The sequence below is a fragment of the Molothrus ater genome, chromosome 1, assembly GCF_012460135.2.
Source record: "Molothrus ater isolate BHLD 08-10-18 breed brown headed cowbird chromosome 1, BPBGC_Mater_1.1, whole genome shotgun sequence".
NCBI classification, from domain to species: Eukaryota; Metazoa; Chordata; class Aves; order Passeriformes; family Icteridae; genus Molothrus; species Molothrus ater.
The window spans coordinates 74,862,882-75,007,060 of NC_050478.2; the positions used below are offsets into that span (position 1 = coordinate 74,862,882).

General features: G+C 34.6%; 1 protein-coding gene across 2 annotated transcripts; it reads left to right on the forward strand.

The window, feature by feature from the left end:
* Window positions 1-4,372: 4,372 nt before the first annotated feature.
* On the forward strand, window positions 4,373-97,647 carry CDH10 (cadherin 10). Of its 2 annotated transcripts, none has more exons than XM_036398137.2 (12): window positions 4,373-4,438; window positions 42,903-43,282; window positions 64,100-64,394; window positions 74,175-74,294; window positions 74,895-75,062; window positions 80,073-80,260; window positions 83,140-83,393; window positions 84,963-85,099; window positions 87,391-87,512; window positions 93,427-93,535; window positions 95,437-95,688; window positions 96,575-97,647. In XM_036398137.2, the coding sequence occupies exons 2-12, from the start codon at window positions 43,052-43,054 to the stop codon at window positions 97,066-97,068; spliced, it is 2,370 nt and encodes a 789-aa protein (XP_036254030.1). In that variant the 5' UTR covers window positions 4,373-4,438; window positions 42,903-43,051; the 3' UTR covers window positions 97,069-97,647. The 2 variants fall into 2 exon arrangements, with proteins under 2 accessions (XP_036254030.1, XP_036254021.1); XM_036398128.2 differs by lacking the exon at window positions 4,373-4,438 and adding an exon at window positions 4,653-4,855.
* The last annotated feature ends 46,532 nt before the right edge of the window (window positions 97,648-144,179 follow it).

The following is a 144,179-nucleotide window of genomic DNA, read 5'->3' on the forward strand; positions in this document are numbered from 1 at the left end:
GTGCATAATGATCATTGCATTTTCCTAGATTATTGTCTTAAAGGCACATATTCACTTTTTAAAAAAATTCTGCTTCATTGTGATTATTCAATGTAGTGTATGACTTTGTTTGAGGCACACTTTTCAAATCCTGCTTTTTTACATAATTCTTAAGGACTTCTGTAGTTCCTAGCATTAATATTTTCCAAACATTAGCTTGTCCTCTTATTAAGTGTCTGACTAGGGGCCATGATATTTAACCTTTTCCAAAACAATAGAATTTACGACATAGAGAGAAACCATGATCAGAAGTACTGGCAGACTCAGTGAAAACACACGGACTTCACTCTCACAATTTTTGCTGTTACTTCAGCACATGAAACTGAGTGTTCAGCACTTCTTTATATCACACCTAGCACTTCAGTCAGAAACTTGGAAAGAATCAGATATAACAGGAAAGCAACCGTTAAAGATATCTGGTTCAAGTAATATGTTCAGCATCACACAGGTGTAAGTGGCAGAGGATTAGATATGGTCTCATTCAAAGAAGAATGTTTTTATTGTGAAAACTTCTATTTTCCCCTCCATTCAGTTCCATTCCCTAAAAATTTTCTGTCTACCATAAAAGACAATTTTTTCTAGATAACTGTTGCCAGACTGTAACTTACCCATAAACCAGTCCATCTTGTGCAGCAAGGAAGTGTACTTTCTAGATTGTGTGAAGAGAGATGGAAAATAACTAGGATATATGTGTCATAAATTGATTTCTTTTCATATATGTACTACAATATTTTAGTTTAGTTTTCTGTATTTATAACAAACAATTCTGGCTTTTGTTAACTTTGGGGCACTTGACTTTTATTGTTAGGTTTCTGTATAAAATATTACAGAGATAAAAAATGTTTCAAATGTGGAATAAAACCATGGAGAAATAGGATCATTAAGTTCCATACAGGTCACTGCTAGGTTTGGAGTCTTTACAAGCACCACAGTGATCAATACTTCAAGGGCTCATGAGGCTACTAATGTACTGTCATGCTCCATGTGGGCCAACACTGAGTGGAGAGAATTCCAGTGGGTAGGACAGACATTTGCCAGCAGCAATGCTTAGGAGAATGGGGTCCAATTGCAGATATTTCTTTCTCATCTTTCTTATACCTTTTCATCTTCCTAAAATGCAAAAAATGTTGGCCTATGGTATCTCTGCCACTATTGTAACCAGAAATGAAAATAAAGGAAAGCATCTCCACGGTAGTGTGGTAGTAGATACATAATTTCAGATGATAAAACTGTGTACCTTGAAGATGGCAAAAAGCAACCCCACAGTCTCTGGTAAGATCTTTATCTGTCTGGCTTTTCATTTGTGTGCTTCTTCTTTTTTTTTCCACCTCAGGTTTCCTTGCTCAGTTTCCATGAATTTATTTCTTTGCCCCTATTCTGCCACTACTTCTTCCTTCTTGCTTCTTTATCAGATATACGTTGTTTTTCTTTCCCTTTGCTGTCCAAGAAGAATGAGTCCTCCAGCCTCCACTCCTGCTTCTACCACCCTTTATATTCATGCTCCTTGACCTAATCTGTCCCCATTGTTAAGCTTCTGTGACTCAAAGGCCAGCTGTACCCTGTGGAGTTTCACATTCTGCCTTCAAAACATGAAGGTTGTTTCACTTCTGTGAGAAAATTTCAGCTGTATAATTTTTTCTGTTTCTCTGAAATTTCAGTGTCATTTTGGCCGAAATGTTTTTATATGATTTCTGCCCAAGGCAGACCATCAGCGTAGAAAATTTAATCCTAAATAATTTGTTTGGTAAATTTATAAGTAACTAAAAATGGACTTTTCTAATGGGAAGTATTAGGCAGTGTTAAAAATAGGTTATGATGCCACCTTGTTTTAAAATTACTGTCATGTGTATGAATAAGTATATGGTTGAATAAATGTTTTTCCTTAGATGACCATATGCTATCAGTATTCATAGACACTGAATTTTAAGCAGCTGACCATACCAACAGAAACAGTAGTTTGTGAAAAAGTATGGCTTTTCCAGAGTTAAACCTCAACTCTCAAAGTCAGTCCAGTTTAAGGGTACAAGTGTGACTTGCAGTAACTACGCCTGAATAAATTAATTATCTCTCTAGGATAAGACAGATTCACTTCAGCTGAATAAAACCGTAGAAGAAATGTTCCAAAATACTTCTCAGAAAAGGAAATAAGCACACAGTCAGGGTCCCTGACCTTCTTTTTCCTGAATTATTCCATTTATTTTCTTGATTTCAAAATTTGGCATAGATCTCTGTGTGTATGTGTGTGTACATGTGTAGAATAGATTTTTGTGCATTTACACAAATTTTCATTTATTACCAACTTCATGGTTGCAAATGAGAAAAATGATAAATAGAGATGAAGTTTTTACCTTAATATTCGACACTTAATATTCTGTTCATCATCCAAAAAGCAGTCCAGCTTTAAAAAGCTATTTTGTATCCATGTATATACATTTGCTCATATTTGTGTCTCCTCATCATAATTTAATTTGTTAGCATTACTAAATTGGAAGTGCAACTTTTATTCTAACATAATCCTTATCATTCTGCTGTGGGATCAAAGCCTAAATCTAATATGTTAGGAGACAGAAGCGCTGTTGGTACAGTCCGAAAAGGAAGTTCCATGAACTTTACCTTCAGATTGATATGAGAGGATTTGCTTAAAATAAAATAATCTTGTGCTTCCAGTTCAGCACAAATAAATATGTAAACTTGGAAAACAGCACAGGTACCTCAATAATATTGCCAGTTCCACATGGATTAATGGGAACTGTGAATGTATCGTTACATAGTGTGGTAGAGACTAGGAAACTTGAGTTAGTCCTTTGACAGGAAAGGAGAAGATGAAGATCTAAGAATGAAAGTCTTTGGAAACCAGGAGAGGCACATGGCAGTTCTGATTTTTATATTGATTAAAGCGTGGGAAAGAGAGATAAAAAGAATATTTTTTTTCCTACAGAGGTTTTATACATGGCACTGTGTATTTATGAGCCCAAGTACAATGAAAGCCAATAAATTTAATTGGTTTCCTTGAAAGATTAAAAATCTGTCAGGGTAGATGAATTTTTCAAAACAAAATAATTTCATATATGGCAGTAAAAAGAGATTCCCTCTGCCCCCACAACTTGGCATTTTGCTGCTTTACTTGTTTCTGTCTCCAGACGATATCTTCACATGCTAGTATAGTATGTTACTGAAACGCTGACTTGCTCATCTGCCAAAAGGTTGTGCTTAGGTGATGGGTCATTTCTGCTCCTACTGATGATTACAAATAAGGGAAAGCAACAGCAGGTGGTTACATCAGGAAATGATGGTAAGTTGTGGTAAGGATCTTGCCTTTTATTCTTTTATTTAACTGTCTTTTCTCCTGAAAGCAGCTAAAGACAAGCGGAACCGTTGAAACTGAGTGGCCTAACAACACCCAGTGAGCTACAAATTTCTGTATTAGATTTCCTAATAGTGAAATAGTTTTTATTGTTACTTTCTTCCTCACTCCCAAACACATTTTTTAACTCATTTTTAACTGCTTTAAGAGAATTTGGCTTTTCCTTTTTTTGTTTTTGAAGACTTTTTTTGCAACCAGAGAAAGCCTCTTATGACACTTCTTAAATAGAGCAATACTGACATCCATTGGTTTAATCTTATGTGACTATTTGTTAAATCTCTTCTAACTAATGTACACATAACTCTCTACAGTATCACAATGAAAGGATTGAATTTGAAATGATCCAAGGAGGATTGTGCTAAGTCCAATTTGCTGTATTAGAAACATGAAACCAACACAGATTACTCGATGCAAAGAAACACATTCCGAAATGTGAAGTCCAAATACGATGACTAAAATAAAAGCAGACATCACAAGTACCAACTGGGGAAAAATATTAATGGGGAATTAGTAGTGATGCTGATTTTTTTTTTTTAGAACCTCTAGAAATGTGAAAAAACCCTAATTTTATATGAACTTGTCTTGTTTTGTATTAATCATAAGGCAAAATAGCAAGGTGTGAGGAAAAATTACTAATCTAATAGAAAAAAGCAGTTCAGTGAAGAAAATAATTACTCTCTGGTTTCATCTCAGCCCTCAAAGGTTTTCCTTTAACTTGGTGGCATGCTGTTTTTTAAAATAGATATATCTTTTATAAACACTGCTGTAAGACCACTGTTGATATAATGAAGTGGTTACATTTAATGAAGAAAAACACACCACAAAAAGTGGAGGTGTTTTCAGTATTCATTATTACGACGAGCTAAGCAGATGAGGCTTAGGCTTCAAAACCAGAGAACCATTCTGGCAGCGAAGGGAGGGCGACAGGCTTTCACAAAAAAAGCTTTCCGCTTGCTGTACCCTCCCACCGCATTCACTTGCAAATCACTGTGTGCTCGGAAAGCCTGCACTTCCCCGGGCTCCAACCTTCCCAGGGTAAGTGCTGCGGCTCCAGCAGCAGCGCCTCTCTCCCGCTCCCCTCCGAGGAGGGAGAGAGAGCTGTGTGTGTGTCGGTGTGTCTGTGTGTCCGTGCACGCTGCGCGTGTGTGTGTCTGCGGTGGTGCGTCTTCGGTTTGGGGTTTTTTTGTGTTTTTTTTTTTTTTTTGTCTTTTTTTTTTTTTTTTGGTCGTAAATCAGAAGCTCTGAATGAAAGCCAGTCGGAGGGAGAGCTCCCCCCTTAGCTTTGGTTCCGGACTGTCCAGAGTTAAGTGATGCTGGGAGAAAAAGCTTGAGTTAGATCCAAGTAGAATCAGTCTTAAAAAATAACAGGAGAAAACTGACCAAGAAAAGGACTCTAATAGCTCGTTTTTCAGTTTGGTTGGGGTGGACACCACTTTCTCAGCAGAATAAAAGGTAGGAACCTTTCTCATTTTCTTTCTGTTGATATTATTACAGTTATTATATTAGAGCAGTGTGTTGTTTAATGCGATTCCTATATTTCTTCTACTGTATGCAACTTTCTGCATTTTATAAATATGCGTCAGGAGTAATGAGACAAGGGATAGGAAATAACTGCTGTGCATTCTCTCTTCAAAGTATACTGATTTCATCATATGCATTCAGGATTGAAACACTAAGCATTTTATATTTTTTCTTCTCCTAGTAAGCAGGCTGTCTTTTGAGCAGCAGTTTCCATCTATAGTCAGTTCTTGAAAATTCAGAATGGGGGGAGCAAGTCTAATTGAATTGAAAAAAGGACAATGTTTCATAGTGTAACAGTCTGAAACATACACATATGTGCCCTCACTTTCTGTATACCTGTGCAAGTCTGTTGCAGCTTTCATTGTTAATCATTCTGCCCTGGATTGAATTTCAGAATAATTACCTATACTCACAGAAAATGCTTCTTATGAAGGAAATCCCTGTGGAGAGGGATAGCAAAGTGGATACAAGCAATATTTCAAATATCTGTACAGAGCTATATGCACACAGATAGGGATAAAATTGCCTGGTTTGACATTTCAGTAAAGGGGAAGTGGAGGGAGAAGGAAAAAACAGGGGTTAGAAGGGAAAAGGTGGAGGGAGGAAAAATTCAGTCTGCACCTGTGTGAGCATTTATTGTCAATGCTGCAATAAAATCCATATTTGATGTGGTGTTAAATTAATTCAGCACAATACAAATCTAAATCCATGCACTACTAACTATTGATGGCATTGTCAGCTGCACAAGAAATTTTCAATAGGCTCATACTGTACATGATACTAGTTGCAGCTGTAAAAATCTAACAGCCCTTCAGCTTAGGAGAATGCATCTACACGTGCAATCAGTGACAAATAGCAGCCAGCATTTTGAAACGGACCTATCATCTCTGTTGCTTCCACACAAATGGAGCTGTTGCCTATAATCTTCGTCTTTCATTTCAGTAAAAGCCTCTGTATTACCCCAACAGCACTCCTGCTGCTTTGAAGGTATTTTTTAATTATACAACTTGTTGTGCATGTATGTGTGGATGCATATGTGAGTATCTGTGCAGTGTGAGGAAGCAGGTCTGTAAAAAATAGTGTGGGGCTTATTTTCTTTTCCTTTTTTTTCTTCTTCTTTTAAAGGTAGTAGGCTTTAAATTTACATGGTGATGTTACTGGAGGGGAAAGGCAGAGAGTGGGAGACTGGAACACACTTCTGAATCTCTAATTCCTTTTCACATATGGCATTTACTAGGAATATTACGAGTCTGGTACTAAGATTTATTGAGATTTTCACAGCTACACAAACTTTTATATTAATTGCTTACCTTCTGAATGAAATAGCAGTCTATGCTCTTTTAGAGGATAAAAAGAAAGAAGGAACTTAGAGAACTAAGGAAAGCAAGAAGGAAACAGGTTATCTTCCTCAAGAGTTGAAAACCAGCTATTTAGAGTCAATATGGGTTTATGGCAAGAGAAGAATACTTCTTGGATTATCAACTCTTAATCTAGTTTGGGCCTGAGGGCTCATATTTTTTTATATACTTTGTTATATAAAAGTTTGTATAAATAGGTAATAATTTTTGCAGCAGTTTGTGTTAATTTTAATTTAGATTTATGTCTGTGGGTTTTTTAAGATTTTTTTTTGTGATGTCAAGACAATGATGTGCACTTAAAAGAGGAACACTGAAATGTCTGAAGAGTAATGATTATAATGCATGTATTTAAACTGAAAATTGATCCTGATTATTTGATTTTCTTGTTACTTTGAGTAGCATTGGAAAATATGTCTTGGCTACTTGCCTTGCCAACCATTTATAATACTTGAGCAGTTTGTGGAAAGAAAATAGCAAAATACAACTTAAAAAGACTGTATATAGAATCTTATATATTCCTAGATTATCTTTTCGGCTTTGCATTAGAATAAATGAGTATAGATACACTAAAACTTCACACTTGCATGTTCTCAATAGACAAAGGGTCTGTGAAGAATGATGAAATACTGAAATGTGCTCACAGTAGACACTGTGTCTACTGTTCTTTTCTGTGCTTAGCAGTAGTTAAAAATGCAGAAAAATAATGTTATAGATGAGGGAAAATGAGCATAGAATTAATTAAATGTAGAGAGAGATTAAAAAAAAATACACATCTAGACATACAAAGCAGTATACAAATTTCAGCTAAGTGATGTAAGTTTTTTTCCTTGCTGAATAATTAAATGTAAAAGTCAGAAAAGGTTAATTTGAAGATAATATCTGCCTCTGATTCTGAGAGAGTAATTTCCTCATCTCAACGTGATTTCCCAAGGAAAGAAATGAATGCAATAGAGCCTGTCTCATCTGGATAATTCTGTGCAAGTGAATTTTTTATTTTTTTTTTTTAGGTCTGCTAACCATACTTACAGTCTGATTGAAAAGGAGTATAATTTTGTACCACTAGGTTGCAGCACTGGTACAGGGGGTCAAAGTAAGATTGAACTATTGTTGAATAGTAGTAATGGGGTGAATATGGGGTTATGGTAATATTATTTTTAATTTATTCATTATTATCACCTGAAATCATGTTTGTGAACACCAAGGTGTTTTAACTGGATGTCATAAAATGTCCTTCATAGATTTGAAAAAAACCTGCTGTACTGCTAATTCTTTGACATTATTATTAATTTTGTGACTGACAGAAAGAGAAGAAAACCACTGATTATTTGGGCAGAATATAAGGGTCTAAGGAACATTTTGTGAGTGACTTCAGCGAACCACATGAATATTACCACTGAGTTTACTATGGGCTTTTTACTAGCATTCTATTTGATACATTGGTTTTTGTAGAGGAGGAAAAAACTGAAATTAGAAAAGTAAAAGCCATCTTCTCATGAGAAGTTTAAATATGCCTGAGTAAAACATTATGAAGGGTGACTTCACTGCACATAAGGATGCCACATCATAGCACAATTTCATTTGCTCTACAGTATGCTCAATAGTATGTAATAATAGTATGTAACTGTCAATGAAAGCTCATAGAAACTAAAGGTGCAGTTCACTGAAAGATTAGGTGATTAAAAAGCACACATGCTGCACATCCTGCACTTTCATACCTGCTAATGTGAACACCTGCCTTTTGAGAAAAAAACCATAATTCCTCTATTGTCTAACTTCTGGAAAACCTTAAAAGCAAAAAGAAATAAAAGAAGCAGCAATGGTATTCTGAGCTCTAAATGTTCTCCAAATCTCTCTTTAGGCCAAGAGGAACTCCTATATCTAAAATTGCTTGTGTTTTGCTCCCTGGATTTACATGTCTTCAGCTTTGAATCATTGGCATGGTGACTTCCCTAACATGCCTATTTCTCTGGGTTTATGACTCTACAAGAGAGCAATAGAAAAAAAAATTGTCGTCTCTGGGAACTGTGTATATTGTAGTGACCAGACTGCATTACTGAACACAGAAAAAAACCAAAAAAAACCAAAAAGGTATCAGCTGAACCTGAACACTTTTTTTCTTTTCATCTGGAGGGAGGCCAGAGTACCACCCAACCAAAGGCTATTGAGCTTATATATTCTCTCTACTGGCCTATCAGTCTATTTTTTCATATGTGGGCAATCTGGCAAAAAAATTGCCAGTTGAAGTCTTATACACATTTCTTTTTACATGCAGTCTTCCTAATTATTTAATGTCAGAGACAATTACCTCAGATGTGTATGTGTGATTACAGTAGAGGTAAAACAAGGACAACCTTTATCTTAAACAGGGCTTGCATTCTGAAGCAGAATACTGTAAAATTTCTTTCTTAATTTAATTCAGCCTTTTATTACTTGACTTTTTCTGCAAGTCCCACTGCTGTTTCTTGTTTTTATTAACTTCGATAAAATAGATCATGTTTATCATGTTTTTGTTAAAGGAGTGTGTCCATCAGGAGGCATAAAGCTCTAGTAGAATCTCAGAGGTACTTCCTAGCTTGTCACAGGACATCTGCTCTGGGATACAAACTCTAGTCTGCTATCTGGAAGTGTGTACCTTGTACCAACAGGCTGCATCAGGGAAATACAAAGATTTAGGAAGTTAATTGGATATAATGAAAAGCAACATGGGAGGTGTCCTTTTTAATATTATGTATGTCATTCTTCACATGATGTTTTTATTTGTAACTTATTATGGCATCTCTTAATTTTAACTAAAGTGAGTGTTGAACTATATTTAAAACAGTAGGGAATCATGTAATCAAAAGTTCATGGTGTGTGTTTACAGTAAAGGTAATGATTCAAAAAATGACTTGAAATAGATGTTTCCAGAATTCTGTTGCTTCAAAAAAAAAAAAAAGCTACAACTGTATTCTTCTATTTTCTTAGAAAACAAAAACCTCTCTTCAAATATTTTCTCATGAAGAACTGTATATGGTATGATATATATGAATGTATGTACATGTATTTACTGTTAATATTCCATCACCTACCACATTACAGGTTGCATTTATTGTATCACCCTAGGGCAATATTTTGCATTACAACATAAAGAACATGATATGCCACCACTTATCCAGACCAGAACATGATCTTTAAAGATGGCTGCAATACTCATGAACTCTGCAGTGCAGCAATACCCAGATTTTATGAACATGAAGAATGTATACCAATGTAATTTGCAGCATTATTGGCAAGACTCAAAATGCCATCTGTTTAATACATGCAAAAATTATCTTACCAGTTGCCATACTCTTCTAACAGGAAGCACAAATAAAACAGAGATATACCTGTGTCTAGAAAACTTAGAAGCTGTGCATTCTGTCATTAGTTCCACTAAGTATCACAGCCTTAATCAAGAGAGTTTCAAACATTTCATATCTTACACAAAAGACAAAATACATGGAGTAAATCTATGATTTTAAATGAGAGTGAGAAAATATACAAGAAGCCAAAGTAGGTGTAATTATTTGGAGTTAATACTGACAATAGAGGGAGGGTGATTAGGTTTATTCTGATTCTAAGTATTCCAAGAAAAATTATCCCATAAATGTATCAATTATTTTCTCTTTGAAGTAGTGAGTTGTCATTTCCCTGATGCCGTTTCCATGGTGTATGGAACTGGGAACCATAAATGAACATCCATTTTATCTCTGTGTCACCAGAAAATTAGTTAAAAGTAGACATTTAGATTAGATATTAGGAATAAATTCTTTACTTGTAGAGTAGTGGGGCGCTGGAACAGGATGTCCAGGGAAGCTGTAGCTATCCTATCCACACTAGTAGGTGGCATCATAACTCATGGTAGGAGGGCCTTGGAACTACGTGATGTTGAAGATCTTTCAGGTCCCTTCTAACCCCACCCTTCCTATGACACTATGATAAAATGTCATTGATTCTATAAACCATTAAAATTATAGGTAATACATCTACTAAAAGTTTACATGGGCTAATTAGATTGATAAATTTCATTCTTAAACTTACATTGGGTGTATATTTGCTTGTTTGTTTTTTAAATGTTGAGATTATTCAGAAGACGATCTGGACTTTCCATTTTTAGAAATAATTGCAAAACGAAACCCAAGAAAAACAGAAAGCACAGAAAGAAAAAAGACCCAGCTGAATAAGTTTAACACAAAAAATCACTAAACATGACAAATTGAAGCAAGAGAATGACAATATTTCAGTTCTTACTTCCTTTCCATTTGTAAAAATAAATTTTAGTAACAAATTATGCAAATAATCTTTTACAAAAAGTTTACCTCATGCTATAAATCATATTTTCATTAAGAGTACAGATACCTTCTAATTTTTGGGGTTTTTTATTTAATATGGGACACGGTTTTTACATGTTGATACCACTTCATGCTATATTATTTTTTCATGCATTAGAGGTTTGATTCTGTGGCATAAGCTATGCAGAGCTGCTACCCTGCTCTCCTGACTTTCTGCTAAAAAATAGAAGCACTGTTAAAAATAATAGTCTTGTATTAAGCAGTAAGTAATGGTGTAGACCTCAATTCATGAATGTGTTAATGGGGTACACATAATTACTTTGTAGCCAAATCAAAAAATTTCCTTGCTTCTGAGACTACAGAAGTTAGACATTTCATTATGGCACAAAATATATTTTAATATCTACTTAAGCATATTACATCTAAGTTCCCTAAATATACTTCTGCTTTCCACTTCTCTTGGCCAAGTTTTAAATATTATAGTCTTAAAAAAAATAGTCTTCTAAATCTTCTCTTAGGGATAGTTTCCACAGTCTTTTGGCAGAAATTTCTAGTGTCAATAAAAGAGTGGGATCTCACTATCGTGAGAACCATTTTAGGAAGTGTGATTTTTCTTCCCCCTCTGTTGGACAAAGATTATTTTCTGATATTAGCATGCTAAGATGTGCTCTTTCCCTTGAGTGAGACTGTGGTCCTCATGGTGAAGATAGCACTAAAGCTGGAATCTTGATTAAAATGGGTGAACAGAGTCCCAGGCATGTTAGGTACATTTGGTTTTCTTCGTGACTTAGGGGCATTTTATTAAGTTTCTGATTAAGAAGTTAAAAGCAATTGTGCTATGTGTTACTGGAACTACTTTGTTTTCTAGTAGTCACAACAGAATGGAATTTGAACAGATAGAGATACATCTAGAGATTTTCCTCTCTAATAGCACTGTTTTATAAAATTGCTGATACTATTCCTTCAAATTTCCCTTCTTCAGTGGTTTCAAACCAAATAGTATCCTGATTAGTCTAATTAATCTCTTAAGGAAGAAATGTATTATTTTTTGTTTGTTTATTAGTTTATACTATTTAGAGTCTTTAATCATTCTGATCATCAGAATAAACTGATCTCTTCTCTTAAATTTAAGCACATATGTGGAATACTTGTACAGGATGGAAATTAGGACAAAATCATACATTTATTCTTTCCATCCTTGATTAACAAAGCATCTGAATCACTCTGAAACACATGCTATTAGTGAATATATCCTGACTGTGGTTGGTTTTCTCCAGTTTTTTATTTGAAGCCAAAATAATGAGAAGTAGGAAAGGAAAGAAAATAACTAAGACATAGTGCATTATATTATTAATCCCATTAAAGTTTTGATGAACATAAGTCTTCTAGAGAATTTATAATGTGACTAAAAAAAGGTCACTAGGCTTGAGATATTCTAAACTGGATGCCTAAAATATTATGACGAAGGAGAAACCAATTATTTGAGCTATGAAATCAGAAGTTGCTTTTTTTTTCTTAAATACCAGTATAAATACATTTCACTGCTTTCAGGGATTTAAATGGCATTTGCTATATATAGTGCTTTAGAACAGAACTTACAAATGAGCTTTTAAGTTTTTACTTCTAGCAACAACCACTTAGCTGGAGTTACAAACCAGTGGTAAAGCTCAAAGTAGTTCAGCCTTCTAAATTACAGGACCAGACGCCCTGTGTTAACAGAGCAGTGAGTTCTTGTTAAAGTTCAGGTTATGTACATGCAGGAGAGAAAATACCTGGCCATTTCCCTTCTCCATGGCTGCAGCCGTCAAGATCCAGCCAGAAAGTGCTCATGCGTGTGGGTCTGAGGTTGTTTTGCCACTTGGACAGGCTGTGAAAGTCAAGGCTAATGGGATAAAAGCAGCCTAGGTGGATCAGTCCCACAGCTGTCAGTTACATGGTTCCTGCTGAATCTCTGGAAAAGCACCCAGGTGGTTTTGCCTTAGAGCCTTAGAGGTATCCATGACTATTGGGTCACTTTAGTGGTGTGACTGGTTCCTTGTTACTCTGAGTATGCTGGTTGGAGTCCATTTCTACTTCTAGTATATTAAAATCCTTCTTTTCCCAGAAAAAAAAAAAAAAATAGAAGAACACTACAAAAAACATCTTGATGCCCTGGTACTAAAAGATTAATTCCAGGACAAGTTTAGAAGCTATTTAGTTATCATAACAGTAGATTCAAACTGGGATATTAGTTATGAGGAAGATAAAAGGAAAAAAAAAATGATGTCATAATGGCATGATGACAGCAAAAAAAAGTATACTTTAAAGCATTCTTTCTAATTCTATCTAAGTAAACAGAAATCATCTCAATGATTCTAATGTTTAATCAAGTGCTGACTTCTCAAGGGTAATCCATTAGTTCTTTAAAATATATGAGCTAAAATGAAGTGATGTGCAGAAAAAAATGTTTGAAGGTGGCTTAATATGTTTCTGTAAAATCAGAAATATTGGTGATGAAGATCAGGACAATACTGACACAAACATATTTCTTTTACAATATTAAAATTTTTCTTTAAAGGAAAAAAAGCTACAGTGACTTGAAATTAGCAGTGGAATTTGTAGTTCTTTTTTCTGAGATGCTTGCTTTCTTTCTCGTTGGAGGTTATGAACTGCTTTTTAATAGTAGTTTTGCTGGAATTTTAATAGACACATGTGTTACATGAAATAATTGCCAGTGAAGTGATTATGGCTTGAATTTTTTGTCCTACATGGGACTATGGGGTCTGGTTTTGGTTTGGTTTTATGCAGTTAGCCCTCTCCAAGCTGTTCATGTCACATAGTAATGCCCTTCATACAGGATGAGGTGTTGCTGTGGGAATAGAAAAGCATTCATTTGACAATATGGTATCTTACAAGTTAGAAACAGTTTCTTCACTTTTCATGTTATATATCACACAACTTTTTAAAGAGCTCAAAAAATTTGAGATAAGCTTTTTTTTAATTGCATTTGGGAGGTGTAATTGAGCAGAGTAAAGGAACAATTCATAATGCATAAATGAAGTTTCATAAATTTTCTTTGAGGGAAATTATACATTGTTGATGGGTTTGGAGTTACGTTTTTTGTGTCTGTTCAGTTTTTATTAATATATTAGATATGGCTTTGCTTCCCTGTCCTATAGGGGAAATATATAATTCTAAATGTCCAAAGCTAGTTCTTTGCAATTTGTAGGAAACTTAAGCTTTAGTATAACAATTTTTTTCTCCTTTAACTCTGTGGCAAGTCTCTACATTTTGGTAGTTTGTCAAAGTAAGCAGAATGATATTCATAACTTGCTAACCAAATTGAAAGTCAAATATTGAAGACATTTCTTGTGCAATTCCCTGAAAAGTGTTCCTTTTTTCAGATAGGAGCCTTAGGAATGCAGATATTTTTAATCTTTTGGTGCCATCTCGTGGCAAGAACATAATTATATATAACAAAGAGGTAGTCTTTTCAGCACGTATTTTCTAAGCTTGGGAAAAATGTACCTTGCTTTGGTGATATATATTTATGTATGAATTTTAATAGTGACTGTAAAATAACAAACTAATTCATGCATAGGACAAAGCTATCTTTGGTTTTCGGTTTTCTTCCTTTTTAAGAGCCTGTAAGTATCGATTTGAGAAATCTCACAAAAATTGACTGTCATTAGCACATAGAAATAGATTTTTAGTCTGCTGCATTAGATCTCTGTAGCATACTTAACTGGTTCAAGGCAATTGTCAATATATTTTTATTCTAGCAGTGCATTACATCTCTGTAGAACACTTTAATACTTAGCTAGCTCAAGGCAATATTCACTTCAGCATCCTGTAATGTTTAACAGAAAGCCACGGTCTGTGATAGCATTCTTGTGTTTCATTTTATTTTCTGGTTTTGGCTTGGGAGAATTCATTCAACCTGCATCCAAAAAAAGGAGCAAGAACAGCACAAGAATGCTACATATTTTTCTGGTATTTTCATTGGGATTCAGAAAAATCAGTAGTTTTGGTTCTGTCCTAAATAAATACTAGCTTAATACAGAGAGGCTTTAAAGATAATGCTTGTAGGTATCTGCAATCAGTAAAGATCACATTCTTGCTCAGTTTCTGAAGGAATTTTCTATACAATAGTCCATATTTGCTTACATATCTCTAACTTCCAGTCTGATGAAAGTTTCGATGCAAATATACTATTCTCTTTAAAGAGCTGGAAAGAGAATCGAGATGTCTGTCGTGCTTTTACTTATGGTGGGGAGTTCTCATTCTTTCAAAAGTAACGATGTTTTTATTCTTAAAAAAAAGAAAAGAAATTATATCTTGTTCAAGTAACATCCAAATATGCTGTAGTTATTGAAAATAGATGTCAGATTATTACTTTGTGAGTTATTATAATATCCTCCCAGCTGAAGAAGAAAATACTATCAATCAAAATTAGTACAAATGAGAACACTGTTTTAAGATCCCACCTGTTCTTTTCGTGTCAGATGATTCCATTACTTTCTGTAAACATTAGCATTACTGTCTATGTACTGTATACTTCCTGTATTTTTACAGAAAATAATATTAGAAGGATAAAAAATCAAGCTTTTCTAGCAATTATATGGTAAATATTAAAATGTTAGTCACTAGAATATGATTTTTAATAATCAGTCACTAGCTGAGGTACCACTGTGATAAGTTCAGTGTACTACGATAAGTCAGTCAACAGGTGAAGAAGCATTCATTTTTGTTGGTTAGAGTTTGTGTGATTTCTCTGATTAGGGTTAGCTAGGTATAAAACTCCCTTGCCTATCAGCTAGAATGAAGACAAGAATCATAATATTAATGTAATAAGATACAGAATTTCAACAGTTTTTACAGGTATGTGATAATGTGATTATTTCCTCCTCATCCAGTAAAATTCCCTTAACAGTTAAGTATTGAATATTCTCTCTCTTTCTATATCTGCCTCCTGTAATAGACTACAAAATTAAAGTGGTGACTTAAGAGAGAATTGCAATTGCTGATTCCAGTGAGTTGATGAGATGTATATTCCCTTACAAGAACAAATCTAAATGTCATAGTTTTGATGGAAACACAGACAGAAAAGTGTGAAGCTTAAGGCCTCATAAACTAAATCTTAAAAAGGTACAAACTAAATCTTAAAAAGGTTTATAGAAAGATATTTACCAATATATTTTCTTCCTAACTTCTTATTCTGGATTAATACACATTTGTTTATGCATGTCAGTGTAAATGTCTTTCTGTTACTTTTAATACAAACATTACAGAATATTTTAAAGATTATTAAAGAGGAGGAAAGTAGAATTCTGTTATATGTTTTGGACAGGTATTTTTTACTTTTAGTTTAAGGCATTTTTAATATGTACTTTCTTCTAAAAGCTTCAGCAAAGGCAGGCAATATGCTTCACCTGAAACATGGAATGAGATGGGCAAAAGAGCAAGCACAGGTACAGAAAGATGATGCAGCCTGCCAAAAGTCACCGAAGAGCAAGTCTCCAAAGAGATGAGATTAAGAAAATTTGCAGACAGTGTTATGTGGATAAGAGGGAAGTAAAATCAGTTTAAGGGATAAAAAGAATATGTAGATAGGAAAATGCATTAGAAAGATGAAATAATTCGATCTATGAATGTCTTCTTTGAACTTAGGGAGGGAAGAGGAAACATGGTCAATTTAAGTGATTCTTCCTATTTGTAGAGCTTCTGGAGGTGAAAAGTTAATGATTTTGTGATTGTCGTCGGAAAAGCTTAGAAATATGTATAGCACAATTTCAGAATACGTTTTTGGAAAAATGCTAGAATCTCTTCATTTTTTGCTGTAAAATTCCTTGTATTCCCTTTCTTCAAATGGCACCTGTTGAACAGTAGATTTTGTTCTTTCAATCCCAGTGTGCATAATTTAGTTAGAATTTTAGGTAAGTAAATACATTATTTATGATGGAAACTGTTGGATCCTATATATAAAGGGGAGACTGAAAAGCATCTGTCACTGAACTTGTCTAGATGATCAAAGGGAAAAAATGCTTTTTAAAACTGTTTCTGGGGTTAGTCTGTCAGATAAGGTTGATTGCTGAGCTGTGGAACTTGTGTATTTAGTGTGTTCTCCTGACTGTCAAAATTATTTATATCTAGAGTGACGACCAGTTAGTCTAAGCAACACATACCTAAGCTGTGGCAGTGAAAGAAAAGAAATCATCCTGCTGTACAACCGCAGTAGTAAATAACTGACATGTTTCAGGGCCCACAAGCCTTCAGAAATTTTAAACAAGACATAAAGGTCACAAAAACACAGACTCCTGACAATCATGGGTGCTGTTATTACATGCACAATGTAGCTGTGCCATCTTTTCAGACTCCTGCAGAAACAGTCTGAATGAGTTTGTAGCTATGACTTTGTCCTTTGGAGATTGCACTTCTTAGGACAAACTGGGAAGGGTTTTTTCAATAGAAAAGACAACTGCAAAATTAGAAGTAGTGATACTGATATGTAATTTTTGGCATTTGGTTAAACTTACCTTTGTCAAAGAAAACTTGGTTGTTTTCTTGTGAAGATAAACAGAGAAGCCTAGGTATGTATTATCTGCAAATGATGCACTTTTTTCCTTCCCTGCCTTTTACAGTGTAGAACTATTTTAAATTATTGTTATTATTTTTATATTTATTTTTATTACTACTACTACTAATAAATTTTTATGTATTTTATTATGTATGAATATAGAAATAAGAAAAAAAATTAAATTATCTCTTATTGGACTGATGGGATTAAATCAACATGCTTCAGAAATAAAATTGTGTTTTCCTGCAATGGATTTATAGCCATACACTCTGATGTAAAGCACTATGACAGACTGTCATGGGGATAGCTGTCACTTTTTAGTATTGTTAAGAGAATTCAGGAAGCAAAAGGCAAAAGGAATTGTAGTTCCTTAAAAATGTGACAAAAATTTCCAGCCTTAAGAAATTTTAAAACTTATTTTTCCCTGATTTTACCATAATTTTTAATAGCCTCACAATGTCTTGTGCAGGATAGAAACACTTTCAGAGAAACAAAACCCTTTCTTCTCTAGAAGGGTCTCTCTACAGCATTCAATTACGTTCTCCTCAAGCTAAGGAAAAAAAACACCTTTATGTCCAGATATTCCAGAAGTCTTTATGATAGTTTTAGACCAGCCTACAGGTCTTTTCTAGCTCCTTAGGTGTTTGTGACGACTGATTTACATGGGAAAGGAATGGTGGCAATGATCAGCTCTCCTGCTTCTTTTTTGTTAGTCCATATTGCTGTCCACAAGGACTTCACAGATTTTACCCTTTGAAAAGACCATACCAGTCTGTCTTGCCACTCATTAAAAAAAAAAAATCCTGCAGGAGATTAAGTAAGAATTAATCTTCCTCTTTCTGTGTGTTTTGGTACTTCTCTGAAAGGCATTTTGGTTAACAGCAACAGTCAGGTGTCAATTAGGCCACGCTTGAAGTACTGGGGCTTGTTCAGGCGGAAGAGTCATGCATGTGAGGAACCAGGAGACTCAGGGCTGGACAGCACTGCAGAAGCTCCTCATTGTCAGTGGATTTCTGATGCCCTCTTTGCAATAACAGGGAAGGAGTTTGCCTCCAGGAAGGACTGAAAGCCACCTCCTACTATATATTTCAAACCTGGGGATTGTATGAAGAAAACCACAGAATTTTGAGGCCAGGTTATGTTGATAAACTCAAACACTTCTGTGCAGGGGACACCCCAGCAGTTCAAAAATTATTTAAGTTTATGTTTAATTTCCAATACTGTTGACAGGATTTGATCAGATATACAAAGTTCAGCACATTTTTTTTTTTTTACTCTGTCCAGATATGTACACACTTGTGCTTTGGACAATTTTGTCCTTAAACACAGCTGTGCCTTGTTCTGAGACTAATTTTCTAACAGAAAATAAGAATAAAACAGCTCTATATTTCTGAACTTAACTTCTTCTAACTCCCTGTTAACCACCAACCTTACATATTTGTCTCAGCTAGTGCTTAGTAGTATTATGTTCAGAACTTATAATTTTTCCGACTCTTCATTGGTTTCTACCTTCATTTTAATAAAAGGCTAATTTTAATTGCTCACATAATTCTTAGGAGGCAGCGAATTTTTTCATAGCCTTTCAATGATGTCCAATAAGTATTTGTCAGGAAGTTGATTTAATTGACTTAAGGACCACAGTGAGCAGCCTGCTTTAGTCTTGAAATGAAGAGGACAGTTGGAATGATTAAATTTTATAGAGAACTCACATGATTAGAGCTTGTCGTGGAAGAGAAGTGCAAAATGAGAACTTTCACTGAGCTGAACATTCTTATTGCCTAGGAAGAGCTCAATTGCACTTTTGCTTCAGGGTACATTGAGCAGAAATTTTCACATCCAAAGCAATATAGAGAATTATATATTTAATAGAATACTAATAAGTTACCTCACTGAAATACTACAGTGTGGTAAGTTAAACACTGCCAACTATTTTAGAATTATTAAATCTTCCACATAAGACTTTAATATAAAATTATTAGGGAAATCAAATTACAAGCCTTTTTAATACAAATATTTTACTTCTAGAATTTTAATGATTGTTGCATTTTCCTTTATGTGTTTCTGTTAATACAATTTCCAAAATTATAAGCAATGTTTTTGTAATGTTACTTTTATTCCAATGTGGCCCAGCTCTCATTCAGTTCTTGATCACTGGCTTTCTTTCTGTGCTGTGTGGGTATTGGTATTTCAAAGTTTCTTTTATGTGTCATGTTCTTTGCCTAGGACATACTTCTTATGTTCATTGCTTCTCACTTCACATTTCCTGTCAATCACAGATGTTTATCTTCATCTGTGTGCTGTAATACAGCAAATTAACAACTGAATGCTTTGAAATGCAATCAACAATTGAGTGCTTCAAAACAATTGGTGCCTGTGAACAAAAGGTTTACTGTGGCAAGCTGAAAGGAGTCTGAAGTCCTGTGTGAGAAACTTTATTATGTAGCTAAAACATAGAACACTTCTTTTTTTAGCATCAAAATATATTAATTCAGGCATCCAAACTTCTGTTGTAGTGGGCTGCTAAGTAATGTCATACTTCTTCCAGATATGCCCTTCCTGGGCTGTATCACCAGGATCCACAAAAATTGGTTAAACTTGAGGAGACCTAATTGGTGTAGCAATGCCCTGAAACCATGTAAGAGACCATATGGCACAGAAGCAAGGAGAAAAATTAAGAAATTGTTCCGACATCAGCAATCATGTGATAAGTCCCTTTACATCTATCCATAAGAAAAGACTATCTCTAGGTATCAACACACACATACAGATTATTCTTGGAGATGCTGTAATACTTTGCATATGCTTACAAATTTTTTTTCTAATGTTTCTTCAGCCTTCTGCTAGTTTTTAAACATTGATTTTATGGTGTATTCAGTGCTTTTAAAAATATTCAATGCTCTCAAGGGTATTCATGATGTACAGCTAGAATTCCTAGATAATTTTCAGTGTATAAAGGCTATTATTTATAAAGATTTAATTAACAATAAAGAAAAGTCTGGTTTTATCATGTCTTAGTTATTAGCTCCTAATAGGTGTGGGAAGTAATGGGGGTTATTGGGCTGCAACAGTGTTATTGCATAGGCATAGACCTCTTATCTATTTGTGCACTGCCTGGTTGTTTGCAAAACAGCAAAGGCTTCAGAACTGCTGAAGAGCTTTAGGCTATTTTTTGTCCATTCAATATATTATAATTAAAGAATACAGCCACCTCCACCCCCAGACCATATCCACTCTGCTTAGTCTGTAGTTCTGTTACCTCCTAGAAATGTTATATGGATGCTTGGGCAGCACATTATTTAGTGAAATTTGAATTAAATTATAATTCGATAACTGGTGCGGCTTTTTTTCTTTTGAACTCAAACAAAACTAACAATCAGTATTTAGCCTAGAGAGGGAGCATTGCAATTACCACTGTATAGCGAATAAAATAAGTCTTCTTGATCATTTGAGATTATCAAAAATTATGGAATACAGTTATGAGTATATAGGTGTTGAAAACAGCATTCCAATATCAGTTGCATCTTGGGAATTTTTACTAATGATTGGGCTGCTTTGCATATAATCTCTGGGGCTCCTTCTTTGTAAACAGATTCTGGTGGGATTTGCTCATTCTCTTCAAAAGCCTTCCATTTCCTTGAGGTCCTGTGCCACAATGCTTGTGTAAGCATTGAGACAAAATGTTCATGGGGAACAGAAGAACTAGGATGTCTGAGCTGTGTTTTGGGAGGGGAAACATAACCCAGGGTACATATGATGTACAGTTGTTTGAACGTATGCAGCTTTACCCATTTTTCACTACACAGGAGTGAAAAGCAAACAAAATCTTTCTACAGTGTGTGAGTATTGGGTTTCCAGCATGAAGACAGACCTATGTAAACTGCCATGTTTAGGTGTGTCTTAGTTTGGAGAGACAGGTGTCTGCTAAGGAAGGCAGGAGCCTCCCCTGAAATGCAAAATGTTAACCCCTCCCTCTGATTTGCTATAAATTTTAAATTAAGGGGCTCTCAGGCAAAAATATGGGAGCAGGAATAACAGTTCTTTATTAGGGAAGAAAATAAAAAGATAAAATAAACAATGCAGTAAACTAAAATAACACTGACAGAGTCAGAACACGACCTGACATCCTGTTGGTCCAGGTGTTGGTAGCAGTCCAATTGGAATTGTGGCTGCAGTCCTCCAGGTGTTGTTCTGTTGGAGCAGTGATCCTGTAGAAGGGGTGTATTCTTCTGAAGATCCAGTGGAAGAGGCAGCTGTTCCTCTGGGAAATCTAGTGAAGAAACCCATGCTGGTGTTCCAGAAACTCAAGCTTATATCTGCGTAGGAATGCTTGGCTCCTCCCTCTGGGCGGAGCATCTCACAATGGGGTGCTATAGTCCTTATCAGTCATGCAGTGATATTCAATAAAGATATGCAAAAACTGCCCACTTAACAGAAGACAACTGCCATACAGATGGCAAATAGAAAACAATTGGCTTGGCAATCCAGGACAAGATGCTTGTATTTTCTTGTACTTTTTGGAAGTCCTTCTATGGAATCCTGTGTATGGGAATATTGTGGCCTGTCAGAGACTGTCACAAAGATAAGACATTTGTAAAACTAAGACTGGGGAATAGCTCACAGAGTTTGGGAATAACTTGGCCTAAGTCAGCTTCATCCCTGTCCACTGGATAGGGATTGTATTTGTATACTTAAGTAAAATAACATGGTAATATATAATAAAATAAATCTGGGAACTTTCAAGTCTGATGAAATCGTTTGCCAATTTAATGAAATGTTGATTTTATTTTTTTTAAGAAGTTTTCTGTAAACAATATTGATTTATTTCCTCTGCTTCTTTCCACAGTCTCTTTGGAAACATAAGATTTTATGTTTAATGCTGAATGACGTGTCACATTAGAGCTTAGTGTGATTTGAAACAACTGAAACAGCTAAAAGAATCAAATGTTACATTGGAGACAGGTCGTTCATAATAGCAATGTAATTACAGTTTTCATAGGATTTTTCCTCTTTCAGACAGCATTTCTTCTGCCTGCTTAGAATCATTCCATCTTTCTTTCCTTGAAGACACAGTGGGTACATAAGCATTAACCATTTTGTGTTCAGGTCCTTAGGCTGTTTCCTGTTTCCAGTGAGGTTATGAAGTACTGCTGAAAATCCAGCAGTCTAAAGGACCAGCTGCAAAAAAAAAAAAAAACAAAAAACATAAGGTGAGATACTAGTCAACAAAATATGAATAAGCATTTAGTTTTTCAAATTATGTTTAATCCCTAAACAGCTGTGAAGGCCAGCCTGCAAATATTACCCATTTTATGTGGAATCTACATTAATGGAACACTTCATTATTTTTGATTTCACAATATGGGGCCAGTATGATTAAGATTGGCTCAAAAAGCTTGGTTCTCCTTTGTTCAGTTATTGTGTGGATGTGAAATATATCTCAAATTATACGTTATATAATAGCATTTTAATACTTTTTTCAGTCTAGATAAAAAAGTTCAGGGTTGGTCTTTTGGGTATAGCAGTTACAAGGTTAAGGATGGATAGAGGAGGAGAAGGAAGTTAATCTCCAACACAGTCTTAAGAGATTAATTGTACTATGTTAATGTGTGCTAGTTCTGTCTGTAGATGTGATTATCATAAAAAAAATTTAAAAAAGAAATTCACTGGGCTGGGGCTTGTGGTTTGTTTTTTTTTCAGTTTTCTTCTCAGCTACAAATAATTTTAAACATTATTTCTTGCACACTCATTAATAATGCTAACAGATTAACCTCTTTCCAAGTCGTTCATATTTCTAAGTTGTAACTTGTTCTTCCCTCTCACATGCTTTTTTTTTCTATAATGTAGCAGCACCAGTTTGTTCCATGTGCCATGACAGTCATGAGATTTCCTCTCCTCCACACCTCTTAAAATGTGGTGTTCAAAATGAATTTATTATTTTAGCTGTACCCTTCCCATAGTTGCTTGAGTAGAGAAGATATACTTTATTTTTCTTATAGGTAATAGTCCTCCTTATATATCAGTTTTGGGTTTGTTTGAATCCTGATGATGCCTGCCGTTAAATCATATTCAGTGATCTTTGCCTCACAAGCATTAAGATGGTTGACATTTAGTAATTTTTCTCTGTCCACCAGGCATGATAATTATTCAATCATAGGAAGAATTAAGAGAGGAACTGGAGTGGAAAATGTATACTTTTAATCAGGGAATGACTAATTATTCTGAAGCTGTTTCAGCCAATTCATGTTCTATACTCGTAGTAAATTCATTAAGCCCACGCTTTGAAAACCTGCAAATTGCAGTGAACAGTGTGTGGTCCTTGAGAATCCCTGATTCTCCTGCTGAGCTGGTTTTATTTTATCAACATGTGAATGTGCTGCTGCTGGGTTGCTGGGTTTTCCAAATGTCTTATAACTGAGTCATCCCATAGCTTAGCAGTTGCCTTGCTTACAGCTGCACACCTTGTCCAGTGTTGTTCCATCCCCATCAGGGGGACTTCACATCACTTCTCACCTACAAAGTGTTTGTGGATTTCTTCAGTATATTATGTCTCTTGGTTGTAAAACATATTGTAACTCAGCTAATAGGATTGCAAAAGGTGGCCATTCACATCTAAATTCTTTAATTACTCTTTCTGTTTAATGCAGAGATCATAATATCTTGCTACCAATATAAATTGTATTAGCTACCTGTCCTAAATCTATTTGTAAAAGAATGCTGCTGTGCTAAGACAGCATTCTCCAACTTCCTTCAATTTATCTGTCAAACACTGCTCCTCTAGTGAGTATTGAATCAAAATTTTCAATCTTGCTTCTGTTCCTAATTCTCTTACAGAATTGTTTAATCCTAGACATCTCTGACTTTTTTTTGTGCTTGACTTTGTCTATTTTACCTTCTTCTTTCCCTGTTATTGCTTTATATTCATATTTAAAAGCACAATGTATTTTATATTTTTGAGGTTTTTTTCACTATGTTTTGAATGAAATTACAGTGTCTTAGCCAAAGTCTATTCTTTACTGCATTTTCTATTCCAGTTTTGCAGTACAAAAGCTTTTGTTTGTGCCATATAGTTTCTTTCAAAAGTTACTCCTCCTTTGGTCTTCTTGTCTTTCCTGCACATAATATTATCATAATCTTCCAGTCCTTTGGCATACTGCACCAGCTCACTAAGATGCTTATTATATGGTTTTGAACTTTCAAAACAAAAAATGGTGTCATTTTCTAGGTTTGCTCATTTTTGTATTAATGTACAGATGCCAAAGACATCTGATTAGATGCCTAATGCAGTATCTCAACCTGACTTGTTTTTTTTATCCTTCTTGTCCCTCAACTCTTATTTATTCTGTCCTATATTCTTTTTCCTATCCATACCTAACTAACATGTTTGTGTTAGCATGTTTCATCTCTAGAATCCTTTTACTAAGCTAGTACATCATTTTTCCTTCCTTATTCCCCTTCAGGTCCCCTAAGGAAAAAAAAAAATCTTTATGTAATAACTCAGTGAAAAATGTCCCCTAAGTGAGGAAGGCAAAGAAGTCCAGATGACACAATTAGTCACAGATTTATTTACAGAATTTGTTCTATAGAAGTGGAGGTTTTTTCTTATGAGAAGGTTCTCTATAAGGTAATGAATAAAAAGAGGTTGTTAATGAAAAGAGTAAGGTGTTTTTACAAATGTTAATACTGTGGAAAAAGCTTGCAAACCTTGGCATGGATGAGAATTTGTATAATTTGTATAATTTGCAATTTGCATAAATAAAGTTTTTGGAGGGGAAATTAAATTGGAAAAGGTTATGGAACAGGATTTGGAAAAACCTCAAGGCACAGAGACATTGAAGAAGCTTCTGTCCAGTTGCAGAGCAGAAGGGACTCACATGCAGCACCTGTCAGGACTGAGGATAGAAATGACAGCAGCAGTGCTGCTGCTGATCTGGCTGCTCTGTGACATGACTTCTTGCTGACCTCATAGTCTGTCAGTGATGTTTAACATCTTACCTCACCAGTTTCCAGAAAGGCCCAAAATTTACAACAGTGTGAGAGTGACTTTCTATCATATTCAGTGTATGGACATTTTTTAAACACCTTTCTTTCTCAAAACTGGTGTACTTTTTCTAGGTTCGGTATTTATTTTCTTCAGTCATAGAGCTGTCTGTCTTAAAGAGTTGCACTAAGTAACATGAAGGAGTGATTGCAAATTAGAATGTTTGTTTATAGGCATTGGAAGAAATTACACTTGAGTTCTTCAATCCTCACTCATATAACATTTATTAGAGATGAGATATCTGTTTAACTCTAAAATAATGTTTTGAGAAGAGGGAGGAAGACATTGCTTGACATTTTCACTAAGCTTTGCTAATGTGTATGTATAGATATTTCATAATATTGTAGCTCTGTGCTTCTCAGCACTGAGGAAAAAAATCCCTGTAGTTTCTTTAAAAATCATAATATACACTTTAATTACATATCACATTTTCCTTTGAGTAGCATCAGTGAATATCTTTAGCAAGTACACTTCAGTCACTGAAGTAGATGGCTTTTTGTTGCTGAAACTGAGAACAAATCCTTGACATTCTTGTAGTAGCACAAGGATAACACTGTCACCAACATTAGATTCTTATGCTAGTCTGCCTTTCTCAAATAGGTCTTTGGAAGAGGAGTAAAAAAAAAAAACAGAGATAAAAAAGAAGCTGTGGAGAAAAGGAAGGATAGTTGTCAACATGCCAATGAAAATCTATTTTCAAAATATAGGCTAGAGCAAGTAACTTGTGAGTGACACTGGATGGAAATTGGAAAAGTGAACACAATGAGTCATAAGAATAAAAACATTCAATGGAATGTATTACCATTTAATTTTTGTGACCTTTATAGCCTCCTAAGAATCACCTTTACTTTCTATTTGGAGCCATTAATCCATTGGATCCTAATAAATTGATGTGGGACCTCAAGTAATCTTCCTCCTGTTTGTCTAAAATCCTAACCTTCTTGTAATTGCTTGCCTTACTGTAAAGCAAGATATAAATGAAAATAGGACATTTAAAATGTTCAGCATTGCTTCTTCCATGCTGACAGTAGCAGTGGGTCAATATGTTTTTTTCTTGCCAGGTGCAGCAAATGATGTTTGTAGCAATATGACACAGATCCAGTCTGACATAAACTTCTCAGAAGTGAGAAGCTGGATGACACCCTGTAAAAATATCAAGGCAGATTGGATAAAATAGTAATTTTTTTATCTACTAGTTAAGTCATGGTATGCATTGGATGGAAATGGATTTGCTTCCCCTGGAGTGATTTTGATAAGAGATGGTCAACATTTCCTATATTGACAAATCCTAGAATTTTGTTGTGCAGACAGTGTCTGAATATATTGTTTTATGTTTACTCTTCTACACATAAAAAAGCTGTATCTTTATGGATTTATTTCTTAGCCAGCTTTTAGACATTGGTATTAACAGAAGATGGGACATTCAGACTTTTGTCATGACTTTGTAACCCAAGAATTATAAGGAGAGTCTATCACATATAGATGTATCTATCACATTTTTTGATCTTTTATGGTGTTCTCCTCCCTGTAAGTGATTTGAAGAAATCTGCTGATAAGAATGCACAGATCATCTGGTTCTTGATATCCAAAAAGAGTAACTTTATTGAAAATAACTTTCTGTGAGGGAAGAGGAAAAAAAGCATGGATTTTCTGGCTTAAACCTGACAGGGAGTAAGCACCACACAGCTGCTCTGTCACTCCCCCTCCTGTGGGATTAGGGTGAGAAAGGGAAGGGTAAAAGTGAGAAAACTCATAAAGACACTTTAATAGAAAAAGCAAAAGCTGCTCACACAAGCAAAGGAAAGGAAGGAAATTAATTCACCATTTCCCATGGGCAGGCAGGTGTTCAGCCATTGTCAGGAAAGCAGGGATCCATCACATGTGGCAAAGGTGATGTGGGAAGACAATTACATTTTTCCTGATGTCATCCACTTCCATTTTTTTTCCCCCAGATTTATTGCTGAGCATGATGTCCGATGACATGGGACATCCCTCTGATTAGTCAGGGTGGCCTGTCCTGGAAGTGTGTCCTCCCATCTTCTTATGCACCCCCAGTCTACTCACTGGAGGGATGGGGTAAGGACCAGAAAAAGGCCTCAACACGAGGCAAGTGCTGCTTAACAAGAAGGAAAACATCCCTGTGGTATCCACACTGTTCCCGACAAAAATCCCAAACACAATAAAAGATACTGTAAAAAAATTGATTCTACCATAGACAAAATCTGTACAATGAGAAAATGAATTGAGGGATTCTAGTATGTTATGCACCTAGTGGGATTAAGTGGTGAGATTACTTTTTGCCTTAGTTGAATAACATTTTTAAGTATTAAGTATTTTACAGAAATACTTTGTGTTTGTCCAAACTATTACTTTCTAATGACAAGAAACTATATGTAAAATATCTCAGGTATATGCTGCATATATCTCTATATATTTCACATTTTGAAAGGGTTTGCCTTCAAATACACAGAATTATCAAATTTCTGTTGTCCTAAGAAGAAAAGCTTATTTTTTCCAGATAGTTTTCTTAGGTATCTGGGTGGTATATACATCATTATCATTTCAGTTATGAGGCTGGGATGGAAATATATTTATAACTGAACAGACACTTTGAGAACATTTCTAATTCTAAGAATTGGAATTAGAGAATTTCTTTTTTTTTTATTTTGCAGTCCTCTTGTGGTTACTCATTTGTGATCTCTACAAGAGAGAATTCACTTGCTGTTCTTGAGATTTGGTAAATTTACAGAAGAATATTATTTAGAGAAAAATGTGTAGATACTGCCTAGTACAGCATGACTTATTCAGAAATGATATCAAAATATGGTATATAATATAGGACAAGGTAGGAATAATTCTCTGTAACATTTTACGAAGTCTTTAACTGCAAAGATCAATATATCATGATCACTTCTAATTTCTTTCCATTTTTAAAAAAGACTGTTGTTTAAAAAAACAGTTAAATTATTAGCTGTCCATATTTCAGTGAAACAGTCCCTTGTTCTAAAAAAGCAATCTCAAAAACCCAAAACTCAGAGACCGAGCGGATGGTAATTGACAGGAATAAGTTATTCCTATATACTAATTGTATTTCTCTTGTACAATTTTCATTCAGTCACATTAAATACAAATAAACAAGATTTTTTTTCGCATAGAAATATGTTTTAATCCTAATTGACTTCCAATTGTAATTAAACTATAAACATTTGTTTTACAATTATAAGAGTATTTTATTCATCTTAGATCCAAAAAAGGAAAAAAAAAGAGAGGTAATTATAAACTGTTGTAAATACTGCATGCATCAATTACTTATTTAAAGCCAGAGAATTCACAATACATCAGGTATATTGCTATAAATCATTAAGTTTTACTGGAATAATTGTAATCCTACAGGAATATGTCAGGAAAAATATTGATTTTCTAGGTATTTGTGGGAATGTATCTTTTTAATTAGGACTGTTTGTTGTTTAACAAAGGAAGTAATTGCATAAACCTATCAGGTATGAATCCATCTTCCCTTTGACCATGACAGCTACTTTGCTATTCTAATACAGTATTCCTAAACTGTCAGACAGCTTCTTGTGAGCTTGCTAGCTAAATGTGACATCATATGCATTGTTTGGATTTTGTTTTCTGGATTTTTGGTTTTGTTGTGGGTGCAGTTGGAGAATTATTGGATCAAAACATCAAGACTCATTATCACCTTGGATATGGTGTGGACAGGCCAAGACTCTGCCTAGCAGAGCCTCTTGCAGGTTTGTATTTTCAGTTTGGACTAAAAAGAGCTGTTAGGTAAAAAAAAGTCTGGCTTGATGTTACATGGGATGTGCAGGGCTGGCCAGTACTGGTTGAACAGCTAATATTGGTTGCTGTTTTATGAGTGTCCAGCAGCCATGTAAAAGAAATTGGTAGTGATTGAGAAAAAAAATAATGAAGAAAGGAAAAAAACACAGAAAAAATTAGCAGAGGTTATTGGAGGGGACTTATCAGAGAAACAGAAGTGAGTTTCCTTGAAACACAATATTGAAGAGAATGAGCAATAAAATAGAAATTAATAGCAAAACAAAGTCTTGTTAGTTTTCGCTTGTTTTCTCTTCAGAATATATTTTTATCTTCATATAATATTCTGCTAATATATACTTTGCTGAATAAACATCCCTACACCTGCAAAATTTATAAATGAACACATACTTACATACACAGAAACAAAACAAATAAGACTGTATCCAGAACTAAAACCTTTATCAGCTATCCAACCACTTCTCAGATGGCACTTACAATAGAGCCTTTACTATCTAAAAAGCTCCAGTATTGTAATCCCAATTCCAAAACCATCCATGGAATTACCTGACAGAGTTCAGATGAAAAAGAAACCAGCTAACACTAAAAATCTATCCAAAAGTCTAATTCTCTCCATATGCCTCAAATTATTTTTTATCTTGATATTCTGTTACTCCTAGTTCCTGATTATTTTAACAAATAATTACAGACCATTTATTTGCTTGTATGACTCTTTACTTCATTCATCTAGATTTCAATTTTATGCAAAAGCAAAATTTCTCATTTCTCTTGACTGAAAAGGATGAAAACTCTCCATCCAATGCTCATTTTAAATAATATGCCAATAAACACTGTAGGTGCTGCGTATTACCTGCCAATTGCCAATTGACTCTATTCCAGTGTTCCAATTTAGAAGACTGATTGGCAAAAACTGTTATGTTTCAAAAAAGTAACATGTTGTCAAAGTAAACCTTACATAAGTTCTCACCTCCACATCATTGCTTTATGAATACCAAAACCAAAATCAACCAACCAACCAACCAAAAACAATAACAAACCAAACTAAACTAAAACAAAAAAAACAAACAACCAAAACCAAACAGGAGTATAGAAGCCAGACCAACAATAAAAGTAACTTTCTGCTATTTTTGGTTTTAACCAAAAATAGCAGAAAGTTACTTTTATTGTTGGTCTGGCTTCTCTACTCCTTCAGGCAATCTCTGCTCATCATAAGAAAACATCTTGGATGAATGCCAAGGTTTGGGTAGTTTCGCAGGCATTTTTCAGTTTTCTTCTCTTTATAGCTCTTTTAAGAACAAGGTAATCTGTAATTACATGGGATTATTCCAGGCTTTCTTAAATCAAATCACTGTCTCCATTTATTTTCACTTGTTCTGGAAGATCCCTACTTTCCGAGTTCAAGCAAATATATCTGCAGACACACCACTATGGGCTAATCATTCCTTTTAATTTACACCATGAGTCAGACTTTTTTGGTTGCTGCTTAGTCCCTCTCCTTGCAAAAGTCATTACTTTGGAATGTCTTTATGCCTTACCCTGTGGATGTTGCTACTTCATAACTTGCTGCTAAGCAAGATTTAGGTGTAGGAAAGGAGATGCAGGGTGCTGATTACCTTCAGTCTTTATTTTTCTTCTCACTCTCCACTTTGTCCTGTTTGTCAGTATGAGAGCTGTTAAACTACTGATTCTGCAGACCCTGAAACTGTGAAACAAACCTTCAAGTTGCAACCCCTCATGCAGAAGTTACAAATGTCCTCCTGAGTTTGCCTTATTTCTTAGATGTTTTGAAGAAAAGGGCTGCTTATGCTTACCCACATAGCTTCACTTAATACTCCATTTGACACACAGGTTTGTTTCTTCATTTGGTGCCACAAAGCAGATATTTTCCCTATGGACTAAGGAGATTTTCCTTCTTATTCTATTTTGTAGTCGCTCATTAGTTCACACTCAATTATGTCAATGTTCTGTTGTGGCATTGGAGTCCCTGTGTGAGCAAGGATAGGTTGGATTCAGTCTATGCAGGGACTCTCAGCCACGGTCATCCAGTTCTAAATGCAGATCTGTCACTGGCCAGAGAGCTGGATGGGCTGAGGCCTCAACCAATCACATGTGTAATTGGAGCTCCTATAAAAGGAGCTGGAGGAATAAACTGGAGGCTGTTGTTCACATGGAGCTTTGGTGTGTTGTCCGTCTCTCCAACCACTGACCCCACAAAATGTGGATTTTAAACCTAATATTCTATTACTTGAGTTATGCAACTAAAATATCTTCAGTGTATTTATAACTCGCCAGAGTATTGCTTTATCTTACAGGTAGGAGCTTACTATTGTTTCCTTGTTTACCACACATCCTCCTTACTGAGAAGGCAAATGATTTCACTTGATTAATAGTAAATGTATTGCTAGTCATATATTAATGACCTCGCCAAGCAGGCTTGGAACAGGGCACACAAGTACAGGATATAGAATAAAAGCCTCTCAGAAGAAGTTAAATGAAAGACCACTCAGTATTGTATGCTGAGACTTCAAAAGGTGCAATTTGCCTTTTTGCCCATCACATAATTTCTCTGCAATCTCAGGTGATCTAGAATGACAGAAAAATATTTTATTATTGTGTTCTGTAGAGTCAATAGAAGAGAGTATATTCCTTTTCTGTATCATAGATGAAGCAGTAGTGAACACCATAAAGATTGCTAGTGTTGCTGTAACTAATGATCCGAGATGTTACAGATGAGGTATAACTATTTTAATAATGTCGAAATAATTTGCTAGCCTATCTGGATGTATTTGACCAAAATGAAAACCATAATCCAAAATATTCTTACAGGCATAGAAACACTTTCTATCTGAAATAGAAAAAATGGAGTTTATACAGAAGTTGAAGAAATTTCTCTAATTTAAATTGGATAGCTATCAATTGCATTAATTCTGCAAAGAAAAAATGTATATACATATATATTTGCCACCAATGAAATAGACTGGTATGAAAATAGTGTTGTGGAGAATAACAAGAGATATTTAGCTCTCAAGGGAAAGAGAGATTTAGTTAGTTTATAACCTGCAGACATACAGAGGTTAAAAGGGAAGGGAGAGAGAATGGGATGCACAGTAAAAAGATAAACTCACTTGAGTTCATAGTTTTTTTCTCCTAGATGAGTTTTGAAGTTCTGTTCCAGGTTTATCTTTGAAAGGTGTTTCATTGGTTACCCTTGAAAATCAGGAGAGAAAGATCAGAGATGAAATAACTATTTTGAATAAAATCTTTCTAGTGGCAGCTAGATATAGCCCTTACCAATTACCCATGCAAGGTCATTTCCAGTCCAAGTGATTGCTGATTTCCACTCATGTATTTCTCAGAAAAGCACACAGCAAAGCGTGTGAAATGTGTAACATTATGTGGGGAAAAAAAAAAAAAGTAGAATTCAGTGATTTAGTTCTCCAGAGAAGTGTTCTTCTTGGGAAAAGTTTCTCCTGACATTATCACATTATTGATGCAGGCCTTACAAGTGTTTTTCAGCACATTGATTTTTTTTCCTGAAATAATTTTCAAGTATTTGTTTTTTTCAAGAAGTGTACTATGTTGATGACACTTGGACAGGAAAAAGTAGGCATGTCCTTATTTGGCTTTTATCACAAATTTAGCGGCTCTCTTCAGGCTTTCTCTGCAATAGTCCAATATTATTACTGTCTCCTCAGATGCTATGGTCAACACCAAAAAATGACAACATATAGAAGGCCAGCAAACTAACATATATATCTCTGTATAACCATCAAACATGACAGATGTATAAAGAAAAGTTGTACAATACAAATATGTTCTTAAATGTCAAAAGATTTGTCCAGTGAATATTTCTGAAATCCACAGGTTTAACTGACTTTTCCAGCTCAGCTTGGGAGTCCAACAGAATCTATTGCATTGGCCTGACCTCTTGTACCTTGAAAGCTGAGACACAAACAGAGATTTTATAAAGCATAGAACTATACAGATACTACAGAAGGCATTCAGAACACACTTGATCCAAGTGTGGAGCCCTGGGTCAGACTATGCATAATTTAATTTATTTTATCAATGTCTACCTTCCTTTTTTATACAGAAGTGCTAGTATATGTATAAATTATGTTTTCTGAGCATGAAAAGCACTTTTGAATGCCAGTGTAACTATAGTACAGTTGTACAGTACACAGAAACATTCTGAAGTGAAAATTCCCTTGCCTCCAAAGTTTCTAATTGATCCATGTACATCATCAGTTTATCATGGCCATGCTTATGTTCTACTTAAAAGCAGATATCCTTTCACAATACCAGTCAAGACACATCCTTTTTATTACTGATATATGCAAAAAAAGGGTAAATTTTATTATATGGTTTACAGATTTTTGCATTTAATCCCTCTGAAAAACTAATTTTGAAAAATCTCAGATGCAGCCTGCTGTGTAGTGGTTTAAAGCAAGAACCATTTGGGAAGAAGGAGCTCTTCTTGCATGCCTCATACAACAGATAGTTTCACATTGCATAGGCAACAGCAAATATTATATTGCCTAAATTGAAAACACTTCATGGTGCTGCAATGTACTGCAGATTGTCTAATGCAAGGCACAAAAGGCTACAGACTGTTATAAACTATGCATGTATCTGTTATATTCTTAAAAGATTTCTTGTCATGGTTTGACATTTGTAACAGCTTATGAATGAGGTTATAAAAGAGGATCCATAATTCTGACTCACTGAAAGTGAAGAAATTTTGATCATTTCATGCAGCCACAGCAAACTAGTATAATGAATATTAACACTCCTTACAATTTTTTCTTCCATAATATAAGATCATCATGGTCCAACAAATTGCAGTTACCCCATGAGGACACTTTTGCTTTCCTAGATTAACTGACAACAGTACAAAAAGCCATAGCAGAATTTTAGCATGCTAAAATAATTATAAAGTAATTGAGCACAAGGTGAAACTTCAGGCACTTTAAGAAACATTTATAGGAAAAAAATCCAAATGCATTGCAAACATACCTTCTTGTCATTCAAGATTTTATTTTTCTTCCAAATAAGAGTTTTATGAAATTTGTCAGTAACTGAATGAATTTAGCAATACTTACACTTTTATTCAAATAAACTTGGGAAATAAAATAATGTATTTTTCAAACTTTCTTAAAATTTGATCCTCTTGTTAATTTCAGCTGTGATTTTTCGTGAGAAATGGTTGCTTCCATTTCTTCCTGACTGCTAAGAAAGAATGTAATCCTTCTGCTATCATCTAATTAGCAGGAATGTGACTATCCATGCTGCAGGCACAGGCACTAACACAAGTTTGAGGAGCCACTGTGTAGACATCAATGAACACTTTATTAAATTACACAGTTTTCTAAGCAGGCACAGTCTCTCAATGCCCCAATTCTTTACGCTTTAGTGAACTGCCTCTGCTTTCTAAAGCTGTAAGGTTTCAGCCTGAGCTGAAGATATAAACTCCTGATGAGATTAGAGTGAGTTTTTAGATATTTGGCACGCTTCTGTGCTTATTCTATTTCCCTAATAAGGCTTAGAGTTTGCTGGCAGGTGAAAGCATTGGATAGCAAAGGCTAGGAGATTTAAAATTCCACCTGCCCTGGAGGAAAAGAATGTCTTTCTCTTAACTGTTCAGCATTATTCATTATAATTCACCCTGCTCAGGCAAATTTCATTACAGGGAGAAGGAACAGTCACCAGGTCTAGATATTCAATGATCTCTCAGGTTTCATTCTTGGCAAAATTAATATGGAATTTTCTGATATTTTTATTTCCTGAAAAACCATGGTCTGTCAAAGATGAAATGTAAGGAAAAAAAAGAAAATAGGGATAGAGGAAGGAAGGAAGGAAGGAAGGAAGGAAGGAAGGAAGGAAGGAAGGAAGGAAGGAAGGAAGGAAGGAAGGAAGGAAGGAAGGAAGGAAGGAAGGAAGGAAGGAAGGAAGGAAGGAAGGAAGGAAGGAAGGAAGGAAGGAAGGAAGGATCAAATACTAAAAAGCTATAACTGCTTTGGGATTTCAGTTAGGTTTTATAATACATGAAGCAGAGGACTACCCTCTTTGTAAAAGAAAAATCTCTACTAATAGTAAATATGGATGTTTTAGAAGACAGCATGGCTATAGGCTAAACACAAAAGATAATTATTTAGGAAGATATACATGGGATGAATTGGAGGAAGAAAGAGCTAAATTCACTATCGGGGAGAGTATAGCAGGCAATTTATGGGATAAATACAACTACAAAATCTTATGGAGGGAAATTCAGAGGTCTAGCAAGACCTTCTCTAAACCCTGTGTCTTGGACTGCATCATTTGATGTGGAAAAGCATGTTATGCTGGCTGGCAAGCAAGAGAATTTCAGTTGCTTTCAACCCACAAAAGCAAATCTAAAGCCACTTTAGAGATTAAATCAGATAAATGGAAAAGGATGTAGTTGATCTGGAATGAACAATCCATACTCATATAGGAGAATAGGGTGACCAGTGGTTGCAGTGGTCACTGGTAGCAGTGGCACCAGACATAGAAAGACATAATGAAAAGGAATAATGGCATGGAAAAAGAAAGGATAGAATTCAATGGGATGAAACTTGAAAATATCTTGAGAAATACTCTGGTCATACCAGCTACAGGCAGCCCATTTCAGAAAGCAGTTTGCTCAGACTGTCCTTCAAATCTTTCAGTCACATCTCATTTCAGCTGCCAACCATCCCTGCAAATATATAGGAAGCTTCAGTTAACACTTAACCTAAATCACTGTGGCTGTTAATGAAGTAAATTGCTTAGACTATCAGTGGTACGCATTGAAAATAATTTCTTAATTTCAAGAAGTAGTTCTAAAAACTACAGCCATATCCCTTTCTTCCTTTTGTTTTCTTTCTGTAGACTGGGTAGCTAGGTGTAGTTGTTCTTTCCTTAAAAATATTTTTTTTTCCTTAATATTTTGTTGCTAGCCTGATGTCTAATAATTTGTATGTTATAAATAATTAGATGTATGCTCAAAACTGAATGCTGAATTTATAATGAGGCTGAGTGGAGAGGAAGGACTATTTCATACTTCTTAAAAATAATATTCCTGTCCACATATCTTCTTTCCCATTTTCTTTTTCTTCTTTTTGAAGATAAGTGATAAAAAATCCACTATACTGAGATTGTTCAAAACTATTATACTTCTTCTGCATTATATTCTCCAGAACTGTGCCTAGGTAGTTGTTGGGAGGACAGGGTTCAAAGCAGAAGAATGGCAAGGGGGGATAGTAGAATCTCTCAGGTAACCTTGCATCTGGGAATGCCAAGGTCTGGAGAATAACAGTGCAGGAAACCTCACATGTTACACCTACTGCTGATGATGTCTGTCGGTGTTTTGAGAGATTTGGAGGCAGTCTCACAGACATGCTTGAGCTCCCTGCTTTGGGAGAGATCAAAGCAAAGATCATAAAAGCCACAGATGAGATCAGAGCATGGTGGTAAACTACATGTACACAGGGCCTTGAGAAATGTGTGTAAACAGCAGGGCCGCTGTCCATCAGGGTGGACTGAGCCTGATGGTGCCTGCATTCCCTCCTGGCTGTCTCTGCCCAGTGTTGCTTCAGGATCCTCTGGTTAGTGAGTAACGAAATGATTTTACTCTTTTCATTTCAGACATGGGTTTGTAGGTGTTCTGGCTGCCTGCCTGTGTCAACTCAACGCAGTAGTTTATTGTTATACTGTGCAATCTTTCACTTTTTTGCTACATCCTGCAAATTTCAGATAATGTCTTTATTTTTTTTTTTAATACTTTGATTTTCTTTCTTTAATTCAGCAGGGAGGGCTTATATACTCTATAAATTTACTAAATTAACTCTATACTTCTTCATCCTTATCATGCAGAAGAGTACTGAGTAGCTGCCCTGTGGAACTTTAACTCAGTATAGGCAATCAGATAGGAAAGAGTCATCTAGAAGGGAGAGCAGAGTGCCACATATAATAAAATGCTGTGGGTACCTCACAATTTATGGCAATTATAAAGATTCAAATATTGTTTGCATGTTCACAAGTCACCCACCATTTAGTCACTGCTGCATGTATAACTTCTCCTACAAAACTTTAGTGACAGTGGTAAATTTATCTATCTATGTAGAAAACTGCTATAATAGTGTGGCACTCTCAATGTCTTACTGTCAGAAAAGGTATATTCAGTGTATGTAGAGAGCTAAGAATTATTGTTAGCTATTGTTATCCAGATAACCAAATTAACAAAAAAAACCTCATCAATAAACAGTCAAAATTGTTATGCAAAATAACTTACTAATACCTTCTGCCTTTTCTCTGGTCTCCTGCTCACTCTTTGAACGTCCCACTCTGTCTTAAGCCTAAGGGTCTCACTCTTCTGTAAGAAGACATGGGAGAAGATTTGATGAGGCATCCAAAGATTTTTAGAGGGTGGAGGACTATATTCTTCACAGGAGGGGAACTGAGAGGAGTGGGTTTCAATACCTTTTTCCTCTTCAGTTTAACATCAGCTTGGAGTTATCTTTTCCATGTTTTGGATTTCTCTTCACTTAACTATAGTTGTGGATATCCAATTACTGAACTACCAGTGGAACATAGATTGCATCCTTAATCTTCCACTTTGAATTTAGTATAGTGCATGTTTACTTGTTTTGGGTTTTTTAACAGAATTTTTAGTACATAAATATACTTTAAATTTATTATATATGTCTATATATAATCTCCCGTAGCCAAAAAAATCAACCTCTCTAGCAAAAGTTGTAAAGTTCAATATTTCCTTTTCCTTTGTTTTCTCTGCTCATTTTTCAGTACCTTTCTCCCCAAAACACTCTTTGAATGAAGTAGTTTTGAGGATTAGTAAATATTATTAGTATTAAAAATTATAATAACTTATTTCTGAAATGGTAGTTGTTGGGGTTTTTTTAGTGTAGCATTGGACTATGTATATTCAACTCAAATTCCTAAGCAGATTAATGGTTGCAGGACTTAATAAAGAAGACTGAATTATAAGGTTCAAAGGTATAACTGCTACTTTGCAAATTCCTGTTATAATTCAATAATTTGAAGTGTGGTCACTGTGGTGTGCAAGAGTTCTGCTACAAGCTATGAAATAAGCAGCTTATTGACAATTTACCAATTATCTTCTTAGTTCAGAATCAAGCAATTACATTATGAATTACTTCAGTTGACTTCATTGAGATATAATACATAAAGTAATGAACATAAATCTATAATACAAGGAATGATGAGATTAGAATCCATTATGAATTGATCATTTGACAGACCTAATTTGTCTGTTTCAAATACTCTTAAAATTCTTTATAAAAATGTATAGTCTTCTTTTCCCTTAAGGGATATCTAACACCAATGGGTTACACATACAGAGAGAGAGATTTGCTGTGTTTTGAGTTACAGGCTGTTGCAAAGCTGTCTTTTTAAAGTACTTGCTTCATCACACTATACTCTAATGAATTAGAATTTCTGATTTTGATAGAGATGGCAAATAAACGAACACAACAAAACTACCTGAGCTGAAGGCTCTTTGTGAGGCTCAGTGAAAATACAGCTTTTTCTGCACTTAGCTGTCCTGTTACTTCTATTTTTAGTAGCTTGTTAAGTAGTCCCTATTACTTCAAATCTTAGGCAGAGGTTTGAATTTAATTTCTGACACCATAAGCCAGGAACCATAGTTCTGATGAAATAGAGGCACCTTAGCAAGTTGCCTAATTCAAGGAAGAACCAAAATGGTAAGAATTATGGCTCATGGCTGATGGCCATAGGAACTTTGGCAGTAGGCTGAAGGCCGGAGGAACTATGATAGAAGGTCTGGAAACCATGTTGGTAACTCTCTACCAGTGGCTGGAGAGGGTCCAGAAATTTGGTGAAGTAAGACAGAAAGTAAGAAAAGTTTCTCACTGTGACTACGTATAAGAATAGCACTGTTGGCATCAGCTCTGCAGAGCAAGAGCAAAACAGGAACAAAATATGCTCTGCTTGCTTCCAGTATAATAAAATTAAATATTATTCTCCTCATGAGATTCCAACACAATTTAATCTAATTTTTCAGAAAGCATCTTCAGTTCCAAAAATTTCTTTCTTTTGTACAAACATAGCAAAAAGGATTGAAAGACAAGATTAGAGCTGTGAATGGCTCCCAGCTGAAAGAGAAATGGAGAAAACAGGACCAGCATTGCATAAATATCTTTCCTTAAACAAGCTTTTTGAAATAATTAAAATTCAGTTCAAGTTTGATCAAGGTCAAATACAGAACAAAATTCTTAAATGGTAGGTATCCCAAGTAAAATTTTTATTGTTCAAATTTGCTCCTCCGAAGAGAAATTTACTGAAATTTCTTTATTAAAAAAATAAACACAGTGTTTTGATCTGTATTAAATTTTCTATTTTAAATTTGGTTCTGCTGAATTCCACAAGGAACTATATATGAATACCAAAAAACAGACAAGAATAGGACATAACTTAATATAGAAATAAAATTCCTAGTGTAAAAGTTCTGTCTCCTGAACCAGTAAGTGGAACTTGGACTCATGCATCAGTCAAAAGCATTCATGGCCCATCTTATACAGATGTTAAATCTTATGAGTTTCAAATGGCATGAAGTATGTTTTAGTATTGGAGAGAGGGGTTGAATTAATGAGAAGCAATATATAATATTTTTTGAATTTTGTAGAAGTTGAAAATCACATGTATACATTTGAGCAGCATTAAAACATGTTCTTCTAAGTTCTGAGAAATATAGAAGTGATCAACCTGTGGAAAGTACTGCCTAATGGTTTTAAAACTGTTACCTGAAAGCTAATGATGATAGAAATTGTTCCAAGAAAACTCATTAGAAATAATACAAATCCACAAACCTGTATAAACAAGAGCACAGTTGGGCACAATGTTCTTCTGTAGTAATTTTACTGTAATTTAGAAGGGTATAACACAAAAATATGGGAATTACACAGGAGGATATTACACAGAAATTGGACATATCTGATAGATTTTAAAAAGCTGTAATTTTTTCCCTTTGTTTCTTTTCTATTGTGACAAAAATTCAAGAAGTGATCTTCTGGGAAAAGAGGTAGAGAGAGATTTGATGAGAAAGATTGGTGAAACAGTTTAATTTAAAACTATTTGAAGCTATTTTAAACTCTTTAAATTCTTTTTAAAATAAATACTTGAGCCAACAAAGCTATTTAAACTCTTCTGAGTTCTCAAACCCTCCCCTAAGTTAAATTTTTTTTCACAAGTTTGATGGTTTTCCATCTTGTTTTCCAGGGAATTAAAAAGAAACAAAAAACAACCACGCAAACAACAAACAACGAACAAAACCACCAAAAACCCTAAACACCAAAAAAGCAAACAGATGAAAAATGTTTCTTCCTCCATCCACTCTTCCAGCACAGAATCCAGATATGCAATCTAATACAGAGCTCAGATTTCTGTTTACTTTCTGTAGCTATGGATTAAAAGGTTTCCTTCATCTAATTGTCTTCAAATTTTACCTTTATACAATGCTTTTTATTAGTTTAGTCTGTTTTTTTCTTTTTTGCTAGATCATTTTTAAAGGTAAATGTTATTATTTAGAGTAGACTACTATCAAACTCATCACATTTAAAGCAGGAAACTGAACTCCAACAGGACTCTCAAAGGAGAGAAAAGTCCTTGCTGGTATGTACATCCATTAAGCAGCTGTGCTTGCCAAGTACATTAGCTACTTTTGTGAGTTTAACAAATTTCATCTGAGCTTTCATTCTGCTGACCTAATTTAACAAGAAGGAAATTCAATAACAACCCCTAATATTGAAGCATTATTTCCCAAGAGGCATTTAACAACACTTCTACATCAAATAATAATGTGTGGATAATGGAATATATATACTGAGGGCAACAAGAAAGTGAAAAAAGGGAAAAAAAGAAAGGAAACACTTCCCCCCGTACACACACGCACACACACCCACACCCACACACACACAAAAAGAGAGAGTGAGAGAAGAAATTTCTATATACCCTTTTCAAAAACCCACTGGTTTTCAAAATTTTAGGGAAACGGTTTTCAAAATTTTAGGGAAATTGAGAGAGAATTTCAACTTTCAATTTCTTAAGGTCCTTGAGAAGAAATATTTATAATTATCGTGGAATAAATCATTGCCCTCTTCTCTCACTTAGAATACCTTTATCTTAAAAGAACGCAAGAATGAGTTGTGATAAATTATTTCCAAGGTGGAGGACCTCCAGTTTGTACATGCTGATATAATTCAGCATATGTAACATATTCATCATTAGTAGCTTATATTAGAACCGATTTTTCTGTGTATTAATCGAAGTTCACAAATGAGGTAAATGTCAAAATTTTAGAAGAAAGGGAAAAGGGGTAAACGAAATTATATATAACTTGGTGTTTGTTTTGACCTATGGAAATGTGTATCTGTGAGTTACTGAGAACAAGGCTGGGGCCAAAATCCTTAATAGCAGTGGCTTTGAGAAGTTGTTTGGACTTCCAAATGCTGAGAGAGAGGGGAGAATGTTCGCCTGAGTGAATATGACTTGAAGATAATAACTGGTTCCTGAAAAGTATATGTTCAGTTGTTAACATGCCTGCCCACAGACACACAGTTTTTAAACTATGTCACTGTATTTCATAGTGTACCCAATTTAAAATTCCTGACATTTTATTATAAGCTCTTTTAATCAACACAGGCTTACCGGAAATAGCTTAAGTAACACATGAATATCAAATTGAAATACAGGAAGAATTTCTGAAATGTTTACATAGCTCTTCTTTGAAAAATAAAAATATTTAAGATGATAGTGAAATATAGTGTAAAGTTATTGAAAGAAGAGCACATTACTTACCTATTAAAATCAGCAAAGAGGAGAAAAAAAGAACCCAAGCTTATTACTACTTGATTTTCTTGCCACATGTGGAAGAATATTCAACCCGTCCTTGTTTTTTATGGAATATGCTAGGAAGAATAGCAAAACCACCTCAATTAAAGTTTGCAGAAACTACACCCTATTAAGATGAGAAGTCAAAGATTATTATTGTTTACTGGAGCAAACAATTACCAAATGGTCTCACTAACAAAAACTGCTATTCTTTAAATGCTAGTATAGAAGTAAAGTGAAGAGAACTTGACTGAATTTCTCTTGCTGAAATAACATCTCATGATTCTGTTAGATGATGGAAGAAATAAAATAAAGCAGAGTGAAAAAACAAAAGTGGAGACAAAAAAAGGGTCAGTTGGGAGAGGCTTGCCTTCTCCCTGCAATATCACTTCCCACAATGAGATTAAATTCAGTATTTCAGGATAGTTGGAAAACTAGGCTGTCATATATTTTAAAATGTTTCCTACATTTTAAGGCTAAGCTCACATCACTCTATATTGCAAGACCATCTCAAGAACTTTTTCTGTTTAAAAGTTTGCTTCGTATCATGTTGTAGTTCTTCTGATGCCTACGATATTTCCTTTTACCATTTAAAATGCCCTGGAGAACTGGTGTTTTACCATTTGTAATTTCTAAAACTACTTTGTGTTAGAGTTTCATGTCTCTTGATACTAAGATTAATAAAACACTGAAATTCCTGTAAATGAAATTGGGTGGAAAACACCTGAAACAAAGGCAGCAGTATTTAATGTGTAAGTTTCAGCAATATTTATCCACCAGTCTAAATAAAGAACACTCAGAAGTTTTGAATTTTTTTAAAATGGCACTCTTACTTATTTTAAGGAAGTATTCTTACAGCAGCTTCCTGATATATTCAGTGTTCCCCCTACATGGATAACCTTTATATTTCTGACCAGATTGCTTTCTATGTCATCATGTTTTGTATGTGAAGGGTACAGCAGCAGTGATGTTGGATGCTAAGGAGTGAATGCATTTCAACTTACATTGTCTCTTCTCTGTTTTCTTTCAGGATTTGGCTACTGTATACAGTTCAGAGATGAGCTGCTGGAAACTGCTTGGCTGCATCAGAAACTAGATACATAAAAAAACAAGCCAAGAAAAAGCAGGACTTTACGCTCCACTGCTGCCTGGCTTGAAGAGCATCAGCAGTGGAGAACTATGACAATACAGCAAGTCCTATTACTTCTGCTGCTCTGGATGTGGCTGCCACATCCCTGCCATACAGAAATGCTCTTCAGAAGGACTCCTGATCTCAGACCCAGAAGCTTTGGAGGACGTGCTTTAGGGAATGATGGGAAAGCAATTCACCGCCAGAAGCGAGGCTGGATGTGGAATCAGTTTTTTCTTTTAGAGGAATACACAGGATCTGATTATCAGTATGTAGGCAAGGTAAGTTTCTCATAAGGTTTTCTGTATAATTTTCAAGTGTTCTTATCTTTCCACAGTCTTACTTTCTATGTCTTATTCTAATGTGTAAGAAGCAGATTTCCAAGAAACAGATAAACCATTTCTCCTATTAGAACCACTAACTTAGTGTTGCTAGTTAGAGCTACTGAGAAATACCTGAAGGAAAAAAATAAAAATATTTTTCACAGATTTTTTTGTTAAGGACATCATAACTACCAGCAACCCACTCAGTATGTCTTCATTATCAAAGCATAATATTATATAAATAATTATTAAATAATTTTTTAACTCTGTCTCTGAATATTTCATGTTTCATACAAGATTTTTCATTCTTTTTCTATGCTCATGTTTGAGGAATGCAGCCTATTTTGAAGAAAAAAATATTCTTCCTCTTTACCTCTCCCTGAAAATCAATTAACTGCAAGGAGTAAAGTTTACTTGCAAACCATGTGATAGAAATGACGTGGTTAGGAAGTGAACTGCAATAGAAGACAGCAGACTGGTACATGTGACTGTATAGCTTACTAGAGGTATACATAAATGACACTGGAAGTGTCCTTTAAACCATTTTCTGTTGATGTTTCAGTTTTCCCAAGTAATTTATTGAAAATATATATAATGTATAATACATTACACATATATATATTTTCTACACTAACATTAACTACATCATCACTACAATAACATTCAGTCAGGTAAAAGATGTTAATTCAAAGTGGTAATTTTCTTGAAAATGAAATTTAGTGTCACCAGTAATGGGTAGAACTTAACACCAATGATTTGTTCTAAACAAAGAAATTCAATTTTCTATAAAGCAGATTTTGAGTATTTACATGGTTTTGAACTTGAAAAATACCACAGTGATATACTGACTTTTTGAAAATCATTGAACCACAGAGCAGCTAAGATTTTAAGGCATGTTTGGAAATCAACAAGTTCAAACCCCATGCTCAAAGCAGAGTAAGCTTGATTTTTCTCATGGCTATGTCTGTCAGATTTTAAATAGCTGCAAAGGTAGAGACTTCACAATCTCACCAGACAAACTATTCAAGTGTTTGACCATCCACTCAGTAAAAGTTATGTTCCTATATTTAAAGGGAATTTCTTGTATATCACATTGTGCCTATTGTCTCTTGTCATGTCACTGAGCACCACTGAAAAGAGCAGGGCCTGTCTCCCTCACTTCTTCCCCACAAGTATTTATATACATTAATAAAGTCTGTGCTGAGCCTTCTCTTCTCCAGGCTGAGCAATCTCAGCTCTTCTAGTATGAAAAATGCCCTAATCCCCTACTCAACTTTCTGGCTATTTCCTGGACTCCATTCCAGTAGTTCTGTACCTCTCTTCACATGGGGAACCCAGACCTTGACACAGAAGTACAGATTTATCTCACCGAGGCAGAGGAGAGAGGAATGATTACCTCTCTTGATCTCCAAGTCATCTCTTCCAAATGGAGCCCAGGGTGCTGATGACCTTTGCTGCAAGGGCACATTTCTGGCTCCTGGTCAGCTTGCTGTTCAAGGTCACTCTGCAAAACTCCAGCTGGGCCCCAGCATGTACTGGTGTATGGGAGCATCATATTAGAAAATATTTCTTGGAAGAATTAAGGATACTGGAGGATTTGTGAAAAGAAATGCTTATTAAAACTTATGAAATTTAAACACTAAGTAAAAATTTAAGAGTGCAGGCTTATGAATGTAAGTAATTTTTTATTTGTTGCCTTGTGTCTGTAATATTAGCACTAGCATTTAAATACTGCAGCCATTTCCAAAGCATGTTAAGTCTTGTAAATAGTCCCTATATTTATTTCATCCAGTTCTCAAGTGTAAAGTCATGACTACCAAGTTTTCTTAACCAAGTAGGCCAGTTCCTCAGTCTGGGTCAGGTAGATAGTTTATGAAAATTGACCTTACCCACAAAATAAGAAGGGTCACTGTATCAAAACATTTACTATTGTATTGAAAGTATATTGCTTACAACTATTTTGATAGGTAGGTGACAAGAAATGCCACTTTCCTGTTAATTTCTCTGCAGCATGTTTAGAGATGGTGTTTGGAAGTTTTGGGAGATAGTAAGAGAACTCAATGATTCATGGTCAAGGACTATGAGAGAATTTTTGTACAATGCCAGTGGACAAATCAGCAGAACTTCCAAAGCTGATTCATCTGGGTTTATGGTTTACATCTTTTGTTTTCTGATCTCGTGACTGATATATTTTTTCTTGCTTCATAACCTGCATCTAAATATCTGTCAGGGAAACTTCATAACTGGTGAATATGAAACAATTGTCTGCAATTCACAATGCAATTTATGCACTCATTTATTCACTGTTTGGGTCATCTTGAGAATGTTCAACTACAATAATATGATGGAAATGGGGTTCACTGAATTAAGGGGATACAAAATCCCATAACTACTGAAGCATGCCTTCATTAATCTGTGTGGAATGGTGGCAGAGTACATATTGGCTGGTTATGGACATTCCCAGGTTTCTTTAGATTAGGACTTATTATTATCACAAGAAAGAGGATGGTCATCCTTTCCTTCGTGTAACACAGAGCATCCTTAGAACAGAAATCAAAATTATGTAAGTGATTTTTGTATATGCTGAACCTCAAATAATGATTCCAGCTGTATTTCTACTAAAGGTTGAAGTCACAAAGAAGAGCCATGTGGAAAAACAAACCCCTCTCTCTCTCTCTCTCTCTCTCTCTCTACATATATATATATATATATATATATATATATATAATATAATTTGTCTTTGAGGTATCTTTAAAAAAAAAAAGAAGAAAATCTGAAGAAATTTAGAAGAAATTTCTTACTAGAAGAAAATCTGAGTAAAAGTCATCCTCCCATTTTAATTAAACAATGCAGGAATGTTCTAAAAGAAATGTAAACCTCATGTCAGAAAACCCCTTCATTAATATTATGGAAAGTTGATTCATAATTTTTATTTCTTTTCTTAGTATACAGTTTCAAGGCCCATTTATTGTTTTTCAAATTAAGTACTGAAATAAAATATTACGCATTTTCAAACCTGTTCTGAAAAACTTCAGTTTACTTTGAGTATATCCAGAAAAAAAAACACTTTTGAAACAAAACTTTTATTTTCTAGTAGTTGTCATCTAAAGGAAGCACTATGTACCAACAATATCTTTGTACAGGATCATTCAAAAATAAATTTACAAGTAAATTCTTTATCCATATTAAAGTTCATTTCCCCTCTTATTATCTCAACAGATCTTGTCAATTGTTTATTTTTGCAGATATTCTCCCAGCTTAGATTTCTGAGATAAATATTGACTTTTTCTGGCAATTTCCATTACAGTTGTTTTATTGCATAAACAATCCACTGGCACAAATATTTCAGCACTTTGAGAGACTGAAGCTCTTAGTAACACTGCAGTGCCTTTTAGTATCTCAAGGGATAATTTATCATATATTTGCACATAAATGTATATAACATTTGTGTGTGTCATATTAGAACTGTTACCAGAAAGGATTATCCTGGCAGTATTCACTTTCACATGCTTGTAATGTAGTCATTATCTTTGATGGTGTAAAGAGCAGAACATGTCAGCCTCTCTTAGTTCCTTTCACTCAGAGAATCCCAACCCAGACATGATTCTGAGGGAAAGACTTAGTAAGCTGTGTGTGCATGACACATTTTCAGGAGCAGCAGTTATAGTTTCAGTAACTATCCATTGACACTGTGGATGATGTGCCACATAACAGTCAGGAAGACATAAGGCAGTGAAGCCTCAGATGTTGCTTGTATTTTTGTTTCTGATGAAGTAGCTATCAAAAGTACTGGTTTGAAGAGGGTAGCATAAAATATCATGTTTTGATTTCAAAGAATTCATCATCAGGTGTGACACATATAATAAATGGTCCCAATGAAGTGATGTTATTGTAGTGGTAAGGTGAAGACTTACCAAGCTCTTTTAAAAATCTCTGCATTTTGATTTCTGAAGAGGGTTTCTACCATAGTTCTTTCTTTTTTGAAGACCTTTGCTGCTATGAGAGACTGAAGAGAAAGGTTTTGAATTCCAAGTGCTAATGTGCAGGCTTAATATTTGGTGTGAAGCTCTGACTGAGAGATATAAAATGCCTTTTCTTTCAGGTGATGGTAATCAGCTCTGTGGCACTGAAGTTCTGTAGAGGCTGAATTTTCAGCTAGAGCAGATTCTCATGACAGAGATCAATAAAAAAGAATGGAAAGGGTTGGAAGATATTCTACAAACTGAATAAATGAATAGTGATCTGTCAAGGTGAAAGAGGGCAGCTAGTCCTTTAACAGTTTCCATGTGAGGTGGTTTTGGTACAATTCCACATGAAGCAAAGCCCAAGTTATTCACAGCTGTGTATCTTCAAAACCCTTATCTTATTAAAGATACTGCACTGTGATGGAATTGATATTTGAGACACAAGAACATTTATAAATTTATTTCTTTCTCAGCAAGACTTAAAATACAGAATGTGAAGAGGGTTATTTAAGGCACCAATTCATCTCAAGTCTATGAAAGATTGCTTTTGGGGGTACATGTGTGGCCTCCTAGAAATTTATGAACAGGTCAACAGTGTCAGAGTGTGATATTGTTTTCCCATAATATCAGAGACATCAAAAGCTTCCTGTAGGATTGTCCTGAAGGCTGATTGATTCTCAGTGAGTCTGGGAAAGGTTCATTCTCAAAGTCTGTTGAGTCTCAGCTTAGTGGGAGTTATGACTATAACTGCTTAGATTCATCACTTACTCTAAATCGTTTAGTGTGCAGAGGGTTGATATTTTCTGTTTGCAGAAGGATTATTCCATTGGAAACCTCAGTGTATGCTGGAGGCTCTGATTTCTTGCTTCAGGGAAACAGCAGCAAAAGGTGCTGGTGGCAAAGAGCTATCCAGGCTGAATACTAAGGTTTTATTTTCATAAATAATGAATTGTTTGTTAGCTACTGTTCTGGATGTACCCCTACAATACACTGGGTTTTGTTGGATGATACAGAATGCAATGGGCAACTGTTGAAGAATGCAAAGGCTTTGTATTGTTCACAAGTCTTTTAGTGATGACCAAAAGAGCCACAGTTTTTGTGAGCCTGAATTTGAAGCCAGATATATTTGTTCAAAGACTGTGGCTTCACAGCCTGGGACAGATGTCTGTGTGTGTAAATTTCTTTAAAGTGTTGTCTGCTTAGAAGAAAAGAGAGGTTAAGTCACCTGAGTAGGGCATACTGAGGGCATACTTCCTTACCCACTGCTTAAGGAGACGATTCCCAGTGTCCAAATTATGTGATTATATTTTTGCTCACATGTGCCCCACACTTTAAATGAAAGACCTAAGTGGGCACTCCCAGTTCCTTTCTTTTGAGCCAGTGAGTTTTTTAAGTTGATGGGTCATGATGTCCCCGTGGCCAGAATGACCTTTTACCCAATCAGAGCTTTCCTTGTAGTCCATATATTCTGTATTCTTTGTGTCCAATATCAGTGATGTGTTCTTCTCCTGCAGTTTTTTTTTAACCTCCCCCTGCATCTGGGGAAACACCTAGAGAATAGTACGACCTTTATCTTATCCCAAGTTCCTGCTATGGGGCCTTCTCTTATAGTTCAAGTTCTGGGTATCCATGGAAGGATGTTTGGGTGGGCCTAGGTGTTCATCAGTGGTCACAGATGCCATCTGTCCCATAACTTGGGGTGGTCTTTGTTTGACCAGTGATATATGTACAAGCAGTTGCTTCCTTACACAGTTTGCGATAGGACGAATTTTTGCCCAGATGCATTAACCAGGATGAGCTAACCAGACCTCACTCTGTGAGGCCTGGGATTCATGCCATCCTGCTGCTCCATTCTGTTCTTATCTCATGGCAAAGTCCTTCTGTGGGATGAGCAGTGTTCGAGACAGGCAACTGTGCTCTTCAACTCCTTGCAATTCCAAAAAGAGAAACAAAGCAAAATACATAGAAAAAGAACAGTAAGACACTAAATTGCTCAGGTAGACATATCTATATCTCAGGTAGACACATGTAAATGTGCTTTTATTCAATAGCTTGAAGTTAAACACGAAGCATAGTAGAGGACCTCTTTCACTTCCATGGGTTGTTTGAGGCATACTTTGCATAGTTTTAAAGGTCATGATAACTGAAGGAGTTACAGTCAAAGAAGTGGGATATCATCTGTAAAATTATATTTGCTCAACTTTCAAGCAAATACTAATTTTATAATCTGTTCTTTTATCTCTTTGGCTTCTATAGGACCTTAAGTATTTTACTTACCATGTTTAACAATTTTAATGGTCTTGGAATCTGAATAGATCTTTACAGAAAACAAGATAGTTTTATTTTTTTCCCCTCTTAAGGAAAACTAACTAAAACTGAATGTAGGAGGTGCAAAGTAGAGGAATATACTAATGGAAATTTCAAGTTCTACTGAACAAAGTTATGAATCAACTGAAAATAAAATGAACTTAATTGTTCTTCCTGACCAAAATGACCCTTTGCAGGCAATTTAAAGCTTTCTGTTTCAAGCACAGCTTTTGCATGCTATAACTGGTATGTTGAACTTTCGAGGTAAAGCACTAAAAGGTATTTCTTGTTTGCTGTCATATGTCCGGGGCAGTGTTTTACTGCTCCCTGAGGGGCTCAGCCTGCCCTGCGCTGCAGCCGCTGGCACAGCCCCGGCTCCGCGCAGGGAACGCAGGGCAGGACCCCCAGTGCTGCCCCTGCCACTGAGCAGGCACCTACTCTATATATGATAACATATAACATATATATGATAACATATAACATAACGTATATTAACACAGCTTTTTATTATTTCCTTGTCCATGTGTCAAGAGTTCTCAGTATTGCAGAATTACATGCTTTGTTCATACTTAATCTGCCGTGAGTGCTTCACAAATACCACTTTCCAAACAGTGTGGGTATTTCACTTCATGTATTTCCAAGTCCATCCATCTAATTGCTTTCAAGTGCTTTACCCTTATGTAAATACTTTGCAAGTCTACTTATAAACTAATGCAAATATGAGTAGGGACAAGTAGCTGAATATTTTTTCCTCCTCTTCTGTCAAGTAAATGGAAGCTACTTGTCTAATGTTATTGAGTGCTTAGAGATGGCATGATAAATGCAAAACACAGGGAATGTATGAATCATAGAACCCCAGAATCTCCTGAGCTGGAAAGGACCCACAAGCATTGAGTTCAACTCCTGGCCCTGCACAGAACCCCAAGAATCACACCATGTGCCTGAGAGCATTGTCCAGTGTTTCTTGAATTCCAGCAGGCTAGCTTTACCTAAATGATTTAATGAAAACTATCTAGTTTGATACAAGAGTGAATAATACTATTTGACTTCTCCATTTTTCTTTTGCACATTGATAATTGAGTCCAAGCCATTTATCAATCTGATGAGAACTGGTAAATGAGCCTGAGGAGTCAATACAGTTCTGCTAGTCATGGAGGTAGGTTTCCTGAAACTGCTTTACTCAGTATCTGAGAAAAGTATTTTTAAATGGTAGATTTTAAATTTATTCTAGTAATCCCAGTAGCAGTAATCTGCCACTTTGAAAATAATTTATAAAATAAATAATTCTCATCTGTGTAAGCACAAAGTGAAATAAAATCTAGCAGTGGTCAGGAATATTTAGAAGGAAGATAGTCTAAATTACGGGCATACTTCCAGCAGTTGTAAAATCACCAATAGGATACATTTTGCTGCCTTTATGAAGAACACCTATAGCTCTCTTGGGTGGTTTTCATTTAGAGTTTGTATCTGATTATGCATTGTACTTAAAACAACATCATACTTCAAAACAGTATAAGAAACTGAGAAATAGTTTAATCTGAACTCTCCAGTTCCTTTCAGTTCAATTTATCTTTCAGTTTTAGAATTTCATCTGCTTGTCACAAAAAAAGATAGTCCAAAAGGGAAAGAACTGATAAATCTGAAATGATTTATATTCAAAGCCACAACTCAGGAAAAGTAGAGTCTGCTTCATCACAGTACATTCATTCACTCAAGGAATTAAAAACCATAATATAAAAGAGAGCATTACAAATTTTTGACCTATACCTTATTTGAAATTATAAATGTGTAAATAGCCAATAGTTACAGCAGCAGTTTAAAGGCTGATTCTCCTTAGGGGCTTTTTTTTTTTTTCCTTCTCTTGATTTTTTTTGTTAAATCAGATGCAGATGACCTTTTAAATATCCTGTATACACAGATAGCAAGGAAGATCTGGGAGTAATACTGTGGAAAAATTGGTGACTTGCAACAAAATACCCATGAGGGAGAGAGTTCTAAGAAGTTAAAAGTTGATGTTTACCCTTTTAAAATGTCTTCCTGCTAGAAGGTTTTCCTTATATCTATGAGTGGTTTTGTCTTTGAAGATAATTAAAATAAGCTGAAGCGAAAAGACTGTAATGGTAAGTTCTTCCAAAGTTTCTAATACCTTTTGTTTTGAGGCAGGAAGTATCTGAAGTCCCAGAAGATAGAGTAGGATTTGCTTGCAGGAGTAAACAAATATCATTGTCCAACTCACCAGCGTTACTTTCTCAAATAGTTATTTCTGATTCCTAAGTTTTTTCAATAGCTATTTACTTCAGAGCATTAAAGGAGGACAGGACCAGTGAGGGAAAAAATTACCCTTTAATTTTACAATATTTTGGTCTGTAGTAATTTTAAATATATAACCCTAGATGAGTTCCTAATCTTTTCAAGCCTGAGAACAGAAGCTGTCTTGTTTTTGTTTCAAAGACTGAATTCACAGACCACCCAAATTCTTGACAGGCAGGTACAAAGGTACCTTACACATCTGAACACATGTCAGAACTTAGAAAATTATTAGTGAATAGTTAGGAGGCTTGGTATCATAAAAGACATTCATAAACAGATTTATGCAAAGAGCTAGGTGGAAAATATGTGCTGAACAAAGAAAGATAATGTTCTGGGATACTCATGGTATTGTAACTAAGAAGTTACAAAGATTGCTGCCTTCACTGTATACTCAGAGGACAGGGAATTAAAATTTGAGTGGGAAAAGACTGCATACTTGCAAGAACATGGAACAGCTGAAGAAAACCTAGGTGCTCAACAGCAATTCTGATCATCTCTCCTGTTCCCCTTATCAACCATGTAGAAAAGCCTTGCTTCTTCATATTGGCTATGCCTTTCATCTTTTTCATAGATCTCTGGTCCAAAGTCCAGTTATGCTACCTGGATTTAAAATTATTGTCTTACACACAATGCAAACCTATACCAAATTAACTTTTTTGGTGATATTATTATTTAGGAAGTAGTGTAGATGCTCTCCCTGCCTCTGAAATTGTATTCCTTCAGTCCTGCCTTTCCTTTCAACTTGCCTAAATATGTGGATCAAAGCAGTTGTGGGGGAAGACATAAGCAAATTAGGCTTACTCTTGGTGTAAAGTTAGGAGTAATCATACTGTCTTTCACTGCCAGTGTTTTGGTAATCTGAGGGTTTTTTCAGGTTCCCGTTGGATTGTTGGTTTGGTTTTTTTTTGTGGGGTTTTTTTTTTTTTTGGTTGAGAATGTTTGTACTTTCTTAATAATTCTCAAGCAAATGACACTTATTAACACAACAGGAAACAGAGATTGAAATGATGATTTGGAATATTTCTGGGTGAAACTGGTGGCAAAAAGAAGCACAAAGACAAACAGAAACCCACAAAAAAACCTACTTTGTAGAAAAGTTTGGAAGACTGCATGATGCATTAGAGATGATAATATGGGATACTTTTTCTCTTCCACACTCAGGAACAGCTGAGAAAAGATGCAACTAGTCTTTCTGACCATTTGGTTTAGAAGCTCGTTTATGTTACAAACGTGCTTTTCTTGGTTTTATTCCTAAAATGTTTTAATAGTTTTCTTGGTAATTATATGTAATTTAGAAGTACATATGTTACAATATAGGAATTAATAGAATAAATTACACTTGATATGCAGAAACATGAAGTAGTAGTACAGATTTTTTCTTTCTATATTAAGAACTCCATCTTCTAATGACAGCATTTGCATATCCATTTTGATGTATGACATTTGCTGTGAAGTATGCATAAATTCAAATTTCTGAGTCTCCATGCTGATGATTGTAAATTCCATTAGAAATGATATCTTTAGGAATTTGAAATATTTAAGAAATATTATCTTAGAGTGAATGTAATAATTAAAAACTATTAGTACCTAGGCAATCTTGGATAGAAATTATCTATCTTAATACCAAATTATTAAAATGACATTGATATTTTAAGTTTTGGCAGTGAGAATATTGATTAATGCAACTCTGTTGCAACAGTGAGAGGTGAAGTAAATGGGGGGAGAAAAAGAGGGTTCTATTTTTTAAATTTTGTTTTAACGAGTAGGAATTTAAAGAAATACCATGAAAATCCATTTTGAGAAAGGAAACTGGAAAGAGAGTAAGGCAGTGTTCCAAGCCATGTTACTAAAATTTAAGAAAAGTTTTAATGATGTGAAAGTACTTGTAAAAAGTAAAATTAATGAGGCAAGTAGAATATGTGAGCTTCAGGAGAGGCCACTTGGGTGCAGCCATACAGCAAATAAATACATCTATGAGGAGACAGAAAAAAACATAACTTCTGTTAATTTACTTAAGTTTTTAAAATTTAAATCTTTTACAGAACACTCTTGTACTTTTAAAATACCTGTCCCTTGTGAGAATTACCATGCAGAAATACAGCGACAATTTTACACATTTTTGCTACTGAAGATGTCATAGAGGACTTAGAAATACCTCTAGCAATCAGCAGGATGTCTTAGGTCATTCAAAAAGGATAATGAGACTGCTATATAAATAATACAGTTGGAATATGAGGAAACTGCTTAATTACCTATTTAGTTAGGTCAGGTTATGTGACAGACCATTCTCTATGTGTCAGGAGTGGCATGTTGTCTACGAAAAGCCAAGTAAAATAAATGGAATAGCTAGAGGACTGCTGATGGCTGTGACACTGGAAAGAGCTGCACAGGATTAATCAAGGCTTGTCATTTAAGAATAATGGAAGAGATTTCAGTAATATTGATGTATTTCCTAGGAAAGGATAATGACATGCTATAGAAAACAAAGTCATTAAAGGAATAAGGAATACTATTTCAAGTGCCACGTAAAAGTCTCTGTATCATAAAAGAGAATAAAGTTTTCTAGGGATAGTTTAGAATTCCTTTTACTATCGAAAGAAGAAAGTAGGAGAAAATAATACACAAGGCAAGAGCTAAAGCTTCATGGAAATGAACTAATTCTGGGGAAAAAAAGAGAATGTAAAGGATTTCTTTTATTCTATAGACAAAACATAAAACCCCACACAAAGAGAATGAAAGACCAGCAGCATAACTAATATAGTGTACTTTATTTGTAATTAGGAAAAGGGAGATTAAGTAAAGGGTGCTTTTGATGTCTTACAAGTGTCAGCAAATGTCACAGAAGCTTTATGGAAATACTGGCTAGGCCTATCAGCTGATTACTGGAGTTCACATAAGTTAGAAAAAATTTTTCATCACTGATGTAGTCCACAGAACACATTTTTGAAATCAGCAATTAACATTGCAAGGGAGAATAATTACTGTAGAATACAGTTCTTAATTTCTATCACTCAAGATCACGATGGGCTTTTTGTCCCCAGTAAAAGTATTTCAGGAATAGAGTTCACTGGGGCTGGTGGTGCTGTCCTTTTGTATACACCATAACATGCAATTCTCTGTATGATTTGTGCCAAGATTTACACCCAAATCTGGTTATTTTGGTACTTTGCACTCTGATAGTGGAATAAAATATGCTGCTTTGGTAGAAAAATTGTAATTAATTGTAATTATAGCTACGTACACAGCTAGTACAGCTAGTATTAATAGAAACATGATTAAATTCAATTAAATTTAATTATGTGATTGTAATTCCCTACATAATTGGGGTGCCTACAAGGTGTCTACAAGGAACCATTTTGGATAAGTCCCTAAACTGTCTCCAGGAACTTAGCATGCTAGGATTGCACTCTTAAATGCCGCTATGATAAAACATGAGGTGTGGGTAATAAACACAATGAGTTAGAGGCCTGCATACAGCTGCAGTACCCTGATTTTGTTGGGAATATGGATATTTAGTGGAATGACTTGCTTGACTGAAGCATTGAAATGGACAGATACAGACTCTTTAGGAAGGATGGGAAGGGAACACAAAGAGAGGGAGTTGCCCTTTATGTGACAGAGCAGCTAGAGCACATGAAGCTCTGCTTGGGGATGGGAGAGGAGACAATGGGGAGTTTATGGATTAGGTTTAAAGGCAGGACAGGCAAAGGTGACATTATAATGGGTGCTTGCTCTAGGCCACTTGACCAAGAAGAACAAGTAGATGAGGCTCTCTAGAAACAGATAGAAGTGGCCTCAGCCTTCACAGCAGGCCAAGAGGAGAGATCCGTCCTCTGCTCAACTCTGGGAAGGCCATGCCTGGAGTGCTGTGTCCAGTTCTAGGCCTCCCAGAACAAGAGATGGACACACTGGAGAGAGTACAGCAAAGGATGCTTAAGGCACTGGAGCATCTTACATATGAGGAAAGGCTGAGAGAGAGCAGCTCTTTGTACAGAGGAGAGAAGGCCCAGGGAGATCTTACCAATGTACACAAACACCTGAGGGGAGGGGACAAAGAGAACAGAGCCAGGCTCTTTCCTGAGATGCCCACTGACAGGACCAGAGGCAATGGGCACAAACCAGAAAGCAAGAGGTTCCTCTGAACATCAGGAAACACTTTTATCAGGAAACACTTTTGTCCTGTGAAGGTGATAGCACTGGAAAAACCATGCCAGAATGTAATTTTATGTAATGATTTAAATTACAACTTCTTTATTTAGTGTTTAGCTGGTATGTACACAGGATTTTTCTTGAGAATAGTGTTCCCTAGAATAACAGATTTCATAATTTACTAAAAGAAGAGACAAACTTGATGGAAAAATAAAAATATGAGTTGCATTTAAGAGTTTATACATACTCCACCTCTTTTCTATCACTGATCCTCATTTAATGCCTTACCTACCTGTTTAGGGTTATAAGATTTCTTTCCTGGATATATAGTTACACTGATTTCACTATGATATATATGAGGTCAGGATTGATACAGAACATCTTCATCTCTCATTTTTTTGGTTGCTGTGATTAAAAATAGTATCAATTCAGACTCATCAGAAGTCTCCTGAAATGTATAAAAACATATGTCAGCTCTCTCCTTCTTTCTCTTCCCTTCCTTGGGATTGAATTTAACAATAATACTCAATTATTGTGGACAACACTGTTTTGGAGATTATTAAAATAGCTTTTATTCCTTAATTTTGATATACAGTCTCCTCTTAAGTTGACATTTTCCACTTCCTGGGTTGACAGACATTGTTATTCATTTCTGTGTGATAAATACAGAGTATACATGAAAAGAAAAAACATATATCATAATGGTAGAAAACCTTCAAAACACTTACCAATTGACATGTTGCAATGATTTCAGATGGAAACAAAGACAAATTTCCAAACACAATATTGTGTAATGTGTTTTTAAATGGCCTCCAGCAGTAGGAAAAATAAACCAAGCATCAATATTTTAAATTTTATTTTATTTTTAAAAATACAATACTTTATATGTATAGTGCAAATTATACATTAGGATACAAAAAAATAACTGTTTCAATGGTTATTTTGTTAATAACTAGGCTACTTTAGGAAAACATATATGAACATATATATAATAAAATAATTCTTGTTTACAAATAACCCCAAACCTACAATTGGTTCTTACAACCACTCTTTTGTGATTAATGCAGAGAGCATAGGAATAAGTGGCATCTTTTCCTTTAAAAAACCCTCAACCTAAACAGACAAACCCCTACGTTTTAAAACACATGAAGCTATTGTGAATTCAGTCAAATAAAAGTATGTGCTGTCTTAGTGTATTTGCCTTCCTAGACTATTCCTTGGTGGAATAGAGAGATTGTTCTGGAAGCTACTTATTCCTTTATACAATATTTAGCACCAATTTTTTATTAGGCAAAAAACATAGCACATAAAACCCATGGATGTTAAAAAGACCCTTTAACCAAGTCTGAGGAAGATCTTACCAGATATTTTTTTATTCTGAGACCACAGGACAGAGACTACTCGTAGAAGTAGGAATGTAGGCTTGCGCCATATTGATTTCAGTAGCAGGAGAGCCAAACCATGTTTCTTTGTTCAGTCCAGTGTTTTAATGAATGGGGAACCTGGACAACTGCCACGGGTCAGGACTTTTTTCCTCTCTTTAACACAAGAATTCCTTTCTGCTTACTCATACCCATGTATTGGAGGAGCCAGGAAATAAGGGCGCTTCAGGTCTACTGGCAATTCTTTCTGTCTTTACCTAATGTACAGATTTTATTTATTACATGAAAATTGGAAGACAATATGCATATTGGCTTATGCAAGAACTTTTTGGTGTATGAAATTCAATTAGTCTTTCATCTTAGCTCAATGATTGTGTGTCTTCTGGAGTGGAAGCTACGACAACCTAATGAAGCTGAAACTTTCTAGTTCTAACTCTCTGAGCATCAGATAAAGACCTTGGCTTGAGGAGGGAGATTGGGTATTGGCATATTGACTTAGTGCATCTATGAAAGACCTTTTGCTGCTGCTCATATGATGTGTCTTAAAAAAAAAATCCAGCATTTCTCACCTGAAATCCTAGAATATTTTGTCAGTGACAAGACTATTTACCTTCTCCAGGCTTGACTCTTCCCTTTAAAATAATCTACAGTAAGAGGAAAAAGATACAAATCTAGTGATGAAAAATGTGTTTGTTGTATGGTTATTTTCTGGGAAGTGAGAATCTTCAAGATTCTATCAGTAATGAAAATTGTAGGGAGATGTGAAAATTCTATCTATGTGATGGTATTTCACTCAGGGATGTGGAAAGAAATGCTAAAAAAGTATATTAATTTTAATTTATGTCTTACCATTTTAAAACATTGTTAAGAACAAAAAAATATTTTGAACATCAAGGAACTACTGTGAAATTTATCAAAAAAATAGTGGAAAATATTTTTCTCTTTCCTTTTGATAATGAATCAAGTTAAGCAAACACAGTCTGAAAATAGTCTGCATTGCAGACTGAAGTTTTTAATTTCCGTTTCTTGCAAAAGAATTTCAGAGTACTCCTCATCTTACATTACTTGTTGCACTTCCAGTTTAGTTTGCTCATCCCTTATCTTTCCCAGTCTCACAAAGCATTTTTTTTTTAATCTTTTTCCTTTCTGCCTGTCTCCTCTTAAATAACATACAATAGCACAGTCCTGGCAAACTGACAGTATAACTGAGTGAGAAAATTTAATGTGTGACATGTCTGAATAAAACTTAGTGCAAATTACAGAATCGCTGAAAAGAGTTGCTTAAAATGTTACCTTTTGGATACATTTAAATAAGTGAACGTCTTTGGCGAGTAAATGTGTCTGAAAGCCATTGACTGTTACATCTGTCAACTGTGAGAATACCACACAGGATATGAGCTGGTCTGAAAATCTTTGACAGTAAATGCAGCTACTGTTAACAACTGCATCATTTAATAGTTCAGTTCATGATGATTAAAACAAATATCTCCATTGTGGGAATTTTGTATCAATTATTTTCTGCTGACTTCATGTCAAATCTTCCCACTGTTGTGATTATGTTTAGAGACACAATCATTCTTATTCAATTAAGTATCCAGTCAAGTTGCTAATATTAAGTGTGCACTAGAACAATGAATGAAATGGCAGATGCTTCTATGGTGTATTCTGGCTTCACTTTGCTAATATAATTACTTACAAAAAAGCTAATAGGTTACAATTTGCCCTGAAACTTATCCTCAGAATTAGGAGATGCTCTGGACTTATTTGTATAAAATCTAAAAGATAGACTAATTCAAGAGTGTACTGAGGTCTCATTGTTCTTGTGATACTAGAATTAAATTGAAATATTGACACATTGCCGAAGAAAGTAGAAAAAAAAAAGTTGCATTATATAATTAAAAATGACTGCTATGAAGTAAGAGATTAAGAGTCCATTTAGTAAGTTAATAATAAAATAGTCTGTCAGTTTGCAAAGACTACAAAAACTTTAAACTGTTTTGGAATATACTATATACATTATAGTATATTAAATTAAGATTAAAAATAACTTGAACTGCATTAATGCCTACAGTAAATTTTCTAACCAGAGGGAGGTTTCTTAATGCACTCATATCTGGTGTCTAGTTATTTGAATACCAATCACTGAAAAATCATAGAGAGAGTTTTGAATCAGAAATTCAAATAGAAATATGTGTGACAAATCCTGAAGTCTATTTCTCATTGTCATAAATCATTTTGAATTCCAGAAGTAGCTTGTATGATAAAATAGATCTGACTAGCCCAATCTTCTCTCTCATTTTTACAGTAGCATCTTTTTGCTTTTTGGTGAAAATAGGATTAACACTTTGTATGCTATTACAAAAAAAAGTCCACCTACTTTATACTCATTTTGGGAGATTTCAGAATTGTGTGGATTTCATAGGGGAAGATGGGGAGAAATCCCAAAATCCTGAGTGGACAGGTTTGATTTGAATCATTGTATGCTAATTAACATGGATTTCCTCTGTTGTAATTTTTGAAGCAAAATTATTGTGTTGTTCAACTAAAGTCTTCTGAAAGTATTTTTAGAAATACAAATACAAATCTTTGTATTTTTACAAAGATCTTATACAGATCTAAAAAGTTATTGAGCTGAATTTGATTGGAGCATCTTTTCATGAGCTCATTTTATTTATGGTTGCATTTACCCTAAAGAAGGATGTAATATGTTCATTAACCCTGTGTTTTTCCCACAAATGAATAAAAAGTAAACTTCTCTTAAAACCGGTTTTTGTGTCTGCCTTGGATTGCTAATTCAGTTTCACTTTTAAGTATTCACATAACAATCCATTTTGTGGCCCTCTGTAAATATTATCTTCCATTTAATAAGATCTTCCTTTTTTATTTATATGAAATCCTTCTGGATTAAAAAGGTTATTCAACTGATTTAGATAGAGGAGATGCAAAAATATCATAGTAATTGCAATTACTGTATAATGAAACAGGGCTATATAAAATAATACCAACTGACATTCTGATTTCCTGTGAAGTGAGAAAAAATACACATAAAATACATATACCAGTGGAGCTGAAAAGGGAAACATTTCTGTGGAAGAACTGCAAGAAATTCAGGAGTTTGCAAAATATCAGTGACAGATATGAAAACAAAACCACATCTTCACAGCTGATCATTTTGTGCAATGAAATTGCTAAATGAAACAGATGTCTTTCCATTTCTCAGCTTGGCTGACATGAATCACAGATGCCCATTAGCTAAAATAACTATAGGAAACACTTTATGCTAAAAGTAGCAGAAAAATATTTCACAGAATATTTTTTTAGTACTTGAGTAAAATGAAAAAAAACTGCAGCACTGATTGACAAAGTGTTAAGGCATTTCAGAGTTGGATAATGATTCACCATACAGGGTTGTGAAACACCTTGGGCAGACTTTCGTCACCTTGAATCCTCTATTAACATCTGGATTGAATTAAGAACTGAAAAAAACAAAATCAGAAGTATTCTCTTTTGTTGTTTAACTATACTACACATTTTCACCCCTTGAATTAAGTCTGGAAGACTTGTTCATTTTATCTATAGCTTTGTGTTTCCTGATCACTCAAAAAGACCTGAAAGGTTATTCTGAATTTGAAGTTTTTCTACCATAACTCTGGACTCCTATGTATATACATATAATTTAAATTGGATTACCAAACTAAAGGCATTATTAATATTTTTTTAGTGAGCATAGTGTTATAGCTTAAAGTGTTCTTCTAACTATGTATGTTTGTATTCCTTTTATGTTACTGTGAGGTACAACTCTTGGCTCCCTAGAAGTCTTTATGTGGTTGTCTCAAAGTCCTATATTCAGCTCCGTTTCCAGACTTTTGGCTAATATATGTACCACACAAACAAAAAAAACACGCACAAGTAGGAAGTTTGAATTTGGCAGAGGTAATAGGTTAATTATTTTGTGGGCAAAAAAAAAAAACATTTTTAAATCACCTCACTAAGGCTTAAACATGGCTACAGGAGAGGCAATGGAAAATCAACAATGATGGTACCTTACATATTAGACAAATAACTGTGTTAAAAGACCTTTACACGCTAAATTGGATTTAAATATATTTGTTCAAAAACTCCATATTTTGTAGTGCAGGGATTTTCTTAGTTTTCTGATTTAGTTTTCTTCACCATACTGTTCAGGCTTCAAGTGCCAGGCAATATTTTAAGGCACCAGAATATGATTATTGGACTACTAAATTATTTTACAAGTTCCTGGCATGGTTTTGCTAAATATCACTCTCCAAAACAATTTACATGCATCATCCATTTGGCCAGACACTATTGCTGGGAACTGTTTGCATGGAGTTATTCTGTTCTGGAGATAATTTATTAGAATGGATTTTGCCAGGCTGCCTAATGGTTTCTGAGTGAAAGGACAGGCACTGCAGCACCAATACACCATTGTAAACTTTTGCAAGAATTAATAATACCAGACCTGGGCTTGGAAAGCATCTGGGAAAACTGCAATGTGCCCATTTAAGGATTCCACTCAAACAGAACCTTATTTTATATTTCTGTCACAGGTCTAAGGAAGAGCATGCTCTTATCGTACTCTTCATCATTCTGGTATGAAAATATTTCATAGAGTGGTCATGTTTCATAGAGTGGTCAAATATTTCAGCAGTGAGTTCCTAGGACCAAAATGTTTTTGAAGTGAAATTATATTCTAGGAAGACATGGAGAAGAAAACACTCAAGAACTACTTACACTAGATGACATTTTAAAATGGAACACAGCTTGGAAGATGCTGTCAAGTCCCTTAAAGAAGGGTGAAAGGGTTAATTGGAGGACTGAAAGGTCGCAATTTTTGTGAGCCTTCAGGGGAGAGATTAAAGCTCACTTTAAAAATTCATTCTTCAAAAGAGGTGTGAGAATGGCTTGCAACCTTCAGTTTGAAGTCATTAAGAGAAACAGAAGGAAAAGAAAGAAAAATATTTATTTGCAAAGGATTTTTCTTAACGTCTACCTTCCTACTTTTTGTGTTTGGTGGAGTTTCATATTTTTTTATTTGTTGTAGAATGAAAAGAAACAATAAGAAAACACTTTGTAAAGTAAACATGCACGTGTGTAGTGTAAGCAAAGTTTAATGGGTCTAAATACTTTCATGTAGAAAATCAAAGTTCAGAACATGATAGTATTCAAATTTCTACCTTGAAGGCTTTGATCCCAGATGCCTGGTGAGTTCTGTCTGTTCCACATATATCATGTCTGTGGGAAATATTCAGTGTTTGAGAATTTTTCACAACATCAAGTCTGTGGGAAATATTGAGTGTTTGAAAATTTTGCACAACCTAAAAGTCTACTGTTTGACTTTAGCTTATCCCACCAGTCCACTCTTTATGCTTGGTTTCAGCACAAAAGACAAGGAAAGACAAATTTGAAACCAGAATAATTAACTATTTCTATTCTTATACTTGAAACAGTTGCTATGGAAGACAACATGAGGGCATCACAGATGAAAAAGAGAAATATTTTCATGGCTGCAAAGCAAGGGGGGGTATTTATGCTATGCTACATGTATAACATTTTTCATTATCTGAAATAGAGGCTTAAATTAAAAAAAAACTCTTCACATGACTAAATATTATCTTCCTGTGGATTTAATCAGTGCTGCAATTACGTGTGCAAATAACTAGTTTTAGAAGGGAAAAATGCACCAGTTCTTCAACTGGAATATTCTGCTATTTTTTTAGTGTGATTTAAAAGAAATGTATTTGCACTTCAGTTTTGTAATAAGAGCTTCTACTTTATTTGATCCTTCTGCTGAACTCAAAACTAAGTGTACTAAAAAGAATATATTTCATGGCGAAAATAAATCTGAGTGCCAGATTCTTTCAGTTAATTATGGAATCAATGAGATTGGAAGGACCTTTCCAACAAGGTGTTTAGAGAAATTATGCTAAATGTATCCAAAAGATCGAATGAGCCATCATCCACGCGAGTGTGCTGAGCAACAAAGCATAATTGAATAATTTTCCATATAAAGGCACTCAGGACTGCAAGTTATATATGTTAAGTTAAGCTTTATACAACTTAAATAATGGGTGTTAAATCAATACTGAATGCTTAATAAATTTGGGTGTTTTTCCTTTAGTCTATTTACATTAGTTGATAAAGTGCAAGTGAAAATGATTTAAAATTAAATGTTCCCTGATTTGGGAGGAATATAAATAATATGAAATGAAATTTTTAAAAATATATTATTTCATGAAACCAGTGGTTCTGTTTTCCTTAATTGTCTTGTATTTAGCCATGTTCTTTATCTGCTTAGTGAATTTACAACTAGCACAGCAGTTGTGAATTTTTAATAGGATCTCTTCAAGGAAAGAAAAGGTCAGTATTAACATAAAAATCTTCTTTAAGAATGTGGTGCAGAGGTTTCTTAGCAGAGAACAGGTGTTGCTGCAAAAGTAAAATCTTCCAGAACAGCCAAGTTGAAAGATTCTTGGAACTAAGTTAGGAAACTGGCTGTCAGTCAGTGGTGAATAAAAAATACTTTCTTAATGGTATCAACCACATATGTGGCATACAGAACAACTTAAAATATAATAATGATATTTAAAAACAACCATTCTTTTCATTGCTTCTAAACAAAGTACTATCTTCTTCCATTTCAGCTTCATTCTGACCAGGATAAAGGAGATGGATCCCTCAAATACATTTTGTCAGGAGATGGGGCTGGTACTCTTTTTATAATTGATGAGAAAACAGGAGATATTCATGCAACTCGGAGAATTGACAGGGAAGAGAAAGCCTTTTACACCCTGCGTGCCCAAGCTATCAATAGAAGAACTTTGAGACCAGTGGAACCTGAGTCTGAGTTTGTCATCAAGATCCATGACATCAATGACAATGAACCGACATTTCCAGAAGAAGTTTACACTGCTAGTGTTCCTGAGATGTCAGTAGTAGGTGAGTTCTCTGTACTGAGGTACAAATGCCTTTTCTCCATTACTTGACAAATTATTTCCCCACCTTTTCAAAAGTCAGTCGTGTGCAGAATTCTACCTGATAAGTTTTTTTCATTTTGACATATTTGTTCAAATACTGAAATGGCATTCAGAACCAGATTTTTATGATCTAAGATCTGTTTCTACTTGGAATATCCAAATTATTGGCTTTACAGTTCTTTGGAATATAAATATTATAGATAGTAGGTGAATGATGAATCATCTTCCTCCTTAGGAACTGTTAGAATAAGATGACTAAATTAGCCTGTTGGAAGCTCAATATTTTTTTTTCTTTCATTTTCACTGTAAGTTCCCAGTGGTGATAAGCACTGAATGGAGAGCTATCTCCACTCCCTCTGTGGGTGAGGAGAATTACATATTGACTCATGCACTGTCGATGCACTGTCTGAAGGTAGACACCCTCTTAATTTTTTTTTTTTCACTTTTTTACTGTATAGACAAATCCTCTTGTGCTTTCACTTCCTTAACTCCATCCACGAATGACACCTTCATGAATGTTAAACAGCTGTTTGACTTGATCCTTCTTCTCTTTGCAATGCATCTTCAGTTCCTATCTTAACTACAAAGTTGTGGCCTGGATCATGCCAGCTGGTGAATTTTATAACCAATAACATTTTGAAATATGACCTATTATTGATATTAGTGCATACAATTCATTAAGGATAATTTTTAAAAACTTAAAAATATATTATGTTTCTTTTAAATGTAATATTAATTAATTAATTGCATAAATGTAGCTACTATAATATTAAATTCTAAAAATTCAGAAAACAAACAATTCATTCAATGTAATTTTAGGCTATTATTACCATTTTAATCACCTCCACTGCCTGAATAGGTCAAACAGGTATTTTAGATTACTAAATTAGCCTGTTGAGATGATAAGTTTTTAAGATGTTTTAAATACATAGGTATTAATAATTTAGTATTTAACTTCCAGGACCTTGAAAAATGCTAAAAGAGAAAAAAAATACATAATTATTGAAAGAGAATGCCCTCAGCAAATCTGTGCAGCATTGCATGGAAGCATAATACTAATATCTTTTTGTTCTTAATATTTCAATCTACTTTCAGTTTGTGATTGAATCAGTTTTTACGATTCCAGCATTCAGCAAGTGTTTTTTATTGTAAAGGAAAATAAAATTTATAAAGAAAGTTAGAGAAATCTGACAGATGATTGTGTAGGCCTGTACTGAAATTTCATCAAATCATCCCACATAAAGAGAAGAACTGAAAAATCTTCCACCTTTACTGTTCCAAAATCTAACAAAGTGTAATACCAATTTACTAACATACTGGTCAGTTTTCTAAATTTCCATAAACATATACAGCTTTAGGCAGAGCATCTTGAAAGTGCATCCTGAAAGAACATTTCTGGAGCATTTTCTACAGAAGCATTTGGCTAGATTACAGGAGGGCTGAAAAAGTATGTCTCAGAGTTTCAACTTCATTTCTTATGGTCTTTCTGTAAATTCCAAAATGAATTGTTTAAAACATGATTGGAAAGATATAATAAAATTAATCAGGGTTTTCATTAAATATTATACTATTATACAATACTAAGTTTTAAGCTATTGTTTCTTCATTTCATCAGTCTCAATTCCATAAATAACATTTTTTCTATAAGTATTCTCAAACATTCACAGCATTATTTCAATGCTTCTGAAGTATTCAGATTGCAAGGTTCCAGTGTATCTGTACAGCTGTACATAGATCATAAAATTCTGAAACTGCAAAATGTCAGCATTAAAACAACAAAAAATGAGATAATATGATAAGAAAAATATTTACAAAACAATAATTTATAGAGAAACAAAGAGCAACAAACACACCACCTTGGGTGTACTTAGTGTGTTAACCTTATATCTTACATAAATAGCTGTGCTGAAAAAAATGGACTTCATTTTGTCAATAAAATGATAATAATTAGGAGAATTGTAACTCAGTTCAAATCTGTCGTGTTCCTGGGTTTTATAAATGCAGTCATTCAGCTGTTAGAGTGACTGTCTACCTGATAGGCAGCATTTCTTTGAGCTTTATCACTTTTAGCTTTATGTCTGCTCCCTAGAGGTTTATATTCATCTGTACTCCATAAGAGAATGACGTGATTTTATAAAGTATTCATCAAAGTTGATTCATTTCTTCATAACACTAATTTAATTCTCCAACTTAAAAAAAAATCTACTCAGTAATCTGAAAACTAAAGGCTAAGGGAAGAAGGGGAGAAATCTTCTAAAAGAATAAGCAGCATAACACTTTTGAGAAAAATAGAACTAATCAGAAATTGTGAAGTCATTATGTCAAAATACTTCACATTTTGGTACAACAATAATATATTATCACATCATTATTACAAAATATTTTTAAATTTGTATTTTTTCTGGCATCATACAATTCAAGAATTTTTAGTACAGCAACTTACATGAGAAATTTATGAAAAAAGGAGCAATTATATTTTTTATTACAATTTCACTTCCTCATTCAAAGGAAAATAGGAAGAAATTCCTACATTTCTCTATTTTCTTTCTCTCTGGACTTTTCTTTTTTTTTTGTTATGGTATTGTGAGTAGCCCATTACTTGCCCAGTACTGTTGGCCATGGGCTAAGAAACTGTCAGGCTTGATGTAAGGAATGCAGATAGAAATTGCAGTCTTGGATGTAATTGCACATTCCGTTGAATGTCCCCTGTAGTAGTCACTTCTGTGAGAAAGTAGAAACAGTTAATTTTTCTATAAATGTCTGCAAACATTAAGAGGAGTTTATGATATTAATATTTTCACAGTGATAGGTACCAGAAAGAGAAATTACAAAGCTAAATTACTCTGGCCCTTACCTGAGTAGAGATGAGTTATATGGTTCTACAAAAAGTGTGCTACTCTCAGGACTGTAATATTTTCATTATCTAACCAAGGATAGTCAACATGGTGTGGCACTATGCTACATATTGGGAGCCTGAGAAAGAGAGATATTGCTGGAACCACACCCTGCCTTTCCTGTGTCAGACCTGCCAAGCAGACAGAATCCCATGTGAAGGATTCCCTGTCCTCACTCTCTTCCACTTTGCTGAATGCCATGACTTCAGGGATAGGGGAGAATGGTGACAAGTTCCTGCTCAGTCCTGCAGGTGCATCTGTTCCGCAACTACCTCACTGTCACAGGTGCCCTTGCAGGGGTGGTGCTGATCTCCCCTCTCTGCTGATTTGCAATAAGGCACAATAAAATGGAATGGAACTGTGTCAAGGGAAGCTCTAATTAGACATTAGGAAAAAGTTCTTCATCGACAGATTGGTCAGTCACTGGAACAGGCTCTCCAGAAAAGTGTCAGAGTGTCTTGAATGCTTCTCTTAGTCATATGGTTTAGTTCTAGGTAGTCCTATGAGAAGCAGGAAGTTGGACTTGTGATCCTTATGGGTCCTTTCCAACCCAGTATATTATATGATTCCATGATAGCATTATCCACCAAAAATACATCTATATTCTTATAGGATGACTTGCGCTCCTGCTACTATTGGTACATCTAAGTTCAATAGTTTACTATCAATCAGGTCTAAAGGCTGGACCACTAGACAGACACATAAACATATCCAAACAATGTTTTTTAAGATACTAGTTTATTCAAACCAACTGCACAGAGAAAGATCCTTATATATAAAAGTAGGATTGTATAGTATAATAAAGTGGGGTGAAAAGGAAAATAAAATACATGGCACTTTCACTATCAAAGGTGAAAGAGGACCTGTGCACATAGATGGTGCAGATAGAGATCAGATGTCATGCCTCCTGTTGGAGGACAGAACACTGGAACAATTCTCTTTGTTCATTGTTTCCAATTCCTGTGGAAGTAGTCATAATCTTTTATATGTATATTCATCACACAAGCAATGTTTCATAGATAATAAATATTTACTCTTTTTTTCCTTTGTTATACATAAAATCCGTATCAGTCTTTAATATGACTACTAACTTAGAACTTGTAACTGTGCCTTGTATTTATGTTGTGCTTTGTCTGTGTTCTCAAAACCTTGGCCATCGCCTGGTGACTGCATTCTCTGTCCTGGTACTGATTATCAATGTTTCAAATAGGCTTAATCTTATCCCTACTTTAAGAAGTGTCAAAAAACCCCAAAAAGTCAGCTATTCTGCAATTTTGCCACTGTGATGTCTATTTCTACACATCTGTAAAGCAGCTACAATGGTGAGGTGTTCATATGAACCTTGTATACACTTATCAGGATACCAGAAAGAAGAGAAACATGGTATCACATCATGCAAAGAAAAGAATGAAATGCTTATATAACAAAACCTTGAAGTGATTGAAATCAGTGCACCCTTGGAGAACAGGGGTTGCTCCATCCTGAAGTTTCCTGTACAAGAAGGAATGATAAGGTGATCGGGAAGTCAGAAAAGCACTATTTAGTCTTTATCTACTCCATATGCCTCCATCCATAAACCTTATCAAGTCATGATGCAGCCATACACCAGCCTCTTTCAGACCACAAGAGCAGTTTTGATTTCTTCCTCCGGCTGTGGTACTAACCAGACAGACACCAGAGGATATGGCTATTTCTATTATCAAATAGAGTGTTTTACAAAGGCCCATAAATCCTTTGTTGTCTTGTTCATCTTTCTTTTGTTGCTTATTAAACATTGAAAAGGCAGACATAAATGGGCCAGCTTCAGGATCTCACAGCTGGGTCGATATTTGAGAAGACAACTTATTCTCCTGAAGTCTTTGTACTGATTACTGGATTTTTATCTTCTTTCACTTTTTCCTTTCCTTACTTTCAGAGTTTGTGACCCAGAATATTCTTACAGTTTTGACGACAGTCTTCTGCTCTGTCCATCATATTTTTTACCTATCTCTTTCTGCTCATTTTGAGATTTCTTTTCAGAACTGCAAATAGTCTATTTTCATCTAGATGGATTTTCCTGTAGAATTTGCCTATTAGTGTATTTTAGAAAAGTTTTCAGAACTTTCTCTTTAGAGCTCTTTTTATATATTTATATATCTTCACAGACTATATATTCTATAATCATTCCCTATCCTTATTGCATCTTGTAACTTTTCTGCTTCTAAATTAGGGATATCAATATATGATATTCAGAAGATGTAACCTCCTTCTGGGTTTACATGTGATGTACAGGGTGCCCTGTTGGTCTGTCATCTCTACCTCTTGTTATATATTTTCTTTCTCTTGAGACAGCAGTTAGAGCTGCTTAACTTTTTACCCTAGCTTCTTCTATACTCCCTTATTAGTGCTATTCATCAGTTCCCAATGCTTAGTCCTCTCTGCCATGGAATTCATCTTACAACACCTCCTTCTGGTTTCCTACTTAGAAAGATATTTCAAAATCTTTTTTTTTTCATACAAAGTTCTCTCAACAAACCCTTTTGCATCTTCTGACTTAGGACATTTCAAAAACCCAAATCAGGATTTTTTTTATTTTTTTACAGAGTTTAATTTCATTCTGCACACAAATCCTGCCATTAGGAGATGAAACAAAAAGTTTAAAAAAAACCCCAAAACAAAACAAAAACCCACCAAGCTAAAACATTTTTCCTTAAAAAGGACATCTTAAAAGAATTGAAATTATCCACTCCTGTGCTTGTTTGCAACTTATTTTTTTCTAAGTTACAGGACTATCTTGTAGTCAAAGATCTTTCTGACACTGAGTTCTCTGAACATGCAGCCCTTTTCAGTTCTTTTCTGTATTCTGCAGCTTAAAATAGATTATTTCAGAAGAAAACATTTGTCATTATTTCTGGGGAAAATAGGTGTCATTATTTCCTGTCTTTTCCACTAAAAACAGCAGAAAATTTCTATTAATTTGGCTTGTTTTTTGTATGGATAATTTACTATAGAGGGTACTTACTCTAGTCAAGTATCACATAACTCAGCTGGGAGTAAAGAAAACAAAACCTAAGCTTACAATCCAGCTCCACAGTGGATATTTTGTGGATTCCTTTTCCTAGATAATTATTTCCAGTGATTTTTATCTAATATGTATGCATCATAAATGAATTGTGAGGTCAAAGTCATTAATACTTGTATTGTGTTTGAAGATGCTTGCAGAAAACAGCAGCAAGGGCCAAATATATTAATTACTTTTATAGTCCTAGACTCAAGGGAGAGTCAAACACTACAATTAAAGATATGTTAAAATATGCCTTCTGAGAACTACAATAATCTGCCAAGAGACTGTTTGTGTCTGGGCCAAGTTTACCACTGTTAAATTCTACTTCATGGTATGTAAAATAGGCAATTATGCCAGAAGAAAATAATAGAATTCATGGGTGTGTTATTAATAATGTAGATGGTGCCTTATTCATAGATTCATAGAACGGTTTGAGTTGGAAGGGACTTTAAAGATCTTCTAGTTCCAGTTCCCCTGCCATGGCAGGGATGTCACCTACTGACCTCATTGCTCAGAACCCCATCCAACCAGGCACTGAGCACCGCCAAGGATGGGGCAGCTAAAGCTTCTCTGGAGAACCTGTTCCAGTGCCTCACCACCCTCACAGTAAAGAATTTGTTCTTTATATCTTATCTAAACCTGGTGTCTTTCAGTTTGAAGCCATTCGCCCGTGTCCTATCACTACATGCCCTTGTAAAATGTCCATCTCTCCTGTATGTAATCACTGTCTCCTTTATGCACTGCTATAGAGGTCAGATTAGGCTTTAAATTCTGAAAGTCAAAGACCAGCTTCATCAGAAGCAACCTGTGACTATGTAAAAGACAGAGCATGATCTAGACTAAGTGATGATTATTAAGTGATCCCTACACTGTAGTTTTTAAGCCCTGGCATAACTGATCATCTTCAATGCCTTTGGATTTCTGGTCCAGGTTTCCTACCAGAACAAACAATACATTTGTTTTATTGAGCATCAGTGGTCTTCAGTGTACTGAAGCAAAGCAAAACCAGCTGGTGTTTTGACAGATGATGTGCAGAATGTAACTGATGACACTACTCCTGTTTACTTCTTGATGTGGTTTCTGTCAGGTTTTTACAGGAATTGCTGATCCCCTGTGGAAGCCTGAGGAGCACATCTATTTTCCTCTCATAGCAAGGGGAGTTCTGCATCCTAAATGGCACTTGGAAGTGTAGTAGTGCCCTTGCACTTCTCCTCCCAGGTACCAGACCCATAAAAACCAAAGAGCTGAGGCAACATTAAAAAGTAAAGTTCATCCTTACTGCATTTGGGTAATAGAGTGTATACATTGTCCTGAACATAACCCACCAATTGCATGGTGTGATAGCAATGAAATTAAGGAGCACAAGTCTCTTTCCACAGACTTTAAAGGGAATAGGTACAAATCTACAGTTTTCAGAAGTTTCTGACAGGTTTTTTGGGGGTGTATATATGCAGCCATGTTAATTCCAGCTGGGGAGAAGTATAGATGATGTAATTTTCTGTTTCATGTGCATGTGCACTGAGAGTATTAATTATTATATTCATTATGACACCCAAATAAGACAGCAGTAACTGTTAGACACATATTATTGCATTTAAAATTTATTTGTTTAAAATACATTTTAAATTTATTAAACATTTTCTTCAGTTTCCTTCCAAATTATTCTTCAAAATTGGTTTTCCTTATATTTTTAAACTAAAATGAAACAAAAGTCTCATACAATTGACCTATTAATAGATACGTTTAGTTTGACAAGTGAAGGAAATGTGAAAACTAGAAAAAATAAATTATTCAGTTACATGTAATATAGTATTTATTTTCATGTATTTACAATGTAGAAGTTTCTGATTAACACATCAGGCTGTTGTGACATATGTGTTGATTATGACTGTTCTCTGTTGGTATGGATATGAAATGGAGGAGTTGTAAACTTTACTTGCACACGTGTTGGTCAGCATACTCAGTGGCTTGGGGGTTTTTTGCCCTTTTTTTAACTTGCAGCACTTCAGTTACTGAAGATGGTTTGTTTTATCCTTCTTTTACACAACCGCTATTTCAGAGAAGGTGTTCTTTAGGAACAGGCATGCATTCTAGCACTGCAGTTTCTCTATAGTAGTAGGATGGTGCGAAAGTGCATTTCAGAATCAAGACAACATTCTTCAGAACTTAAATATATTAAACAAAAGGCCTATTCCCCTTTTAGCAGAATAGTTATATAGACATATATCTACGCATGGAGTTCAGTAAGGCTGAAGACATGAGACATGGAGAATCATAGAGACAAAGCTTTTAGAACAGACCTGTCATCCCCACATTCTTATTTTTAAAAAAAAAAATCAGATTTTTGGATTCAGCCATTTTTTAGATGCAATCTGTAATACAATAGAAAGTTATTTTGTCTTAATTTCTTTATACTTGTGCAGCAGTTTTTACTTTTTAAAATTTTATTTTATGTTTGGGTCTTTTCTCTGCTAAATTCATTATTATAACCAGCCCATTCTGCCTTCTTTATGAGAAGCCAGTACTTTTAAGGACTCACTGAACCAAGCATTTTGATTCCCTAGCAGTTGAAAATGAACATTTCGGAGAACTCATCTCTGTTTCAACAGTTAGGCACATGCTTATTCCCTTGATATTGGTGCTATGATTGAACAATTTACTTGTAAAAAGTGGGTTTGTTGTCATGTCATAAAATCCCAAATAAATGGAGAAATAGCATTCACTTTTACTTTTTTATGTTTTTCTGTGTATGTTAGAATAAGTATGTAATCTGGACAGACAATGCAGATAATGAGAGGGATTAAATAGTTGTGCCAAGGGTCCTGGATTTCAGGTGCCTTTTTCATATTTGGTGGGGAAAAGAATTTTGAAAGAATTGGGAGAAACAAGTTTTGAGGTCTTCTAGAAGATCCTCAGATTAGCCCATGGCTAGCCAGTCACGTGCTTACGATGATTGTTTTTCTTTTTTTTTTTCTAATTCTTTCCTATATACTTAAAATAGTGTCTCCACTTTATGGATGCACGGTTGGGGGGATCCTTGTTCATACTTTGTTTCTGTGATGGAAGAGTTGAACATGATGTAGAATATATTTTGATTGTGGAAAAACTGTCAGTGGTAACGGCAAACATTTCATGTTTTAAAGGATTGGTATGTTCTACTAAAACTTAGAAAAGGACTTTAAGGTTAGGAAATTTTCTGTAATCTAAATAATCAGCCGACTTTAAAGTTCATATGACACTGTTTCTTCTGGTAATATCTATCTATAGTAACACTTAGAAACAGGGAGAACCGATGCCTTGTTTTTCACAAGTTCCAATGACCTGTTTAATCATCTTTTTCTGTCATGCTCCTGCATGTGTAATTTCATATCATATCATACTCATATCATTGAACAAAAGAAAAGAAAAAGAAAACAAACCACAAAACACCCCAAACCCATTCTAAGCAATGGAATGAAGGTATTTATTCCAAGTAAAAAAGTGTCTTCTGCAAAGACGATGTGAATACGTGAAATTGTTGTAGCTAGGTAAGGATAAGATTTCAGCTCAGACATAGCTATTGTTTATATTTTCTAATTAAATCTTAATCACACTTGGGATTACGGAAGTTTATTTTCAATTTATGTTGAAGGAGACCCGGAATAAGGAAGAATGTTCCTAATGTTGACTAGAAGATCACAAATATATTTGGAAAATCCAATTAGTATTAGCTGACATTTTCTTTGGTGTCTGTTGGAATGGAAATTGATGCTCTGACACCTCCGTGTAGTGTCATATGCAACTAAGTCGGCTTTGGATGTTCCAGGTACTTCTGTGGTCCAAGTTACGGCTACTGATGCTGATGACCCTTCATATGGAAACAGTGCCAGAATAATTTACAGCATACTTCAAGGGCAGCCATACTTCTCTGTGGAACCAGAAACAGGTAATAAATATTTTCATTATTTTCATTTACCATAAACTTTAAACTTTTTCTTTCATTTAAAAGACCTTAGATCACATAAAAAATGTAATTAAAAACTAACTGAAATTAAAGAGCATTTCTTGCTTTTTCTCATTATTTATAACTTTTATAATACATATAAAAACTCAAGACATCTGAAATTATGAAGTATAAGTAATTTCACAGTGGGACTATTTATTGCTTAAGATTTAAATAACAACATTTCTGATAAAGGCAGGCATAAAGGTTTTTTTCCTTAGAAAATATTGTTCTTTTTTTCCCTAATGATTCTACTTAGATTAATAAAATATGTTCTTTCTCCTAAACCTTTGACACAAATATCTTGAAGCATTTTTAGCATGAAACTGGAAAAGTACCTGTGATGTAGAACAAGTACTCAACCAAGACATAGCCTGTACTAAAGACTACTATAATTATAAGACTACTATAAAACTTATGGACAGAAATTTGTTCTTTGAAACATTAAATTAATATTTTAGAGATTTATTTCAAGACTAATATAAAAAAGATAAGCAACAAATACATTATTAGTGATTCTGTTTTCCAATTTATTTCTTTTAGGCATCATCAGGACGGCGTTGCCGAACATGAACAGAGAAAACAGGGAGCAATACCAAGTAGTTATCCAGGCAAAGGACATGGGAGGCCAGATGGGTGGATTATCAGGGACCACCACCGTGAACATCACACTGACTGATGTCAACGACAATCCACCTCGCTTCCCCCAGAGTAAGCTGCATTTAATAGTTGACTTGTGCTGGAACAGTTAAGCAGTCACCATCTGGTTTAATTTAGAGTAAATCTAGATTATGGGGCACATATAAACAAAAGGCTTATGTGCTGATTATTATTATTATTAAAGCAGTATATTAAATGTTAAAGCTTTTTTTTCTTTTTGTTAAGAAACAGTTACATGATGAAACATAACTGCAGTAAACCTGGAATTCCTCCCAGGAATATGGGGAGCAATAGTAGGTGGAATCATAAGAGCATTAAAGCAATGTTTTTGCTCTTTCCTTACCTATTGCTTAAATCCTACATTCTCTCCCACTGGAGAATAAGACATGTTGTAATTCTAGATATGCAGAAATGTTTGAATTGAGGTATCTGCTTAAATATTTAATCATGAAGAATGTGGAAAAGAAATTACTCAAAGGGAATCAGACAGATTTGTACTTTTCAGCTATAGAGCTACAAAACAATATACAAAATTTCCCAAATTAAAGCAAATTACATTAAACTTTTTTTTCTTTGTTTTTTACAGCTTTAGTGAAGGTTTTTATAATGCTTTTTGCTTCTTGATACTACCACTGTCAAGACTTTTTATCCTCAAACCAAAATGTAAAAATATTTTCGGTCTCTATCTGATATGAAAATATTAAACTATGTAGCATTGAACTTGTAACAGTTAAGCATTTTAAATACATTTGAAGCCTTTTGCATAAATTGAAGTTGCAGTATTTGTGCGATGATTTAGATTTACTTAGTATGTAAAGGATTTAGAGTATCCTCACCACACATTTTATACACTCTGCATTATTCTACTCAATCCAGTAGTTACTCATGCACTCTTCTTGATCAAAATAACAGAATCAGCTTCAAATTATGCTCCTTATGGCAGAACTGGAGTACATAATTATGTTCAATTTAATATTGAAGTTAATATATATGCATTCAGCCAAGATGTTTATCAGCATGTAATTTCATATTCACACTTTAAAAAAAAAAAAGACATACACCATTAAATAAGTAGAACTTGTGCATTTCTACAAAGGTCATATTCTGAACAGAATTTATTGTTAATTTATAATTTTATTTTTTTCATTTTTCCACAATTTTTAAAAATTATTTTTATTGTTTCAATATGTATATAGAAGATTATGGTATTTCCATTGTTGTGTAGGACAGGAATGCTGTATTACTCTTCTCTGGAGACACACTGAAGAAGGCCATTCAAAGAGGTGCCATGTTCAAAGCCTTGCAGGAAAAAAAAATAAGTTAAACTTAAGACAGCATAGAAGCTTCAAGAGTGCATATTTATACTTTTCTCTTTTTTCTTGTTTCTTAAACAGTGTGGTGAATTAGAAGTTAGAATGATGGAATCAACTTTCCAGACCATTTTAACATGACTTATCTGGGATTCCAAGATAATATTTGAGATAGAGAAGGATAAGCATCTCTGCATTTTTCTTTAATGTCAGTTTAAATCAGACGTGTCATTTGCTTTAAAGAAACTTAATTTTGCTTTCATGGGCTTTTGTTGTTTTTGTTTGATTTTTCTCTCTACTTTCTCTCTTCCAATTTCTTTGTTAGATATAAATGCATGTTTCATTGGAGATGAAAACTAAAACATTTATAAGGATGACATATTTTACTAAATATATGAAAGTAAAAATAGCTATTGACTTTAAAAATATATATATTTAGCCTCCAAATGGAAGTAGACATTATAACAATTCATGATTTTAACAGAGTTCAGTGAGACTGTTAGAATTGAAACAGATTAAGTTAAATTATTCTTATTCTATTCCAATAATAAAAAAACCCAGATTTATTAGGTTAATGAAACAATAATATTCATATCAGATTTATAAATTATCAGGCTAAGTATTAGAATTCCCATTATGTTTCCACAGGACTCAGCATATTACAGCTATATGTTTCAATAAAATGTTTAATATCAGCTTATATGTCTCCCACAAGAAACTCATATTAATATTGGGGAAAATTTGACATAATGTATTGTATCATACATTCTAAAAAAATAAATATAGAAGAACCCCTAATTCCTCTGTTGTTTGCATTATGAAACAAGGATTCTTCAGAATATTTTTCTCTTCTTAAAAATATACTAAAACTATAGATAACAGTGGTGATGAGATTGAAAACTTTTTCAAGGTGCTACAGAAAGGTCTTCAAAGACCTCAAACATTGGATCTTTGTTTCAACTATAATACTTCCAGGTGTTCTCAGAAGTAAGGAGATACTGTTGACCAGTGATAAACAGAAAATGTGATTTATGGACTTAGAAGTCTGAGACTCAGTGAAACTCAGTGCACCTGAATTATGGCAGCCCATGTATCCTGTGAGACTATAGCCTGTGGTAATTTATAATATCTGCCCTTACATTATATGCCTATTCAAGAGTGAATGGGAAGAAGGGTAAATGGAAAAATGAGACTGGTTTTTCATTCTTTATGACTGACTGAAGTATTTTCAATCCCAAGTGTGTAGACTGTAATCCTCAAGCTGATTTCTGCTCTCCTTAGTCTATGGAAAAGTATTCCTTTCCTTGATCCTCCCATTTCTTTTCCTGACAGACAAATGAAAGGACATCATTCACTGGAGTAAATGCAAAGAGTAAACTGCTTTCCTTGAGAAGGAAGAAATAAGATTGACAGCAGAGTTTTGCAAGGATGAGTCTACTTTGGTGTACTTTGTATTCTGATACCGTGTCCAAAGCTGCACTGCATCCCATACTTAGTCAATTAAATGTATTCAGTGACAAAAGGAATAAAATGAAGTGTCTCATACTATGGTGGAGATTTCCAGTAATAGATAGGCTAGATTAAAAATTATCTTTTAGAGGATAAGTTTCTGGTTATTTTCCTTCTCTGTTTCCACTACCTTATTAGCAATTCATGGTATGAGCTCTTACAACTTTGTAGACTAAATAATGACTCGAGTATTGCCCTGGGAGTCAAAGTAGTGTCCACAAGGTATAGGGAGATAGTTTTAAGTCCTGAAAAAAGAAAAGTGGAGAGTAGTTGACACCTCATAAAAATAATTATAACATATAAATATTAATTGGGGATTAAAAAAACCAGCAGTCTTTCACCATAGTCTCCTACAGTACTGCTTAAATACTAAACTAGGGATAATTTTACTTTTGCTTTTTTTTTACCATTAGGTGATTAGAGAGAGATTCTCTACTAGTGAAGTATTACAGGTTTAGATATTAGAGAAAGGTAATGAAAATATTAGAGAAAATGCAGGATAAAATACTCAACTGAACATCAAACTGTGACTGAGCCAAAAATAAACACATACAAATAGAATGGGGTGTACATGGCCATAAAGAATTCATTCTGCTGCTATATGTCCCTTTCATATTAAAATATGCTTAAGTAAAATTATATGAAGAAATTAAATTTAAATATTTCGATATTTTTCATTCAGTGTTTAATTGCAAACTAAATGTGAATGCATTTATTTTTCAATTTTTGCATTTTTGCTTTTTTAGGTCTGTCAAAGGGGAACATAATACCATAATAGAACAGAAAAAAACAACTCTGTAGAAGCAGAAAAAAAATCTCTAATGACCCAATAAATAATAGGGTTTTTTGTACTAAGTGTCACTCTGTAGACGTCTTGTAATACACCAATAATCCTCAAATGACTCATGCTTTCCTGAATTATGGTAAAATCACATTGACAATGACCTTCCCATACAGCCATGCCAATCTCTCCCCATGACTCTTCTTGATTGCACAAAACTAATATGCCCTTGATGGACTTTTCTGTACTACTTATTTGGGCAATGTATTTATGTGTTGCTTTTTGTGTAGCCTGTCCAGCTTTTTACTGTTGTGGTTGCTGCCCTTTACAATTTCCATTTTTGTGTTATTTCAAGCATACTTCTAGCTCCTTTAACTTAGGTAGTGTCTAAGTAGAACAGAAAATCTTGGTAAACTTAACAAAGACCATAGAAGAAAATGCTTTCCAAAAGAGATTTGATGCATTCACTTTCATCTTTGGAATGACAACTGGAGATGCATTAATTTTAAAATATTTTTTCTGAGAATTCTTCATACCGTATTATGTCCCCCACGTGTTTTTGTAGCATATGTTCCAACAGATGGGATCAAATATCACAATGGTTATTTACAGTTTTCACACTAAGGCTAGGACATAGAATGCTAAAATATATGGTAAGATACTTATTTCAATTTACTGCAGCATGTCTGAATGATGACAGTTTTATTCCTATGTATTTTATCAGCTGTATGACACTACCATAAAGGGATATAACTGAGATAAGAAAAGTAGCACAAACCAAGAATTGTAATATTCATAAGCCTATTTCAGTATGAATTAACTGCTTTAACAAGTATAGGCACAATTTCTGCTCGCAGATTTTTAAAATACTTCCCCCTGAATTAATGTGTTATTCAAATTTATTTAATATGATATCTTGCTATCTAATTTTGAAAGCTGAAATGTCCATCTGTTGCATAGAATTGGCCAGTAAAATCAAGGAATTCTATTCTTCTTATTGTTTCCGTGATAAAATACATGTAATATATATCTCAAAGACTGCCCTTAGATATTAAGGGGTAAAAAAGAAGAGTGAAACTGAGCAAGAACACACAGCAGTCTTTCCAGATGATATTTCAGGAATGAAAGAAAAATGAGAACAAGAAACTCACAAGGAAAAGAAAGGCAAGAAGAGTGCAGATATAGTTGATTCTTCTCTGAGATTGAATAAAGGTCTTTCTCAACCCTATTTTCTATGAATGTTTTTTCAACAATTTTGTTTTCAGTCTTCTATATAAAACTTTTCTCTGGATACTTCTCTGCCTCGTATTTTCTCCATTGCCTCAGTATTAAATGGCAAGTTCTCTAGAACAAAAAAAATACACAAACAATTATGTTACCAGCTATTGTGTCACACAGTGTTACTTCCTGCATGTGTACCAGCTTGTGGGGGTCCTGAATGGCTCTTTGTCTCTTTGACAGGTACCATCCATCTCCGCATTCCTGAGTCCTCCCCAGTTGGGACAGCCATTGGCAGCGTTAAAGCCACAGATGCAGACACTGGAAAGAATGCAGAAGTAGAGTACAGAATTATAGATGGTGATGGGACTGATATGTTTGATATTGTGACACAGAAGGACACACAGGAAGGCATCATCACTGTGCGAAAGGTGTCTCTTAACAGCATTCACTAAATGATTTTTATGTCAAAGTTATGTCACAAGTGTTCATTGCTTACATAATGTGATAACACATGCTAATTGCTTAACATTTGCAAGCATCCCCCATCAGTGACTGAAAGGTACTATTTCCCTTTAAGGTGAACTGGAAATAAAAGGTGGTGACCATATCTAAGGTATGCATAGGTTCAAAGCATTGTTGTAAGCAAAGTATGAAAAAGTGGACCAGCCCCAGTGTTTTAGCACTAATTATCTGTGATTTCAAATGCAGACTTCTTAAGTATTTCTATTACCTGTTTTCTTCAGCAAGCAATCAGCAGCTCACTCACTAATGAGAGACACAGATTCCTTCTCTGTGAGATCCTCATCTGCTTGGGTGAGATGAGATCTGTGCTCCAGAACACAGACATGAGTTACAAAGGATATGGTTTTATTCCTGTTTCCAATGTGTGAGAGGGCTGCCACATGAGCAATGTGTATGTAATGAAGGTATTGTTCCTGATCCAGAGCTAGCTTTAGTTCTGCCCTCTGTTTTGCACTGTCAGAGCACTTCCAGATGCTTGTTTTCTAAGTCTATCTCACAAGTAGAAATGCTACTCTCCTACTCCTCAAAAATTTCCCTTCCAGAAGTCCCTTGGTCCTTGTCCTTGGGACTTTGAGATGAACTTCAAAGAGTTCAGGCACCATATTTAAGATAAAACATTGTTTATATTAGCTTTCCAAACAAATGTTCTTAAGCATAGAATAATGAAATAAACAGTGATATAAAAGATACCTTCACATTCTTGATAATGGCAACCAAGGAAGAGAGAAGTTCTGCAAATAATGTTCCTTTTTAATTTCTGTGTTTTATTTTGTTCATAGTCAGTGTAGTTGTTTATCTGGGAAAAAAAAACTAAAAAAAGAAAAGTTTGAGGTCTAATAGTTTTTCTTTTCCTAGTTTGTGAAGGCTTCTCTTGAGATGTTCTTTTCTTGCTTGCTTCAGATTTTCACACAATTACATTAAATCAATAGCATCTTGAAAAAAATCTAGTAGCTGAGTCAAGCACAAGAAATTTCCTAAATTATAATACAGCAGTTCCAAAAATGTCAATAAATACTAATGAACAAGATCTTCTGATTTTGTTATTAACAGTCTGACAGAATTTGCATTTTTCAGGATGCTCTCTCAGTCATGAATAAGTAGTTTATTCAATACCACAGACAACAGCACTAACAAGCAAGGAAGGAGATGAGAATGCTGAGTTCATTGATTAATTAAAATAGTCTCTTTTCTTTTTGTTGTTATTTATCCACTTTGATTGTAATTTCTGTTTTCAGTGGTGAATAACTACAAATAGCTTGTATTCCTTTACAAAGCTTCCAAGTTATTAAGTCTGAATTTATTATGTGCTATAAAAGAACTTTTTCTATACAAATTTTTCTATACAATTTCTCACAGACCAAATAATTGATTTTCCACAATTTCATATATTTGGGCAAGACTTTTCTTCATTACTGTGGATGTGCTGTAATGCCTGTATAATCCACAGTTTTCATACCCATGTTTTGCACTGTAGGTAGATATATCCAAATTGGATGTGAATGTTGTAGTAGCAAGTTTCCATATTCATGGTGCACATTCTGCCAGATTAAACTGATTAGAATAAATTAGGACTAGCATGTCTTCTTTGCTTTTAGGATTGAAGCCAGTGTCCCTTAACAGCTGAGTGATACACTTTACAGACACAGCAATAGCCTCAGATCTAGGTTAAATAGTTGTTTTCCTCATTTGTATTCATAGATACACTCCCATCTGCTCTGACTACTTGTTTAAAACAAGTCTGTGGCAGTGGGGAAACTCATTCTTTCTCATGCGCTGGACTGCATCTTTCTGCTTTTGTATAGTGTACTTAAATATATAACCTGTCACTTTGGCATCTTTAGTGAGCATTAATTAATATTTAAAAGCAGCTAGGCAGAAAAAAATAAGCTATCAACCACCCATTTTGATGAATGAAAACCACCAGTTCTATATCTCTTTGAGAATCTGTGGGAGTTAATAAAGTCTTCTTTGTGTCAGAAAGGTAGATTTTCAGCTTGCTCATTTCCTTAGAATCATTAATTAGCTAACACTTTTCATCTATGACAGCTAGAAAAATTTGAAGGAATAGAATTATTTTCTATCCAAAATGATTTCTAATTATAACCATGAACTGCTCCTCCTCCCATTTTAAAAGGAACTGCTGACAAAAATGTCAAATATATTTTCAAAAAAAAACCCCTTCTGATGTCGGATTCATTAAATTAAATGAAAAGGAGCAAGATTAAACCCCACTTTTTCTCTAAATATAGAGAGCTTTGACATACATACCTTCCTCAAAAGACACCTAAAATATTCCTGATATTTAAGGCCCACCATATGGGCTTGATGATAACAATACTCTGGTCATTTTGATTATTCAGGAGTTTACAGAATTTCCTATGAAACATTAGTGTTAAATACCTTGTTCTGGAATGTTTGTATTTCCAGTCAGTATCTCAAGCTTTTTAAATGGTCATATGATTGTTTCAAATCCATATTCTTATGAAACAGCTGCAGAATTCCCTAAAGAATTAGTTAATTTGCACTGAAAATCTTTTTATCATTCATGCTGCGATAATTTAACTAATATACAGGAAAAGATTCTTCTTCTAAAAACAGTGTAATTTCTTATTTGACAAAGTGACTCCTGTGGTGGGGAAAATATTAACTGTGTTGGTGCTCCCAGAATACAGGGGTAGGATCTGATAAGGCTTGAGCCCTCTTCAGTTTCCATTATGTACATAGGTCAACATCTGCCAATATGTAAATCTTATTTAATAAAATTTATTGCAATTTTCATTTTTAGCCACTGGACTATGAGACAAGACGACTTTATACTTTGAAAGTAGAAGCTGAAAATACCCATGTGGATCCCCGTTTCTATTACCTTGGGCCTTTCAAAGACACAATTATTGTGAAAATCTCTGTAGAAGATGTAGATGAGCCTCCTGTTTTCAGCAGGTCTTCTTACCTTTTTGAGGTGCATGAAGACATTGAGTTGGGGACAATAATAGGAACAGTAATGGCACGGGATCCTGATTCTGCCTCAAGTCCAATAAGGTAATACTTCAGTGTCTAAACATATTTTTTGCTAAAGAAATTAAGATAAATAGTAATTCAACATTAATTTCAGATAGAGGTTTTTTCTATTATTTATTAGTGTCTCAGAGATAGACAGAATTGAGAATGGTGCTATCTGTAAACCTACAAATATGTCAGGCAACAGCAATTTACTTGCACTCAAGAGACACACAAAATATTTTCCAGTGTCACAATTCATAAAAACTTGATTTCAAGTAGGCCCATCAGGATTGCTTTTTACTTCGCACTGTGAAAAGCTTTTAGAGTGCTGATGAAACAAGTTCTAGTCTTCAATAAAACTAACATCATGTATGAAGTAAAATGAAATGCTTACCATATAAGCCAAATAGTCTTAATAATTTCTCTTTATAATTCTCTTCTTTATAATTTCTCTAGTAAATAGTACGTTTTTGTTTTATTCTAGTTAAGAGTTATTTAAATAAGCTAGTAGTAAAAAAACCAAAAACATTTGAGTAAGTCTTTATTGCATTATCAGAAGTTTTCATTGGCTGTTCTAATTTCCTTTTTTTGTTGTTTTCATATTCATTTTGGCATTGACTTATTCATTGGGGTTTTATTTGTTCGTCTTTTATATTTACTGCAATTGTGTGTAGTGGAGTGAGCAAACAACAGCCACCAAAACCGTATAGATGTTGTTTTCATATAACAGCACTTTTTTATTTGGCTCAATTTAGTTAAGTGCTGTAAATGAAACCAGATGCACTTGATTAACAGTTTAGATCACTCATGAATTTTCATAGAAACATAAGCATTGTTTCTATTGTGCTATACAAGTGTACTATTTAACTTTTAAAAAAATTTGGCCAAATTCTGACACGTATTCTAAAAATCATTCTGTATTTGACAAAATCCTGCATTTAATTCCATTCCAATTGTAATTTGAAGGCAATGTTAAATATTTAAAAAAAAAAAAAGAAAAAAAATGAGGAAAGAGAAATTTTCTGTTACTGTTTGACACTACCATAGCATGTTGGTGGACATCATGCCTGCCAGAAGTACAGCAACTATAGAAATATAGAAGGTCCTTTAAGGGCTATGCATGAAAGTTCTGCATGTGGACTTATTTTTACACATGTTTTTTTAATCTTGATCTCTAGTGAATTAATACATCCTAAATAGCAGAAGCTGAGCTTATAGCAATAATTTTGAACAGCTTGTAAATTAGCTGTCCGTCTCAGTCTGAAGAAACAGTATATCAAAGACCATTTTCCTTTCAGGATTAAATTAATTCTTTAATTATACATTGAAATTCTGATTTTTTAAAATAATTCTCCTATAATCTTGTAAAAGCTCCAGTTATCAAATATTACACTATTGCATCACATTCTTAAAATCCAAATTTTAATTCCTTGTTCTATGGAGCTAGCATTCAGAATTTTGAGAAGTATTTATAGAAACTAAATATATATCTTTTCAAAACTAACCTTTGTAATATAGAACATAAAACCTGTAGTGACTTGTGAAATATATGTTTTCTTTGACTTTTTATAATTTTGATGCTACTTTCTATTTTACTGTCATATTTAGGTTTTCTCTGGATCGTCACACTGACCTTGACAGAATATTTAACATTCATTCTGGAAACGGGTCCATCTATACTTCTAAGCCACTTGACCGTGAGATATCCCAATGGCACAATCTTAGTGTAATAGCAGCTGAGATTAGTAAGCTAATTTGGTTTTTCTTTTTCCTTTCAGTTTTCCTTAGCCTGTAAAGTTACAGCTGCATCTTTGTGATGAAAACCCCTCCTTTATTTTCTCCCTCTCCCTTTATACTAGATGTTCTGGAAAAGTGAACTGTGGGGTAGCTAACAGCAGCTGTCTCCTCATTGCTCTTTTCCTCAGCTACCTCCATCACTGACCTTTAATATCCAAGTTACTTCTGAAATGTTGGCCAATTAAATTATAAGACTGGAGTAATTATTTTTATTCCTTTTCTTGGAAGACAATAACATGATTTTGCTGTTAAAATAGTCGAGTTTAGCATAGTAATCTATGTTTTTGTCTCTATTATTTTCTTCATTTCCTTAGAAATACTTTCATTATCTCTTCCTATGGTATCTACACCTACAGCTCTTAGAATCAATATATCTTACAAGTTCCATCCAGTTTCTCCCAAAGCTGTAGCATTTCTTGGACCATTTAAAACACCTGTCTGTAGATATTTTCATGTTAAGAGTATAAAGAGAAGAACAGATATCCTCCTAAACCTACTACATTATTGAGAATAGCTTTAATCAATGGACAGAAAATTGTCTAAGGGACAAAGGTCTGATCTTTGAAATCAGCATCTAAGAATCACTTCCTCTCAAAGTCACTAATTTTTTTAGGGCTAATTCTGTATCAGTTAAAAAAAAAAAAAGGAAAAAGTACTGGTCAGCAGTGAAATGTGTCTGGCAAGAGTTACACTGCAGAAGACTAAATGGAGCATTGTGTCCTGCCAATTATACATTCTGTGTTAAAAAAACAAACAAACAAACAAACAAACAAAAAAATACAGTAGTTTGGGGTTTTTTTAAAAAAAAACACTTCTTTTTTTCTTTTGATGCTTTGTCCTGAGCTTGCAAGCATTTAGAGTGCTGTCTAATGTTGTACAAATTATTTTCAGATTTATATAATGATGAAACTTAGCATCCTTGCATGACTAGATCTTAGTGCTAAACTTATCTACTTGTCAGTAAACTTAGAGCAAATTTACATTATGGACATATCTGGAGTAGCTAGCATTCTCCACAGAGATATGTTAATTTTGGAGAAAGAAGTGAAGAGGGAGAGATCTTTAAATATTTTAAAATGCTACCTGTGAAGCATGACAGAATGAAAGCAGTGTTAGAACTGATTTGGAAAGTTAGCATGAACATACAGAAGGCTATGAAAAACTGCATCCTAAACCTGGAAATTTAAATAATTCAGGATGTCAAAAAAGATCCACTTCATACTCTTTAGCAAAGTTGTTACTGATAACAAGCCAATGTAATTCCAGCTGCTCCTAAATGTCTTTTGTTTTATTTAAAGCAGAAGAAGAGGGGGCAAAATCAGTAATTTGGAGCAATCTGTTACTTTTGTTACTTATCCAGTTCCATTAATGTTTAAAAATCATATGCTGCTTAGTTACCACACAGCAGAATTCCAAGAAACATCTGCACTTTTTACACCCAGGAATTATTTATTATTTTTGGTATGGCAACAAGATCAGCAAGTGAGAACAGGGACTGTTATATTCCTGAATTAACCTATACTAACAAAAGAGCACTCTAAATAATAATAATAGTATTTTGGCATTTGGCAAGGGGGACGTTATTCTTGTTTCTGAACCTAAGGTCTGAAAATTTACATTCATATTTTTTAAGGCAATTTAAACATTAAAAAATCTTATTCTAATAAATTCTTTACCAAATTTTTGGAGGAGTACTTTCATTTGTTTTGTTGGAATTTCTTTGAGGGGTAAGAGAGGAAAGTCAGACTTAAAAATTTTTCAAAATATGTATGCATGTCATAGACTAAATTAACTCTAACCCAGCCAAAACCAACACAATGCACAAATGATGTCCTTGGTATCATTTATCTGTAAAACAAACCAGATAAACAAAGAATTTTAAAATTAAAGATCAAAACCATACAAAACCTTAAGCCCACCAAGTGATCAAATTTGTTACTGTAGTAGTGGGCATACTTTTCATATACAATATTTGAATATATTATTAACATTTGCGGCCCCCTATCTTCATGTAAAACTTAATTGCTCACTAGATCCCAATACTTCTTTTTTTTTACTCTACACAACTAATTCCTTTCTTTTTCAGAAGGCCTGATTCTGCTTTGTTACTGGTTTGTACACTCAATATTGACCAGATTCAAACTTCATCTTGCATGTGTATTGCTCATGAAATTTGGAAGAAAACAGAAAACTCTTAATAAGAAAATGATCTCATGTTTCTTCTCTCTTCTACTGTCAGACAACCCCAAAGATACTACTCGTGTTCCTGTCTATGTAAGAATTTTGGATGTTAATGACAATGCCCCACAGTTTGCTGTATTCTACGACACTTTTGTCTGTGAAAATGCAAGAGCTGGACAGGTATGCCTTTGATAAACACTTCCCACCATCCAGTTTTGCTACAGAACTCAATTGTAGATCATTCCTGCCTATTGCTTAAGAAAAATCATATATAAATTAGCTTTGATGTGTTCAAAATGAAAGCAAAGAAGCTCTGTAAGTGAGGTTTAGGTGAAATGTCAATATGTTACAAGCACATCAGTGTTTCAATCACCACTTTTTCTTACCTAACCTTGTACTGCTTTTAAATCCCGATGAGATATGACCATGAGATGGTCATGATTCACTTTGTCCTTAATTTCCCAAAGCAGAACATTATATGTAACTAAAAACTTTGATCTATATTTTTTTAATAATTCTCCAATAGCAAAATTCAGATATATTTCAATCCATGCTGACAGTGGAAACAAACCAAAAATCTGTCACAATTTTCTTTTTTCAATTGTTAGATTCATCTTTCATTATCACACCAAAAATTTCTGTAAAGAAAACATGCATTTTTAAAATGGTAACATAATATTTTCTTTTGCTTCTTTGAGGCTACACAATGTGTACTTCAATTTAAGTGAAATGACTGTACTGCTTAATAACTAATATCCAATAGGCAGTCACTTATTAGAACTTCTAAATTTTTTTTCCTATTACATGTCCCAGAGCATAATCAGCCAATAATAAAACCTTTAAAATGGTAGCAGTAGTACCTCAGTGCAACCCTCTCAGTACATTTGAATAGAATGTGGTACAAGTGCCAGCTTGTCTTAACTGTTGGAGTCCCACAGGTATAACATTCAGGTTGTATTGCAAATTTTGCATTCAGATTGCCATTCTTCCTTCCAAAGAGACTTCAGTTTAAACTTACAACAAAGAACTTGAGGCCCAAATTTATAATGCAGAAAATATATAAAGGTACTGAGCAAGTGCATTTGTCTGCTGTGGCAGTTACAAGAGAATTCAATGTGTTAGATAAAGAGAAATCACTGGCCAAAAATGTAGAATTTTGGACAGCTGAAGTGTCAACTATAAATGCTAAAATAATGTTTTAATAATTTTCAATATGACATAAGTATTAAGACTTGTAAAAGAAGAACTTTGAATTTTCATCTTCCAGTTTAACAAAAAAATATAAAATGGTACAAAAGAAAAAACCAAAAAAACCACATGAATCCACAAATTTTACCCATCTGAGTTTTCAGAATTTTTTCTGTGCAGCAGGTTACTAGTTCTAGAGCGCACAGGAAATGTTAAGAGAGCAGTTAAATTTCCATGTAAATATATTAAATGTATTTTAAGGAACAGGTTTTTTTCTGTGCTATCTAGACTATAAAAGTTAGTATAATTTAAAAGTAAATATAAAAGTATTTCAACATTGCATTGTTGTATTGTTTACAATCAGAATAGGCTGTCAGTTAAAAAGTTGAATAAAATAGCACTAATCACTTATAACTAATAAATGAGATGCTAAATAAGTTTACACATCCACAAATGCTTATTTGAATTGTTATAGGGCTCAATAGTGTCTTTATCAGAAAAAACCTGCCAAGGTTATTGAGAGGACCATAAATATAAACATTTTTTATGAAATCTGAATTGCAAATGATTGCTTAAAGAAAACAATTCTCAGGAAGAGAAAAAATGTAATGCAGGATAACACGAATAATCTATTTGAATGTAATTATATTCTTCTTGTTTACTGGCAGCTCATAAATAAGACTTTTTAGTTTTCGAATTCAATCTGTCCTGAGAGAATGTAATCAATTCAAACTGAACATGGTTCCCTGAGCTTGATTCCTCCCACATTTCTGCTATTTTTCTTCCCTTTCACGTTTTCATAATTACATTTGATCCATGAAATTTATATCTATTAGGTAACTGAAACTGATGATGCTTCATCAGTCACAGATTCTGTTGTATTCATTTCAGCATTTCCCCTCTACTAAAGACAGATATTATAATAAATATTATACTTTTCCATTTACTTAATTTGTACAGAAACCTAAATTTTATACATATATATATAAACATACACATACTATATGTGATACCTAGGGAGGTGCACATAAATCCATGTCTACAAACCTACATATATATGCAAATATATAGCAAGAGAAAAATGTGACTTTTGTAGTCTGAATGACTCAAAGGGCCTGTGATTATTTTCCTGCTTGCTATTACTGCTGATGTCAGATCCTACCATGAACTTACAAACAATGCAAATATCCTATCTCAAAAAGCTCAAGCTATACACAAGCAGCACCTCTGGCAGAATGCTATTTTGGTGGTTGCTGTTCTTTTGACCCCCTCTAAAAATGAGGACAGTCTTGGTGTGATGGCATAAAGAGGACACAGGCATTCATGTGACCTACACAAGGCTGACTCAAAAGCAGTTCAGGGAAATAAAGCAGCAAAATGCTCAGACTGCTGCAGCCCTGCAACCAAAGAAGTTCAGCTGTCCTCTGCCCCCAGGTGAGAAGAGCCAGGAGCTGGGCATCTGGACAGATGGAATCCCACTGGTTTTGTCAGCTCCCAGCTGTCACATGTCTGGCAGCTCAGCTGCCAGCCTCCAAAGATCCTCTAATGTAAAAGATAAGAATCAGTTTAGAAAGCAGAAGTCAGCCTTGCTTTAGAGAGATCTTGCATGGAAGTTAAGCAAAACTTTTCTAGATATTCATTTTCCCTATAGTAGATGTCAGAAGAGAGGCCCTTCTTCTTTATCTGTAAATGATCTGCCAAAAAAAGGAAGGCAGCTGTTGCCCTTAGTCAGCAGCCAAGTGCCCAACAAGCCACTTCCTTCCCCCTCAACAGTACAGGGGGAAAAAGATGAAAAATAAATGGCTTGAGACAAACTTACAAATTACCATCACTGGCAAAACAGACTCAATTTGGGGCTGTTGCAGCCGCTGGCACCACCTGGGGCCGGCCTGGCAGCCCTGGCACAGTCTCAGTTCAGCCAGCACTAGGACAGCCTCACCTTTTTCAAGTCCAGTGTGATGTCTAAAAGGCTTGTTATTGTCTTGCTGTTACTAGCCTTCATTTTTACCTAATCCATGCATACCTTTTCACATGGTCAAATGTTATTTAAATAGGTCTAGCTCATAATGGATTCTCTTTCAAAGACATTTTAAAATATGAATCATGGGGTCTATTTTCCTTTATCTGATAACTTAATTCAGTATAGATTATATAAACACACTAGGTTTCTTGAACCAATCATTTTTATGCTGCTCTTCATGTTATCAGCTCATTTGAGCCATATAACAATCCTTATCAGGAAAAGGATATCCTTTTCTCACCATAATCTTGCTTAAACATGGCTTTTGGGATCTTCATATTTCCAGAAATTTCCTTCTTATATTCACCAAGTGTCTTTCTAAAAATAGCTAAAATTCATATCTATTGAAAAACTAAAATCCCTGAAGTTTTTTTCTAGCTTTCAATTTTCCCTTCCTATATTTCAGATATTTCTATAAAAATTTCTTAAATCCTTTAATGCTGAAGTGTTATTTTATCTCTGTTTATTGCATCTTTCATTTTTTTTGACAAATCACAATTTGTGATCAATTTACTTGAAATTTTGTTCTCTTTCTTTCCCAATTCCCCTGATTCATTCTTTAGTTTCTTCACTATATAGCCATAGATCTTATACTTTCCAGTGGTTTTATGAGTGTCAGAATTTTGTCTTTGCCTTACCTTTTTCAAAAACTCTCAAAGGTTTACTTTTTTCACTTGGAAAAGTTTCTGAACTGCAAATTGATGTAGAATTTCTAAAGCGTCCTGCTTTCTTTTTCTCAATAGCACATTATATTTTCTTTGTCCTAAAGTTAAAAGCAAAAATATAGTATATTTTAGAAGAAAACATCTACCTAAACAGTTGATGGAACTGATGCTTGCCGAAGTCCTACCAAGCAGAAAGATGAATTTTGTTGGAATAAGCAGACCATATAGCAAACTTGTTTCCAGTGGTTTATCAGTTTTTTAGTGGCTAATGACCCTCATGACTGCTACTGTGCCATTAATTTCCTACCTGTTATCATACAGAGTAACATCCTTGGCTTTCCTGCAGTTACTGCTTAGTGCCATTTCTAGAAAGAAACAATTTAAGAGTCTTATACCCTTATTTACAAGGTAATTGGGGTTTCCCATGGCTTGCAGGTCTAAGAGAAAAGAACTTTTGGAAACCACATGTAAAACAGGATTTATCACGTTAAAATAGTAATCAATATTATCAGGAAGCTGTTTTCAAGCTGCAATATAATGCTTTCAATTCTACATGCTCTTTTAAAAAAAAACTACGATAATGAACACTCAGCAAATCAGTTGATGTTCAATAGCCTAACACCTGCAACTGACCATATTCATGGTCTCTAGTTGTTAAGCAAAATAAACTAGTGGGGTTTTTTTTATTTCATTTTGTAAATATCTATTAAAATTCATATGGTAATTGCTCACTAAATAATTAAAGTATTCATTCTTCAAAAACAAATAATATTCTATGCTTGCATTATCAGTTTTATTCATATAGAAAGTTATTGGAGGATTATGTAAGAAAACAGATTTAGAGAAAGATAAAACTGCTGTTGAAAAAGCAAGGAAGCTGCTCTATTAAAAGAAATCCCATCCTTGCCTTCTCAAGATATTTACTGCTATTTTCTGGATGGACAAGAGAGAAATTGGGAGTTAGTCATGCGTTTTTTAAGGCAAACAGGAGTGCACTGCAGTTGTTGATGTGAAAGATGATCAGACCTGACAAAAGCTGTGATATGAAGAGAAATGGCTGTATTTGGAAGAACTGGAAGAGGAAAAACAAACAGGGTTTAACAAGTACACCACAGGGAAGGAATAGTGTTAAAAATTAGATGTAATTCCATGGTTGAAAGAGCAGTGCAATTTAAAATGATGGATAAGAAATGAAGAATAAAAATGATCTAGACTAAAGATAATCTATATTTGGAAGTTAAACTTAAGAACATAACTGAACCTTCAAGCATGCATGCACAAAAGTCCAGACTTAAATTAACTTTATATGCCATAGTATAAAAAAAAGCCCCAGACTGAAAATAGGCAATAAACTAAAAAATAATAGTAAAAAAAATCATTTTTCTTGGGAAACAATATTTAGCCACTCTTAGGTATAGAAATTTCACTGAAAAAGCCACATATTTACTTGCCTGACATGTGAAGAAGTACTGATAAAGGGGTTGCCATTACTGTCCCCAAAAATAGCCCAAATTTGTTGTAGGCATTGCAGAAAGCTCTGAGTCTGAGTATGGAACTGACCTGGTGCAGCTTACTCTCCGAATTATGTCACCTGATTCTCATCCCACTCCAAACTTGTGCAACTCTAGGGTGTGCTACAATGTTTTACAAGAGTAGAAATATGTATAAAATATAACTGGAATTTTTAATCTCAGGAATCGTGTTGGTGTATTCTCCTATACTAATAAATAGAAAAATCATGTTTAAGAAAAAATGTTTGAATGTAGAAATGTAATTTGAAGCATTAACTTCCCTTTCAAAAAAACCGGTTTGATAAATTGCCATTTTTATCACAAAAATAGAAAACTTCATGTGAATTACAGTCTTAGGTGTTGATTTAAATTTAAAATGATGAATCAAAGATGAAGTATAACAACTACCAGCTACAGCTAAAGCTATTTTTGGCAATTTTTGTCCACTATGTAGCTCCAATAATATAGGTGCACATATTCTATCACATGAAAAATACACATGTTCTTTTTCAAAAAAACTTATATAAGACACTTGTTGAACATTAGTTTGGTTTTTTATTTTACAGAATAAATATTAAGTCAATATGTATGAATGCTAAGTTATTCCAATGCTTTTCATCTTCTTTGATCAGACAGCTCTATCAAAAACCTAGGTGTATTTGGTCTTTTTGTTGTTGTTGTTGTTTGTTTGCTTGTTTTTTTTCCTGCAGCTTATTCAAACCATAAGTGCAGTAGACAAAGATGACCCTCTTGGTGGACAAAAATTTTTCTTCAGTTTAGCTGCCGTTAACCCTAACTTCACTGTTCAGGACAATGAAGGTAAAATTCATGCATGTTCCAAGGAAGGAGTTTTATCTTTTCTGTCTGGCTACATTCCTGAAATATATTTGCTTTTGATGTCTATCAATATGTAGAGAAGTTGTGAAGGTTGCTGCTACCAAGAATACTTTACCTGAATGAGGTTTAGGACGTCTACACTTGTATCTGTGTAAAGCAAAAATGTGATTTAAAATAAGTTATGAAGAAAATCAGAAAAGTGTTGGTTTGGGGTAAGAGACAGATTAAATACTTGACTACAAAAGAAAAAAGCTTTCAAAAATGTCTTCAGCTGAAAGTTGAGATTTTTCGCTTTAGCCTTTTGTGACATTGTTCTCATTCCCCTGGCCTTCTGTTTTGCTTCTTTCTGACCATTAATGAAAATAATGGTTCTGAGAACCACTTTGGCTTTTCTTTTGATCCTTGCTCAATCTGTCTTTATCAGAGAAAATTTTCAGAAGCTTCTGTTGGGGAAGTGAGACTATGAATTTTGGCTTTCATTATTAGTATGATTAATTGAGAGGACTCTAGATTACAGAAGACATAAATGAGAGAGGACATGATATCAGCCTTCAAATATGTCAAAGGCATAAAGGCAAAGGGAATAATCCTCTGTTCCTGGTGAATATTTCAGGATGTAGTAGACTACAAAAAACAGCAGAAAAAAACTTCTAATGGTAGGGAAATTGAAGTAATTAAATAAAATATTTTGCATACCTTATAAAATCCTTTGCAGAAGAGGTGTTTAAAGATCTGTAAGAGACTTTTTGATGTTGAGTGAAAACAAATAACGTTGAAATACCTAAAACCAGTGAAGGGAAGCAAGAAAGAAAAACTTTATGTTTCACATCTTGAGGTCTATTAAAAAATACATGATTTAATATTTTAAACAAAGGTTCTATATTGGTGACTAGGCCCTGAGTACAGAGAGGTATAGACCTTGATATTTCCTTATTATCTGTAGTTATTTTCTTTCTTTTTGCACATGGGTTATTTTAGTTGTGCCTGAAGTGATCTATCAAAATAGCTAACCACATAGCTCAGGCAACCCACAAATATGATGAAAATTAAATTTTCTTTTTAGTGCACATTAAACCTGTATTTTCTGTCTTTTGGATGAAACAGTTATCAGCTCTGGTGTTGGCTGCCACTCTAGCATTGTGGTTCTAACAGTAGAAGAAATAGTCTCTCCCTGTTATTCATTCCTTCTCTTCCTTCCCTTCCCTCTGGCCACTCTGTGGACACCTTTCGGTGCTGAAGTATCCTGCACACAACTAAGATTTGTCTGTTACAGATACAGTTTAGTAAGTTCACTTCTCAAAAATGTGCAGGAATACCTAACATCTTTCACATTTTCTGAATTCCTAAGACAATTTCTATCCAAAAAAAGCCCTACTTCATGTGCTAAGGTACATAATTCATTGTTCTATAGCGTGTTGAAAGCGGTTTGGTTTAACAAATCTCATACTGAGTTGACAGCATTCCTGTGGGTGTTGTCACAGATGATCCATAGAAAGAATCTTCTAGAACAGAGTACTTGTTGAACTGCACAAAGTGGAAGGTTCTTTTTCCTCGGTTGGTTGCTGCATCTCAGGATTTCAGCCCTGAACTGTAACTGTGTCATGAACTGCATGCATTAATCTATAAAACATTTTAAGCTTTGAGAAATCCTTTTTTCAAATCACACGCCAAAGTGGTGCAGAGGCACAGAGAAGCAGGCCAGATGTACCTAAAAACTTATAAATAGCTTTCTGATCAAATGAGAATGTTGTTAGAAAAACAGAGATATCACTATGATATCAGGATCTATTTTGAAGTCATATAAAATATGATTATTTGCATCTACTATAAGTGATATGGTTTCTGTTTGTATAGCCTACAACAGTATCTTTTAATCGATCTAGATAACACTGCCAGGATTTTGACGAGGAGGAATGGCTTTAGTCGGCATGAAATAAGCACTTACCTTCTCCCAGTGGTGATCTCGGACAACGACTACCCGATCCAGAGCAGCACGGGCACGCTGACCATCCGGGTGTGCGCCTGTGACAGCCGGGGGAACATGCAGTCCTGCAGCGCCGAGGCCTTACTGCTCCCTGCCGGCCTCAGCACGGGAGCACTGGTGGCCATTCTCCTCTGCATCATTATCCTGCTAGGTAAGGGGAGAAATGCGTCGTCCCCTACCCAGGAACAAATATTAAAGGCCTGACTCATTTCGCAAAATTATGCAGGTGGATAGAGTTAATGGTCCTGGATTTTGTGAGAAGAATATAACTGCAGCTTAAAATAAAAAGGAAAAAGCAAGGCCAAACCCTCATTATCTTCGTTATCTGCTAATTTAACACCGTAAATAAGAATTCGAGTCCCAGACTGTTAAACTATCACTGCGCAACCAGAAGCTCATTTATGTTCTTTCGTTAAGTTGCCCAAAAAAAGAAAGATCAGAGAGGCTGAAAAGTATAATCAAAAATTGCTTTCATGTCTCTCATTTTATTTTTTTTTGAGGAAAAGTCTCTTTTTCATTTAAATAACTACTAAAAATCAATATGCAGTATATATTTCACATATAATATAACAGTAAGCAGCATTTTTACTACATCAAAGCCCTGTCTATCCAGTGGTTTCAGTGCTGTAATAAAAAAAAAAGAAAAATTTTGTAAAACCTCCATTTTGTGGTTTGCAGAATAACACTTAATGACCTATAATTCAACTCAAACCCACTTTTTAACAATATCCTTTGAGCTTGAAAAAGGAAAAATATCTTCAGAATAGACCTGGCTATTTTAAAGCTCATTACAGCTACAGAAGGAGCATGCAGACAAGCTCATGGTCCAGTACAGCAGAGCACACAATGTGTGCAAAATAGGTTTTTGATATAGACTTTATTGTGCTGCCATTATACAGATAGAGGTGTTTATCCAGTTATCAGAAAAAAATGGGTTGGTGAAATGTAGCTGAAATGTCGTTCTTGCACCCAGTGGATTTGCTGCTAAGAAATTGTTAAATAGAGATCTTTACCCATTCTTTGTTTCCCTCTTTAAGTTATAGTGGTGCTATTTGCTGCTCTGAAGAGGCAACGAAAGAAGGAGCCTTTGATCCTCTCTAAAGAGGACATCAGAGACAACATTGTGAGTTACAATGACGAAGGCGGTGGAGAGGAAGACACCCAAGCCTTTGATATCGGCACACTGAGGAATCCTGCAGCTATCGAAGATAAGAAGCTTCGGCGAGACATTCTCCCTGAAACGTTATTTGTGCCGCGGAGGACTCCTTCGGCACCAGACAACACGGATGTCCGAGATTTCATTAACCAAAGGCTAAAAGAGCACGACACTGATCCCTCCGCGCCGCCGTATGACTCACTTGCAACCTATGCCTATGAAGGAAATGATTCCATAGCTGAATCCTTGAGCTCCTTGGAGTCAGGTACTACCGAAGGAGACCAAAACTATGATTACCTCCGAGAGTGGGGCCCTCGGTTTAATAAGCTAGCTGAGATGTACGGTGGAGGAGAAAGTGACAAAGACACTTCTTAACCTACAGTAGGCTACTTTTTTCTTTTCCTTTGAGCGGAAGTAATTTTACAGACACCTTCTGCACTCAACAGTATTTAACATTCAGGAAAATTTTCCTGCCACTCAGCACAATGGTTTCCTTTTAAAATTTGTTTTAAACTTGTCCATTCATGTCATTCATTCTTTCTAGTAGGATGCCACTTGGAATATATACAACATTTTATTTAATCAAACTTCCAAGAGCCAAAGCTATGGAAATTCAGTGTTGTACATTTAGTAAGTAAAATAAAAAATATCTTACCTTCAGAAATTTGAACAGGGTGATAATCCCTTAAGCAACCTCATGTACAAGCCGCTTTTGTTAGGTACATGTCCTATTCCTGCAAGTGCAGCTTTTAAGATGGCGAAGAAGAAAAATCCAATATGTCCTGTTCTGTACATTAAAATAAAACAAAATGTACACGTGGTGTTAATAAGTGTAATATGCAGCTGGTTTAAAAAAAAGTTTGTGCAACTTCATTTCATCAAATTCTATCTGCCAATGTTTTATATTTATATTTTTGTATTTATTTTTAAAAAATAAACCAGTTTTTACAACTATGCTAACGTTTGCCTGCCTGTTCTCACCATGAGTTTCAAACTTGAAGAGAATTTTGAAGAGAACATGGAATTTTTCCAGTGAGATCACAACCAAGTGCTAATACTTCTGTGCTGAAGTATTCTCCATACATACAACAAAGTCTGAAGTGCTTATGCTCACTGAGACAGGAGCAAGTTATACAATTACTTGCTTGCTCAGAAGGGCTATTTTCTACAGTTCAATGTTTGTGAGAATTATTTTGGTTTTATTTTTTAACTAAACTAATCCTATTCTTGTCTGGAAAGATGAATTACTATCTTGTGTCACCTCAAATAGCCTTATTCAAAAAACATGCTGGCACAATTTATGTATCCAAACACATAACATTAGTTTCAAAATCTCAGTTTATTTGTTCTATAGTTCTCCATTTTGAATCATACTTACATCATCATCAGAAGTGATCTGTAAGTGCAACAGATAAAGCATAAAAAGATGCTCAATCCTTTTTAAGCTCTATTTTTCCAAAGACATTTGCTGACAAGCATCATGTGTTCTTTTTCAACCACTTTTAAAGCTGTCAATGTGAAGACTGAGAAAGTGTCACGAAAACCAGCATCCCCTCCCCTCAATTTACTGAGTTTTCTCAAGTCTGGTAAAAAGAAACCTGAGCACCTAGTCAACTGTAACCAAAAATATACTTTAGCTATCACAAAACAGAGTAGGTATCCGAAAACATTTTGAAATGCTTCTTCCTTTCCCATAATTTTAGGTTATGCAAGTTTTGTACTAGACAAGCACTGAAGACAATTTTGAAATGCTGCTGAGATTAAATCATTTCAGAGCCAAAGCAGTATGTTAAAAGGTCTGTATTAGCTACTGTGGGAGAAAAACACCTGAAGGTTTATTTGTCCTCACTTTCTCTTAGCTAATTATTGGCATAACACCAAGAGATATTGGAAATATATTAGTCCTTTGAAAAGTGAAATGTTGCATTCTCTTTTAGTTGGATATTTCTTCTCCTTAATGGGCTGATAAAACCTAGTGAAGCTGAAAGCTGAATACACTACCATTTAGCAATCTATTTTGGTGCAATGGAGACGTGCAAAAAAAAATTTTATTGACCTGATATCAAGCTAACTATTTGATCTATTAACAATATGAACAAACTGTGAATATTATGGATTTTTCTTAATTTCAATCAGTAGTACTTTTATTAACTAATGATTTTTTAAATTATTTATTAGAATATGAATCTAAGAATATTAAGACGTCTTACATAATCAGCATTACAAAGTTTTTAAAAAGTCTTACAGGTGATGCAAACAGTTGATATTCTTTATGATCACTTAGTGAACAGGACCTAATTTTTTTCTTCCAAATCCCCATTAGTCCTTCAACAGCATGCAATAAGAAGAAAAAAACAAATAATATCCAGCCATTAAATATATAAATGGACAAAAGACACTCTTCCAAAACTAATTTTGTCTACAGCCACACTGAGATCAGTGGCCTGCTATGTATTTAACTGAGTACATACTAGGACAGAAGGTGAAATAGGCTGTAAAACATCTGGGGTTTTTACCTCTTTGCTAAAAACCAAAACAAAACAAAACAAAAAATAAACAACAACAACAACAACAACAACAAAGTTAAACAGGTCCAGACAACACTTCTACATATAAAATTTCTGGTTTGTTTCCAGAAAGAAAAAACAAATACACATCTCCCTCATTATTAATCTTTATCAGCAAACATCAAATAAGACTCTATGACTTTGATTTTCATTACAGTACTAATTTCCAAGTAATAAACATAAGGAAATATTTTTCAGTCACTGTGTTAGAGGAAGTTATTTTATAACTATTCAGCAGAATCTGAATCTGATGTTTAAAATTTAATCCTGTGTGTTCTATTAAATATTAGTATATATTGTGAAAATATATAACCATATATAAAAATCCTACTAACATTATCATATAAATAGTATAAATTTTTTTTATTTGCTGCCATATCCTTGGACATTTATTTCTCAGTACCTTTTAGGAAAGTCTAGGAATCAAAGGCACTATTACAAATGTCTTCTTGTACCCTTAAGATAGTGAGGAATTGGAAAGTGAAACTCCTGGACAACTCAAAGTGGAAAAATTGTAAAACAGGATACCTGCTTCCCAAGTAGTATCTGCTAAGCTTAGCCACATGAAATCAGATGAAAATTAACAAAATATACCAACATGTAGTAAACAAAATCATGGTATTGTTTAGACTGAATTAATTTTCTATATTTTCTTAAGACAAAATTGCCAAACAACCACAGAAACAAAGAAAATACATTAATATTGCATTTCAGTTGGAACTTACAAGTTATTTATAACAGACACCTTATGAATGTTTAAAAAGTCAGAAGTATATAAAAACAATTGTAGCCACTGGACATGCAATTGACAGTGAGTTCTTAGAGTGTGTTAAAAAAAAAAGTATATTTAAAGGGATTTTATGGAAGCAGATGTGCATAAGATCTTATGTTATTGACAACAATGTAAAGAGTAATATTTTATAGGGCCTTCAGGAAAGTGGCTGATGGGAAGAACAGTCTAAGGAGAGTAAAAAAACTCCAGAGTATAAAACAAGCACTTAAACCATCAAAATCCTCATGTTACAAAGATCAGGTAATATCCACCACTTCCATCTCTGTATATGCAAATGTTTTTAACTCATTCGCTCCTACAGCATATCATATTTCCATCATTTCTCCTTCAATCATATGTAATAATATTCCCAGGCCAAACTATTTATCAATTGCATTACTGTCTGTCAAGAGTTTACCCTTCATTCCTCCCACTCAGTTGTCCAGTGTGACTCAGTTGCCTTTGAATTACATGTTCCTATTACTTCTTAAATTCTTCCTGTTCTACCTATCACACAAAGTTGGAAGAAAGAGGACCAATTTTTCTACATTATTTCTCTTCAAACCTGTTATTATAATTTGCTCCTACTGGGTGAACTACATAAATACTTGTTAATGGCTACAGAGCTGCTTATTATGCTAATAACAGAATATTCTGTGTTGGAAGGGACCCAGAAGAAACATCATGAATGATGGAGAAAATTAAATGCAATCATTTTTCCATGTTGCTTCAGACTGGTTTGCCCTTATTCTATCAGAATTAAAATTTTTGACAGTGTTCCTCTAAGTTTATCCAATATTGAATAAAAAGCAAACACTCTTTTGGCCCATCACTAACTATACCCAATAAAATAAAATAAAAAAACCCCAATGAACCTTTCAGGAAGCTAGTTAGTAGCATACATGTTATATAAAAATATAAAGAGTTGAGGTTTCCTTACTTTGTGTCAAATAAGTTGAACTAGAGACCAGGAAATAAAAGTTACCAGAAGCCTTCAAACACTGTGTTATCATTATCAGGCTTGAACAGCGCAGAAATCACTCAGCTGTAATCTGTTCATAGCAAGATGCACAAATAGATGTTCAGTCTAAAACAATTTCACTTATTCGTAACAGTGTTATCTGTTATGTTCAAAGCCATCCTATAAATAGTAAACATAAGGAAATAATTGGAAACACAAGGAGACATGTGAATACAACTTTTATTTTTCCAACAAAGTATTCTGGGCTTCTCTATTGTCTCTCCAGTTTTTTAGAGGCTTATATAAACTCTATTCTAATATGGTTAAGCTGTATGAAAAGTCACTTTCTACATGAGAGAAGATAGAGCTAATAACATGGGAATTCACAAATACAATAAGCCAGAGAGAATTTCTTAAATTCTTTTGTTTTCCCTTCTTCATAGCTATTTTTCTTTCCATTTTAAAAGAATGTAATCAACTATTAAATCAAAATGACAGTTTTTAAACCAATATTTTTTCAGAATGTCAGTTTCTCCTGAATTTTTCCCCTCAAAAAAAAAAAAATCAAAACAATCATTTAAATTTTGAGAAAATTCATTGTCTTTAAATTGATGTAAACCCTAGTCAACAAGGACAAACTAAAAATATATCTGAAAATTAATATGAAATATTCCTTTTTTTTGTCTGCAAACCAGAAATCATATAAATTTTGAACTTATATTTGGCAAAAAAATTTTGTACACTTCCATTAATGTTTGCTAAATGGTATCTTGTTTAATTATTAAGTCTTGGAAGGTAAGCATTTTATAAATATTTTTGCACCCATGTCTAGCTACTCTGTGTGGAAACTTCTATCAAAACTTTTCGAGGGAAGCAGAACAAATTCTAATTTATTATAGTCACTAAGAGGTCAGAGAAAAGTCAGTAGCTGAATCTAGAAAGTATCTTTTATGTTCTAAACAGGTAGCACAACTTGCAACTTTGCAGTCAAAGAAAGTACAGAAAATACAAATTAAATAATCGGTAACACCTGAAAAGATTTGAAAGTCATGACACTGTTGAAAAAACTTTAATTTAGTTAGGAACTTCAGTGTATTTAACATAGGTGCATAAGAAATATCTCCATCATATTCATGTTGCAATTGTTTGTCTCATCCTACTCATTTCAGAATTGTAAAACATTACATAATCAATGAACTTTCTTAATTTTGGCTGGTTTCCAGATAGTGTGGTACCCTGCTTGTTCACAAGGACAGAAATTAAGATTTGGCCACTTGCAGGAATTCCATTTGAATGTTATGAATCAAGGGAGTTACACTTCTTACATACAGAAGAGGGAGCTTTAGATTTCATAATCTGCTGGGCTTTCCAGAAGGTATTTGACAAGGTCTATCATCAACATTTCAAAAGAAATTAAGCTAGAAAATCTCCTCAACAAAATACAGAAAAATTAATTAAAGTAAACATTAAATAATCCTAATAGAGGATGGAAAAAAGTGGAATTCTTTTAGATCTGATCTTTTGATCTGGCAAAGGAAATGAATAATTGGTACGAGAGCTTATTTGAGATTGTTATTAAGACCAGTAAATAAAAAGGCCATTCAAAAGAATGAGAAGTGATGAAGTGGTACAACATGGTTATTCACAAATGAGATCTTGTAGTTATAGCTCATTGTGGGAAAGTCTTACCTCAGTGCTAAGTAAATAAAGGAAATAATATATTAAGAATTATTAGGAAAAGAAGAATAAATGTTATGCTACTAACTGGCATGTCCTTATAGTGAAGGTTTTGTTGTTGTCATTAGCATATCCTCCCTCAGACAGGGTGTTCTCCATCTAGCAAAAAATAAAGAAGAGGGCAAGCGAGCGATGATCAAAGTCAGAAAATGGTTTCTTTATAAAGAACAAGGCAGGCTGGGATTTTCCAGCTGATAGGAAATAGATGTCTATGAAAACATGAATTTTATGCAGGGTCTAATATTCACTGTGTTTCTCAATAACAGAATCAGGAATCTTATAATAAAAACAAAAAAAAATTACCAGGTTAAAAAAGAAAAGGAGATTATTTTCACATACAAAACACACTTTAGACTGTGGATTTCCTTGCTGCAAGATTTTTTAGATGCCAGCTGCTTAAATAGATTACAAAATCATTGAAGGAAATGTTTCAAAAGCCCCTCCATGTAAGTTATAATCAATCAAGAAGCCCAACAATTTTACACTGCCAGTGATTATAGAAGAAACTTCTATATGTAATTATCACTACATGCTTACTTTATGCTTTCAGTCTTCCTAACCACCCACAGCTGGCCACCATCAAAAACAGGCTTTGACGACCTAGACATTTGGATTTCTGTTACAATTATTAATACATTCTCATTTTTATGACCTTCCCTCTGTCCCCAGCAAAAATCCGACCATATAATTTTCAATGGATCAAGTGGATGAAAAATCCTTGACATTCTTTCAATACATCTCTAAGTGCTGCTAAATTGTCATGCCAGAAAGTGTTTTAACAGTATGCAGAAGAGAAGTAGACCAGGAAAATGTTAAACATCACTGACAGAAAAGCTCTATTTTACCTTTACTCAGCTAAACTCACCTTCCCTTCATTACAGTTACACTTTAATATAAGTGGGGCCAAAATATAAATTAATTCAAATTTATATTTTGTGGATACAAGTGGATACTTTTCTAGGACATGGCTGACATAATAGCTAGCAAACACTAGGTTTAATGAGATGATATATAAATTGAAATTTAAAATATTTTCCTCTACATGAAATTCCATCAGACATAGTCAAGGATTTTATAGTTTATTTAGCTGCCATAAGTATCATCTTATTTAGTAAACCTTGTTCATAACTGAGAGACTGCTGAAAACGATTATTGGAAGGAAATTGCAGCTCAACTTCTTTCTCTCCTCCAAATAATTCATGTTTGAGAAGTAGTTTTACTTACTACTCTTTATGTTACATTCAAAGCAAAATATGACCCAAAGAAAATACTATTTCTAACATCAATATTCCATATATATATATATATACAAGTATGTATTAATGTTCTAGATAAACATATCACAACATAGATAAATATGTATACAATATTGATGGATGAAAAGGGAAACAAACATGTTTCATTCCTGTTAATAAGACACAGTTTTCAAAATGTCACAGTAACCTTTCTGAACGACACTCCCAGCAGAGAAACTTTGGGAAACTGCTATTCACAATTATACCAAAGACATAGAAACCTTCCTGCATCACCAGCTCAAAACAGTGACCTGAGCAGCCTTGGCACAAATGAGGCTGGATGACAGAAAAAAAGAAAATCATGAAGGTTGTCTTCTGACCTTTAATTATGTAATCCAAAAAACCCTTCTTGTAAAAAAGTGTTCCTTTGTAGCTAAGGCCTCAGTCTGGCCTTCTTCCATATTAGTGAACTAGAGAGAGAGAAAAATCTTCTTCCTTAATGCAAATTTCCATGTACTCCAAGTATTATGGTAGCTCTTATGCTCCCATATTTTATTTTTGCTTGGTCTATTTTCCTCAGTTCCACACTGGGTAAACTTGTTTTGGGAATAGTTAGGGGCTACTGTAAAATGACTATTTTCTGTAGAGATTTGCCTCATTTCATACAGAGATTGTCATTTGTAGTAAAAATATTCCAACAAAATGCCACTTCCCAAGGAAGCAGTCTTCTATTTTTATTCCTACTGGAGAGTCTTAAAATAAAATAAATATTGAGAACCATAACCTATATAGTTTTGAATTTCTGAGCTCCAAGCTTGTGGCAAAACCATCAGTCCTTCAAACCAAGAATTCACAGCTACCTATCTCAGCTGGGAGGTATTTTCTTTAGTAGTTATTCCACAGGTCTTATTTTTAAAAGACATATAAATAAGGCTTTTAGACCATGAGGATTTTTATTGTTCAATTAATTGTCAAACACTGGTCTTCTATAGTGGAAAGTACAATAGGAGTGCCAAAACAAACAAGCAAACAAACCACAGAAAAATACTTGATAGCCCCTTCTATAGAGAATAAGATGAATTAAATATTTGGGTACTCATTGGACAAAGTCAATAGTTGCTTATGAAGTGCAGTCTCTTTTTCAGCAGAGAAAAAGACACCTGAAAAAAACACCACATGATTAAAACTCGCCTATAACACACATATAAAATAAAGAAATAAGCACAGCCTCAATAACAGAATTTTCTGAGTTGCCTTTACAGCCTTAATTTTGATAACTAATAATAAGTTTAATTGTTATTCCCATTAGTATGTGCTAAAGTCAATCAGATTTTTCCTGATTCAGTTGTACCTATATTGTAACGTGTAAGGAACCATTTCATACATAAAATTTGAAAATCTGACTGGTCTAAGATTCCCTTGTAGATTTAGCTAATTTAAAATGTAAGGAAAATTTGGGTTTTTGTTTGTTTACCGTAAATAAGGCCCTGCCAGATTATTGTTCCCTGAAAAAAATAGAATCTTCTATTAATATTAATATTAGTAAAACTTCAGAGTTCTTATCTGTTGTATAGGAAAATAGAAAAAAATATACCCCAAACCTTCAACTATAAAACATTTTAAAAAGGCCTTTTTATCAGCAGACACCTAAAAGAAAATTCTATTTCCCTAAAATTCCAGTTCATAGGGTAAAAACTTGATTGAATAATAAATTGTAAATATTCTTAAAAGTAAATGTAGCAATCTTTTCAGTATTTATTCCTTTCGGATAACACATTAAGAAACCCTCAAATAAGAATATGACTTATTGCTGTCATATTTATTCACAGGCATGTTCTGACTAATACCATATGCCTTACCCCTACTCTTAATAACTGTCAGAATAAAATCAAATATCTAATGTAAAATTGCTCTTATAAAGTGCTCTAATCTTCTACCTTTGGGTCAGTACACATTTTTGCTTGTAAAACATGCTTGCAAACTGGAACTGGTTTTTGACTGAGACAGTGTGCAAACAGTCCTGTGTATCTGCTTTCTAAATTCAAATCTTTGTAGTTCCAGAGCTACCAACCTGCCTGATTATGCTCGTTGCAGAAGGATGTTATTTCTTTCAGCATCAAGTGCATCATGTTGCAAACCACACAAAGAATGCTTTAACTCTGTTAAAATTAATGCCAGTAAGCTTCATTGAAGAATTAGGAGTAATTTTGAAGACCTGCAACTGAAAAACAGAGGAAACCTTTCTCAAAGTTTTTATGTAAGGAAAAACAAATCAACCAACAGAGCTTACAAGAATCTGCACAGTTGAGATTCAGCTTTGTAGCAATTTGTCAGGTCTCTCCATTTCAATGAAAACAAAATATTTCTGTGATTACATCCCTTAATTTAATTAATATAAGTAAAAGCAATAGCAATCAACATTCATATGTGCAGATAAAATCTCTTTAAGCCCACTGAAAATAACTACTCCTGGCCACTGTCAGCTATTTATATATATCTAAGCCATTTAATGCACAATTATCTTACATAAGATATTAAAGGAAAAACATTTTATGTTTAAAAGTAAAATGTCAGGAGAGGGGAGTGGTCTAGTTTTTTTCTAGCACCCAAATGCTGTGAAATGAATTAACAGCAATTCATGCTGCCACTAGAGGTTAAATATAAATTATTTTTTATTTACAAAATAGTGAAAGCTGAAAAATGTTTTGGGCTTGGTGTTTTTTTTTGCACTGTTATTACAGGAAAAAGTATTGAAATAATGTAGCAATAAAATATTGTTGTATAACCTGAAGAAATGGCCAATGTTTCCTTCTATCATTAGGTCAGCTTTATTTCTTCCAGTGGATACCTCAAATAGATTCAGTTCAGTTAAGCACAAACGAGCGATTCACAGCCTAACTGATTATTTTTAGGCACCTTGATATTCCTCTGCTGATATTAAAGAAAGTAGAACCCTAAAGTGATAAGACAACTTCAATGTAATTTCAGCAAGATGCAGTTTGGGTTAGTCAGGACCATTTACTTTATGAATTCTGGGTGTTTCTTCTCTTTCATAACTATAGTGGGATTTTTCATGCACAATCAAGGAAGTCGAACTTGCAAAGATAAAAACATATGATTAAAATAAATTTGTTTTGAAAAAACAAATTTGAACAAATTTGAAAAAAAACAAATTTGAAAAAATTGTTTTTACTAGTACTATGTACTAGTAAAATCAGCTTGTTTATTCATTCTGATAGTCTACTTTTTCCTCATTAGTCCTTCAGTAAAGAAGAGCAGTCACAGAGTTTTAAAAAGAAAAACAATGGACTATGGATTTTTTAACTCTCTTCTTCATTAGATATTGGCATAAATTAAGTTGTGTGCTGAGCATGAGGGGGATTACATTTGAAAAGAAGCTGTAGTAGATCCTATTACCATATCCTGGTGCAGTTCTGGAGAGAAGCACCATTCATTTCCTTTAAAGGCATCAGTTCTAGATGGTTAAGGAGCAAAATGAGACTAGGGAAAAGAAAATTTCAAGTCCAAAGTCTATGATTCTTCCCTGATTCATAAAAACAACTAGAAGAAATATAAAGTTGTTTTGTTTTTTTTTTTTTTTTTTACTTATTACTTTCAGAAAACCAAGACCTAAAATTATCTGTATCTCTGCCTGGCATTACTGTGACTGCGGATGACCCATATCCCTTCCTGTTATTACTATATTTCAGGGAAATTCCATTGTTAATATTTCACAATTACTTTGAGAATCAGATATATATATGTTAATAGCAGAGCACAGCTATTACTTAATTCTAACATATGTGGTTACAGCTTCTTCTTGAACCAGAAGACTTACAAAGAACAACCAGAAGACTTACAAGAACAACAAACCTGAACTGTATACTTTTCAAAAATATCACCCAAGCCATTCAGGAGGCATTCAAGATACAGCTGTCTAAAACACATTCTCTGCAAACAAATATTTCTGACTTTCAGTGAGAAGCTCTATATTTCTAATGCCTCTGCAAGTTATCATCTGTTTTCTTGATGATATGCAAATATCAGCATATTTCAGTTATATCATCTTGAGTATACTTAAATAGAAAACCAAATATTCAGCAAGCAACAATGATATTTTTACAGCATGAAAAAAAAATAAAGCTACTTAAAATTAGGTCTTACGATATTGCCTTGTATAAACTGAACTCCTAACTCCTGTGTTAACTGCACATTTTATTTTAGGAAGACACATTTTAAAAGTGTACAGGAATAAAAGAAATTATTTTTCACAAGTATTAGTATATTTCATAACATTTTCACAATAATGGTGTATCATCCCTCTTTGTAAGAGAGCTCTGATTATGTCGCTCTGTTGAAACATAACTGACACATTTCAGCACATCATTAGAAGTATCAATTTCACAAAGATGGAATAGCTCAAGAAACATGTCATGTAGATTTCTGACTACACAGGACATGCATATTATTATCTCACTAAGAGATATATAGGAAATGGCTCACAAACTATAAATTAGAGCATTGGAAATTTCTTCTCTAGATAAACTTATTTTACAAATACAAAATTAACCATTATTTGAATTAATGACAATTAATCCTCATGACCAAGTGAACAACATCCCATATATAATATTTTACTTCAACACTGTTTTGTGTTAGACAAAAGTGAGTTACATTGAGAATTAAAATATGTTTGTGTTAGCATATTCAAAACTGTTATTGTATGTTTTATTAATTTAGTGAGGCTTTGCTTTAGGAAAATGCATCAGTATATGGTGAAACATTTCTATTGCTTTTCAGTATAACTGATGTGCCAACTGAAAAGAAGTAAAATCACAACCAAATCTGATACTCTATATTTGGAAATGAAAAGCTTTTTATTTTTTTTTTTTAATGGGCTTCAAATCCTCCTATTCTGATTTATGTGTCTTTCATCTGCCTTTCCCCATTTGCCCCCACCCCCATTCAGACATTATCTTTTTTCAACTGGACTGAAGCTTCAAGCAGAGGCATATTTTGCAAAAATGCTGCCAAACTGCTTTCACCTTACTGTTTTGGACTCAATCACATAATGATGACCTAAACTGACCCTGCATGGAAGATTATATTGCTGTAATAATTGTTTTTTCAACTCTATTATTTTAAGACTTTTATTTAAATTATACTCATGACTGGATGTCCTGTAGTAATGTTATCAATGCAAAACCTAAAACATTAGAAAGAATTAGGAAAAGGTGAATCCAGGTCTTTGTTTAGTGGTTTTACATGCTATCTGTTAGAAATATCTGTTAGAATGCTCTTCATTTTTTCTTTTTGTTGTTGTTCATATTACCTAATGCTATCTCCATAGAAAAGATCTCTCATGTCCCAGTCCCATGCTACAACTTTGAGTGATGTTCTATTAGGAACCTCTCAGTATATTTTACATAAATTGTAAATATGGCAAAAAAATTGTGGCTCTATAGCATCTCTTCTGGGTTCTGAAGAGTTCTGAAGTCTCAGAACAGTTTTAGTTCTTTTTCAGCCAGCCATGTTATCCTGCTCAAGACTTGGCTGCTATTCTTGGTCAGCCAAATCCAATGTCTGATGTCAGAGGCTGTAACTATTCATCCTTTCCATGTAAAACCTTTGGGAAGGTTCATTTCATGTGTAAAGGATCTGTACTGTTTTTTTTAAACAACAAAGTATGAAGATGCAATGGTGTTCACAGCTTTTCTGAAATCTTATTCCTTTCTCATTAAATGTGACGCATTCTTTACTATGGCACTTGCAGTATTAAAGGCAGGATATATTATTTCTCTAAGAAAGCTACGTCAGCTGTTGCAGGCTATGGAACACATATTTTTCAGGCTGAGAAAAAATATAATTTTGTATAGCATCTCATCTTTTCCGAAATGTTTTCTAAAACATGGCAATAAAACACCTGATTTCTCCAATTCAGCTTCTGTCTTCATAACATTTACAGCAGTGAAAATGATCTAATTTGCTCCCATGCAAATTTTGAAGGAAAGCAAACACATTTCAATTAATTTCTTTGGGTTTTTAACAGGAAATAATCAAATTTTGGCATACTTTTTTCAGATAAACATTGAGTGCTTTTTTTTTCCCTTAAAATATCCTTTGTTGGCCAAATTCAGGATAGGGGGAAAATAGCCAGGAATTTTCTTTGAAAACCACTGATTGTTATTTCATTTAACCCTTCTGAAAAAGTGTTTCACACCTCACTTCTGCAGATGTTATACATTCTGAACTGCTCCTTACTTTCATGCTAATTAGTTATTTCACACATTTTTCACAGGTCTTTAATTGTCAGGGACTGTGAGAGGGTTTGCACTATAAACTGAATGGCATAATCTTGTGAGATAGAACTTCTTCTCTTTGAAAGTCAAAACCTGAATTCTGACTCTGAAACACCCACTGCTGTACATGATGTCATGCAGGGTTTGACTGTCTGCATGCTGTTTTCTTTTCTCTAGGTAATTTCTGAGATTTTGGCTAAGAATTAGACAGCTGTGATCAACTGCATGTGGAATCTACCAACATACAGTGCTAGCACAGAGAAAAAAATAAAATGCAGATATGAAATGTTTCCTTGAAACTTGTTTTTACCATACCGCAATACTCCTGTGAGAGGTTTTGTTTAACTTGTGATTAAACACAATGTCTCCTAAATGTATGGACAAGGAATGTTGGTGACCAGAGGTCTCATAAGCCTATCTGTTACTCTGTGGGATTCACATTAACTTTTTTGATCTTTTGCCAGGGTGAGAGTGGAAAAACTTTTCCAGATAGGAATGTGAAAATTGAGTCATTATTATTTATGCATAAAATATGTTCTGAGACACTAAACTGTAGACAGGCTTGGCGGGGGGGGGGGGGGGGGGTTGCATTTGTTTGGTTGGTTGGTTTTGGGATTTTTAATGCAAACCAAAGTAACAAAACAAGTATATGTTGCAACATATTGTTTGCAACTGAAAAAGTTAGGAATAGATATTTGGAAAATTTTAAGTAAACAAAACTTCATGACTTGCCTGGTAGATAAAGGAAAAGTTGTGGATTTAGTCTACCTGGTGAATGGAGTTACATGCAGCTGGCTACCAGTCAAGAGTGGCGGTCCCCAGGGCTCAGTATTGGGGCCAGTCAATGGTCTGTCTGATGGATTGAGCACATCCATGCAGGATGGCACTAAATTGGTGGGAGTGTTAATCTGCTGTAAAGTAGGAGGGCTCTGCAGAGGGATATGGACAGGCTGGATTCATGGGCCAAGGCCAATTGTATGTAGCTCAATAAGTAAAGTGCCAGGTCCAACACTTGAGTCACAATGACTCCATGCAACACTACTACTACAACACTACACTCCCTGCAGTGGGAGCAGAGTGTCTGCTCTGGAAAGTGGCCCAGCAGAAGAGAATCTGGGGGTGCTGGTCAACAGCAGCTGAAAATAATCCAGCAAGCTCCCAGGTGGCCAGGAAGGTCAATAGCATCCTGGCCTATGTCAGCAGCAACGTGGCCAGCAGCACCAGGGCAGTGATTGTCCCCATGTACTCAGTGCTGCAGAAGCTGCACCTCAAGTCCTATGTCCAGTTCTGGGTCCTTCACCAAAAGACATTGAGGTGCTGGAGCATGTCCAGAGAAGTGCAATGGAGGTGATGAAGGATCTGGAGAGGAAGTCTTGTGAGAGGCTCAGGAAAGACCCTGCCACTCTCTACAACTACCTGAAAGGAGGCCATAGCCAGGTGGGAGCTGCCATTTTTCAGTGGCAGCTAGCAATAGGGCAAGAGTAAACGGTCCCAAGATATGCCAGGGAGAGGTTCAGATTGGTCATCAGGAAGAATATCTTCACTGAAAGGGTGATTAAGCATTGAAACAGTCTCCCCAAGGAAGTGTTAGAGCCACCATCACTGGAGGTGTTCAAGACATTCCCTGTGGTTCAGTTGACATTATGGTGTTCAGTCACAGGTCAAACTCAGTGATCATGGAGGTCTTTTTTAAACCTAAGGGTTCTGTGAATCTATGATTTGGTTTTATTCATAAGAAAAAATGCAGCATCTTTCTTGATTTCTTCTGGGTTTTATTATTGAATAAAAAGTCATTGATCACTCTTGATACAAAGATACCTTCTAGAAATAAGAAACATAGGTAATTCAGTAATTAAACTGGCTGGGTCCAACCTGGTTTTCTTCAAACCCTTCAGGTTCCAGCTGTGAGTCCTGTCTCTCCAGTCATTCTTTTCACATCATTATGCTTTTCCAACTGTGAGCAGTCTTTCAGCAGCGAGGGATAGAATTGTACTTACCTATATAGGGCTAGAAGTAATGGAAAACTGCCATATGGTGATGGTATTCCCATTAGATATAGCAAGTTAATGTGCATGTGCTGCTTCACACATGCATTTTGCATAGATTGAAAAACAAATTATGGTGATAACTTGCAAATCTGCCAAGTATCTCTTCAGCAATTAGAAGAATTGTCTTAGCTCATTTTCAGCTGACAACATCTTACTCAAGGGTCCTAGAGACAATCCCGACATTCCTTATGAATTTTCTTAGCTCATTATACATTGCTTCTGTTGTCAATTTTATCAGCTTTTGTGTTTACCCTTGGAAAGTACCTACCCTCTTAATGAGAGACATACAAGAAGTATCCTCAAAATTGTCCAAATACCAACGTAACACCCTTAAAAATGTGAACTCAAGCATTATTAGATGTCTTAAACTTAGAAATAATGTGTCAATCTAAGCCTTGTGGATGGACGATAGGCATTATTACCTTGACTACTGGGACTGCCTAAAATTTTATTGACTGCTTTTCCACTTTCTCCCTATATACAGGCACCTCTGTATAAAAATACATGTGTGTGTATGTATATATATATATATATATATATAAAATTTTTTTTCACAACAACTAAAACATCAGGCAGCTTTACATGATGGGTGATGAACACATTTTTTTGGTACATTCTTTGTTGTATCTCATTGACAAATTAATAACTGGACCAGAAGAGTCCTTAAGGTGATGAATTGAAGCACACAGCTCCAGATACCACAATAAGAGTATTCGCTTAAATACTTTGCCACAGCTTTTACTTAAACAATACTTTTACTCAAGATCTGGAACCCTGTGAGCATATTCTTGTTTGTATTTTGGACAGGAATAGCTTCTACTCCTCTTTCTCCCCTTAACATGTCAGCTTTTAGTCTTACTCTGCATAAGATGGCCAGACACAAATGGAAATCAGAACTCTGAAAAACAATGGAAATTAGTTTTGGTTTTTTGGTAGGTTTTTTTTGAGTTTTGGTTTGTTGGCTTTATTTTTTAACATGGTTTTTCTACATGAACTCGTCATTTGAGAATATTATGATTTAATTTCATTGTGCAGATGGAAGTGAAAAATGTTTTTTTTGTGTGTTAAGTGAGTCCAAATGAGTTTGTGAAGACATTAACCTTTCAGGAGAATGACAATGATAATGAACATAGGAAATGTGTCAATATAAATATCCTTATTGTGTTATTATGATAGGCCAGGTACTGAATTGTTTGGTGTCTGGTTTTCTTCTGTCTGATGAAATCACAGATGTATTTATGAGAGCCTTTCAAACTCACAGGTAGAACAAACAGGAAGTCTGAACCACACCACAAATGTTTATTTATGTAAAACTATTGAAATCATTGCCTAGCAAACAGGGAAATGGATCATGGCTGAAAAATACAGGTGAGTCCATTTAGTAGCTTCCTGACACCAGAAACAGAGGTTTTATTCTTCACAAGGTTCTCTTGTGCATTTCCTGAAATTCTGTAACATTCTTGACACCTCCTACATGCCAACTCTGACACTTAAACTTGACTGTTGAGGAATGGAACAAACAGAGAGTAAATTAATCACTGCAATCCTGCAGAACCTTTTTTTTTTCCTATTTGGGTCAGAAAAAAATCATAGGATCAATAGAACAATTGGAAAGTTAGCAAGCAGAAGCAAACATGCTTTGCTTTTGTTGGAAGGGAACTTTAATGGCTGCAAGCTTGTATCTGAGAACACTTATATGAAGATTAAGATGAACTCAGGACCTGATCTGGTGGCTCACATAAGATGTAATGCAATGCAAAAATACCCATTTCATGTTTGAGATATGTGTAATAGAAAGAGACTTACTTGGAGGAGAAGCTGACTTTTCAAGAAGAAGCTCAAAATGAGTCTTGAGCTTGATGTATGTTTTTGAGTATTTAATTTTTCTCTCCAAGTGTTGGTAAAGCAAAACTTTGCAGAAATATTTAAGCATGAAGAAACTAGGTGAATTGAAATTACAACAGAAAAGGTGACAGACAGGATTAGGATGCTCTGACTTAAACTAAGGCCCATCACAAGAATTAAGAGAAATTTTTGGATGGTTAATCTATCTGCATTAGAAAACAAGTCATTACCCATTTTAAGTCTGGCAGGGAAAACTCATTTTGCTGTGTGGAAAAGTAGCACGTATTGGCTATTTGGATGTAGTTTATTTTAAATATCTCTTAATGAACAGCTATATTCTATTTTAAAATCTGTTTTTATATGTGTGCATTCACAGTATTTTGGGTTTTGTATGTTTGTATATACAAAATGTACAAGAGAAATTCAAATACTCTGCTGTATATAACATTTATACTTTTTGTGTTGATGGCACAATTCCTTTAGAGGTTACTATTTCTGGTCTAATGCACTTTCTTTTCCACTCCACTGACTGCAGGTCTTTACTAAACCATACGACTCCTTCCTATGCAGTATGGATCCAGGAATAGCAATGAGATTGTTATATGGCAAAGAACCTTCAATTTTTCACTTAAATCCCGTAGTTTAAAATTAGAAGCATCTAAATATTTCCTTGAAGCATTAATCTGAATAAGAATGGTATATGTAATTAGAACAGTAAAAAGAGTTTGAATTTTCATGTGATTGATACACATTATTTGAATAAGAAGGAATTCTAGTTTCCCTATTAAATAGATGTAATTTTTTGAAGAATGTTATACTTTTGTTTCCAATCTTTACTTGCTTGAAGCTAAGACTGCCAGAGTATACCTATTTCAGGCTATTCTTTGAAATTATATCTTAGGATGTGATTTTTTATTACCCTTTAATTACTACATATCAGGATTAATTCTGCTAAAGCTTAAAAAAAGGATCAAAAGAGTTATAAACCTGTTGCAAGAAAAATCAGTTTCCTGTTTTTTTTTTTAGTTTTTTCTGTGCTTCATTCTTGTGAACTAAGTCCTGAAATCTTTCTTCACCAAGATTTTTCTATCATTGTACAAAGCAAATTCTAGAGCTACAAATCTGAAGATTTCTCTTGACTTATAATTTTCTGCAATAAGTGCATATTATTATGGCCAAACAAATAAATAAGAGAAGGAGGGTTGCAGAACTTGTAATTTTATTTTCAAGTCCCATTTAAGGAACGTTAAAATCAGACCCTAGATTGTCAGGACCCAGGACATCCCTCTGGCTGTCCTGAGCAGCCAAGACCCCTGCCAGGGGGCTCAGAGACTCTGGCACAGAGCCCAAGATGCCTGTGGTTTTGATTATGACCCATGGAGCAAGTTACCAACCTTAGATGAAGATCTGCAGGCCATGACAGATTAAGTAGAATGATAGTGAATTTATCATGGGATGAAAAAGTAGATTTTGGGGTTTTTAGAATGGGGGTTCAGGGGGCAAGATGGAAAGATCTGGGTGTGTCCAGCCTTTCTCCTTCTTCTTCTTGGCCTCTATCTTCTGCTGTGATGTTGGCACTTTTAGATTAGTTTAGAGTAGAAACTCACTGTCTAACATAATCAGTATTAGAAAGTAATTGTAAACATTGTATATGTAGTTGTTAGTATAAAGACATAACACCGCCCCAGGGGCAGGCAGAATGCCTCTGACTGTCTTGCTGAGTGGACCTCAGCTAGACAGGAGAAAGAATTTTATAGATAAAGAACAATAAACAACCTTGAGACCGAGAACTGAAGAACTCTGACTCCTTCTTCGACCACTGGGCTGAGAAAAGACACTTTCTAACATTTCTTGGGGTCACTCAGACCAGCGAGAGGCCCCAAGACACTACATTAATCCATCTTCAGTTTTCCAATATTGTTGAGAATTTAAAAAGTTGCCAAATTTATTAAGTTGTGTGTCTATGAACAAACACATGTAGAAACAAGAAATTGTACTAGAAGAACAAAATTAATATACAGCCTTCACAAGGGGTCAGAACACTGTTCTAACCCATGAAGATCAAATCACATCAAATAATATTTTGCCAGGCTGTAAGCAGAGTAATATTGACCAAGAATTGATAAGAACAAGTCCACACCTTTTCATCAGGCAAAAGCCTGGGAAATACCACATACTTACATTTTTTATCGTGAATAATAATTAAATGGAGCAAACAGTCAACAAGCCAAATATCAAAATACTCCTAACATTTGCATTTTCATGTGCCTTATTTCAAGCTATTTTTTTCATTTTGACACACCGCAATTAAGGATTTGTTTCCATGTACTTTGGCCCGTTCGATATATATGGAGGAAGAGATTGTAAAAAAAAAGCATTAAAATACTAAATGGATTATCCAGGTAGTGAAAACCTTTTGTTGTCAGCCTTACTCACTAAATATAACCCCTCTCATGTGCCTGTTCTTCACAAAAAAACATCAAGTGGAAAATGAAAAAGAGCAATTCTTTTAGGAATGCTTGATGATCAATAGAAGAGAAAGAAAGAAAGAAAGAAAGAAAGAAAGAAAGAAAGAAAGAAAGAAAGAAAGAAAGAAAGAAAGAAAGAAAGAAAGAAAGAAAGAAAGAAAGAAAGAAAGAAAGAAGAAAGAAAGAAAGAAGAAAGAAAGAAAGATAAAGAAAGGCCTCTAGCTTTTTGTTTATGGCATAGGATAGAAATATGACAGTTCCTGCACAAATGAGAGTTTTCCATGTTTTTTCACCCTTCCAGAGACATTTACTTTAAAGTAATAATTTTTCCTCTCTTTCTGCCTCCATTCTACACTCCCTGAACCAGTGAGGAGAGAAGGAGCAAGCTCACAGAATTGATTAGTCTGCCACATGTTCATGGGGTAGCTCCAGGTGACATTACACACACTGTAGGAATACAGATATCTTAAGGCAGTTCTGCACCAGTTCTGTCACAATAAGATAAATGTAACAGTACTGCCCCTAGGGCTTGTACGTATTTCATGGTACCTGAATGATTAATATCAGTTGATTAGCTAGCACAAAACATTCTAAGTAAAATGTGAGAGAAAAAGTAGGCTAAGCTTGTACCTTACTTAGGATCATCTCAGCATCTCTTTAAAATTAGATTCATTTATTATCTTCTAAGGAAGTTTCTGCAACTATCCATTCATAGGATCTCCACTATACCTTGTCTGACAAAAATATATTTCACACAGTTTGCCAGCGTCAGAATATTAGTATATATGAGTGGAAAGATTACAGTTTCCTTAGTATTATTACAAAAATTCATATTTTAGATTAAAAATCAAATATTCACTGACCTAATTTCCTCAGTACTTTCCAGTATTTCTCAATTACCTGCAGGCGCTTTTCAATACATCTTTATATTCTGTCAACCTGTAGAAGTATGAAATGTGAAGTCAAGACAAAATATTACTTATTCTTCCACTGTGTGGGATATACGTTTCCACTTATCACCTCTTCAGTGCATCTTCAAAAACTTTACATCAAGGAAATCTTTGAATTGACAGTCCACGTGCAAAATTGCCTGTAAAAAAGGTGTTGGATGTGTAACAGCTACTAAAGTTATGCTAATTTCATGACACCTGGACAGGTGCCAAAGTCTTCTTAGCAGCCATCTTCTAAGGGAAAGACTGTCCATGGCCAAAGGTGCTGCTTCAGGAAGGTTACCCATTACTTTGGCTTCTGGATAAGGATCACTGGAGGGCTACCCAAACTGGTAAAATATGGCATGTTATCCATAAAAATTTCCACCAATCAACAAAATTTGGCTAGTTAAAGTGCTTCTTTCTGCTGGATATTTTGGACTTGCCTAGCTTGGAGAAAGGAGGCTGATGGCTGACGTCAAAGCTCTACATTTTCCTGAGAAAGGGAAGTGGACAGGAAGGAAGGAACTGATTTCTTCTCCCTGATCCAGTGATAGGGTGTAAAGGAAAAAAAAATGCACTAGGGGATATTTAGACTGGATATCATAAAGCATTTATTAACCATGAGGGTGGTCAAACACTTAAATACTTTCTAGAGATGTGGTTGATGCACCAAGCCTGTCAATGTCTAAGAGGAATGTGGACACTGTCGTTAATAACCTGCTTTAGTTTATGGTCAACTCTGAAATGGTCAGGCACTTTGACATTTTAGGTTCCTTCCCATTGGGATAATCCATTCTATTCCAGTATTCCAGTTTTCGCATTCCATAGTTCCTTTCATGTTTTCTTTTATTGTTAAAATCTAGAAAGATTCTAAAAGTAAGTCTTTAGACTATCTAAAGTCTAGATATTACAAGTTCCTTTATGTCTATGAAATATTTTTGGGTATTGGATGTCTAATTTTGAGAATCACCTTCCTCAAAGGGTAGAGGGACATGCTGCTTGAGAGGGCTCTAGCCTCTACTGCTCTGAGTCATGCTGGAGCACACTTGGCATCTTACATAGATGGGCAAGGGGCTCATGGAGTAATAAGAACCAACAGGGAAATACTGCTGAAATACCTCAAAGGAATTAAGGTGCATTCCTCTAAGAAGGTGACAGCTGAAGTGCTTCCAGAGTTACGCATGGAGCATTGTCAGCAAACGGGAGTTGGAAGCCACCGTGCTGCTGAAAAGCTGCAACCTAGTTTCCATGATTGTGACATGATGATATGAATACAAAGCTGAGAGTCTGGCTATCAGTGGATTCAGGCTGTTCAGCAGGGACGGGAGAGGGAGGAAAGGTGGAGGGGTTGTCCTCTACATCAAAAAATGAACAGAAATACGTAAAGCTGTCTCTGAAGAACAGCCATGAGTAAATTGAAAGATTATGAGGAATAACTAGAGATTGAGGCAAGAAAGGGAATGTTGTTTGTGTCTACTAAAGTCTGCCTGGTCAAGAAAAGCCTATTAACAAGGCCTTTTTGTTCCAGCTGTGGGAGGCACCACATTCGCAGCCTCTTGTCCTGGTGAGGATCTTCAACCATTCTGACATCTGCTTGGGAAATAGCACAATAAGCTGTAGGCAATGCAAGAGATTCCTGAAGGGAACTGAAGATAACTTCTTATGCCAGGTAGTAGACAACCCTACAAGAGTGGATGCAATACTGGACCTGATGGCTACCAATGCAAGTGAGTTGATCAATGACATCAAGATTTGAGGGAACTTTAACTGGAGTGATCATGCACTGGTGGAGTTCACAAACCTATGGATTATAGGGTGGGCAAAGGGTAAAGTCAGGATCCTGAATTTTAGGAAAGCAAACTTCCAGCTGTTCAAAGAGGTCATAGAGTTAGTCAATAGGACTCCCAGGGAAACTGCCCTGAGAGACTAGGGACAAGAGCAGGAGAAGGCAGATATTTAAAGATTCTTTTCATAGTGTGGAAGAGCTCTTAATGCTCTGGTGCAGAAAATCAGAAAAGAAAGGTAAGACACTGGCATGGCTGAGTAAAGCCAGGAAGTCCGAGGCACAGCTAGAGCTCAGGAAAGGACACCAATAATAACAATAACAATAACAATAACAATAACAATAATAATAATAATAATAATAATAACAATGACAAAGGGTTCTACAGGTATGTCAGCCAGAAAATGAAGGTCAATGACAATTGACAAGGAGAAGGGTGAGGTACTTAACAACATTTTTGCCTCAGTCTTCATTGGCAGCCTCTCTTCCCACATCTATTGAGCAGATGGACCTCAAGGCAGGGACTAAAGAAGCTAAGGCATTTAAAAGACAGATGTGACACCCAGGGATGTGGTTTAGTGGTGGACATATCAGTACTGGCTTAGCTGTTTAATATGATGATCTTAAAGGTCTTTTCCAACCTAAACAAATCTATTAATTAGGATATGTTCTCATTGATGAAATCTAGATGTGAAGAATATGTACCTAAATATAGCATGGATCTTTATACATAGAGCTTTTAAATTTTGTTGGATGGTAGGAATTATTTCAAAATGTTCTTCACTTTACATAAAAATGTGTCTACTGTATTTATGGAACATTTTGTTTTTATTTGTACAGTGTGGTAATTATACTATATGTATATAAGGACTAGATGCTAGGACTGTATATAACAATGGCATCTTTGTTCACTTTTCTTAATATTAAAATATTTTAGTTATTATGGACATATTAATTTTTTATATATAATAGAAATAATCTTTCTAATTATTATCTCAATATTAATAACATATGTACAACATTTCTGTAATGGTTACTGCATTTAAATAAGATATATATGTCCTCGGCTGACCAAGACAATATAGAAAATGTATTAATCATGGAAAGGTAGTATAAACTTTTCTGACTACATAATAGGCTGTTACAATGAACACTGTATAGCACAACATAGAGATGTTAGTGATTATGTATAATACATGAGAGCCATACAGCATTCTTATAGTTGTTGAATATTTGTACTACAAGATATCTTAGGTTATTAATTTTTAAATAATTTTCTTCATGCATGTTTTGTTCATAATAACAAGAAAATAATTTAACATTTTCTCCAGTCTCAAATACAGAGAAGTGCTAACTTCTTTCCTGTAAAAAAGTAATATGATAGAATATGCCTTTAATAAAAAAAAACCACAACAAAGAAAAACAAAGAAAAAAATCAAGCTTTAAATAATAATAAAAAAAAAACCAAGAAAAAAAGCAGACTTTTGTAGGAATCTGGGGCCCAGGGAATATTTCTCTGTCTGCTCTGGGGTGTTCTGACCCCCAGAGAAACACTGCCTTTAACCTTCGCCCATGGAGAGGGCTTCTAAGGCTTTGAGATAGACTGGAGTCTACCAAAGTGTGAAATAGATAGTAGAGAGTAGTACAGTATGTCACTTGGGTGAGAAATTTAGGTTTTGGATTTTTAGTATGGTGCAAATAAGAAGCAAGATGGAGGAATTTGGGTGTAGTCCCTGTCTTCTTCTTCTTCATCTGTTCTATTTTCTACAGTGTTGGTGGCGCAGGGTGATTGGTCAAGGAAAGCACAGTGCAGAGGTTATGTGTACAGTCAAGGGATGAGTTATTGGTAGATAAGTAGAAATAATGTACTTTTTAAGAGTTAATTGGATGAAACAACTTTAAAATACCTTGAAACTGTACATTTTGGGGCCATTTTGCAGTGCTTTTCCAGCGCGCTGAGCCTGGTGTGGACAATGTGCAAAACTTTACATAAGATAACAGTAAACAAGAAGCTAAAGACTGAAAAAGTCTCATGTATCTCCTTTTTCCTGGCACAGAACTGCTACAGGAGGGTTTCCCCCATCCAGGGAGCCCCCAGAAGGGCCCAGTGTAAAACAAACATCAATAACTAATGCCCTAACAGGCTTTTAAAAACAAGACTCACAGAGAGCAATGAATGAGAAGAAAATAAGAGCAACATCCTACTAGTTTATTACAGATTAGAAGTATTTAGATTCCAGATTCCTAAGAATTAAGCCTATCTTTTTGAAATATTTCTATTTAGAAAATGATAATATAGTGTCATATAGTGCAAGAGTCTTCCTGGCAACCTTATCCTTCCTGAATGGATGTGTAGGAACCCATTTCCTCTCTAGAGGCAAAATGGGCGATTGAATAATGGCTACACAATTACAAGGCTTGTTGTTAAAACAGATTTCCACATCACACATCCTAGATGTGTTTCTTTCTAAGGCTCCTTTTATAAAGGTGGGAACAGAGGGATTCTCCTAAGAATAGCACATATCCTTCACTTAGTTTGGCCAAAACACTTACTTGATCTGTATTCAGGGCATAAAGTTCCATTAAAGGCTATCCTCAAAAAAAATCCTTTTCTCCAGTAATTGTTTCCAGAACCAGATTTTTGATGGAAATACATTTATTTCCTAAACTCGCATTTAACAACTATACATACAACAGTGACACACTGAAATGACATGAAAATTAAAGCACAGTCACCAGACTAAGAATAAAATAAAGATATTCAGAACATCCTGAGGTATCTTATGGGAATACCTTCTTCAACAACATATATGGAACAGTTTGGCTTCATCATAATTATGATCAAAGTCTATATAACTAATAAAAGCACAATCAGTCTAAGCATCTTAATTTTAATTTTTTTTTATTTCCTTTTATACCTGTATAAACTGTATATGTATTTATATATACTGTATATGTATTTATACAGTATTTCGCTTCTTTCTGTATTAACCTGTAAGTATGCAGGAATAAAATATACATATATAATATATGAAATATTATACAAAATAATACACAAAACTCAGGCTATAGAAATATTGAAGTTCCATGAGAACTTTTTCTGACACTCCAAGAAGACAAGTGGGTGAGACTAGATGGCAGTCGCACATTTTAGCAACCTGCCTCATTATTTATTGCTACAGACACAAAAGCATGGCACTGGTAGACATGAACTTCAGACTTCCAGTACTTGTAAGATGACACTTACAGTGTTTGTACTTGTCATGGTTCAGGAATGGCACTTTTCATTTTAGTGCCCCCTGCAATCAAGGCTCTCCCAAAACAGATGCTGCCTGCATGTTCCCCATCCATTCTCCCCCACATTCCCACTCCAGTAATGGAATTGAAAACTGGAGTCTCTAAAATGTGAAAAATAGCGTTTGAGATAGGAACAGTTTACTGGAAACAGCAATAAGATAAATAACAGTAACAGCAACAGTATTAAAAAGGTACGTAAGTACGACACTATTTACATAGAAAAACCATGACAAAATACTGACTGGTTCTTCCCCACCACATCCTGCTTTCTCCCACGTGGAGTAAGTCCCTTACTCCTACCCCTTGCATCTCATCCCATGATATGGCATTAAATAATGCTTGGGTCTGACCATGCATCCTTACTGGCTACTGAAAAAATGGACTGTGTTCTGGCTGAAACTAGACAGTACTGCACTTCATTTAATAATGTTTTACTTTTGATATGGCTTTGTATTTTTTTCTTAATGAGATTTTTGAAAATTATGATGCATCTTTATAGACTGATCGATAATTAAGTGACTGATTATGATGACCCTGGTAATGTTTTCAGTCTTTGTTAATTTTTTGCATATTGAAATCCCAGGTAATTTATTTTCTCTTCCCATTTATATTACAAACAGCATTCAAGTTTATATCTTCTAGCTTACATCATTAAGTCCTTATGCTGGCAATCTGAGCACTACTTAATTATTTATTATAGAAATTAAATAATCAAGAAGAAAACATAGGGAAGATAACTGTTAAGTGTAGCTGTAGGTAGTATAATATACAACCATGTCTCCAGGGAATATTTCACCAATTAAAGAATCATAATTACTAAACAAGACAGTTGTAGAATGAACATAAAAGCACAACATGGTTCATCTGACAGCAACCAGCCTTTTTAATTTTCTCATGACAATGGCTGAAAGGAAGAAGCATTCTGCCTATGATCTCTCTGTTTAAAAAAAAAAAAAAAGAGATTCTACATTTCAAAGGCTGTGTTTAGTAATTGCTGACCATTAGGTCCTTTGCATCTCGTATTGGCTATTAGAAGAATAAAGATCATAACATGAATAATCACTGCTGAAAATCATGGTTGGATGCCTAGGGTCATAAAATGATTCTCATGAAATGGAAGGTACCTGTCTTATTTAATCTTTCTTGTAACTGACTTCATTTTTCAGAGCAACTCCAGTACTTTTTTTTCCTAACAATAAAGAAGCTGTTGCAAGGGCATATGAAATAATTAAACCTAATTCCCTAGAGATGAAAAAATTACTCATATTTCTCTTCTTCATTTTTGCAAGGACCTTGTCTCTCCTACTTATATTTCCTGTATTTCTTCCAATACCTCTTCCACTCATTTCTATCAAAGTATCCACATTTTCATTCCTGATCAACAGACACCAAGTAACAGGCCAGGCATTGTTCTGGAGGTTACAGAAGCTTTCTCCTTTTTTACTTGTCTTCCAACTATCTAACTTACATGAAGTTAATTCTATGACTTCTGCATCTTTGGGACATTTGGTTCTAGTGTTCATGGGTTAAAAAGCAATAACAAAAACTGAAAGGTAGAAGGCTGACACTGATCTCTTAATTCTTGTTGCTTTAGAAAATCATAAAAAATTTCTGATAAGAGCAGCCTCCCACCAAAAGTTAATTTGAAACCATTCTAAACAGAACTTTGAACAAATACTATAAGTTTCATTATCTCTAAGTTTTAAATATCCATTTTCTGGATTCAAGTTGCTCTGCTTATCTTTCAGAGAATATTTCACAAAGGACCTTAATGCATTTTAAAATAATAATTGTGCTTTCCTAAGTAAAATATTTAAAAAAAAACAAAAACAAAAGGCTTATCTTTATTAAGAGAGCTGTTGACCTTGTGGCTTGTTTGGCGGGAGGTTCACTCAATTTGAATTACATGTGACTGCAGGAATTCCCTTCCCCATCAAGAGGGCAACAAGAAATATCACGTTTCTAGAGAACTTTAATATTGTTAATCATACTTCAGTATATCAAGTGTTAACACTTGCAGAACTAAATTAGTCTGTGGACTTCCATCCATTTTGACATTTCCATCTGTTTCTCACCTTCAGAGTTATTCCTGAAAAAAAATTAAGTTTAATAGAAAGAAGATCTGCATGAAATTGTTTCCACTGTACATTTCCCAATAGGAACAGTTGTGACAATCTGACTGTAACTCATTTGGAGCATCCTTTTTACCAAACTTTTCAGAGGAAAACTTATAAAAACCCCATACCAAATTGAAATAGGAAGTATTCATATTCCAGTACCTACTAAATGTGGAAATAGACTTATGCCTCTAAAAGTACCTTTCCCCCCTCCCCGCCCCCATTTATATATCCAAAGCTGGAAAATTGACTTTTGTGAATCCTATTACTGTCATCAGTACTGATCTATAACCTCAATTTTGTGTTTCCTAACTAGTCTTATATCATTTATGTCCTATATTTGGCTAAAAATATTACTGTCCCCCCAAAACTCTTCTAAATATTTTAGAAAGAGAACAAGTGATGGAAACCTTACTGTTCACACTGTTACGACAAATATCTGGCTACTTGTAATGGTTCCCCAAATGCTTTCATTTCCTTCACGGGGACAATAAAACAAACTGAAATAAAGACTTTGGCATTCATCTCTAGGAAAAAAAATACATTACTGAAATTAAAAACAGTGTTGCTGAAAGGATACTTATATAAATTGTTTCAAGTAATGAGCACCATTACAGCAAAGAATTTAATGTCACAGGAGAAATATGAAGTAATCTGAATGTAATGGACCTGGTCTAAACTAGAAAACAAATTCAAACCTATCATATTCAAATCCAGGCATAAATGCTTTGCGGAGTAAGAAGCACTCTGGGTTCAAATTTAGCTGTAAGACTAATTCCCTAAATACTAAATGGTATTATAGTAAGAATATTTTAAAAGGTAAAGGACTGTGAAGGAAAAAAGTAAGCAAAATGAATACCAAAATCAAGTCTGGAATATGCTCTAAATCTTTGATGTATATCAGCTGTGAAATATAAGTTTAAAAAACAAAAGTAACCTTATTTCATTCATTTTCCATAGATACACATTGTTTCCTGTATTTTTTTCTTTTGCAGCATGGTTTTATTGTTACTGTGTCACACACAGAATCAAATAATTAAAAGAATTATAAAATGATGGGACAAAAGAAAAAAAACTTTTAAAAAAGCAAGCAATGCTTCTCACTCCTACCAAGATTCTTGGTATTGGCTATATTGAAGAAATGAATCATGAACTAACATCAGTATCCTAAAAACATGAAATTATTTGAGATTATAAAATTGCTTTGACTTCTATATGAAAGCTATTTCAAAAAAGGAGATGTTAGGAATTTAGCAAAAACCATGAGCCAAAAAGTTGAATATTAAATAACTAGTTGGAACTATTTCATGCCAGTCATTATCTTTATAAATTTGCTGACGTTGTAGCTTTTATCAGCATTAGTATGTCTTTTCAGACATTAAGATGTCTGATAAGTTTTCTTGATTCAACTGCCCTACATTTTGGGGTGGTGAAAATGGAAATTGTCATTGCTTTGCAAAAATATTAAGTATCCCATTTTTCAGTTTCCATTCTTTAGTTTCTGAAACAAAAATACTTTCAACATGGCAGAAAATATGCAGATTAATCCATTTTAAGATCCATGTGTTTATTTTGGAAATAACCTGAGGACTCACCTGTTCCACAAGTGCATCCCAAAATGGGTATTTATAGGAGCCTTTCAGTCTTTCTGAGGAAGTAGCAAAGATATTGCCATAGGGTTGGGCAACATTTAGATAATATCATTGAAATAAGTAATTTGAAGCCTCCAGAGAAAATTTAGTTGATTTTTGAGCTTCAAACAATGATTTATTTTAATTACCTTCCCTGTTATAAAGAAATAGCAATAATATATCCTAGAACTGTAGCAAGTCCTCAACACTGAGTGAATTCGCTCAGAATACATAAAGTCTTCAAAATGCAAAAGTACAAAAATAATTTATTTGGTTTTGAACCAGTCATAGGTTACATCCCTTCTTCTCCTTGCCTAGTGGAACTTAATCATTGTACAGAGAGAAATGCAAGAATTATGTGATTTAAAAGAAAGGATTTTAGTTTGTAACTAACTGATCACCTTGATGGGAAGACCTATATTTTAGACGCTATTCCCAGCAGTTTTTTTCAGTTTCCAGATAAAAATTACATGCACTTCCTCACTTCTGTGCAGATACCAAGGAACTGAATCTATGATTCTAAGTTTTCAGCAGTAGGAGTCCTCCTCCTAGTATGGGCAGTGACCAGCCTCCAGCCTTCATGTTCAAAAAGATCCTTGACTAACTATTTGTCAGAGTTCTCAGTCCACCTGTATCTCTGCTTCTGAGACTCCTGAGACTGTAATATTTCCCTGGATAGCCTACCTGTCTCTCACTCATTCTCAGGAATGCTTCACAGACTGCTCATTTCCTTCCGTAGTTCCTTAACCTGACAATATAGCTCAGCAACAGCAGCAAAAAGGAATGATTGTAAGCCCAGAGAGACATCAGGCATGCTGGGCAGCCTGAGATCCAGAGCTACAGGTTGCTACATCTACCATCAGAAGATCTGGCTTGAGGCCTCTGACATGGCACAACAGTGGACAGGAGAATGAACTCTTCAGCCTGCCAAAACTAGAGCTGAGAAAGTATGCAGGCATGAGACTGATGATGAAAAGACCTCTTTGTGCCCTTTGTCACAAAATTCTGGGGCTGGTCGTTGCCTCTATTAGATGCTCCCAGATGGTGAGAGACAAGCCCTCCCTGTTGCACAGGCTTTAGCAAGGTGTTGCGCCATGCCCTGTTTGCCTGCTCCGTTCACCACATTCCTGGTCACTTGCACTCCCTGTGGGCCCCGTATGACAGAGTGGGAGTGTCACAGACACATTTTATGAAATAGCCTTTCGTTAGGATTTTTTCTCCTGAGAAGCTGAGAGGTCTCAGAAACAAAATGTAAATAATAATTATCTGCTGCTGTGGAATGCAACAGGTGCATCTTTGATTGGTCCATGTTGGTCGTTTCTAATTAATGGCCAATCACAGTCAGCTGGCTCGAACTCTCTGAAAGTCACGAGCTTTTGTTATAATTCTTTTCTATTACTTGCTAGCCTTCTGATGAAATCCTTTCTTCTATTCTTTTAGTATAGTTTTAATATCATATATATCATAAAATAATAAATCAGCCTTCTGAAACATGGAGTCAAGGTTCTCGTCTCTTCCCTCAACCTGAGACCCCTGTGAACACCATCACATGGGAGCAGCTGCTGTCAGTGCTGGCTCTGCTCACATTGACACCACCCTAGGGCAAGCTGCTGTCTCCATGGGGGTCTCAGTGCTCTCCTGCAGATTCCCTGGCTCCAGAAGGTTACTGTGCTTGCTGTGAAGTTCATCTCTGCTCAGCTGTAGGATGTGCCTGCACTGGAGCTGTTGAGCTCAGCAAGTAACATTTCATGGCCATGTTTAAATGTTAACAGAAGCTTGAAGGTAAATAAAATCACAATGTTTTACTTTGTCCACATTTACAAGAGAGTCTATAGCTGCTGTGTATGCAGTTGATAACATTGGCTGAGCACTCTTTCACCAGAATGCAGGAGTGACAGAAGCACATTTGAAAGAGCTCTCTGTTTGATACTTTACTCTTTTAACATATTGGTGTCTGCAGTTGTTTCTCTCACACATTCTCATTCTCGTCCTCTCTGGCTCCAGCTGCTCTGATGCAGTAACTTTTTCCCCTTCTTAAAGGTGTTATCACAGAAGCAGGTTTGTCTTGGAGCGCTCTGGCTTTGTCTCTACTGGACACAGGGGAAGCTTCTGGCAGTTTCTCAGAGAAGCCACTTCTGTCATCCCTCCACTACCAAAATCCAGCCACATAAACCCAATATAGACACATAAGGTACTTGCTGGTTTCTTAAAAAGACTGTAAAAATACCTTAGCCATTTGTCATTTGAAGAGGTCAGATGAGTGGCAGTAGAGAAATAAAATGTACCAACATTTTTTGGATCAGAAAAAAAAATGACAGTCATAAACTGTGAACTCTTTCAGGGTCACTTTTCATTAATTAGAGGCACACAAAAATAAACTCTAATTTTGGGGTGGTTTTTCGGCTTGTTTTTGTTTGTTTGTTTGTTTGTGGTTTTGTTATTGTTCTTTTGATTTTGTTTTTGTTGGTTAGGCTTTTGTGATTTGGGTTTTTATCTTCCCAGACATAACTAGAATATTATTTTTAGGTATATTACTGGACAGAAGTTTACAATTTGTTGTCTGCCTACTGCACTTTCTACTTTCTTCAATGAATGAATGTTTTCATTGCATGGTATTCTGCACCATTTAACAGAAGTTAAGTACACTATATGATATACATAAATCTAATAAAACAGGGCTTCACTGCTCCATGCAGTTTATTTCCAATCTCCTTTGCAATTTTAATATTATTATTGTAATTATTGTTATTGTGTTATTGCAATTTAAATATTATTTCTGATTGGAGCTGGAAACATAGGAAGTCATGGGATCCTAATTTCAGAAAAGTTTGCAGAATTCAGACCTCTTACTTGTTTTCTGATAATGCATGTCATTCAGACTTAGAACCAAGATGTAGAACCATAATGCTGCATTAATCTTCCATCTCAAGAACTATTTCTGTTGTGTATCTTGTTACAAATACACATTATTATTCAGTGTGATGAAATACTCTATTAAAAGGATAAATTTATGAAAAAGATCTGTCACAAAGTATAAAGTGCCTGATTTTTTTACCTCTAATTTTCTTGCAAGCTGGACTCCAAATCTTTATTGATTTTGATTTGCAAAATAAATAATTTTAGTGACATTTTAAATCCATTAGAATCATGATGAAAACCAATAAATAGTGGCGCTTCAGAATAAGTACCATTATTTTCTACCTTTCTAATTAGAATAGAATTATTTTAGAATAGATTAATATTTATTTAGAAATAGTACTTCTGCTATTGATGATACAAAGATTTTTAGTAACAAAAGTCCATAAGGGGGAAAAAAAACTAGAGAAATTTGGACTAAACCCAGCCAATTTTTAACTTTTTAAAAGATTTTAACAAACTGAAATAAACTTTGTAAATAAGTACAGGGCATTAAAAAAATCAGTCCCATATAAGTGCATTCTTTAAGGATGTTGCTGTGAAGTTTCAGAGACTATGCTACATTGTCATTATTTTTTCTGGCTTTCTGAATATCTTTCTGAATGGAGCATTTTTTTTTTAAATATCATTAAATAGGAATCATTGCAAATTTACATTAATCAAAGTATAGCCCAATTGACATACATTTAACTTAATTATAAAGAATAGATTTCTTTCAATATAGAGACACTGTCTGCAGGTATACAATGTATTCTGTCTTTCTTATTCTACATGTTCCTGCAAGTTTATTGGAATATTTATGCATTAAGGGTAACATAATTTTAGCAGTATATTCAGTACTTCTTAGGGAGCACTCAGAGATCATTATACATTTTTTCTGTGATTCTTCTGGCCATCCTATGTAACTTGTATTCATTCCCATTTGACCATGGGAGTCCCACCACCAATCCATTAATATCAGCATACTAAACCCAATCATAACTAATCTGCAAGGCTTTATTTGTCACACAAGAACTATGCATTATCCATCTCATAAAAAGTCCATAAATATATTCCCATGTCTTTAAGTAGGATGACATTCTACACATTTTTTTCCATTCACAATAGAGGGGATTTAAAATAGTCTATAGCAGTTTTATATTGACCTATTAAAATCCAGTGGTTTAGCTCATTATTTGGGAAACCTACAATAAAAAAAAAAAAAACAAAAAACAAAACAAACAAAAAAAAAGACAAAAAAACCCAAAACCAAAAACAAAAAAAAAAACACTTAACATTTTTTCCTCTCCTGCCCCTAACACATATCAAAATCTTTTTGATTAATTCAGGGTAAAAATTAGGAAGATGTAAATTTAAGCCTGATAAGGGTCTATCAATGTAAAGATTTTATAGCAGCATTTCCAAACTAAAAAGCCTGACATTTATACAATAATGTATGTGCAATTTCCCACTTGTATGTCACATGCTTGAGATGTAAATAATTTTAAAACACAAGAGTAGAGAAATATCTGCCATTGTCACTATAAAGGTAGAGGAAAAAGGCATAGAAAGCAATTTAGAATTTTCTAGTATGCATAATATTCAGTAACTAACGTTCAATTTCACACAGAATGAGGGAAAGAGGTAACAATTCCTTCTGAAAGATAGAGACATATTCTAGGTAGAGAAACTTTTTCACCGGTTTAATGACTACCATTGTTCATTGACCAACAAAACAGTTGGAGCCATTCTTGCAGGACCACGATGTCCTGTACATCTGATAGATGGTATCAGCAGAACAACCTCAGTCACAGCAGGAAAGACATTGAACAAATTGTCAGCACTATTTGCACACAACTTGTCAACAGCATCTGGGTGGCTGAGCAGAAGAATGATGGACAACAGATGTTTCTAGGAGTGTTCCCATCTGCCCCATCTGAGTGTACACCCCTGTGGAACAGTGGGTTACAATGGCTTACAAGAGCTCACCCTGTTTTGAATTTTGACCCTTGATCCTTCTTCCTATGAAATAAAATCTCTCCCAAAGTATAGCTAACCAACATATAATTACTTACTAAATTATTACTGAGTAATGTTCAGTCTCACTACTACTGCTACTACAGAAAACTGACATGAATATCCAGAGACAGTTGAATCAAAATGGTGAGTAGTGATTATGGTATTTTCAGACACCTAAACCATATTTCAGGGATAACTGTGATTTTGACCTTTTAAACAAATCCTGACTAAACTAATAAATGCATAGCAAATAGATACTGTCCCTAACAACTCTCTAATTTTAATTTCAAAAAAATGATATAAAAAATAATTTTCATTTTGCTCTCTTTAGAATAACAACTTTATGCTTTTCCCAAAATTGGCCCTTATAATATACATATATAATTATTAGCAAAAAAAAGTCTAACTCTTATCTTTTATACATATATATATACATACATATACATGCAGATATATATGTATACATCTATATATATTTATACATAGATTTTTATGTATGTATGCATATATGCATACATATATATCTATAAAAACATATGCATAGATATGTATATGTATGAACCTAAAAATAAAAACAAAAAGAATCCAGCTTAAAAACCCTGTATTGTTATCATAGCTTATACTCTGAGTCATAGAGAGAATGGTGAAAAAATACGTAATAGTGAAAAAAGAAACAGACATCAACATCTTTTTGAATACTGCCTGTTATGGCCCTATCACAGTCCTCATAATTGCCTAAAGTTTCTCTAAGCTGATTTATATTGTCTTCTGTCATGTAACAGATATATAGCACTCTGATATATATTTCATGTATATAGAAATTAAAATGTCATGTAATAAAAATACTAAGTATTCAAGAAAGAACTGAAATTAGGCATTTTGAAAACATTATCTGGACATAATAATTTTATGGAGCTAGTTAAATTACGTTTTCTTTGGCAACAGAGTTGATATTGAAAGTTCCCTTCACCCGCTATCTGTTCCTGTTCAATCAGGTCCAGTAATACACAGTTTATGAGACCCAGTCCATAAAGTGCTGGTGACTTAAACATGAAGGGGAAGGAGGGAGAATAGTATGTTATTGAAAGCTATTTTTTGTAAAAGCTGAATATTTTCAGTAGGAGTATCTTTAATGGCAGTAAAAGTTGAAAAAACTAAACAAGCATGTCAAAAGCTAGTTATAGGCAATTATCACTGACTTAAAAAAATAGAATATTTATTAGGTAAAATGATTCCAGTATTCCATGAAACACATTAAAATTAGACCATCCTGCTCCACTTAAGGAGTTTTTTTTCTTAATATGACTATTTTTACTTGCAGTGGAAGTACAAATTTAAGAAATCCCCCTCCTTCTATAGAACATGAGAATAATATTCAGTACATTATTTTTCTTAGAAAAACAAATTTGCACTTACAAGTTTACAAAAATAACAGAGAAGTAAAGGAAACATTTCTGTGAAATAGTGCTGTTGTCTGGACTGCTTTTAGAAGATGGTTGTAAAATAGATACAGTTTCAAATGAGAGAATGTTACTATCGAATGAAACTGTCAATTTAATAAGGAGATTACTCTCATACAGTATTAGCTAAATAGTTATGGTCTTTAAGAAAAGAAGTCAAAATGTTGCTTCTCATATATTTGAAATAAATAAAAAGTTATAAAAATAATTATTGGAAATCAAGAACATAAGACAAATGCTTTAATCTCAAAATAGAAATAAATTCCTGAGCAATTCATATGTTAACTGGTAGGCAAATAATAACATACCTTGCAAGGTCAAATTAACATAACATGCATTGGGAAATGCATTATAAAGCTATGTATTAAATGACACTGGTTTTTACAAAATCTAATCCTGCATTGCAAAACACATAGCAAGAGTATGATTAATACATTCAAAACAAATTTACATAAAATTACTGAAGACTTTACTCTGAAGGAGTAAATAATTTGCATTTGTCCCTACTCCCTTCAAACACCATCCTCTTGTTTTTGTCATCATGGACACAGAATAAAGAGTAAGTATATAGCTACAGAATTTCAGCAGAAAAATATGCTCTGTACTGAGTCTGGCTGTGATTGAGTTAAGTTTCTTCATAGCAGCCAATGTGGTGCTGTGCTTTATGACTAAAACTGTTGATAACACACCAGTATTTTGGGTCAACAGTCTTTACACAGAATCAAGGCTTTCCGCCTTCCCACTTTTTGACCAAAAGCAAACAGACTCAAGCACAAGAAGTCAGGAAGGGACACAGGCAGGAGAGGTGATCCAACTTGTCTAAAGGGATATTCCAAACTATAAAATGTTGTGCTCATCAGCAAAAGTTCAGGGAAAGGCAGAGGAAGGCAGGACTTTCAAAGTTCTGCTCTTTTCCCAAGAAACATTTACAGGTGCAGAATCCCTGCTTCCTAGAAGTGGCTGGACATCTGACTGCTGATGGGAAATAGTGAATCAATTCCTTATTTTGTTTTGCTTGCAAACACAGATTTTTCATTCTTTATTAAGCTGTCATTTTCTCAATCCATGACCTAACATTTTCCTTTGATTTTCATCCCAGCCCAATGGAGAGGAGAATGATCAGGAGGTGGCAAGGGTGTTTGGTCACCTGTTTGGAACCAGCCGGTTCAACTCACTACTCAGATAAGAATCAGGAAAATTGAACTTATAGTTTTATCACTCCATTTTTTTTATATGTTTACTGTATCCTTAACTTTTATACGTTTACTGTATCTTTAACTTCAAATCCTTAAAATTTTGTAGGGTTTAAACCTACAATTATCAATGGCAAGTGTCTCTATTATATCTAAACATTTTTCACTGGGATTAACTAAATTAAACAACTCATGTACATAAAAGCAATATGCTACATCTCTGCATTAAAGGAAAGAAAAAGGCTTGGGGATCAGTGTAGAAAAAGTTGTGGCTGTTTCATGTTTCCACGGGTATGCAAAACATTTGAATTTAATTTTGATCTAATATAGCAGCTAAGAAAAAAAATGGAAATTGTTTATTTTTATAGTAAAACTTGGATGACAAACAGTAATGTCAGCTATAAATTGGATCCTAGAGTTGCAGATGATGGAAAAAAGGAGATAAGTGTGTAAAAAATTAGCACTTCCTTCCGAAGATTATTTCACCTCGTCCTGTCAGCTGCATTTCCTGAGAAAACATCTCTTGCTCACTTATTATACACTCAGTTTAACCACTCACTAGATGACAAATCAATGCAAATTGCACTTTTTCTGGCAATACCACTATTTATGAACTGTCAGAATATTATTCCAGGATGGACATGACTTGCACTCATTCAGTTGATGTCGTATTTGGTGCACACTGGTCTACAGATCCTACACTTACAGGAAGTCTATCAAGGAGATAGAGAGGCAAAACTGAAAACAAAAGGAGCTGTGTGATGGGATAGGAAATGTGTGTGGGAAAACATGAGTTATGTGTAAGAATTAGAGCAAAGAAGGCAGCAGCTTAAGACAGCCAGAAATGGACACAAGTATAAAATATTTCCAACAGCACCTAGCATCACTATCTCTCATCCAAACCAAAAAACTACCTAGTATTACCTGGAAACCTAATGAATAAAGAGACAAGACTAGCAGAGTAAATATGGTGGAGTATCTTGCAAAAGCCATTTGAAGGGTTACTAGTGAGAAACATGTTTATTCTGTTTCACCTGATGGGGAAAATGCAAGAGCCCTTCAAGGACGAAGGGCTTCATGCTCAACAGTGTGCGCACTGGTGTTGTGTCTGTTCTAGGAATCCTTCCCCAGCTCTCTTCTGGATGCAGATGGTGTTCCTCAGTCTTAACTGCTGAAGACGACTGACAATCAAACAAGTCCATTTCAAATCCTTTTTGCCGTTCCTCTTCCTCTGCTTGTCTGGCAACCTGATGTGAATCATTACTAGATTTAATCAATTCGTTGACAGTCTCCCCATGACAAAACAATTTTCACTTAAATTGAGACAGCTTGTTGGTTAGAATGGAGGTCAGCAATGGAGTCTTTACAGCAATAGCTTTCTTCTGCTAGCTCTGAACTATCCTCTCTCTGAGCTGCTTCTGAAGACTAGGCTGAAGAAAAACAAAAGACAAAAAAGACAAAGAAACAAAAGGCTCCATGTATCAACTGCAAATACTAACTTGATGGACATCCATACAAAACATTGATGACAATGGCTCAGTCCAGATGGACATCAGTGATGACAGGTGTGTCTCTCAGGAGTGTGTGTTGGGACCAATGTTATTTAATATCTCCATCAATGACATAGACAAAGTGATTAAGTCCGCCCTCAGCAAATTTGCAGATGACCCCAAGTTGAGGGGTGCAGTTGACACACCTCAGGCATGAGAGGCCATCCAGAGGGATCTGGTCAATCTTGAGAATTGTGCCCATGGGAATCTCATGAGATTCAACCAGGCCAAGTGCACCCTGCTGTACCTGGGTCAGGGCAACCTGCAGTGTCAGCACAGGCTGGGGGATGAATGAATCCAGAGCAGCTCTGCAAGGACTTGTTAGTGCTGGTGGATGAGAGGCTGGACAGGAACTGGCACTCTCAGCCCAGAAAGCAAACTGGATCCTGGGCTGCATCAGAAGCATCATGGCCAGCAGGGCAAGGAGGAGATTCTGCCCCTCCACTCTGCTCAGGAAAGAGCCCACCTGGAGTGCTGTGTCCAGTCTGGGGTCCCCAGCAAGGGCCTAAAAGAAAATCTGAAGAGGAACTCTTTATAAGCACATGTTGTGATAGAACAAGGAAGAGTGGCTTCAAACTGAGAGCAGGTTTAGGTCAGATATTTGAAAGAAACTCTGCATTGTGAGGGTGGTGAGACACTGGCACAGGTTGCCAAGATAAGTTGCCAGTGTCCCATTCCTGGAAGTGTTCAAGGCCAGGTTAGATGGGGCTTTGAGCAACCTGGGTCCCTGCCCACAGCAGGGGAATTGAAACTAGATGATCTTGAAGGTTCCTTCAAACACAACCCTTTCTATGATTAATAATCTTAACCAGAGTTCATAAACAGAATTCTGCAGTTTATCACAATACATTTCATTGATATCAATAAAGATATAAAATAAAGCAGGAAAGACACAGAAGACTTCAAAATCTGCCAAATCCATGAAACTGCTGATATAGCTTAAACAGGCATTTTGCTGCATCCTCATATCTCTCAAATATATTGTTGATTTTTAGCTTTTTTAATAAGAGCTAAAATAAATCACTTGTGACTTTTGAAAATGTGGAGTAGAAATATTTCTGACATTTCAATTTACAGATGAAGTAAACCATCATGCACTAAATATTTCAATGTATTGTTAAATTGCTCATTTATGTCCATTAGCCAAACAATAAAAACATTTAAAATTATAAAGCAGCATATAACATTATTAGGTCAAAAAGCATGATTTTCTAGATCACATTTTACGTGCAGTTTTAAAATCTGTCATGCCTTAATTATCAGTGACCTATCCAATAGACTGAAAAATTACATGACTGAGATGGGCATGGAAAGCTGCACATTTACATTTGTAGATCATTATGTCTTTTGATCACTACACTGAACAGTGCAATAAAATTGTTTTACTTTTATTTACTTTCATTTACAATCAGTTTACCTCAAGTTTGCCTGGTGAACTTGAAACTAAAAATAAATACATGGTTCATTTATATTTCAATCCAGAACAGGGATAGGATGGCAGGAGTAAATAATCCTTCAGGAAAGATAATACTGAGTGACAGTGCTCAGAAATTAGATAAATAAGGCAGAGACTAGAAAAAAAAAGTAGATACTATGGCTAAATTCTGCAAAAAGTTTGATGCTTTTACTGAATCCAACTGTCAAATGTCAGTCTTTCAGCACAACTAAAAATTTATGTTTATGTACCACTATCTTAAAGTAAATAACAAATTTATAATTTTAAATATTTTTCTGCAAACTCCAGATATATCCTACCTCAAAGTGTTTTTAGGATTTCTCTGTTTTGTTTTTTGATTTTTTTGATAACACGTTTTTGATTTTTTTTAACAAGTCTTGACTTTTTAAAGAAGTTTGCATTAAGCACTCAAGATTGAGATAGACAATGTTAGTATTCAGACTACCTGCTGAAATGTACTTAAACTTACTATTAAATAAGAGCATTAAATAGTAACTTTCTTCAACACTAGAAACTTTCACTTTTATCAGATCATTTTAAAACCATTCTCTAAAATCTTTATGTACACTGCCCCTACGGAAAAGCTTCTGCCTTAAGTCCATGTTTTGACAGTTCTTATTCCTAGAGTGCTTATCATATTTCAAGTTCAAACACTGAAGTATTCTCTTTTCTAGCCCTAACATTATTTTGAACTGATATGAGCAGGATGCAATCCTGCTGTGTGAATTTCAGTGTCAGCTGAATTTCAGCTTTTAGGGTTTTGCCATTCTATTATATTCTCCAATAACTCCTTTTGTTCCTGAAAAAAAAAAGTAAATTATTCATATTTCTGTTGCAGAGTTCTTTAACTAGAGCTCCATTTTTTTTTTTCAGATGTCAGAGAGTTGAGGTTTCCATACTGGATTTTAACAATTATTTTCATTATTTTTCACAGGGATACCATTATCAAAATTCCTCTTGTAGTCTTTTTAGGTTTTTTTCTTCATATATATGAAGAATATAAAAGATGTGCTCCAAAGTGACATGAAAAAAACAAACAATTCTTCCTCTGCACATCTGTTCTTAAAACTTCCTTTTAATTCTGCTGGTTATTTCTACTAAGTATCAGAAAAGAGCACCCCAACACTAGAATACAGTAAGGCACCAATTATTCATTTACAGTTGTACCAAACAGTACTTTAACTTTTTCTTACTTACTTCCTTAGATTGCTGTAACATTGCCCAGGTTGCTTTTGGGTTTGCTTTCAATAATGTACAACTGAAATAAAATAGCTCTGACTAAATAACATTGAGCTGAGTAAATATTTTTTCCTACTGTACCACTGTGAAGTTAAAACCTAGATTCTCTGAAAGATCTTAACCTGTTGGTCTCATTTCAGTCAGTTAATCCCATTTCAACAATATATGATAAGCATAATATTTAGATTGTGTAAAATTTAGCTTGTGTAGTCCCATCAGCTAACACACAGCATTTTGTCACATGCAAGTTCAGTTATAAGAGCAGAATCATTCAGGCTTTAGTCAGAAGTGCTCTTCTGTGGTTTGTTGTGTGAAAAAAAAATGTTGATTACATGCTCTCTTTATGTTCTATGGTATATTTTAACACCTTTAAACAAAGAAAGAAAACTTTAACACTTTATCCTCTAGCGCTACTCAGAAGACTCTTTTCTTGCACTGCATTCTGGGTTAAAGAAAAGGAATTAATGTGTTTGGTAGTTAATCTCTTGGAAATGGCAAAGACAACAGGACTGCCATAAGAGTCATCACCTATTTCCTGGCAGAAATACCCATTCTAAACAATTTTCTGTGAAACTACTTCATTCCTTTAAATATAAATTTATTTTTAAAAATTTCTGATTTGTCAAGTAGTTTTCCTGAATAAATGAGTTTCAAAGATTAATGATATACAGATCATGTCTATTTTTTCCATTCTTTAATGTGGTCTTTAAGTAGTTTTTACAAGGTTTTAAAGGAGGTGTGTCCAGTAGTAAATGTTGGAATTTTCCTAGGTCCCAAATGACATACTACTTGATATGTGAGCAGAAACTGAAAAAGCCAACTCTTCCACCATACAACTTCATACATTTAAAGTCCTGCTATTCTCTTCCTGATCAAGACTTCTAGTCATTAGACTAAAGAACTTAAATTAGTGCATGCCTACATCAGTTTTCAGAGTTTCTAACTTCCTCCTTTTTTCCATATTTCCCAATGGATTTGTATCCTTTGTCGAAAATGCATAGTTATAAATGCATGTCATATTCTGCCATAGCAACATGAAGTTATTGGCTCCTGAATATGATTTGAAATTGAATTCTAACAAGATATACTAAAGTAATCTCTGCTTAATAAAATCACCTCATGGGTTGGCATCCTTTTCTTCCAGGAAGAGGTAACTTCATTAATAATTTAATAATTAATAATTACTTAAGGATGTATCTAATTCTGATTAATTAAAAATAACCACCACCTTATTTGTTGTTGTAAAATTTGTCTGATATAATTATTTAATATTTTTTCCATCAACATTCTGGTCTTGGCATACTTAATGAATGCATTTTTATCATGTAGGTATATTAGTTGCATTATAATTTAATTACAAGAAATTATCTCTGATTATAGATGTCAAGACAAAACTGTTGTATGTTACATGGTGGAGAATGCTTATAACCAGTATATTAAAAATGAATTGTTTACTGGACCAGGATATTCATGAGTAAATTATCAGGATAGTATTTATTCAGAACATACAATGTAAATGCTACCTTTTGTACTGCTCTAATCCTTATTAAGAGCCTAATTGTGTCCGAAAGACTTAAAGTCATTCATGTTTCAGTTTTATATGCAAAAATAAGTCATGGTGCTCCTGAGTAAAAAGTTGCAGATATTCAGAGATATTTTCAGGTATCTATTATGAGGCATGTTCTACATATGTACTTCTACAAGCCTGAATAACAAAGGGATTTTGTGGTACTCACACCCTTTCTATTAAAAACACGATGATTGTTTTTAATCAATAATTTTCATACTTTCAGGGCATGTAATTTTTTTTATTAGAAATTTTATCTTGTTTAAAACTGACAATTTGTGGGTTACTATTTAATCTACAAATAAAAGCTTCTCTCTCACACAACACATCTAAGTTTTTACCAAACCATGTAGGAAGGTAAACATTAATAGAAGTACTACAGTAATTTCAATTTTGCTTGAAATTGTATTAATTTCCCCAGTCAACCACTTTCCCATCTTTTCTAAGTGTTCCTTTTACTGAAAATATAGTTGGAGAAACGGTAAGAATATGTTTGCAGGTACTTCTCCAGAGCACTATGCATTTTTTCATTTAATGAAAAAAAATTTCCTGCTTTCTTTTGTGCAAGGTCAACAAGCCTTTAGCTACTGTCTGTAAAACTAATTTTTCAATGTGACCTTACTAGCATTACACGCTTTGTTTAGCAACCTTATGAAGGATCATAGAACAAGATCAAAAGAGAAAAAGGTTTGTCAACAAGGAGTGCATGAAAACAAAAGCTTTAAACCTACACAGAACAGAGGTTTTACTTTTCAAGTGCCAACACTATTAGAAGAAAGAAACTTTTTGTGATAAATAATTTTATTTCTCTCCTTCTCACTCAAGAGCACTTGGCTTTGTCAAAAAAAAAGGTAATATTAAGGTATATATTTGTGCTCCTTGAAAAATTTTTCTTCTTCAGCTAATCTGGCTGCCTTCTGTGATATATTTGTTTTGTAAAAAATACATTTCATATAAGAGTTAGAGCAAATGAAGGATATCAGTATTGCATCAAGTTGGCTTGACATAAGAAATGCAGAATTCATGCCATTTCATTAGCAATCATGAGACTGAAGCAGGTATCATTAAATTCTGCTGAGAGCTAAAAACCTGCCAGCTAAGAAGGAACACAGGTGTGTGAGTAATGCATTTTGCTCGCATCTCAACCGAAGGGGTAGAAATAGTCTGGTATATTATCAGTGTGCAGTAAACATTGTAATGACCACATTCTTGCTGAGAAGATTCAGAGAAAATCAGTCATCAGCGTTCAAATAAATGGATTAACTCTAATAATGGAGACTGAAGGCATTATTTTCTCTTAAATATGCCAGAGGTAAAGTTTTTGAGTCATTAAATCAAATTAGAAATCTTAAAGTAAAAATCTTAGTGATAGTTTAGCCCTTTGGCTAAGTAGCAATTCAACAAGCTTCAAAGGGCTGTCTTCAGTATCTTTATCATGTAATTGGAAGATGACAACAGAATCTTTACTTTTTCCTTTCCTCCTGCTGGTAACAGGGGGACCTAACTACAAGCCTAAACAAGCCTTTCCGTTGTATCAAGGAAACATTTATTCTTGCTTCAAATTTCCAACTGCAAAGATATTTGCAAATTCTTCATTGCCATCTTGAGCTTGGTTATTTACATCTTATAGGACAGTAGGATATATTATAGTTATCTGCTGATTTTTTTTTCAAGTTGATAATGCAGATAATAAAATATTAAAAAATATGTCTATGTTCAAGTCACAGGATAAAGAACATTTAAGCTCTGAGGCCTTTTTTAAACTGCACCAGAAGTGAATTTTAGAAGACCCCTTTCAAGAGTAATTGTGGGATGTATAAGCTTTGAGCTTTGTCATGGCCCAAATTGCTGAAAATCTTTATAGTAAAGTTACATGTTTTTTAACATCTCCAAATTTCAAGGAGAAACCAACTCCACATCAAAACAGCAAACCTAGGATTTGGAAATAAGACTGAAAGGTGGGGAGGTTGGATGTATATCATTACTACTAAGAAAACACCTTTGTTATCTGACATGGAAAAACCTACAGTTTAAAGCTTTTTATTCATTGAAAGCTGTGCTATATCCTAAATCAGAACTTAAGTTCTACCTTCATTTCAGTAATACTGAAGTAGTTTTTAAGGTCTAGATTCAAACATCTTTTTCAATCAAAATTAGTTTATTTAACATTCATATAAAGCTTATATTTTTACTTGGTCCAGAAGAGTTAAAAATTCAATGTAATAGTCACTTAGCAGTACATGCCATGCAGTCTGGACACAGCATCTGCATGAACTTGTTAGATTGTGTCATTTCCATCAGTATACTCCTCAATCATCAAAATATATTTGAATACCTTAGTCCATTAGAATAAAACTTTATTTTCATTTAATCATTCAAGAGCAATTCCAATGTAACTGACATTTTATTATCAAAGAGCTGCAAAGTTTATTCTATTATGATTAATACTAGTAAGAAGATAAAAAAAGAACATATCACTGACAATTCTCAGGCATTTCATCAGTGTGTGACAATATTTTTGAATTTTAAGTAAAGCAATCAAATAGAATAGCAACAAAAATTAATAGCAAAGAATCTAAAAAATTGATCTAAATTTTAACAAATGCAGCTTACACTACTGCAGTTAAACTACTACCTGGAATATCTGTCATGAAAGGCATGAGGACTGGATTACTGGATTCAAATAGGTGGTTTTTGTGTCTGTATAACTTCTTTGCATATTTAAACATGAAAATGTTCTTTTCCTGTTGCATTCTGACATCATTGACATCGAACAGCAAAATAAATCCTACCTTAACTCCTTAACTTTTAATTTTTAACTGCTGGACAGGTGATGGACAGGTGATTCAATGGATTGTAACTGGCTAGACTATATTTCAGAATTATTTTAACAATCACAGAAGAAAAATGTTGGGTTTTTTTGTTTACAATCCTATAGCATGTTTTTTGTTCAATGAATGGTGATATCCCTTTGCTTTGTTAGTAAGTCTGGGAGGATCACAATACTGATGAAAGTGCTCACTAAAGCATACAGATGATCCTTAATAAAATACAGCAGGATTGAACAATTTTGCAATAAAATACAGCAGGATAGAACAATTTTGCTTATTACATTGTATAAGAGATTTCTTTATAACTCTAGAAGCTCACATATTTCATTTTCCATCTCCTCAAGTACAAATACACTTTCCTTCATTTCTCTCCTACTGTGACATCTGACAGACTCATGCTGTGACCCAACATCACTAATAACTTCTTCCCCCTAGACATTTCTCCTAGGCTACTTCACTTCCATGCATATGTTTCCATTGCTTCTTTCTGCTCTAACAAACTTCTGATCATCCACTTGTATTAAATTCTGGTTTCTGATAGCCAAATTATTTTTACCTTTTTTATTCCGCTCCCTAAAACCTAGACTATTTTTTCCTCTTTCCACTTAAAAAGTCCTCCCACTCCTAATTTTTTTCGCCTCAAATATCTCAATTTCATCTCCTCCTGGTGGTTTTTCCCAAAGATTCAGACTCTGCTTCTTTCCACGTGCACTTCTCATGACTTCTTCTTTTTTTTTTTTTTTTTTTTAATTAAAGAAGAGAGACATGTTTTTTCTTTCACTCCACAGACTTTTAGTTATTTTGAGGAAAGACCTAAGCTAGAAAGGGAGTGAACTGGTTGGTCCTGTCAAAAGAGAGAAGAAAATGGAACTCTTTACAAAAGAGTGTCAAAAATAAACCAAAAACCACGCAAAGGAAAATCCCCAAACATTTAAGGTATTGAAGCACTGAAGATTTGTCATAGTTTTGCATAGTTAAGCACCACACAGCCACTCACTCAGACCCCATCTGGAGGGAGAGAATTGGAAGGAAAAATGTGAGAAAACCCATGGCTTGAGATAAAGACAGTTTAACAGGGAAAGCAAAAGTCGTGCATACAAGCAAAGCAAAGCAGAACAAGGAATTAATTCAATACCCCCCACAGGCAGGCAGGTGTTCAGCAGTCCCCAGGAAAACAGGGCTCCACCACGCATAACAGTTATTTGGAAAAACAAAGATCATTACTTTGAATATCACCCCTTTCCTTTTTATTCCTCCAGCTGTATAGGCTGAAATTGATGTCATGTGGTCTGGAGTATCCCTTGGGTAAGTTGAGGTCAGCTGTCCCAGCTCTGACCCCTCCCAAAGTTCTATGTACTCACAGCCTGCTCTTTTCTGCATCTTACCCCACAGTAGGTGGGGTAAGACGCAGAAAAGGCCTTAACTCATATACAAAGTTTCCCTGTGTTACAAAAACACATTTTATATATATATATATATATATACACACATACACACACACACACACACACACACACACACACACATATATATATATTAAAAACAATTAAAAATAAATATATATATATATATATATGTATATAT

Bases quoted from the DNA above. Each gene is read 5' to 3' on its own strand.
- CDH10 (XM_036398137.2), top strand. From the start codon at position 43,052: ATGACAATACAGCAAGTCCTATTACTTCTGCTGCTCTGGATGTGGCTG. The intron at 85,100-87,390 runs GTAAGCTAATTT...TTCTACTGTCAG, and splicing joins TGTAATAGCAGCTGAGATTA to ACAACCCCAAAGATACTACT. The intron at 87,513-93,426 runs GTATGCCTTTGA...TTTTTCCTGCAG, and splicing joins AAAATGCAAGAGCTGGACAG to CTTATTCAAACCATAAGTGC.